The sequence below is a fragment of the Anomaloglossus baeobatrachus genome, chromosome 2 (genome assembly GCF_048569485.1).
Source record: "Anomaloglossus baeobatrachus isolate aAnoBae1 chromosome 2, aAnoBae1.hap1, whole genome shotgun sequence".
NCBI lineage: Eukaryota > Metazoa > Chordata > Amphibia > Anura > Aromobatidae > Anomaloglossus > Anomaloglossus baeobatrachus.
In genome coordinates, this window is record NC_134354.1 from 204,190,525 (window position 1) to 204,334,703 (window position 144,179).

A 144,179-nucleotide genomic window follows, 5' to 3' on the forward strand; every position below is an offset into this window, starting at 1 on the left:
GGATGACAACAGTGGTGGATGATCGCCGCATACTTTCTTTAGTGAAGAAGAACCTGTTCACAACATCAACTGAAGTCCAGAACACGCTCAGTGAAGTAGGTGTATCTGTCTCTAAGTCAACAGAAAAGAGAAGACTCCATGAAAGTAAATACAAAGGGTTCACATCTAGATGCAAACCATTCATCAATTCCAAAAATAGACAGGCCAGAGTTAAATTTGCTGAAAAACACCTCATGAAGCCAGCTCAGTTCTGGAAACGTATTCTATGGATAGATGAGACCAAGATCAACCTGTACCAGAATGATGGGAAGAAAAAAGTTTGGAGAAGAAAGGGAACGGCACATGATCCAAGGCACACCACATCCTCTGTAAAACATGGTGGAGGCAACGTGATGGCATGGACATGCATGGCTTTCAATGGCACTGGGTCACTTGTGTTTATTGATGACATAACAGCAGACAAGAGTAGCCGGATGAATTCTGAAGTGTACCGGGATATACTTTCAGCCCAGATTCGGCCAAATGCCGCAAAGTTGATCGGACGGCGCTTCATAGTACAGATGGACAATGACCCCAAGCATACAGCCAAAGCTACCCAGGAGTTCATGAGTGCAAAAAAGTGGAACATTCTGCAATGGCCAAGTCAATCACCAGATCTTAACCCAATTGAGCATACATTTCACTTGCTCAAATCCAGACTTAAGACGGAAAGACCCACAAACAAGCAAGACCTGAAGGCTGCAGCTGTAAAGGCCTGGCAAAGCATTAAGAAGGAGGAAACCCAGCGTTTGGTGATGTCCATGGGTTCCAGACTTAAGGCAGTGATTGCCTCCAAAGGATTCGCAACAAAATATTGAAAATAAAAATTTTTTTTTTGGGTTTGGTTTATTTGTCCAATTACTTTTGACCTCCTAAAATGTGGCGTGTTTGTAAAGAAATGTGTACAATTCCTACAATTTCTATCAGATATTTTTGTTCAAACCTTCAAATTAAACGTTACAATCTGCACTTGAATTCTGTTGTAGAGGTTTCATTTCAAATCCAATGTGGTGGCATGCAGAGCCCAACTCGCGAAAATTGTGTCACTGTCCAAATATTTCTGGACCTAACTATATGCCTGGTGAGGTTAGCTATATGCATTATATCTCGAGCATTTTAGATTACAATATGTGCTCTGTCTAGATCTGGGTATATCATCTGCACTACCCTTCATAGTGCACTTTTGGAATATGATTCCGTTTTCACTTTTTATACACACTACTGTAATAGTTCTAACCCCCTGTACCTGCAGCTATGCGCATTAGTTTGAATTTGTCTATTATAGTTCTGACATAACAACTATAATCAATTTTGGATATACAGGTATTTTGCCAACCACAATTGTGTAGTATAAATTTTATCTTTGACAATTTAATAATATATTGCTGTCTCCAGCACACGTGCTCCACCCTTGTTTTTCTGTTATTGAGTCACCACCTAATTTTCTTAATGTTTTAATATCTTCAAAAAAATTATGTTTTATCAACTTTTGATGCAATGTCTGTGTTTTTTCCAGTGTTTTTCAGTACATTAGATTGATTTGTGTCATTCAAAAGTACAAATTGTCCCACAAAGCAAGCCCTCATGGCTATATGGATGGAAAAATAAAAAAAGGTATGGCTCTTGGAAGAAGAGGAGGAAAAACAAAAGCACAAAAATAGAAAATGGCTATGGCACAGGAAAAGATTAAAAATATACAAAAAGGAAAATATAAAGCTTCAAATCACCTTTTCGCCTAATTAAGAAAACAAAACAAAAAACACATTTGATATCGATGTGATCGCAAAACTCAAGTTTTCAAAATATAATAATATTTAATTTATATGGTAAAAGTCATAAACAAAACAAAATTCAGTATAACGGCTTTTCAGTAACCAATCCTCCATAACAAAATGTAATAAAGAAAATTCACAGAAGTATCGGACATTGTCCAAATTATCCCCTTCATGACCTTGGACGTATCTGTATGTCCAAGGCCATGTCTGTCCCTTTAATGCAGTCTCCCTGCATTTTTTCCTGCACATGTTGGCTGATCTGATGAGCTGATGTGCAGCTAACATGCATGGGTGGATTAGGTATCCACCCGCGCCTGTTGACTAGTTAAATCCTGCTGTCAATCTCTGATAGTGGGATCTAACGTGCTGCAGTGAAAGTGCCCAGTTCCCTGCCGCCATTAGCCACCCCATGATGTGGTCACGGGGTGAGTTGTCATGACAGCCAGGGGTCAACTAATGACCCCTATCACTATCATGACATAGTTCCTGTTAATTAGAATTCAGCGATGTTCGGCTCGAACCGTTCACCAATTTCAAATTCAAGTGATTTTGGGCGGTGTTCGAGTCGTTCGACGAACTCGAATGATTTGCTTCAAGTTCGGCACTTCGAGTTACCGTTCGATAATATTTCGATCACCAAAAGCGTGGCTTTTCACAGTAAGGCCATGTGCGCATGTTGCGTATCTGCATGTGTCCTGCGTCCCCAGCACAATCCCTCTATCTTTCCTACTCACCGATCATGGGCGCTGCGCTGCATGGTTGTCACAAAGCTCCGGCGACTTTTCCTCTTTTAAAAATGGCTGCCGCTCATTATTCAATCTGATATTCCCTGCTTTTCCCTCCCACTGGCGCCCATGATTGGTTGCAGTCAGACACGCTCCCACGATGAGTGACAGCTGTCTCACTGCAACCAATCACAGGCGGGTCTATATCGTGCAGTAAAATAAATAAATAATAAATAAAACCCCAAAAACTGCGGTTCCCCCCAATTTTGATACCAGCCAGGATAAAGCCACACGGCTGGAGGCTGGTATTGTCAGGATGGGGAGCACCACGTTATGGTGAGCCCACCACCCAACAATATTACCAAGCAGCTGCCCGAAATTGCCGTATCCATTAGATGTGACAGTCCCGGGACTCTACCCGGCTCATCCCGAATTGCCCTGGTGTGGTGGCAATCGGGGTAATAAGGAGTTAATCATGGCAGGCGTCTCCCCGAGATACCTTCCATGATTAACCTGTAAGTGAATGTAAATAAGTACACACAACGAAAAATCCTTTATTTGGAATAAAAGACAAAGAAACCCCTCATATACCTGTTTATTAATCCCCAAACAACAATCCAGGTCCGAAGTAATCCACACGACGCTTTCAGCTCTGCTACATGAAGCTGACAGGGAGCGCCGTAGAACACGAGCGCTCTGTGTCAGATCCACGCAGCAACTGACGTGAGCCGCGCTGTCACCGGAGACGTCACTGAGGTGTAATGCGTGCGTGTGCGGTGATGATGGAGGTTGTAGTGCCTGCGTGTATGCAGTGATGAATGCGGTAGTGCCGGTGTTTGTCCTCCCATCCATCCCTCCATCCCTCTCTCCATCCATTCGTCCCTCCCTCCATCCCTCCCTTCATCTCTCACTCCATCTTTCCATCCATTTATCCTCTCCTTCATCCCTTCTTCCATCCCTCCATCCAACCCTCTATCCCTCCATCCAGCCATCTATCCATCCATCCCTCCATCCATCCATCCCTCCATTCCTCCCTCCATCCCTCCCTCCACCCATTCATCCCTCCCTCCATCCCTTCATCCATCCCTCTATCCCTCCATCCATCCCTCTATCCATCCATCCATCCATCCATCCATCCATCCCACCATCCATTCATCCATCCCTCCATCTCTCCATCCATCCCTCCATCCATCGCTCCATCCCTCCATCCATCCATCCCTCCATCCCTCCCTCCCTCCATGCATTCATCCCTCCCTCCCTCCATCTCTCCATCCATTCATCCCTCCCTCCATCCCTCCATCCATCCCTCCATCCATCCCTCTACCCCTCAATCCATCCCTCCATCCATCCCTCCACCCATTCATCCATCCCTTCATCCCTCCCTCCATCCCTCCCTCCATCCTTCTATCCCTCCATCCATCCCTCCATCCATCCATCCTTCCATCCATCCATTCATCCATTTATCCATCCCTCCATCCCGCCAACCATCCCTCTCTCCATCCATCCATCCATCCCTCCATCCATCCTTGTAGCTGAATAATCTACTTCTGGATTCTCAAGTGCAATACAGAGGTCAAGATTACCAAATCTTCCTAGGCTTTTCATTAGAGGCAGTGGCTCAATGGCTAGAGCTACTGCCTAAGGAGAATTAGTCCACGAGTTTGAGTCCCGGCCGTCCTGGTAAAGAATTTAATTTATTTTTAAATTATAATTATTATTTATTTATAATTATAATTTAATTTAATTATGCACTGAGGGGAGGAGCCGGACATCAACTGTGAGCCGCGGGACACACCTCTAAAATCGGAGCAGTTCACAGAATGAGGCTGCATTGCTCTCTCCTCTCTCTCTTCTCTCTCTCTCATCTCTCTCTCTTTTATTCTCTCTATCTTTTTCTCTCTTTTTCTCTCTCTCACTTGCTCTCTCTTTTTCTCTTTTTCTCTCTTTTTCTCTCTTTCTCTCTCTTTTTCTCTTTCTCTCTCTTTTTCTCTCTTTTTCTCTCTCTCTTGCTCTCTTTTTCTCTCTCTTTTTCTGTCTTACTCTCTCTTTTTCTCTCTTTTTCTCTCTCTCTCTTCTTCTCTCTTTTACTCTCTTTTTCTCTGTTTTTCTCTCTTTCTCTCTCTTTTTCTCTCTTTCTCCCTCTCTCGCCATGTCTAATATTGGCGTGACAACATGAATTTCGGGCTTAGGGCCAGTTGATAATATACAGCCAGCACTAACCCCATTATTACCCAGCGAGCCACCCGTCACCAGGGCAGCTGGAAGAGTTGGATACAGTGCTAGAAGATGGCGCTTGTATGAAAGTGCCATTTTCTGGGGCGGCTGCAGACTGCAATTCACAGCAGGGGTGCCCAGAAAGCTTTGGCACCCTGTGCTGCGGATTCCAATCCCCAGCTGCCTAGTTGTACCTGGCTGGACACAAACATTGGGCGAAGCCCACGTCTTTTTTTTTTTTAATTATTTATTGAAATTCATGAAATAATTAAAAAAAAGAGCTTCCCTATATTTTTGGTTCCCAGATGGGTACAAATAGGCAACTGGGGGTTGGGGGCAGCCTGTAGCTGCCTGCTGTACCTGGCTAGCATACAAAAACATGGCAAAGCCCACGTAATTTTTTTGGGGGGCAAAAAACTTCTGTATATAGTCCTGGATGGAGTATGCTGAGCCTTGTAGTTCTGCAGCTGCTGTCTGCTGTCTGTCTGTATGGAGGAGAGCAGACAGCAGCTGCAGAACTACAAGGCTCAGCATCTTCCATCCAGGACTGTATGCTAGAGGGAGAGGCAGGGGGAGCAGAACTGCAAGGCTCAGCATACTTCATTCACTAGTGTATGCAGGAGAGCAGACAGCAGCTGCAGAACTACGAGGCTCAGCATGCTGCATCCAGGACTGTATGCTGGAGGGAGAGACAGGGGAAGCAGAACTACAAGGCTCAGCATGCTTCATTCACTAGTGTATGCAGGAGAGCAGACAGCAGCTGCAGAACTACAAGGCTCAACATACTCCGTCCAGGACTGTATGCATGAGTTTTTTGCCCACCAAAAAAATGACGTGGGCTTCGCCATATTTTTGTATGCTAGCCAGGTACAGCAGGCAGGTACGTCTGCCCCAAACCCCCAGCTGCCTATTTGTACCCGGCTGTGAACTAAAAATATAGGGAAGCCCTTTTTTTAGTTATTTCATGAATTTCATGAAATATTAAAAAAAAAATGACATGGGCTTCGCTCCAATTTTTGTGTCCAGCAAGGTACAACTAGGCAGCTGGGAAATGGAATCCGCAGCACAGGTTGGCCCGAGCTTTCTGGGCCCCTCTGCTGCGAATTTCAGTCCACAGCCGCCCCAAAAAATGGTGCTTTCATAGAAGCGCCATCATCTGGTGCTGTGTCCAACTCTTCCAGCTGCCCTGATAGCGGATGGCTCGCTCGGTAATAATGGGTTAATACTAGCTTTGTTTTACTAGATAGTATTAAGCCAGAGATTCTTAATGTCAGGCAAGTTTGACCCGGCCATTAAGAATCTCCAATAAAGGGTTAAAAAAAAGACACCACACAGTGAAAAAATACTTTAATAGAAATAAATACACAGACAAACTTAGAGACTCCATGTTAATTACTCCCTCTCACCCTTCCACGATCCTGGTCTTCTGTCTTCTTTCTCCTTCAACCCATTCAGCTCTGCTACATCAGACAGCACTGCATGGGAGGAAGACGCTGCTGCTCCCGTGCAGTCTAATCCCTCAGTGAGTGAGCAAAGGCTGTGGGTTGTAAGCGGTGACGTCACCGCTGCCACCGTTGAAATAGTAATCTGACAGGCGGGTTACTATAGCAACGGTGATCTCTGTTATTCACAGGCTGTGGCATCCAGTCCTTGCATGTGGGCTGACTCTGTAAAGAGCGCCCATATGCAGGAATGGGGAGCCAAGCATGTGTCCAAGCATCTCGCCGGTACACGCGAGCACCGCGTACCGGAGAGATGCACTGACAGGACCGAGCATGACGTCTAGCCATGTGACCAGTCTGTAGCCAATTAGATAATACACACGTGACTGGTCACATGCTATGACGATGTCACGGAAGGTCCTATCATCAGTGTTGGTTACCGAGAGGGTGCAGTGATGATTGGAAGGAAAAGCGGCAGGAGACAGAGTGCAGGACGCGTCGCGGGGACCTGTAAGTGTAATGGCAATTTTTATTAATTGTATGTGTACATGTATAATGTGTTTGTATGTGTTTGTGTTTGTCTCCCATTGTTTTCAATGGGGTTCGAAGGTGTTTGTGGAACGTTTGCCGAACTAAGCCGCCGTTCGACGAACCGAACCAAACTCGAACACAAGGGGGGTAGCTCATCTCTACTGTTAATGCCAACTGAGTGCCAGCATTCTCAGGAGATCAGCATTTTCTGCTGTTCATAGGGATGCTGACGCACAGGGACAGATAATGGGGACAGGATACACGGAACCTGTCAACTAGCTAGCAAGTGGATAACTAATAATAATAATATTCTTCTTTATTTCTATAGCGTTAACATATTCCTTAGTGCTTTACAATTCTGAGTTTCATAAACAAGCAAACATAAACAACAGTAATAGAACATACAATAATTAAAGCAAACATAAAAACAACCCTGCTCGTAAGAGCTTACAATCTACAATGCAGTCAGGTAGGAGTGACACAAACATCAAGTGCTTATTTACTACAAAAGTCCAGCCATCTCCCAAAAAATAAAATAAAATGGGGAATATGGGGAATAGATAAAGGCTGCATGAACCAGTCATCAGCAAATTTTTGTACTCCTTTTGAGTTTGAGGGAGAATTATGTTCTTGGAAACATTATAGGAGCAATAAATGAATTAACTTAGATTAGGGAGGGTGATCAGCTGCCCGAAAAATATGTGTTTTTAAGGAGCACCTGAAGCTGTGCGAGTTGTGACTCGTCCTAATTTCTTGGAGTAGAGCATTCCAGAGGATTGGTGCAACTTGGGAGAAGTTTTGGAGACGGGAATAGGAGGTTTGGATTAGTGTCGATGTTATTCGAAAGTTGTTTGCAGAGCATAGAGAAGAGGTAGGGTGATAAACAGAGAGCTACGGGGTGCAATGTTGTGAAGAGCTTAGTGGGTAAGAACAAGCAACTTAAATTCGCATTTTAAGCTAACTAAACACGTCGCGTAGACACCTCCCATAGTGCGCTGGCCCTTTTAGAGCAGAGAAAGCACACACACTCACTCCCTAAGTGCACTCCCGGCCGACCTGTGCTGTGTGCACAGGCCCCGGTAGCAAAAGGCAGCAGGAGAACACATGGACAGGTGGAGGAGGGTGCAGTCCGGCCACGGCGGTGAATATGTTGAGGCCCCTTTACATCTCCTCTTCATCAGACCAGAAATTTCTTCCCCAGAACAATGCCCTCTGAGTTGATAGGAGTAGGAATTGCCGGTGGAAGAGGTAGGTTAGATGGCTGCTGCTGTTAGGCTTTTTCCTGGACCCTGAATGACAGAACCGGTCTCCAGATTAGTCATCTCAGAGGCTTCAGGGACACATGGGGACTCCTCTCTCCTATTTTTGAAGTCTACAGCAACAGGCTGACAGGCAAAAAGATGAACCGTGGTGGTACCTGGATGGATTAGTACTGACAAGGCACCTTTGTGGCAATTCTGCCCCAATGGAGCACTGCTCTAAATTTCCAGTTCAGAACAAGCTTGTGAGTATGGAGCCAAGACATTCCCCTTTGAGAAGCGGACAAGACAAGTTTGGTAGAACAAGAAGGAGATCTTCTTCAAATGTGAAGTTCCCACTGCAGTTCCACTGATTCAGAAACAAAATATATGGGTTCACACAAGAGTATTCCATTGGCAGAGGACAACGCCAAGGGACTCTGAAGGCATCGTATTGTAGTCTGGTACTGATTCCCTATAGCTTATTGTATGAAATTTCCAGCAGATCCGGAATCAAGGTGGGCCATCTCAGAGAACCAAATTCCTCCATGCGATACTGATATGGAAAGGATCAATTGACAACAGGAATTATTCTTGTCTGGGAAAACGCCTCTTACCAGCCCAAGGCAAGAGATTCCCGTCTTCAAGAGACACACACGGATGAAGTGTTCGGTTCCTCCTCAGTAGAAACACATACCCATGGCTCTACAATGTTCTCGTCATTGCTCGGACATCTTGATATAAACAACCTGCATTGGTTTAGGAGTTGAAGCACAAACTGGAAACTGGGAAACCAGCAGACTCAGGTGCATAGGTTTCCTTTCACAAGTCACCTCCATGAATCATTCCTGAAACCTGCGATCGACTCAGCCAGACAAGGAAATCAGATCATTAAGCATAGCGGGAATATCACGGCCTGCCAGTTCATCCTTAATCCTGCTGGATAGACAATCCCAAGAGGCGGCAACCACCTCCTGATTTTTCCTTCCCAGTTCTGAGGAGTGGGTACGAAATTGAACCACATACTGACCGTCAGTCTGAACACCTTGATACAGCTGCAGAAGAGAGGATGCAGCATTGGTGACATGATCCGGCTCATTAAAAACTTTCCTGAAGATCTCCAGGAAATCCAAGACTTCAGAGGTGATCAGGTCTCTTCTCTCCCACAGGAGGTTGACGCAGGTACGGGACTCCCCTATAAGGTGCGCCGTCAAGAATGCCACTTTGGCCTGGTCTGAAGAAAATTGCTGGGCCAACAGTTTAAAGTTCAGGGTTCACTGGTTAATAAACCCCCAACACTGCTTTGGGTCACTGTGAAAACTTAATGGAGCAGACAGACAAAGCTTTTCAAACGGATATTCACGGATTGCAGAAATGACAGAATCTGATCCTTCTGGTCTCGGATGTGCGACATCTCCTGGTACAAGGCTGGAATATAAATGGAGTCATGGCCTGAGCAAACTGTTACTCTCTGCAGGACCACAGGGGGGACCAGGCTTGCGTTGATATTGGGTCGGCTTAACTAAGCACTTACCTGGTATCCACAAGAGCCCCTTGAGGATGGGTTTAGCTGCCGGTAGATGCCAGGTGCTACTCTTAGGGCAGTGTATGGAACTGTGGCAGTTGACTCCCAGGGCAGAGATGGGTCAGATACGTACAGGTACAGTCTCTAGTTCAGACAGGTGCAGCTGGGACGGATATTTCAGACAGAACAACTAGTGCCCGCAGGTATGGAGGGTATAGCAGAAACAAACAGGTATAGGAAGGTTGACACAGGAACAGCTAATGGGGACAAGATATATGGAACCTGACAACTAGCTAGCAAGTGGGTAACTAACTCAACACTAGAGATGAGCGAACCGGTCCCGGTTCGGCTCGAGGTCGGTTCGCCGAACGGAGGTCCCGTTCGAGTTCGGCTCGTCGAACGTTCGACGAACCGAACTCGAACTGCATAGGAAACAATGGCAGGCAATCACAAACACAGAAAAACACCTAGAAAACACCCTCAAAGGTGTCCAAAAGGTGACAAACAACTCACAACACATGGGAAAGTGACAAGGACATATACTCATGCGAAAACAAAACAGCTGGACAAGGAAAAAGAGGAGGACACACAGATATAGGCATGGCACGCCCTTCTAAAATCATGTAAAACACCGCAAGGTGACTCCAAGCGTAGTCTCCCTTTTTTTCCAAAAATTGGGCCCCACACACACCCACCCATTCAGTGGCAGCAGTTGTGCCCCAGTTGTACAATTCACAGCTAGATTTGCATCAAGCACATTCAAAAATACGCCATAATTAACCGTCCCCAGGATGACACCGGGGTAGGTAGCAAAGTCTTTCCTGATCCCAGCTCTGTTCATCTTGGCTTCTTTTAAAAACAATGTAAGCAAGGGTTACTCCAAGTGGAGTCTCCCTTTTTTCCAAAAATTGGGCCCCACACACACCCACCCCTTCAGTGGCAGCAGTTGTGCCCCAGTTGGACACTTCACAGCTACATTTGCATCAAGCACATTCAAAAATACGCCATTCTTATCCGTCCCCAGGATGACACCGGGGTAGGTAGCAAAGTCTTTCCTGATCCCAGCTCTGTTCATCTTGGCTTCTTTTAAAAACACAGCAAGCAAGGGTTACTCCAAGCGGAGTCTCCCTTTTTTCCAAAAATTGGGCCCCACACACACCCACCCATTCAGTGGCAGCAGTTGTGCCCCAGTTGTACAATTCACAGCTAGATTTGCATCAAGCACATTCAAAAATACGCCATAATTAACCGTCCCCAGGATGACACCGGGGTAGGTAGCAAAGTCTTTCCTGATCCCAGCTCTGTTCATCTTGGCTTCTTTTAAAAACAATGTAAGCAAGGGTTACTCCAAGTGGAGTCTCCCTTTTTTCCAAAAATTGGGCCCCACACACACCCACCTCTTCAGTGGCAGCAGTTGTGCCCCAGTTGGACACTTCACAGCTACATTTGCATCAAGCACATTCAAAAATACGCCATTCTTATCTGTCCCCAGGATGACACCGGGGTAGGTAGCAAAGTCTTTCCTGATCCCAGCTCTGTTCATCTTGGCTTCTTTTAAAAACACAGCAAGCAAGGGTTACTCCAAGCGGAGTCTCCCTGTTTTCCAAAAATTGGGCCCCACACACACCCACCCATTCAGTGGCAGCAGTTGTGCCCCAGTTGTACAATTCACAGCTAGATTTGCATCAAGCACATTCAAAAATACGCCATAATTAACCGTCCCCAGGATGACACCGGGGTAGGTAGCAAAGTCTTTCCTGATCCCAGCTCTGTTCATCTTGGCTTCTTTTAAAAACACAGCAAGCAAGGGTTACTCCAAGCGGAGTCTCCCTTTTTTCCAAAAATTGTGCCCCACACACACCCACCCCTTCAGTGGCAGCACTTGTGCCCTAGTTGTACACTTCACAGCTAGATTTGCATCAAGCACATTCCAAATCCACAAGCATTTACTCTCCCCAGGATGACACAGGGGTTGTAAATTCCTTCTGGATCCATGACTTGTTCATTTTGATGAACGTCAGTCTGTCCACATTGTCACTGGACAGACACGTGCGCTTATCTGTCAGCACACACCCAGCAGCACTGAAGACACGTTCAGAGACAACGCTGGCAGCTGGACACGACAAAATCTCCAAGGCGTAAGTTGCGAGCTCTGGCCATTTTTCTAGGTTTGAAGCCCAAAAGGAGCAAGGCTCCATTTGCAAAGTCATGGCATCGATGTTCATTTGGAGATACTCCTGTATCATCCTCTCCAGCCGTTGACTATGTGTCAGACTTGTTGTCTCTGGTGGCCTTGCAAAAGAGGGTCTAAAAAAATTATGAAAAGATTCCATAAAATTGCTGTTACCAGCACCAGATACGGTCCTACTGGTACGGGTAGACTGTTGAAGATGACGAGACCGTCCCATGTTTGTCAAGTTACAACTGGGAGATTCCCTCCCTGCACCTGCACGGTTGTTTGGTGGAAAAGCCGAGCTAAGATCGAGTAACAGCTTCTGCTGATACTCCTGCATACGTGCGTCCCTTTCTATGGCTGGAATTATGTCACAAAATTTGGACTTGTACCGGGGATCTAATAGTGTGGCAATCCAGTAGTCATCATCACTTCTAATTTTGACAATACGACTGTCATGTTGGAGGTAGTGCAACAAAAAGGCACTCATGTGTCTTGCGCAGCCATGCGGACCAAGTCCACGCTGTGTTTGTGGCATAGAGGTGCTACCCGTTCTTTCTTCCTCTGACATCTCCCCCCAACCTCTTTCAACAGAAATTTGACCAAGGTCTCCCTCATCCGCTGAGTCTTCCATGTCCATGGACAGTTCGTCCTCCATTTCTTCATGTTCTCCTGCACCTTCCTCAACATTTCGCCTGCTACTATGCGCCCTTGTCGATCCCTGTCCCCCATGGTCCCATGCCTGCTGCGTTGGTGATGATGAACGTCTGGACCTTGGTGATGTTGTTGTCCCTTGCGCATATGAATCCTCCTGTAGTTCCTCCCCTTCCTGTTGTCCCACCCCCTGACTCCGAATAGTGTTTAGCGTGTGCTCCAGCATGTAAATGACTGGAATCGTCATGCTAATAATGGCATTGTCAGCGCTAAACATATTCGTCGCCATGTCGAAACTGTGCAGAAGGGTGCATAGGTCCTTGATCTGAGACCACTCCATCAGGGTGATCTGCCCCACCTCTGCATCTCGTTGGCCCAGGCTATACGTCATGACGTATTGCACCAGGGCTCTGCGGTGCTCCCACAGTCGCTGTAACATGTGGAGAGTTGAATTCCAGCGTGTCGCCACATCGCATTTCAGGCGATGAACCGGCAGGCCGAAAGACTTCTGGAGCGATGCAAGTCGCTCAGCTGCGGCGCTTGAACAGCGGAAGTGAGCAGACAGTTTTCGTGCCCTGTTCAGAAGGCCATCTAGGCCGGGATAGTGTGTTAAAAATTGCTGGACGACAAGGTTCAACACGTGAGCCATACAAGGTACGTGTGTCACCTTGCCCAGGCGAAGGGCCGCACCCAGGTTTGCAGCATTGTCGCACACGGCCTTACCAGGCTGCAGGTTGAGTGGAGACAACCATTTATTAAACTCGGACCGCAGAGCTGACCACAACTCCTCAGCTGTGTGACTCTTATTCCCAAGACATGTCAAGCTAAAGACCGCCTGATGCCGTTGCGCTCTGCTGCCAGCATAGTAATGAGGGGTGCGTGATTCCTTCTGCGCAGTGAGAATGCTAGTGGCCTGACCAGGCAGGCTTGGGGCGGAGGTGGAGGACCCAGATGAGGTGGAGGATGCAGAAGCAGTGGCGGAACTTGGACAGACAGAGGATTGACACACAAGTCGTGGGGACGGCAAGACTTGTGCAGCAGACCCTTCACCATCTATCACCATAGTTACCCAGTGCCCAGTCAGCGACATGTAACGTCCCTGTCCATGCTTACTGGTCCAAGTATCGGTGGTGAAATGCACCCGTTCACACACAGAGTTTCTCAAGGAAGCGGTGATGTTGTGTGCGACATGCTGGTGTAGCGCGGGCACACCTTTCTTAGAGAAGTAGTGGCGACTAGGCATCTGGTACTGGGGCACAGCGACAGACATAAGGTCTCTAAAATCCTGTGTGTCCACTAGGCGGAAAGGCAGCATTTCGGTAGCCAACAGCTTACAGAGGGATAGAGTCAACCTCTTAGCTTTGTCATGGGTCGCAGGAAGTGGCCTTTTATTTGACCACATCTGAGGGACAGAGATCTGGCTGCTGTGTGTAGACGGTGTTGAGTAGGGTGTCCCTGGAAAAATGCAGGTTTGTGAGGAAAGTGCAGGCGGAGACATGATGTTGCCTTCATCCAACGTTGGTGCTATCGATGTCTGAGAGAGCTGTACACACTCACTTGTTTCCCCTTCCAAACCAACTGACGACCTACCAAGCAAAGTGCCTGTTGCGGTTACAGTGGTGGAAGTTGTGCGTGGAAAAACAGGTGTGACAGCTGTCCCCACAGTCCTAGAAGATGAAGAGCGCGCGGATGCACTGGAAGGGGCAGGCCGTGGATGGTTCGCTCCGCTAGGCCGCATTGCAGCACAGTGAGCTTCCCACCGGGACTTATGATATTTATTCATGTGACGATTCATGGAAGAAGTTGTCAAACTGCTGAGGTTTTGACTAGAGTTGAGCGCGGTTCGTGGTTCGTGGTTCTCCAGTTCGCGGCTCGAGTGATTTTTGGGCTGTTCGAGATCGAACTAGAACTCGAGCTTTTTGCTAAAAGCTCGATAGTTCTAGATACGTTCGAGAACGGTTCTAGCAGCAAAAAGCAGGGCTTTTTACAGCTACAGTGAGCAGGAGCCATCGCTGGCAGCCTGCCACAAGCTGGTAACCAAGATAAACATCGGGTATCCAAGCAAAGCGCTTTGGTTAGTAACCCGATGTTTATCTTAGTTACGTGCAGGAAGCCCACACTTTCCCGCTCAGCTCGCTCCACCCCCTCCTGCCCGCGGCATGTACACATACATACACATACACAAACACACACACACACACACATCCACCCCCCCCCCCCCCGCCCGCCCGCCCGCTCGCCCGCTCGCTCGCTCGCTCGGCTTACCTGCGGTGATGAAGTCCCGCCATCCCGACCTCAGCGCTGTCACTGTCCTCCATGGCCGCCGCTTGTCACATCACCTATCGCTTCCGACCCGAGACTGACACTGGCGGTGACGTCACGGACCTCTCGCGATACTTGATGTGAAGGCGCCGGTCATTGACCTCAGTGACAGGGGCTGTCAGTGTGCTGGAGATCAGCGCAGGTAATGTACCTCACTGACAGCAGCACTTGTCACCCCCCTGCAGTGACCTGGGCTGACCCATTGATGTTAGCTCAGGTCACTGCACTGCTCTCCCAGCCAATGGGGAACATCCTGCTCTTCATTGACTGGGACAGTGTGCATCGTCATGGCAACCCCTTGGATTACACCAGACCTGGATTTGTTTTTCAATCTAATAAATTGGTTAAAGAGGGAATGTTTTGGGGAGTGTTTTTTCAAATAAAAATGTGTTTGTCGTCTATTTTTTTTTTATTACTGACTGGGTTGGTGATGTCGGGTATCTGATAGACGCCTGACCTCACCAACCCCAGGGCTTGATGCCAGGTGACATTACACATCTGGTATTAACCCCAAATATTACCCCGTTTGCCACCGCACCAGGGCGCAGGATGAGCTGGGGCGAAGCACCAGGATTGGCGCATCTAATGGATGCGCCACTTCTGGGGCGGCTGCGGCCTGCTATTTTTAGGCTGGTGAGATTCCAATAACCATGGACCTCCCTAGTCTGAGAATATCAGGCCCCAGCTGTCTGCTTTACCTTGGCTGGTGATCCAATTTTGGGGGACCCCTACGTGTTTTTTTTTTTAATTATTTATTTAATTTAAAATAACAGCGTGGGGTGCCCTCAGTTTTGGATTACCAGCCAAGGTGAGGTTGCCAGCTGTGGTCTGCAGGCTGCAGCCGTCTGCTTTACCCTAGCTGGCTACAAAACTAGGGGGAACCCTATGTCATTTTTTTTTCATTTTTTTGGCTAAATACAAAGCTAAGCACCCCTTAGTGCCACATGAAAGGTACCAAAGGGTGTTCCACTTTTTCTCCATTTTTTTCTCCACTTTCTCTCCACTTTTTCTCCACTTTTTCTCCATTTTTTTTCTCCACTTATTCTCCACTTTTTCTCCTCTTATTCTCCACTTTTTCTCCACTTTTTCTCCACTTTTTTCTCCTCTTATTCTCCACTTTTTCTCCACTTTTTCTCCACTTTTTCTCCATTTTTTTCTCCACTTTCTCCACTTTTTCTCCACTTTTTTCTCCACTTTTTCTCCTCTTATGCTCCACTTTTTCTCCTCTTAATCTCCACTTTTTCTCCACTTTTTCTCCACTTTTTCTCCACTTTTTTCTCCACTTTTTCTCCTCTTATGCTCCACTTTTTCTCCACTTTTTCTCCACTTTTTCTCCACTTTTTTCTCCACTTTTTCTCCTCTTATGCTCCACTTTTTCTCCACTTTTTCTCCACTTTTTCTCCACGTTTTCTCCACTTTTTTTCTCCACTTTTTCTCCTCTTATGCTCCACTTTTTCTCCACTTTTTCTCCCCTTTTTCTCCACTTTTTCTCCACGTTTTCTCCATGTTTTCTCCACTTTTTTCTCCACTTTTTCTCCTCTTATGCTCCACTTTTTCTCCACTTTTTCTCCACTTTTTCTCCTCTTAATCTCCACTTTTTCTCCACTTTTTCTCCACTTTTTTCTCCACTTTTTCTCCACTTTTTCTCCTCTTATGCTCCACTTTTTCTCCACTTTTTCTCCACTTTTTCTCCACGTTTTCTCCACGTTTTCTCCACTTTTTTCTCCACTTTTTCTCCTCTTATGCTCCACTTTTTCTCCACTTTTTCTCCACTTTTTCTCCACTTTTTCTCCACTTTTTCTCCACTTTTTCTCCACTTTTTCTCCACTTTTTCTCCTCTTATGCTCCACTTTTTCTCCTCTTAATCTCCACTTTTTCTCCACTTTTTCTCCACTTTTTCTCCACTTTTTCTCCACTTTTTCTCCACTTTTTTCTCCACTTTTTCTCCACTTTTTCTCCTCTTATGCTCCACTTTTTCTCCTCTTAATCTCCACTTTTTCTCCACTTTTTCTCCACTTTTTCTCCACTTTTTTCTCCACTTTTTCTCCTCTTATGCTCCACTTTTTCTCCTCTTAATCTCCACTTTTTCGCCACTTTTTCTCCACTTTTTCTCCACTTTTTTCTCCACTTTTTCTCCTCTTATGCTCCACTTTTTCTCCACTTTTTCTCCACTTTTTCTCCACTTTTTCTCCTCTTAATCTCCACTTTTTCTCCTCTTATGCTCCACTTTTTCTCCACTTTTTCTCCACTTTTTCTCCACGTTTTCTCCACTTTTTTCTCCACTTTTTCTCCTCTTATGCTCCACTTTTTCTCCACTTTTTCTCCACTTTTTCTCCACTTTTTCTCCACGTTTTCTCCACGTTTTCTCCACTTTTTTCTCCACTTTTTCTCCTCTTATGCTCCACTTTTTCTCCACTTTTTCTCCTCTTAATCTCCACTTTTTCTCCACTTTTTCTCCACTTTTTCTCCACTTTTTCTCCACTTTTTTCTCCACTTTTTCTCCACTTTTTCTCCTCTTATGCTCCACTTTTTCTCCACTTTTTCTCCACTTTTTCTCCACTTTTTCTCCACTTTTTTCTCCACTTTTTTTCCACTTTTTCTCCACTTTTTCTCCTCTTATGCTCCACTTTTTCTCCACTTTTTCTCCACTTTTTCTCCACTTTTTCTCCTCTTATGCTCCACTTTTTCTCCACTTTTTCTCCACTTTTTCTCCTCTTATGCTCCACTTTTTCTCCACTTTTTTCTCCACTTTTTCTCCTCTTATGCTCCACTTTTTCTCCACTTTTTCTCCACTTTTTCTCCTCTTATGCTCCACTTTTTCTCCACTTTTTCTCCACTTTTTCTCCATTTTTTTCTCCACTTATTCTCCACTTTTTCTCCTCTTATTCTCCACTTTTTCTCCACTTTTTCTCCACTTTTTCTCCTCTTATTCTCCACTTTTTCTCCACTTTTTCTCCACTTTTTCTCCATTTTTTTCTCCACTTTCTCCACTTTTTCTCCACTTTTTTCTCCACTTTTTCTCCTCTTATGCTCCACTTTTTCTCCTCTTAATCTCCACTTTTTCTCCACTTTTTTCTCCACTTTTTCTCCTCTTATGCTCCACTTTTTCTCCACTTTTTCTCCACTTTTTCTCCACTTTTTCTCCTCTTAATCTCCACTTTTTCTCCTCTTATGCTCCACTTTTTCTCCACTTTTTCTCCACTTTTTCTCCACTTTTTCTCCTCTTATGCTCCACTTTTTCTCCACTTTTTCTCCTCTTAATCTCCACTTTTTCTCCTCTTATGCTCCACTTTTTCTCCACTTTTTCTCCACTTTTTCTCCTCTTATGCTCCACTTTTTCTCCACTTTTTCTCCACTTTTTCTCCTCTTATGCTCCACTTTTTCTCCACTTTTTCTCCACTTTTTTCTCCACTTTTTCTCCTCTTATGCTCCACTTTTTCTCCACTTTTTCTCCACTTTTTCTCCACTTTTTCTCCACTTATGCTCCACTTTTTCTCCACTTTTTCTCCACTTTTTTCTCCACTTTTTTCTCCACTTTTTCTCCACTTTTTCTCCACTTTTTCTCCACTTTTTCTCCACTTTTTTCTCCACTTTTTCTCCACTTTTTCTCCTCTTATGTTCCACTTATTCTCCACTTTTTCTCCACTTTTTCTCTACTTTTTCTATGGTCGGTCTACCCATTAGCTCTGCCATGCATAGTGTAGCTCTACACCTACTGCACATGTTACTTTATGATTGACATCTCTTTCGTACCAGAGCTGTCTAAGTCTACTCTGACCCCATATTTGTCATTACTATATTGTCCTTGTACTGTATTATGACATTTGTATCATGTGTTTCATTTCTTGCTGTGTTGCAATTTTTTTGCTGCATCCCAATTGTACTTCTACATTGTTCGAGTTTATGTTATTGTTCTCTCACTCTTATGTGATACTGATTATTGTCATTTTTCATGATTACATGCAGATAAGTCCAATCTGACGAAGGCTCAGGCCGAAACGTCATTTGTAACTTGTTTTGGACAAAAACATATATGCTTATGAAAAAAATTTTTTCTTAATACGGACCAATAAAGAGTGATTTTGCATTACTATCCGTTGTGACTTACTGACTTAGTCTGGGAGATATAGAGTGCCGAGGTTACTCACTAATTTTATCTATTATTACCTCTGAGCACCTATATACCAGTGAGCAGAGCTTCCTCTACAGTAGTTCTCCTGATTAGGCATGCCCTTACCTCATGAGCAGGGCATTGCAGCTTTGGTAGCAACCATTACGACATGGACTCTGCTGCTGTGGACCCGGGGAGAGTGAGTGCAGATTCATTGCACCCACACTCCTCACATGAAGGGTCCGCACTCCTAGAAAATGGGGGATACGTTCCCTGAGTGTCTCCCCCCCATATTCTAGATGGTCCAGAGTCGTCGTGGGACCCCTTTATTTTTTTTCTTACAATAAATTGGTGAAAGAGGAAATGTTTTGGGGACTGTTTTTTCAAATAAATTTCTTTTGTCGATTTTTTGTTTTTGTTAGTACTGACAGTTTATGATGTTGGGTATCTAATAGACGCCATGACATCACAAACTGCTGGGCTTGATCTCAGGTGACTTTACAGCTAGTATCAACCCGATTTATTACCCCGTTTGCCACTGCACCAGGGCACGGGATGAGCTGGGGTGAAGCGCCAGGATTGGCGCATCTAGTGGATGCGCCACGTCTGGGGTGCCTGCGGCCTGCTATTTTTAGGCTGTGAAGGCCCAATAACTATGGACCTTCCCACCCTGAGAATACCAGACCACAGCTGTCCGCTTTACCTTGGCTGGTGATCCAATTTGGGGGTCCCCTACTTTTATTGTGTAATTATTAATATTTATAAAATAATTATAAAAAAGAGCCTGAGGGGACCTCCACATTGGATCCCCAACCACGGTAAAGCTGCCAGCTGTGGTTTTCAGGCTACAGCCGTCTGCTTTACCCTAGCTGGCTATCAAAAATGGGGGGACCCAACGTAATTTTTTTTTTTTAACTATTTTTTAAATAGAAAAAATTAATGGGCTTCCCTGTATTTTGATTGCCAACCAAGGTAACGGCAGGCAGATGGGGGTGGCAACCCATAGCTGTCTGCTTTATCTGCGCTGAGAATCAAAAATACCGCGGAGCGCTACGTCATTTTTTTAAAGATTTATTTTTACAGCACTGTGATGTCCAGCAATCAAAATACAGGGAAGCCCATTTTATTTTTAGTTATTTAAATAAATAATTAAAAAAAATATATGTTAGCTCCCACTGCATTTTTTGTATTGCTAGCTAAGGGTAATCCAAGCAGCTACTGGCTGCTAACCCCCACTGCTTGGTGTTACCTTCCCTGGCAATGGAAAATCCAGGGAAGCATTTTTTTTTTTTTTGCCAAAAAGCTACAAAAAAAGGACGTGAGCTTCGCCATATTTTTGTATGCTAGCCAGGTATAGCAGGCAGGTGCTGGAAGAGTTGGATACAGCGCCAGAAGATGGCGCTTCTATGAAAATGCCATTTTCTGAGGTGGCTGCAGACTGCAATTCGCAGCAGTGGGGCCCAGAAAGCTCAGGCCAACCGGTGGTGCGGATTCCAATCCCAGCTGCCTAGTTGTACCTGGCTGGACACAAAAATGGGGCAAAGCCTACGTCATTTGTTTTCTAATTATTTCATGAAATTCATGAAATAATAAAAAAAGGGCTTCCCTTTATTTTTGGTTCCCAGCCGGGTACAAATAGGCAACTGGGGGTTGGGGGCAGCCGTACCTGCCTGCTGTACCTGGCTAGCATACAAAAATATGGCGAAGCCACATAATTTTTTCAGGGGGCAAAAAACTTCTGCATACAGTCCTGGATGGAGTATGCTGAGCCTTGTAGTTCTGCAGCTGCTGTCTGTCTGTATGGAGAAGAGCAGACAGCAGCTGCAGAACTACAAGGCTCAGCATACTCCATCCAGGACTGTATGCAGAAGTTTTTTGCCCACCAAAAAAATGACGTGGGCTTCGCCATATTTTTGTATGCTAGCCAGGTACAGCTGGCAGCCACGGGCTGCCTCCAACCCCCAGTTGCCTATTTGTACCCGGCTGGGAACCAAAAATATAGGGAAGCCCGTTTTTTTTAATTATTTCACTTATTTCATGAAATAATTAAAAAACAAATGACGTGGGCTTCGCCCTATTTTTGTGTCCAGCCGGGTACAACTAGGCAGCTGGGGATTGGAATCCGCAGCACAGGTTAGCCCGAGGTTTGTGGGCGCCTCTGCTGCGGATTTCAGTCCGCAGCTGTCCCAGAAAATGGCGCTCTTATAGAAGCGCCATCATCTGGCGCTGTATCCAACTCTTCCAACAGCCCTGGAGCCGGGTGGCTTGTTGGGTAATCATGAGTTAATACTGGCTTTGTTTTACCAGCCAGTATTAAGCCAGAGATTCTTAATGTCAGGCACGTTTGACCCGGCCATTAAGAATCTCCAATAAAGGGTTAAAAAAAGACACCACACAGAGAAAAAATACTTTAATAGAAATAAATACACAGACACATTAGAGACTCCATCTTTATTACCCCTGTCAGCCCTCCACGATCCTGCTCTTCTGTCTTCTTTCTTTCTAGTGTAGTAGTAGTGACGATTGTAGTGAGGGGCATCACTTGGGGCTGGGGAACCTCCATCCTAACTACAATGCTCACTACAATCGGGAAGCAGCGTGCAGCCTTCACTCCGTGAGTGATCACTGCTGGCTGCTAGCGGTAACGCTGACAGACGCGTTACCATAGCAACGGTGCTCCCGGAGCCGCGGTTAGCGGTGACGTCACCGCTAACTGCGTTGCTATGGCAACGGTGATCTGTGTCAGCCGGTCCCTAACGGAACGGGGAGTCGACCGTGTGCTAGAGCATGTCGCCGGTACACGGCGATACACATATGTGCACCGTGTACCGGAGAGATGCACTCGCAGGTCCTACATGACGTGTCATAGTCATGTGACCAGTCTGTAGCCAATGAGATAATAGCCACGTGACTGGTCACATGGCTATTTTGACGTCACGATAGGTCCTGCTTCTCTGCTGGCAGTGCAGGTCACCGGGAGGATTCAGCGATCATTGGATGGAATAGCGGCAGGAGACAGAGTGCAGAAGGGATCGCGAGGACCGGTAAGTGTTATGGCAATGTTTATTAACTGTTTGTGTACATTTATAATGCATTTTTATGTGTTTGTGATTGCCTCCCATTATAGCCTATACGTTCGAGTTCGGTTCGTCGAACGTTCGACGAACCGAACTCGAACGGGACCCCCGTTCGGCGAACCGGCCTCGAGCCGAACCGGGACCGGTTCGCTCATCTCTAGTTTTGACCTCTACTAAGAGAACCATGACAAAGTTTACAGATCACATAATTTGGGCGATCTTTTTCTATGTCAAAAAAGGACCAGGCTAGGCAAGGCTTAGAGGCCATGCAACCTGTTGATCCACCCCGAATAATGCTCAGAGGCAGAGTGGTGGCTGAGGATGCAGTTGTAGACGTGCTACCAGTGCTCCTACTCTGTCCAGGAAGGCGCAAGGTAACTTCGTCGTCGGTTGCATCCTCCTCCACCGCCTCTGTTGACCTCCTCGAGTGCCTGACTGGGGGTTGACAGTAGGTGGGATCTAGAACTTCATCATCAATTGTTGTGTTTGCACTCCCCTCCCCCTTAGACCGAGCCTCTTCTTGCCCTGACCGAATATTTAAGTTGTCATCCCAATCGGGTATCTGCGTCTCATCTTCATCAGTATGTTCCTCATTGTCTATAACCACAGGTGTTACAGTTTGTGACAAAGGGTCAACATTATGCTCAGAAACTTGGTCCTCACGGCCTGAATCAGAGTCACAAAGGTTCTGGGCATCACTGCAGACCATTTCCTGTTCTGTACTCACTGTAGCTTGGGAGCAGACCTCTGATTCCCAGGCTATAGTGTGACTGAACAGCTCTGCAGACTCAGCCATCTCAGTTCCACCATACTGTGCAGGGCTGATGGAGACTTCAGAGCTGGGAGAAATGAAGTGTGATTGGGATGACAACTCAGAGGACTGGTGTTTTTTGGATGCGGTACTTGAAGTGGCTGAGCGGGCACTAGTTGGACCACTTGAGATCCATTCAAGCATTTTCCTTTTTTGCCCATCATCTACCTTTCTTCCTGTTGTTCGTGTCCGTAAAAAAGGGAGCACATCGGATTGTCCACGGTAAGTAGTAGACATCTTACTTTTGCTGGTAGATGGTCTATCTTCAGCAGATGATAATGGAGCTTTGCCACCTTCCCCACGGACAAACCCTTTTTTTTCCTTTTCCACCACGCCTCTTCCCCTTTCCACCAGCATCTGTCATTTTGCCAATCATGTTGATTGCGACAAGATTGTGGACTGAAAATGTGGTAGTAAAAATTAAGAGGTGGTGAAGATTGCAGTGGTGGTCTAGCTTTATTAACAGCAGAATAATAAAGAATAAATATCCCTGACAATGCAACTACGGCCCTTAAACTGGCAGCAAAAATTGCTAGTATAATGGCTTAGTTATGAGTTGGAGTGTGCAATGCAGGCAGATGCGCTCTGCAAATGTCTTTGCACTAGTGGGACTATAGCAAAGTCCAATAGCCACAGATAGGATGCCACTAGGTACACTGAGTGTTTGCTAGTATAATGGCTTAGTTATATGAGTTGGAGTGTGCAACGCAGGCAGATGCGCTCTGCAAATGTCTTTGCACTAGTGGGACTATAGCAAAGTCCAATAGCCACAGATAGGATGCCACTAGGTACACTGAGTGTTTGCTAGTATAATGGCTTAGTTATATGAGTTGGAGTGTGCAACGCAGGCAGATGCGCTCTGCAAATGTCTTTGCACTAGTGGGACTATAGCAAAGTCCAATAGCCACAGATAGGATGCCACTAGGTACACTGAGTGTTTGCTAGTATAATGGCTTAGTTATGAGTTGGAGTGTGCAATGCAGGCAGATGCGCTCTGCAAATGTCTTTGCACTAGTGGGACTATAGCAAAGTCCAATAGCCACGTATAGGATGCCACTAGGTACACTGAGTGTTTGCTAGTATAATGGCTTAGTTATATGAGTTGGAGTGTGCAACGCAGGCAGATGCGCTCTGCAAATGTCTTTGCACTAGTGGGACTATAGCAAAGTCCAATAGCCACAGATAGGATGCCACTAGGTACACTGAGTGTTTGCTAGTATAATGGCTTAGTTATGAGTTGGAGTGTGCAATGCAGGCAGATGCGCTCTGCAAATGTCTTTGCACTAGTGGGACTATAGCAAAGTCCAATAGCCACAGATAGGATGCCACTAGGTACACTGAGTGTTTGCTAGTATAATGGCTTAGTTATATGAGTTGGAGTGTGCAACGCAGGCAGATGCGCTCTGCAAATGTCTTTGCACTAGTGGGACTATAGCAAAGTCCAATAGCCACAGATAGGATGCCACTAGGTACACTGAGTGTTTGCTAGTATAATGGCTTAGTTATGAGTTGGAGTGTGCAATGCAGGCAGATGCGCTCTGCAAATGTCTTTGCACTAGTGGGACTATAGCAAAGTCCAATAGCCACAGATAGGATGCCACTAGGTACACTGAGTGTTTGCTAGTATAATGGCTTAGTTATATGAGTTGGAGTGTGCAACGCAGGCAGATGCGCTCTGCAAATGTCTTTGCACTAGTGGGACTATAGCAAAGTCCAATAGCCACAGATAGGATGCCACTAGGTACACTGAGTGTTTGCTAGTATAATGGCTTAGTTATGAGTTGGAGTGTGCAATGCAGGCAGATGCGCTCTGCAAATGTCTTTGCACTAGTGGGACTATAGCAAAGTCCAATAGCCACAGATAGGATGCCACTAGGTACACTGAGTGTTTGCTAGTATAATGGCTTAGTTATGAGTTGGAGTGTGCAATGCAGGCAGATGCGCTCTGCAAATGTCTTTGCACTAGTGGGACTATAGCAAAGTCCAATAGCCACGTATAGGATGCCACTAGGTACACTGAGTGTTTGCTAGTATAATGGCTTAGTTATATGAGTTGGAGTGTGCAACGCAGGCAGATGCGCTCTGCAAATGTCTTTGCACTAGTGGGACTATAGCAAAGTCCAATAGCCACAGATAGGATGCCACTAGGTACACTGAGTGTTTGCTAGTATAATGGCTTAGTTATATGAGTTGGAGTGTGCAACGCAGGCAGATGCGCTCTGCAAATGTCTTTGCACTAGTGGGACTATAGCAAAGTCCAATAGCCACAGATAGGATGCCACTAGGTACACTGAGTGTTTGCTAGTATAATGGCTTAGTTATGAGTTGGAGTGTGCAATGCAGGCAGATGCGCTCTGCAAATGTCTTTGCACTAGTGGGACTATAGCAAAGTCCAATAGCCACGTATAGGATGCCACTAGGTACACTGAGTGTTTGCTAGTATAATGGCTTAGTTATATGAGTTGGAGTGTGCAACGCAGGCAGATGCGCTCTGCAAATGTCTTTGCACTAGTGGGACTATAGCAAAGTCCAATAGCCACAGATAGGATGCCACTAGGTACACTGAGTGTTTGCTAGTATAATGGCTTAGTTATGAGTTGGAGTGTGCAATGCAGGCAGATGCGCTCTGCAAATGTCTTTGCACTAGTGGGACTATAGCAAAGTCCAATAGCCACAGATAGGATGCCACTAGGTACACTGAGTGTTTGCTAGTATAATGGCTTAGTTATATGAGTTGGAGTGTGCAATGCAGGCAGATGCACTCTGCAAATGTCTTTGCACTAGTGGGACTATAGCAAAGTCCAATAGCCACGTATAGGATGCCACTAGGTACACTGAGTGTTTGCTAGTATAATGGCTTAGTTATATGAGTTGGAGTGTGCAACGCAGGCAGATGCGCTCTGCAAATGTCTTTGCACTAGTGGGACTATAGCAAAGTCCAATAGCCACAGATAGGATGCCACTAGGTACACTGAGTGTTTGCTAGTATAATGGCTTAGTTATATGAGTTGGAGTGTGCAACGCAGGCAGATGCGCTCTGCAAATGTCTTTGCACTAGTGGGACTATAGCAAAGTCCAATAGCCACGTATAGGATGCCACTAGGTACACTGAGTGTTTGCTAGTATAATGGCTTAGTTATATGAGTTGGAATGTGCAACGCAGGCAGATGCGCTCTGCAAATGTCTTTGCACTAGTGGGACTATAGCAAAGTCCAATAGCCACAGATAGGATGCCACTAGGTACACTGAGTGTTTGCTAGTATAATGGCTTAGTTATGAGTTGGAGTGTGCAATGCAGGCAGATGCGCTCTGCAAATGTCTTTGCACTAGTGGGACTATAGCAAAGTCCAATAGCCACGTATAGGATGCCACTAGGTACACTGAGTGTTTGCTAGTATAATGGCTTAGTTATATGAGTTGGAGTGTGCAACGCAGGCAGATGCGCTCTGCAAATGTCTTTGCACTAGTGGGACTATAGCAAAGTCCAATAGCCACAGATAGGATGCCACTAGGTACACTGAGTGTTTGCTAGTATAATGGCTTAGTTATGAGTTGGAGTGTGCAATGCAGGCAGATGCGCTCTGCAAATGTCTTTGCACTAGTGGGACTATAGCAAAGTCCAATAGCCACAGATAGGATGCCACTAGGTACACTGAGTGTTTGCTAGTATAATGGCTTAGTTATATGAGTTGGAGTGTGCAACGCAGGCAGATGCGCTCTGCAAATGTCTTTGCACTAGTGGGACTATAGCAAAGTCCAATAGCCACGTATAGGATGCCACTAGGTACACTGAGTGTTTGCTAGTATAATGGCTTAGTTATATGAGTTGGAGTGTGCAACGCAGGCAGATGCGCTTTGCAAATGTCTTTGCACTAGTGGGACTATAGCAAAGTCCAATAGCCACAGATAGGATGCCACTAGGTACACTGAGTGTTTGCTAGTATAATGGCTTAGTTATGAGTTGGAGTGTGCAATGCAGGCAGATGCGCTCTGCAAATGTCTTTGCACTAGTGGGACTATAGCAAAGTCCAATAGCCACAGATAGGATGCCACTAGGTACACTGAGTGTTTGCTAGTATAATGGCTTAGTTATATGAGTTGGAGTGTGCAACGCAGGCAGATGCGCTCTGCAAATGTCTTTGCACTAGTGGGACTATAGCAAAGTCCAATAGCCACAGATAGGATGCCACTAGGTACACTGAGTGTTTGCTAGTATAATGGCTTAGTTATGAGTTGGAGTGTGCAATGCAGGCAGATGCGCTCTGCAAATGTCTTTGCACTAGTGGGACTATAGCAAAGTCCAATAGCCACAGATAGGATGCCACTAGGTACACTGAGTGTTTGCTAGTATAATGGCTTAGTTATGAGTTGGAGTGTGCAATGCAGGCAGATGCGCTCTGCAAATGTCTTTGCACTAGTGGCACTATAGCAAAGTCCAATAGCCACAGATAGGATGCCACTAGGTACACTGAGTGTTTGCTAGTATAATGGCTTAGTTATATGAGTTGGAGTGTGCAACGCAGGCAGATGCGCTCTGCAAATGTCTTTGCACTAGTGGGACTATAGCAAAGTCCAATAGCCACGTATAGGATGCCACTAGGTACACTGAGTGTTTGCTAGTATAATGGCTTAGTTATAATGAGTTGGAGTATGCAGAGGACACGAGGGTACAGTGCCAGAATTTTGGGGCTCTGGGTAGAGGAATGGAAGCCTGCCTTTCTATCCCTCCTAATAGGGAAATGCAGGGAGGAAATCCCTGACCTCGGCTACACAGACGCTGGCGCTGTTTTCAGGACCTGTCACCTTAACTCTGACCCTGCCGGTTTGAGCCCTTAAAAGGACTGATAGAAAGTGCTCTCCCTAAGCTGTCTAACGCTGTGTATGCAGCGCATACAGCTGTATCGGCGATAGGACTCAGGAGGACGGAGCTGCGACAGTGATGTCTGACACCAAAGACGCAGAAGGCAGATAATGGCGTCCTGGAAGAAAATGTCCGGTTTTATAATGCAGGGACATGTGACATGGACATCCTATCACACATGCCGTTGCTTCTCTGGCTCAAAGTCCACTTAGCTGTGTGTGTGTCTGGGATTGGCTGACATGCTGGCCCGCCCCACAAGACGCCCGCGCTTAGGGAAGGAAGACAAGAAAAAAAAAAAAAAAAATGGCGCCATTATAGAAACAGCAGTGATCTGAAGGCGCTGTTCACGCACACTATACACTGAAATGTCATAATAGTGTGATTCACAGAGTGACTTACACTATTACAGCAGAAACCAAGCTAGGATTTAGCTGGTTTTTTGCTGCTAGAACCGTTCTCGAACGTTTCTAGAACTATCGAGCTTTTGCAAAAAGCTCGAGTTCTAGTTCGATCTAGAACAGGCCCCAAAATCACTCGAGCCTAGAACTGGAGAACCACGAACCACGAACCGCGCTCAACTCTACTCAACACATTGCGCAGGCACCACCTCTAAGGGAAGGATGCCTTAAATACCTAGTGCCTCTCAGCCTTAGGCATGTGCAGGTCCCACGAGCAAGAAGCAGTAGGAGAACACGCGCATGGCTGAAGAAAGGTGGAGGAGGGTGCAGGCTTGCCACCGTGATGAGTATGTCGGCATCCCTGAAGAGATGCCGGCATTGCATCATGCATTTTTTTAAAAAACAATCTCTATACTGTGAGACTGTGACTGGGGTTGTCTATGACGGCCGGTACGTCTCGCCCCGGTTGTGCTCCCTCCATGTATAGAAAGCAACTCCACTCCAGGGTTAATGCTGTTTCCCTGCAGGCTGAAAGGAGGGTTAAAAGGAAACAGGAACATGGGCGTGGGTTCCTAGTGTGAGGGAGTGAACACAACTCCCTGAGTTTCTGCCAGAGAAAGACATGTGTGCTGTTTTGGACTTTTGGTTTGTGCAATAAACCGTGTGCTGTGACCATTGGTGCCTGGATCCCGTGTCTTCTGCCGCGCAGCTGACCACGCTACCTCCCAATACAAAGACAAAGATGTTACCACCATACTGTGACCATGTTGTGTGGATACCAGTCCTACATAAAACATTAAAATGTTATTTAAAAATTCATAATGTGGTCTTATGGGAGGAGGAGATACTGCTTGATGGGGGTGAATTGTATTAAACAGACATTACAGTAATGGTGAACTGGAATATTTTTCTTTTTCTTTTTTGCAGGATGGGACTCTGTATATCAGAGTTGAAATTACTTGAACTTGTGTATGATTTATGATACTGAGAGACCACACGGTATCATGGCCCCACTGCTCCCCGCACAGTATGATGACCTCACAGAAAGTATAATGTCCCTACACCAATCACAGAGCATGACATCCCCACAACATCCTACACAGCATTATGCCCCCCACAGCTCACCACGCATTAGGAAAGGAAGTGAAAGGTTAGTCTTAAATAGGGTGTACAACCATGAAAACCCAGGGTGAAGCCAACCAGGATCAACAGGTACTAACTGAATAGCTTAAAAAGAGATGCTATTTGGTGCACAGTAATCCCCAGGTTTGAGTCCTGCCATCTCAATTATTTGGGGCAAAACAAATGAGATCTAGCAATGCGAAAGGCATTTTATACTTGATATTTTTTTTTTATAACCACATCTTGTCCCGAACTCAAAAGTTTGGGTCCCTGGACCTTCCACACGGATTAAACCATTGTAATGATTTCATCTTCCATTGCTAAGAAATATTTGTCATCTCTTAATGTGAGTAATATAATTTTTCAGCCATATCACCTGATTAACCATGTAATTATGGGATGTGTTTTCTAAGTGGGTTTTAAATTTCACTTTGTTGTGTATCGAGCTCATGTTATGAGCAGAGACCAATTAAGATTCACCAGTTAGCCTTGTAAGTCTTTCTTTTGAGTTGTTGTTCCATAGAAAAATATGTTTTTTATATACTTTTAATGAAGTTTCAATAAAATAAAGATTTTATTGTATTCTGATTGTGGTTTTCTTTTGAACCATTTGATAACACTGCATTAACCCCAATCTCTGAGAAGTCAGCCTACACCACAAGTGGGTGCTCAATGTCCGGCTGGACCAATAATTTTGCTTTGTTTGTGGTTTCCTGCTATCGTGTTTTTCCAAAAATAAGACACTGTTTTATACTCCCCCCCACCCCAAAAAAAAGCACTAGGGCTTATTTTTGGAGGAGGTCTTATTCTTGGAGAAACACAGTTGGGAGTAAGTTTACTCCCCAAAAAAGCAGACCCCCCCACTTCCCAGGAGACTCATACTTACCAGACCCCGATGTCTACATGGCTTCCAGGTCCTCCTGTGATCTCCAGTGGGTGCTGCATGCCATCCTCCCCTGTTTCTGGCTGACATGCTGACACACTCACACACATCAGATCGCAGGTCGCACACACGCGCGCACACATGCACCACACATCACATCACATTACATCCAGGGCTTCCGGCCGCAGGGAATCATGGTGGGGAAGTTACGCGTGTCCACAGGTCCTGTTGAAGCAGGTCCTTGCACTCCACCGCACAGCCTCTCAGGATTCTGCCGGCGAGAAGAAATCGGTGTCGCTGGATGTGGTGAGTATGTGTGCGATCCGATGTGTGTGTGATTCAATGTTTGTGTGTGTGATCTGATGTTTGGGTGTGCGATCTGATTATGTGTGCGATCTGATTGTGTGTGTGATCTGATGTTTGTGTGTGTGATCCGATGTTTGTCTGTGAGATCTGATTGTGTGTGTGAGATCTGATGTGTTCGGGGGTGCGATTGTGACACCCCTGGACTATCAGGTCGTCACAGGGTATTGCACAATACGCCCTCCCGTGCAGTATTGGTTATGGGTCCCCAACTATATGGTGTTGCCTACATCAGCTAATCAACATCCTATGTACACTCTGGACCCCACCCAGCAAACACACCAGTGGACGGCTTAAGTGGAATACAGTCGCCCACCTGGGAGGTTGGAGAAGGGAGGTCAGGAGCGTCAGGAGGGCGAGTTGAGCTTGGGAAGTGAAAGAGAGAGGAGTTCAGGAGCAGGGCTCCTAGGAAACTTTCTAGGTGGCAGATGGTGGTCTAGGCCTAGAGGAGCTGGGCCCCTGGTCGCAGGGGATCGTGGCAAGGGGCACAGATCTGTCGAGGAGGACAGCTGGCGACCTTGCACCATTACCGGGCTGGGAGCAGGGCATGACAGGGTACGTGGACCCTAGGTCAGGGAGTAGCTTCAGGCAACATGACAATTTACCCAAAGAAAATGGAGCATTCAAGATCCGCTCTCCACCCGCTCCAAAATCGGGGTACTAGTGCAATGAGGGGGGTAGGACTTTCCACTAAAAACGGTCCAGAAAATTACAAGCGTGAACCCTGAGAGCAAGCTCCCATACTTAGCCATAGTGCTGTAGGAGGGAAAGAAAGCACAAATAGGGTCTTACCCGGTATGAGGGTAGATAGAAATAGAAGGGGCTACACTAACCTGGTGAGGTTGTGCCAGTCACAACCCCTTTCAACAGCTTGTGAGTGTTTTGGTGGTTCAGCAGCGGCACCGTAGAGGTATATGATATATATAGGTTAAAAATGAAAAACGGGTTTTGTGCCGCGCTAAAAACCACAGATGCTGTGTATTCAGAAACTTCTTTTTATGTTCAAAGTTCTACACGTTTCAGAGACATCTCCGTCTCCTTCTTCAGGAAAAAAAGAAATCAACCTATATATACCACTTAGCCATAGTGGCTGCCCCATTCTATCATCCCTGGGTACTCCCAACTGCAGCGGTGGTACTCCTAATTACCACATACCATGGGTGATGTCACAAACTCTAATACATCCCCCTGTAAATGCCCCCTTCATTTGAGTGGCCGCACGACCCCCGGGACCAGAGACCCCTCGAGCCACCGCGGATCCAGATCCGAGCAGCTCAGCTGCTGGCACGGGGGCGGCACAAGTTCACTGCAGGTCCTCTGCTCGGCATCTGGGGAGTATGATTACGGAGTGTCCCGCTGACACTTCATTATTGATCCGCGACTAGGGCTTATTTTCGGGGGAGGGCTTATATTTATGCCTTGCTCTGAAAATGATGAAAATCCTTGCTAGGGCTTATTTTTGGGTGAGGGCTTATTTTTGGAAAAACACGGTAGCTCCTATTAGGGCTTTCATGTATAGGCTTTGTACTGGCTACCTTCTCAGGTAATAGGGGTACCCTTGTATTTACACTTTAACTCTGGTACAGGATTGTGTCCTTGGATTAGATGATGGGCTGTGGAGCCAGCTGACAGAAATCATTAGGCTCCCGGGTCAGTTCCAGGAGTTTAGACAATGGGCAAAATAAAAAAACAGCAGAAAAGTCAGGAAATGGGTCAAGGTCAAAACAAGTATAAAACAAGCTAAACAGTAACTGGAATAGATACGTGAACCAGTGCTAGTAAAACTATTACTGGCAACTCCCGGCAGTTTGTTTGGAATTTTAGTAGGTTGTAGTGCTGTACTATTGGCCAATGAAAGGAGTTAATTACTCCAGCTAGACAGCACACATGCTCAAGCTGCCAGACTGGATGGTATTACATGTCCCAACCACCCTAACCTCAGTACCTGGATAGAGCCTACACTGCCAGAGTTTCTGGTCCTGACATCTCCTCCATCACCAGTGTTGCAAACAAAATGAATATGGTGACAAGTTATGACAGAAGCTGACAATGAAGGAGCAGGTCCTGGAGAAGATGTGACCATTATTTTACCTATTTCTCACACAATGTGGTTTATTGATAAATATGTATTCTTAGACAGTGCAAACTTAGATTAGACAGTCTTAAAATGCATCAATGCAGTTAATGCTGGTTGATAAATCTGCCAACCCTTTACATTGTCTAGTGTAAAGGCCCTGTCACACACTACGATATATCTAACGATATGTCGGCGGGGTCACAGAGTTTGTGACGCACATCCGACATCATTAGAGATGTCATAGCGTGTGACATCTCCGAACAACTGTTAACGAGCAAAAATACTCACCTTATCGTTGCTCGTTGACATGGTCATTTTCATAATGTCGTTCCTCCTTCTGTGCGCCACTTGTTCATCATTCCCGAGGCAGCACACATCGCTACGTGTGACATCCCGGGAATGATATGAACACTTCTTACCTGCGGCTGCTGGCAATGCGGAAGGAAGCAGGTGGACGGGATGTTACGCCCCGCTCATCTCTGCTTCTATTGGGTGGCCGCTGTGTGATGTCGGTGTGACGACGAATGTCCCTCCCCCTTCAGGAAGAGGATGTTCGTCGCCCACAGCGACGTCGATAGGGAAGTAAGTACATGTGACGGGTATTAACGACATTGTGCGCCACAGGCAATGAATTGCCCGTGACGCACAAACGATGGGGGCGAGTGCGATCGCTCATGTGATCGCACGATATATCGTACGGTGTGACGCCGCCTTAAGTCTACATCACCTATAAGTTGTCTTACATTGTGTCTAAAATTTGTGTTGTCAAGCAATATTGCACCTTAGACCATGTCTTTGATTTTGCTATAGATGATATTGTTTGAATGCCATATATACTTGTGTATAAGCCAACCTGAGTATAAGCCAAGTCTAATTTTACCACAAACAACTGGGGAAACTTATTGACTCGAGTATAAGCCTAGGGTGAGAAATGCAGCATCTACTGATAAATTTCATAAACAAAAATAGATACCAATAAAATGTAATGTGCTACATCCTTGTTTCCCGTAGTACAGTGCTCGGTAGTAATGTGCCCAATTCTTGTATCTCATAGTAATGTTCCCTCTAGTAATATTTCCCATCCTTGTGCCCTGTAGTAATGTGCCCCATCCTTTAGTAATGTCCTCCTTCTTGTCTTCTTTTATGCTGTTGTTGACATACACACGCACAAAACTTTATTATCTCCTCTCTTCCATTCCCACGGTATCCTCTTTTCTGCTTCTTGTGTTCCTTATTATTTTTTTGAATTTTTCTGCTTATTCTCTCTACCACCATTATCTATTTTCTCATTTCTTTATATTGTTTTTCTACTTTACATTAATCATGACATATCTTAATGTCTTTTCTTTCTTTTACAGACGCGGTAAATGTTGTTTGGTTTCCCTCCACCTGTGATCCTCACCGCTGCACCGCCTGTAAACGTTGCACACTGGGTGTGTGTCTGGGCATATGCGGTCACGGCTGCATATAGCGGCCGGTCCGCGCATGCTCTCAACCCGCATCCTGGACCCAAAACTTCACATCCATTAGGCTGCCTGTGGCAGTCATGTGCGCATGGGCAAACTTGCGCGCCACTGCGCAGCCTTGCGTTTCATATACAGGATTTCCGGTATACGCCATGTTGGTCTTCTCCCCCTACACACCGCTTTAAATGGCGGTCAATTTGTACCAGCGTGCACTACAGAGGCCCCCCCGCACGGGAACCACCACTGCAACTACTCTTACAGAATCCCTTTTTGGGAACTTTCTTTACTCTGAAGGACAGGTATTTGTAAACGGTTTTATGTAACTTACACTATGTTTGTCCACTGTGTTCACTCCCATGTGTTATACTTGCAGCTATTTGTAAGCAGTTTAATGTAACTCACACTATGTTTCTCTGCTGTGTTAATTCTTATGTGTCATACTTGCATATGTCACTTTCTATAGGTCCCTGACCTAGGTTGCATATAAAGCTTCCAGCCCCTTTCTTCATCTTAAGCTTGCTTATTAAGATTTGTGGGTGAATCCATTATATCCATTTCTATCCTTTGTATTTTTTTCATCCCTCTTCTATAACCTATATTGCAGGAAGTGGTGTTCTTAACGGATTATATATAGAACACGTATCATATGGTTTCAATTTGTTGACATTTTCTGGTATGAACACATCTTGATCCAGTAAAAGCTTAGTCTTCGGTATGGTGTCTTATTTGTTTGCATCCATAGGGCTATCGCTCAACATACATGTGGGGATTTAATGAGGTGTTTTTTTCTTCTTATGAGGAATTTCCTCTTACTTTTATTCCAGTGTCTTACCAGGCATATTCCTACTTCAAATCCTCGGTAAAATTTTACAACTCCAATTTGAGTATAATTCGTGTATTTGGGGTACGTTACGGATAAAAACACTTAGGAACATTTTCACATCATGAAATAATTGGATTATTTGTTTCCCATACTTAATTTAATATGATATTCATAGTGTAGTATCTTCTCAGTAGATGATCCTCCTGTGGGCCTGGGCGTACATATCATAACATTATTTATGACTGTTCCTGACAACAAGAATATGTAACTGTGGAGGATAGCCAAGGTACCTATTTAAATGTCATGAATGATTTCATTTTCATTGTATTTATCATACAATAACGGTTCATACATTCTCCGCCACATTCCTTCCCCCCTTCCCCTCTCTTTTTATTCATCACATTATAGTAGGATCTGACTATTCCTATGACAAAGTCCCTACCGGGGTAGAAATCTGATTTATATTGTCTGCTTTTCAGGTGTTAATCACTAAAATCCAGTACCTATAAACAAAGTGAACATTGATTCCCCTCTCAGGTTTCTTCTCTACTTTGATATACTGTAGGTATGTTGAGATAGATTTAGCAAAATTTTCTGATATAGGATCATTTCCTCAATGTACTGTATCTGCAATTTTGTTTTCTCTTTTCTAAGGAACGTATTAATTTCTGTACTCCGATTTCATTTTTTACAATGCCCTTCCTTTGCTTTGTTATGATTGATTGTAAGATATAATATGCATATGATGACATTTTCTTTTGTATACATTGTGAACATTCTTTTCCTTTGTATTTGTAATACACAGATATTCTTTTCTCTCTGACAAAGGCCCAGGATTGGGTCCGAAACGTTTGAGATTTGACCTTTGCACCAATAAAACAAGCAAAATTGAAAAATCTACGGTTTTCATTTTTTTTTTTTCAGCATTTCATGTGTGCCCGAGTTATTTTGTACTATCTTGTGTTCCGCAGGCACATAGACCACTTGATAATAATGTTTTGTGGGACCCTCACTCATTCTTATTACCGTATATACTCGAGTATATACGGTAATAAGAATATGTTTTTAATATCGACCATTTATAAAGATATTGTTTTTTAATATGAATACTTTTGGCCTTTTCTAGCTATTGTGTTTGCAACGTTTATTAAATTCACGGTTTGTAAACTTTTGGAATTTTAAGTCTATCCTGGAGTGTTTTATGTCAGAGTTTGCCTGATGATGGGCAGCACAGTGGTTAGTATTGTAGCCTTTCTGTGCTGGGTCTTCTATTCAGATTCCACCAAGGACATGCATGGAGGTTGTATGTTCTCCCCATTTTTACGTGGATTTCCTGTGGGTTCCCCGGTTTTCTCCCACTCTCCAAAGATATCTTGATAGAGAACATGTGCGTGACATCCTCGCAGCTAAGGAAGCTGTAGATCCGGATACCTTGAAAACAATACCCCGACACTTTAGGATGGCCCACAACTGTGATCCAAAAACTCTTAAGATTCGGGGTATTGACAAGGTTCACATGGGTATTCGGGGTGGAGATCTCAAAAAACGACTGACACAGGTCGAATGTCGCTGGATCTTCACCTTGGGGACTATGTCCCCATATGGCCTCAATGAGCGGCTCTCTTTTGCGCCCTTCCTATAATGTTACGTCTTATCTTCCCATTGTTTGCACTCGGACATTGAGGTGTATCAGCGGTACTGACTTGCGTGTGGACTGTTACGGTTGCTGCGAGCACTGGAGACAGTCCAGATTTCTTACTACTGCACATGTGCGAGCGCTGGAGACTAAGTCCAGATTTCTTGCTACTGCACATGTGCGAGCGCCGGAGACTAAGTCCTATCTTGGAGCCATTGCACATGTGCGGGTGACATCATCGCTGACACGAGGTCACATGTCTCTGACACCTTCTATGCCGATTGGTCGCTGGTCATGTGCTTGTGATGCCTTGCTCGGTGATAGGCCAGCATGACGTCACTCCTGTCGTTCTGACAGCGGATTGGCTCTGGTGTCCTCCATCTTGGATGAGGCACAGAGTCTATATAAGACCCTGACACACGCCGCATGGCGCTCAGTCCTCTTGGTTCATGCATAAGAGTAGACGCTCTGTGCGCGTTCCTCTAGGCATTCCTCTGTCTATGCTAGGTGAGCGCTACCGGCAGGGTAGCGTTCTTATACCTTACAGCTTCGGCTGCTGTCCGTATCCTTACCTCTTAGGGGAGCGGACATAGGCAGGTGCCTGAGGCACATGGTCTGGCTGGGCCTTGTGGTTCGACTCGTAGGTGGACGTTGCCGCTAGGGTAACGTTCCTTATACTGCGTCTGGCAGTTGTTCGTATCCTCGCACACTAGGGGAGCGAACAGAGGTAGGAGCTTTGTGCGGCTTACGCTGCTGTTCGTCTCTTTTGCACCACTAGAAGAGCGGACCTAGGCAGGTGCCATATCTAGTGGTTCGTGTCCTCGCACACTAGTGGAGCGAACGCAGGTAGGAGCTTTGTGCGGCTTACGCTGCTGTTCGTCTCTTTTGCACCACTAGAAGAACGGACCTAGGTAGGTGCCATTTCGCACACATTGCCTTTGTCTCTGTGATTATTAACAGAGATCATTCCACACACCCTCCAAGTAAGGGAGGAATTGCTTTACTTACTTATTATATCCTTCTGTGAGTTAACAGAGGTATTGCACTCTGCCATAGTCTGCAGCAGAGTCTTTGCACGGTGGACCCTGACTGTCTGATACTCCTTTAGGTTATCAGACAGCCCCCCGTAACATTAGGACTGAGCCAAGGGTCTGGCAGTTATGGCAGAATATCAGCAGTTACACCGTTACATACAAGTATTTGAGTTACGGCTCAAGAGTATAGAGGATAAACCTCAGACCATGGTGACATCTGCACATGATCCTCGACTTGCTCTGCCAAACAGATATTCTGGCGATGCCAGATCATGTCGTGGTTTCATTAGTCAGTGTCAGATACACCTAGAGGTCAACTCTTCTCGCTTCTCTACGGAGAGGTCCGGAGTAGGCTTTATCATCTCCTTACTTCAGGACAAAGCCTTACAATGGGCGACTCCCCTATGGGAGCGCTCTGATGTGGTTACTCTGAGACATCAAGACTTTCTTGATGCTCTTAAGGCGGTATTCATGGGTCCACAGGTTACCCATGATGTGGCCCTGAGACTGTTAGATCTATCTCAGGGTTCGTTATCCACTAGTTCTTATGCCATTGCTTTTAGAACTCTGGTGGCAGAACTAGATTGGCCAGAGAAGGTGTTGATTCCTATCTTCTGGAGAGGGTTGGCAGGCTATGTCAAGGATGCTCTTGCTACTCGTGAGGTCCCTGCTTCTCTGGAGGACTTGATCACAGTAGCAACGAGGATCGATGTACGCCATAAGGAACGTAGACTCGAGGTCTCTTCCTCACGCCCTAAGCATCGGGCTATTCCAGTTGTTGAGGGTCCACTACCATCTTCCTCAGCATCTGAAACATCTCCCACTTCTATGGAGTTAGGTCATACGTCTTCCAGACTATGCAAGTCTGGTCCTCCTATATGTTACGTATGTCGTCAGGCTGGGCACTATGCCAACAAGTGTCATAGTCGTCAGGGAAACTCCCTGGCCTAGTAACCATTAGAGGGGGGTTACTAGAGACGTCTTCTGCACCCTCTAAGTGTTGTATCCCAGGTCAGCTCTCGTTATCTGAGAATACATGGCCTATTATGGCTTTTGTGGATTCCGGAGCTGACGGGACTTTTGTGTCCTCAGGATTTGTAAAGGGACACAATATTCCCTCTATCATGTTAGAGGCGCCTATTCCTGTCCGTGTTGTTAATGGAACTATGTTGTTTGACTCCATTACGTTGAGGACAGTTCCCTTGCGCCTTTCCCTGTCTCAGGGTCACATAGAGGAGATTTCTTTTCTTGTTTTGCCTGAGGGTATAGACGACATCCTTCTGGGTCTCCCATGGCTTCGGACTCATGCTCCTCACATTGACTGGGAGTCTGACAGCATTATTAGTTGGGGTTCGAAATGTCAGTCCCGATGTCTTCCCTTACCACCTAAGGTCATTGCGGTTGCATCTACTGATCTCTCTCCCATACCTACACCCTATCTGTATTTCGCTGACGTGTTCTCCAAACAGGGTGCTGAGGTTCTTCCACCCCATAGGCCGTATGACTGTGCCATAGACCTTATCCCAGGTTCGGTTCCACCTAAAGGCAGGGTTTACCCCCTGTCGATACCTGAGTCGGAGGCCATGTCGACCTATATAAGAGAGAGTTTAGAGAAGGGGTTCATTCGTAAGTCTGTCTCTCCCGCGGGAGCTGGGTTTTTCTTTGTTCGGAAGAAAGAGGGTGATTTGCGTCCCTGCATAGATTACAGGGGTCTCAACGCAATCACAATAAAGAACAAATACCCATTACCTTTAATTTCAGAGCTCTTTGACAGATTGAGAGGAGCTCAAGTTTTTACAAAGTTGGATCTGCGGGGTGCGTATAACTTGGTACGAATTCGAAAGGGTGACGAATGGAAGACCGCTTTTAACACCCGAGACGGTCACTATGAATACCTCGTCATGCCTTTTGGGTTATGTAATGCACCCGCAGTATTTCAGGACTTCGTAAACGATGTGTTCAGGGATTTACTGTTATCCTCAGTAGTGGTGTATCTGGACGACATCCTGATTTTTTCTCCTGATCTGGAGACTCATCGTCAGGATGTCGTTCGTGTCCTTTCCCGTTTAAGGGAGCACTCATTGTTTGCTAAACTCGAGAAATGTGTATTCGAGCAGTCCTCATTGCCTTTTTTGGGTTACATTATCTCACAAGAGGGCCTGGCTATGGATCCTGCGAAGCTCTCTGCTGTCCTGCAATGGTCCGAACCTCATTCCTTGAAGGCGGTGCAACGCTTCTTAGGATTCATAAATTATTACAGGCAGTTCATACCCCATTTTTCTACTTTGGTGGCCCCTTTGGTGGCCTTGACTAAGAAAGGTGCTAATCCCAAAGCCTGGTCTACTGAGACATCTCAGGCTTTTGAGGCAATAAAAAGACACTTTTCAACTGCTCCCGTTCTTCAAAGACCCGATGAGAGTAAGCCCTTCCTCTTAGAGGTTGATGCCTCTTCAGTGGGTGCTGGTGCGGTCTTGTATCAAAAGAACGGTGCAGGTAGAAAAAGGCCGTGTTTCTTCTTTGCGAAAACCTTTTCACCAGCAGAGAGAAACTATACCATTGGGGATAGGGAACTGCTCGCCTTGAGATTAGCCTTGGAGGAGTGGCGTCACTTGCTGGAAGGAGCGAAACATCCTTTCCAGGTCTATACAGACCATAAGAATCTGACGTACTTACAAACCGCTCAGCGTCTGAATCCTCGCCACGCCCGCTGGTCCTTGTTTTTCTCCCGCTTTCACTTCTCCATCAACTATCTGTCTGGGAGTAAGAATAACAAGGCAGATGCCCTGTCTCGCTCTATGCTTTCTACCCAGGAGGAGATTGACGAACCTCGTCTTATCCTTCCCTCCAGGGTTTTTCATACGCTCTCCCCTGTGACGTTAGACCAAATCCCACCGGGCAAGACCTTTGTTCCGCCTGATCGACAGAATGATATACTGTCATGGGCCCACACCTCAAAGGTGGGTGGGCATTTTGGTATTAGGCGGACACGAGAGTTACTGGAGAGGTGGTATTGGTGGCCACACTTAGCCAGCCACGTCAAGAGATATATCGGTTCCTGCTACTCGTGTGCTCGCAACCGTCCATTACTGCAGAGACCGGCTGGACTCTTGCATCCTTTACCAGTGCCAGATAGACCATGGGAGGTGGTAGGCATGGACTTTGTGGGTGATCTTCCATGTTCACAGGGACATAGATTTGTGTGGGTCATTACGGACCATTTCTCCCGGATGGTTCATCTCGTACCGTTATCGAGAATCCCATCTTCCAGGGTACTAGCCAAACTATTCCTCAAGCATGTCTTTAGGCTTCACGGGATGCCAGATCGTATCATTTGTGATAGAGGCCCGCAATTTACTTCCCATTTCTGGCGAGATCTTTGTAGCCTTCTGCAAATTGAGTTGAATCTCTCTTCGGCATACCATCCGGAGACCAATGGTTTGGTTGAGCGTACCAATCAATCTATGATTATATACCTTCGACACTTTGTTGCTGAGAACCACGATAACTGGTCCTCCCTCCTACCCTGGGCAGAATTTGCCCTTAACAATTCGCTGGCTGAGGCCACTGGGCAGACACCGTTCGTACTCAATAATGGGCAACACCCTAGGGTACCGGTACCGTTTCCCGCTGCTGCACCTCCTCCTCTTGTGGCCGACTGGGCAACTAATGCCAGAGAGGTTTGGGATCGGACTCAAGAGTCGATCCAAGCAGCTAAGGACCGTATGAAGATGGTGTCCGATCGGTTTCGTCGCCCGGCTCCTGTCTTTTCTCCAGGGGACTTTGTGTGGCTCTCTGCAAAACACGTGAGACTTAGAGTGAGCTCTGTCAAATTTGCTCCTCGCTTCCTGGGTCCTTATGAGGTTCTACGACAGGTAAATCCTGTAGTCTACCAATTGAAGTTACCCGTCCATCTTAAGATTCATGACAAATTCCATGTCTCACTGCTAAAGCCGGCTATTTTACCTCACGCTCGTGAAGTGCACTCTCCTGCCTCTGATTCCTCTCGCTCTAGCTATGAGGTACGAGCCATAGTTGGTTCTAAGATGGTTAGAGGGCGCAGGTTCTTCTTGATAGATTGGGAGGGTTATGGCCCGGAACATCGCTCTTGGGAGCCTGAGGTGGCTGTCCATGCTCCCGACTTAGTTGCCGATTACCTGCGTCGCCGGGAGGGGGGCCCTTGAGGGGGAGGTACTGTTACGGTTGCTGCGAGCACTGGAGACTAAGTCCAGATTTCTTACTACTGCACATGTGCGAGCGCTGGAGACTAAGTCCAGATTTCTTGCTACTGCACATGTGCGAGCGCCGGAGACTAAGTCCTATCTTGGAGCCATTGCACATGTGCGGGTGACATCATCGCTGACACGAGGTCACATGTCTCTGACACCTTCTATGCCGATTGGTCGCTGGTCATGTGCTTGTGATGCCTTGCTCGGTGATAGGCCAGCATGACGTCACTCCTGTCGTTCTGGCAGCGGATTGGCTCTGGTGTCCTCCATCTTGGATGAGGCACAGAGTCTATATAAGACCCTGACACACGCCGCATGGCGCTCAGTCCTCTTGGTTCATGCATAAGAGTAGACGCTCTGTACGCGTTCCTCTAGGCATTCCTCTGTCTATGCTAGGTGAGCGCTACCGGCAGGGTAGCGTTCTTATACCTTACAGCTTCGGCTGCTGTCCGTATCCTTACCTCTTAGGGGAGCGGACATAGGCAGGTGCCTGAGGCACATGGTCTGGCTGGGCCTTGTGGTTCGACTCGTAGGTGGACGTTGCCGCTAGGGTAACGTTCCATATACTGCGTCTGGCAGTTGTTCGTATCCTCGCACACTAGGGGAGCGAACAGAGGTAGGAGCTTTGTGCGGCTTACGCTGCTGTTCGTCTCTTTTGCACCACTAGAAGAGCGGACCTAGGCAGGTGCCATATCTAGTGGTTCGTGTCCTCGCACACTAGTGGAGCGAACGCAGGTAGGAGCTTTGTGCGGCTTACGCTGCTGTTCGTCTCTTTTGCACCACTAGAAGAGCGGACCTAGGTAGGTGCCATTTCGCACACATTGCCTTTGTCTCTGTGATTATTAACAGAGATCATTCCACACACCCTCCAAGTAAGGGAGGAATTGCTTTACTTACTTATTATATCCTTCTGTGAGTTAACAGAGGTATTGCACTCTGCCATAGTCTGCAGCAGAGTCTTTGCACGGTGGACCCTGACTGTCTGATACTCCTTTAGGTTATCAGACAGCCCCCCGTAACATGGACACGCACACAAGTACCGACAATTGGTACCTTCAATATTTCATTTGAGCATTTGAGACTGCCCATGCGGCCCTCTCTCTATTTTATTTTATTTTATCTTATTTTTGGACAGTAGTTTTGGTTCTCTTTTTAACAGTGTGTTTGTTTCTCTTTTTGTTAGTGAGTGGGCACCCATATGTATCATCCTTTGTGAAGCAGCGAAACCCCCCCCATCTTTTCTTCCCCTTCATTTCCCCCCCCCCCCTCCCGCCCCTTTGGAGAAGGAAGAACCTCTCTTACGCCCACCCCCACAATGGATGGACTGTAACTATCGTGAAAGATGACCATCTACATCTGGGATTCCGGCTTACATGATGGATAAAGAAGATACGGTGTACTGATACCATCATATATATAATTGGCCATACGGACTCCTACGGGACAAATCTTTTGCATTTCTACTATTATAAAAACATCTGGTATTGAAAATTTTAGAACCTGATACTTTTCCATATACTGTTAGGAAGGTGTTACATGTTAGATGTTGTGGGGGGTTTTTGCTCTTTTCCCTGTGTTCCCTCTAGGTTGGTAGTCTGACAGGACCCTGTGTTTTCCTTATACTCTCACTACATTTGGGCTTCCCCTGTGATCTGGGATAGCTAATAGATGACCGTTTCGAACTTGCTGCTTACTTATCTTCCCCTTGGGTGGATGGCAGGTCCCATTCTGTAGGGGGAGGGCCGGGTGTACCTATGAAGTATTTTGGGATTTATCGGTTGTTTTTGATACCACTGCGGCGGGTATACTTGCGGGGATATGGGGTGAGTTTTTCTCTTGGTGGGCAGTATGGAGAGGTTCTTGCCTACCCTGGTAGTGAGTGGCGGTTCCACGTGTGGGGAGGGGATGATGGACGGGAGGGGGTGGTATTTTGAGACGCGTCATGGGGCGTGCCTGTTGCCTGGACATCGCTGCGGTGGCGTCCTTAACAGCGGGGCCGGAACAACAATGTTGACGTCACAGGAAGTTTTCTTCCGTCCGGCCCCTCCTGTGGACGCTGAACCTGGGCGGATCTCCGGGCTTCAGGGCTTCCCGTGACGCGCTCAGGGTGGGTGGTTTTGATGTATTCCGGGTGCCTATTTAAGGTCAGTTCTTGCACACTTTTTTACCCGTCTCCCGACGAAGCTAAACGCGAAACACGTGTTGAGACGCTGGTCCCCACGTGGTTACCCCGGTGGTGCAGTGATCTGAATAGACTTGAGGAGGTGACTTGTGCTGCTTGTATCTGGGGAAATACTTGTACAGGTTGTATATTCGTTCCCACTATTTGTGCTGCAGCCTTACTCTTAGCTAATAGTCACCCCTCATAAACCTCTAAAGATCTTTGCTGAGGAATCTTCCTCTTTACTCTCTGGGACACGTGGGGTTCTTTCCCCTTCAGCACCGCTCCCTTGGTCCATATGTATTTATATATATTTTTGTACCCAACAGCACTTTAATACAATAAAATATTTAATACTTTCATAATTTTGCTTGTATGGGCTCGTTACTAAGTGAATTTAAAGACTCTGTTCCTCTTGGTTCTCATGATATATGAGTTGTTGCTAATGATTGATTTTGTGATTTTCCATGCGCCTGCATGTCTCAAATACTCGAGTATATACGGTAATAAGAATATGTTTTTAATATCGACCATTTATAAAGATATTGTTTTTTAATATGAATACTTTTGGCCTTTTCTAGCTATTGTGTTTGCAACGTTTATTAAATTCACGGTTTGTAAACTTTTGGAATTTTAAGTCTATCCTGGAGTGTTTTATGTCAGAGTTTGCCTGATGATGGGCAGCACAGTGGTTAGTATTGTAGCCTTTCTGTGCTGGGTCTTCTATTCAGATTCCACCAAGGACATGCATGGAGGTTGTATGTTCTCCCCATTTTTACGTGGATTTCCTGTGGGTTCCCCGGTTTTCTCCCACTCTCCAAAGATATCTTGATAGGGAATTTAGATGGTGAATACTATTAGGGAAAACAATGATAATGTCTGTAAAGTGCTGTGGAAATGATAGCGTTATATAAGGGAGTAAAATAAATATTTTACATGTATTTAATTTTTTGAATGATGTAATTCTACAGTATGCCTTCAATTGTGATCTTATGTATATGTATCCCTGCCCATTAAGTTTTTAAGCAAGGGCAACAATACTATTTGTGCAACCTGTGCAGCCAAAGAGGGGCCTAAAAGGTAATGAGGCCCACTACCATCTCCAAAGCAGGTAGAAGTATGCATAATGATGAGTTACTGGACTGCAGAAGGCCCTATATATTGTATTATTCTTCCACAGGGACCCTCATTTGTCTCTGTCCTCCCCGTGTCCTAGTGTGTTTTTCTTTGCTTGATTCTCACATCTTATGAACTTTGCTGAAGCCTTGGCAAACAAGCCAACAAAAACTATCATTTGGAGAGTAGTTATAATAAAATCTGTATTTATAGCAATTTTTCTAAATGTATGTAGGGGAAATTACATACAATTATCTTTTGCATATTGCCTTGCCACATGGTGTGATTTTGCAATGGGCACTAATGTTATTTGCTGATTGCATGTGTTAAAGGGTAGATATTCACTGTAAAGTCTAGCAGATGTTGCTGAAAATTCTCTCTCAATCATTTCATCTAGTAGTTAAAAAAATTGTTTAAAAGAACAGAGAGTCCTCAGTGGTTGAAACCTTTTAATGGCTAACTGAAAAGAGGGTAATAATTGCAAGCTTTTGAGACTACTCAGGTCTCTTCATCAGGCATGGTATAACACAAAATCTTTTTTGATTGATTTTGTGTTATACCATGCCTGATGAAGAGACCTGAGTAGTCTCGAAAGCTTGCAATTATTACCATCTTTTCAGTTAGCCATTAAAAGGTATCAACCACTGAGGACTCTCTGTTCTTTTAAACAATTTTTTTTATCTCTACTGGCTAATACGGTACAAAGATATATTTTACTTGCATCTAGTAGTTGGCATTTTGGCAATGTACTTTGCATTCCTCAATGGAAGAATCTCTGTAATAAAAAGCTGAAACATTCCTAAACAGTCACATGGATACAAAAGTATAGTATCTTACCCTTCTGACCTCACTACCATGAGGTATCTCTACAAATTCAACTCTAAGCACAAATTTTTAATAATTTATACTTGTCATAATGAAATTTAAAATCTTTATATTATCTCTCTATAAATCTATGACACACAGTTAGCTTGAAGCAACTTTGAGGAAGTAGTCTTTGAAATCAACAGTCCATGATCTACCGAGGATGCAGTCCTGGGTGGGTTAAGTCACTGTAGTGCTCTATGCAAATAGAGCAAAACAGTATATCTAATCACAAGAAAAAAAAGGTTACTTTATTTTTTAATTTGAAATTGTTCTCTTTAGGAGTGTTTTCAATATCAGTGATAGTGAACATGCCCGCCGGTACATCTAGCTGGGTGCCCCTGATTTGAAACCAAATGTCACTTTAAACTGTACCAGTATTAACATGGCACTAATACAGTTAGATCCTCTAGAAGAACAGAAGCAATAGGATCCAAGCCCACAACTCTCTGTCCAGTGAGCCACAGGTTTTTAAAGGCTTACAGACTACAAAAGATCAATGTTCTTTCTTATGGCTGCAGCGGGTGTGGACCCACTTCACTGTGGGACTCAGACTTACCCTGTGTGGATGGGCATAAATAAGCCACTACCTTGTTTTCTCTAAAGCCTCTGGTGGTGAGGTTAGTCTTGAGCCGCAGGTAGTCACCAGGTGCCACTTCAGAGCAGTCCCCGGGCCTGCAGCAACATGGAACAGGAAACATACGGCAGAACCCAGACATATGGTACAACAGCATGGGTACAGGACACGAAAACACTAGGACTAAACAGGATAAGTCACTGGTTCAAATCAAGGAGCAGCCATGAAGAAGATTTCCCAAGAGAAGAGAAACAGCATCATCCAGCTCATCGATAGCGGTCTTTCTGCCAAGAAAATTGCCAAACTGCATCATGTGAGTGCAATGACAGTTGGAATGATATGAAATGAAGTTCATCCATCCATTTAAAAGCCAAGAGGTGGACATACAAGCAAAATATCATAGTCAACAAGTCTGCTCCTCATGAGGTATATCAGTTCTGGCACAACAAAAATGGCAGTTGAAGGGGCTCGTATGCTTCATAATAGTGGGATCACAGACATCAAAGCAGCATTGTGTGACGCATGTTACACAAGTCTGAAATGGTGGCCCAAAAAGGTGTTGTGTAGTGCCAGCATCCCTGGACTGCCCAGCCTCTCCACTTCAAGGACACTGACTTACTCCCCATCCCGGATGGGTTGCATTCTCCCCTGCTTCCCTGTGGTCGTTTACGTGATTCTTATTTCTTTCCTCCTCTCAGCGCTTGTGCATGCTGCACTTGCTCCACTGGAAAGTGCTTCAGGTGCGCGCCACACCCATCCCCTTTAAAAAGGGCTGGTGCGCCATTTACTAGGAATGCCTTTACTTAGTCTACTGTCTGCTATCTAATTGTCAAGTCCCATGCTCCTACCCTGTTATCCATCACTGTGCCTGTCTTACCATACCTGTCTGTACCCGTCTCCCTGTCTGCCTCAACCATCCCGCTTGTACCTGCCTGAACCTGTGTCCGTACCGGAGTCCATCTCCTATTCTGCAGGTCAGCTGCCACAGTCCTGGTCACTGCCTTGGGAGTAGTACATGGAAACTGCCTTACGTCAGGTGCTTACTTTCCTATCATATCCTATCCCATTTCTGTATGCAAGGTGTCGATCTGTATTGAATTGATAATTCCCTACAACTTTGTAATTCACTTTTTTCTCTATCTCGTTCCGTTTTCGAGATAAAAATGCTAACTCTGTTGTTTTCCACCAGGTGGCGCTATATGTGGTTTAATTGCGTAGCACATGGATACTTTACTATACCTAGACATGTATCACCAAAAAGTCTTATTATTAAAGTCTTATAATTTCTGAGCTCACTCATGGGTGTGGTATACAGTTCAAGCGCCATTTTGAGTACTGTTATTTTTGGGTATCTTCATATAATCATGTCCATAAAAACTAGGAGCGGCATCCCACGTGTTTGTGCATTCGCCGTCCCTGTACAAAGGCACTCTGAGGTAGGTTGTCACCGCATCTAGTACAGATGAAGGGTATGTGTCAGCTGACTAGAAATAGGTGACAGATGAATTACATATCACCTAGTTACACTGGCTAAGAGCAGCAGTGCTCCACATAGATTGTTAGTGGAAGCGCCACTCCTGCACTGAGGAACACACATAGTGGTACCAGATCAACGTGCTTGTGAGAATGGAAGTATATTCCAACTAAAGGCCCCGTTACATGCAACAACGTATCTAACGATATATCGCTGGGGCCCCGGATTCCGTGACGCACATCCGGCATCGTTAGCGATGTTGTTGCGTGTGACACCAACGAACGGCCGCTAACGATCAAAAATACTCACCTTATTGTTGATCGTTGACACGTCGTTCATTTTCAAAAAATCGTTGATTGTTGAGAACGCAGGTTGTTCGTCGTTCCCAAGGCAGCACACATCGCTATGTCTGACACCTCTAGAACGACAAACTACAGCTTACTTGCAGCCACCAGCAATGAAGTAGGAAGGAGGTGGGCGGGATGTTACGGACGCTCATCTCCTCTCTTCCGCTTTGATTGGGTGGCCGCTTAGTGACGTCGCTGTGACGCCGAACAGCGGTCACAGCGATGTCCCTAGGCAAGTAGGTCCGTGTGACGGGTCCGCGTGATTTTGGCCGGCCGCTTAGTGACGCGGCTGTGACGCGCACTAACCTCCCCCTTAGAAAGGAGGTGGTTCGCCGGCAACAGCGACGTTGCTAGGCAGATAAGTATGTGTGACGGCTCCTAACCATTTTGTGCGCCACGGGCAGCGATTTGCCCATGACGCACAAACGACGGGGGCGGGTGCTTTCACCAGCGATATCGCTGTGTGTAAAGCCCCCTTTAGAGTCAGCTAATTACAACAGTTTGAAATATAGAAGTGTGCTGATTAATTCCCACACTCACAGTATTATGAGAATGCGCTTACATCGCGTCTCTGCTGATAGATTGGCAGCAGTCATTGTATTAAGCACAATAAAGCACAATGCTTACGATTTTAGGGCAATTACATATTAAGTTAACGTGTCATAGCAGGGGCATCACAGTGCTAGCCCTATTACCATTTAACTGACTGTCCCTGAGAGTTGAGATTGATTCCCTGACACGTGTTTCGCCGATATTGTTCACTTTTTCTTAGACAACTCTGACTACTTCTCAATCAGACTGTTAGATCCCATTAAACTGACAATATTTATCACTCTCCCTGGGCTCAAGTGAAGTTATGTCACAGGAGTCGTGCCCCCAATCAGGGCTTGTTTCACTTTCTTCGCCCTTGATTGTATCAAACATCGGAGAAAGTGAGCATCTGGTCACTGCTCTGACTTCCTCTTTATGTTTGATTTGTCTAAAGGTGGGGAGAGTGAAGCCAGCACTGATTGGCCGCATGGCTCATGATATAACATCGTCAAATGAGTCTCGGCAGAGCGAGTACCAACAATAATTGAATGGCACCAGCATAGGAGATGAGTAAAATTGTTTTTTTGTTTTTTTTTAATGGGGCAAACACTCTGATTGAGAAGTTATTGTCTGAATAGTAGACAACCCCTTTAAGTCACATAACTATCCTGGTACAAAACTTCATTTTACTTGAATCTTTGGATTGCTATTCACCAACAGATTACCACTCCCATTTTCAATGTGTTTCACTAGTGCAGTAGAAACATTATCCCATTTTGACCTTTTTCTGTCTTTATGTGGAATGAGCTCTGTTCTCTGACATCTGATTTCTATGCTTTAAAAACATAAAATGGCACGCCTTGGCAAGCTCTCATCTTTACACTGGCTGTGATAGTCCCCTTGATTGGCTGGGTGAGAGATAATTTGATATGATACCTGCGGGTCATTATGCAGAAGCCCACCTGGCCACGTCTGACGTCATTAACCCACTCTGTTAATCTTCAGAAGTGTGTGAAATGTTACTGGGATTTTATTTTTAGCCGATCAGCAATTTGTGTCAACCTGAAAAAATTGATTTTATGCAGATAAATTGGATCATCTCTCGACTTTTCCCTTTATGTCCAGCCCTGTACAGGGGCCCAATGCTGCGCAAGATGCTACTAAGTAAAGTAATCCACAATGCAAGTACAGTTAATTTGATTTTACCAAAAGTTAGAAACAAGGTGACAGTCATGAGATGCATTTAAAATGTAATGCATGAAACACAATAAATTTTATAGGGGGAAAAATGTAGCATTTTGTTCCTAAACTTGGCAGGGATGGCTTGTATTTAATAAATAATAGTGGCTTAGTATCTTCCATTGAGTCTGAATGTAGGTGATCCTTTTACAAAACGCAATAGAATCGAAGTGGTTTGGCATTGGTTGTGGTGAACTTGTACATGTAAGAGTTCAGTTTCCATACAAATGTATGACTGGATGCATGTTTTTTGGGCACATAGAAGGCTAACTGACAACACAATGGAGGCAGAGGAGGAGCCATATGGTAAGCAGTGCACTGTGTGTGTGCCTATGAGGAAAAAAAGGGGATATCCAGCTCCCACAATTATTATATAATAATATAATCACTATATTTATGGTCTTTCTGGTCTGTTGTCCTGATGAAGAGGGCTGCGTCCCTTGAAACACGTTGACCTGTGCCTACAAAGAATAAAGAAACATGAATCTGTGAATGAATTACGTTGTGTGAGCGCGGCGCAAATCCCTTTCCTTTGAAACACATGCTATCATCTAAATCGGGGAGCTGCAGGCAGCCAACTACCAGCATTTGGCTATTATAGTGGTTGTGACTGGCACAACCAGTACACTTCCTTTTCTCCTAAAGGTTGTTATCGGTTAAGACCCTATTGCGCTTTCTCTCCTGAAGTCTATCATTACAGTTATTATATAGACTGTCACTTAGTACTATCACTATTAATAACATTAAAACCATAGAAGTTGCTGGCCAACACTTTTCAGAATGCCCCTCCATAGTTGCTACCATTAAACAAAAAAATCACCCTTTACACAATCAAGATGATAAGCTGGATAAAATTCTTGACGGGGGAGTTAAATTTATTGCCAAAAAGTCTAAGTCTCTTTCTATCCTTTTGTATCCAAGCCGTTATGATAAAAAGTACCTGGCTCTCTGTCAAAGGCTCCTATAAGTGTGGACAGTCTAGATGCGGTTTGTGCAAATATATGTTCAAATGTGATTTGTTTCGATCCATCCCTAAAGGTAAGTCATGAGTTTATAAACTGTAATACCTTCCATGTAGTTTATATGGTGACATGTACTGCATGTCAATTTCAATGTGTCAGATCCACCATCAGCAAATTTAAAATTCGACCCCCAGAGCATATAAATAGTGCTAAATGTGATCCTGAAACAAATGGTTGTTGTCTGGTGTGTCCAGACATTTTTTTAGAAATACATGGTGATAGTGGTGACACTAAAAATTTACAGTTCTGTGGTACTGATAAGATTAATCGACCAACGCGGGGGTGGTAAGTGGATAACACAACTACCGTATGTGCTCGTGAAGTCCATTGCATTTTTTATATGGAAAGCAGATTTCCATCTGGATTAATTTCTAAGCCAGATTTATTTATAGGCAAATATAGTATTATCTATGTATTGTTATAGATTTGGGTGATCTTTCTTTCAATTAGAAATGTTTTTAAGGAATTTAAAATTACATGTTTTTTCTTGTATCATTGTCTGAGATAAGCGGATATATGGCAAATGAATATATAATTCTGTTAACAGGGAGAATAACTTTACATTATCATTTTATTATATATTCTATGACATCTTTTATACCTAATTTACATCTATTGTGATGTTGTGACAAGGTGTGTTGTGAGTAATTGTTGGACATTCATTGGTTACCTCCATGTTACTTGTAGAGTATAAATGTGTGTATTTTAATTCTTTGGATGCTATGAGTAAGAGCAAACGCGTTGGCCAGCGACTCTTATGGTTTTAATGGTATTAATAAAGTGATGTTTTTGTTCTAAAGAAGATGAAAGTGTCAGTCCATATAATCAGCTGGATATCCCCTTTTTTTCTTCATTGGATTACTTCACCTGTGTACTAGCTTAGTAACTCCTGTGCACCGCACCCCTGACTGAATCAGTTATCCTAATACTGCTGAACTGGTGAGCTGACAATTCTTTCCTTTTTTTCGTCCTACTGTCTGTGTGCACAATTAATAGGCAGGTAAGTATTTTGACCAGATCATCATTTTTATACAGAATTTTCATCTCCAAGCTGTATAACTTGAACACTTATTGAATTAAGCATATCAGGTGGTGTGTATTTGTATTATGAGGGATGGTGTGGCCTAAGGATATCAACACAATTTATCAAGGTGCATAATTATTAGGCAACTTATATTCAGACAAAATGGGCCAAAAGAGAGATTTAACTGACTCTGTAAAGTAAAAAATTATTTAGTCTTGCAGTCGGAGACAACATGTTAACTTCCATTGACTTGAGAAGAATGTGAAAGAACCAGGAACCCATTTTTCTCCAGTGCCGTCATATTCCAGAGTTGGAGTTCCCAGAAGTACAAAGTGTTTAGTACTCAGAGGCATGACCAAGTTATGGAAAGCTGAGACTTGACCAGCACTGAACAAGATACATGAGTTGAAAAGTCATTGCTGGGCCAAGACAGATTGTTCAAATATTTTAGGGACTGATGAGATGAGAGTGACTCTTGGCAAAGCAGATGGATGGACCCTTGGCTTGATCAGTAATGGGCACAGAACCCATTTCGATTTAGGCGCCCATAAAGTAGAGCTAGGGTACTGCTATAGGCTGGTATTAATAAAGAAGAGCTAGTTGGAACTTTTTGGGTTGAACATGGATTCAAAATCAACTCTTAAATCTACTGCCAGTTTTCAGAAGATATTGTCTTAAAGCAGTGGAAAAGTCTGCATCTTTCAGGAAAACCATTATTTTTATGTAGGTCAATTCTCCATCACATGCATTGAAGTACTCCACTGCTTGGGTAGCCACTTAAAGACCTTAGAGATAAAAGAATAATGGCATGGCCCCTTCTCTCACCTGACACAAACTCTCTTGCTAACTTGTCAGCCATTCTTAAACTGTTGATTTATGCAGAAGGAAAAATGTAGATCCCTCTGAACATTGTCTGCATTGGTGCTGGGTTTATTGGTGCTGCCCAAAATGTTGATTGTCAACAGATAAAGAAACTGACAGACTGCGTAGATGGAAGTCAAATGACTGGTATTGGAAAGAAGAGTGGCTATATTGGTCACTGATATATTTTTTTGAAATGTCAAAAGTGTATTTCTGTATATTTTTTGTTTTTTGGTTATAATTTTCACATTAACAAATGAAAATACACAATTAGGTTGGGTAAATTATGTTTATCATTTAGTTGCATAATAATTCTGTATATTAACAGTTGCTCAATAATTTCCGAACACTGATATTTTTTTTTAAAAAAGACAAAACCTCACTTTTACCTTCTTAAATATTGAGGTTTCGGAATTATAACCCTTTAGGGTTAACCGACAGTTCTGTAGTTGTTCAATAATTAAATTAATCATCAAAAATACCATTTGGCTAATTGTGTACACTGAGTAGATAAGGATGATGAAGGGACTGATGACAAAGACAAGGCACTATGTGTGGATGTGAACTGGTTATGAGAATGACAATAATGAGGAGAAGTAGGACAGCTTGAGCCTTGCTCATCTTGCTGGTTATTTTGCTTTCTCTAAATGAGTAGATAATGCCATTTTATGCACAAACAAAGTGATGTAACCCCTAGTCGATGTGTACTATGATGTACACAACTTATTTTACAACCTCACAACCACACACTGGTTCTCCGGCAACATGGAAAGGAATTTGCATAGCTAAGATACTTACACATAGGAATTTCCGCAACATGATCTGCACCACAGCTTTCAGGTGCAGTTGAGAATCTTACATCAAAAACAGTCACAATATCACCTGCACCACAGCTGACTGCAGAACAAGCAGATTTTGCCACAGAGGATCTTAAGGCCATACTTTGCCTGCACTGTTGACCGCCTAGGTCAGTGATGGCGAACCTGTGGCACTCCAGATGTTGCAAAACTACAATTCCCATCATGCCTGGCCATTCAAAGCAAAAGCTTTGGCTGTGAAGACATGACGGAAATTGTAGTTTTGCAACAGCTTCAGTGCCACAGGTTCGCCATCACTGGCCTAGGTCAACAACCTCCTTCTTTGATGACATACCTCCACAGTACTCCTATTTGGTTTCCACGTCTTCACTACCACAGAATTATGATCATTATCACCATCATTGTCATCCCTTGTCTGACAGTTGCTACTGTATGGAAAATAACCTCAGCTTTTTGCCACCTACTTAATTCTTTCTTCAAAATTAGCCCTGGTTCAGAGTGCTACTACCACTTCCAGTGAAAGACATAAATGTGACCCGCGTATGTTACTACTTCTGCTTGGAGAGTTGCTGCCAGCAGTGCCGATGGTGCTGCTTATTGCTGTGGTATGTTTTTTTATTCTCATGCTTCCATGTCCACTGCCAATGACACATTTTGACTTAACATAGATTTTGGACAAAAAAGTAAAGTTTACAAACAGTTTTTTCGTCAACACTAAAAATATGGCATCAAACACAAAAGCTAGGCAGGATTTACTAGAATGGCCAAATTGGCTAATGAGAGACCAGACTGTTTGTAATATAGCTGTTGTATGTACAGTTAGGTCCATAAGTATTTGGAGAGTGACCGAATGTTCGTGATTTGGGCTCTGTATGCCGCTATTTAAAATTAAACCACTGATATGAAATTAAACTATAGACGTTATGGTTTAATTAAAGGGGTTGAACAAAAATATCCTGTAAAATGTTTAGGAATTGCAACATTTTTTAAACAGTTTCCTCATTTCATCCTTTGCAGGCAATGACTACCTGAAGTCTGGAAGACATAGATATCACCAAACGTTGGGTTTCCTCCTGTGTGATACTTTGCCAGGCATTTACAGCTGCTGACCTCAGTTGTTGCTTGTTTCTGGGTCTTTTGACTTTAAGTTTTGTCTTAGGCATGGGAAATGCATGCTTGATGGGTTTGAGATCTAGTGATTGACTCAGCCATTGCAGAATATTCCACTTCTTTGCCTTGAAAACTCCTGACTTGCTTTCTCAGTACATTTTGGGTCATTGTCTATCTGTACTGTTATGTGCTGTCCAATCAACCCTTGCTGTATTTGGTTGAATCTGAGCAGAAAGTATAGCCCTGTACACTTCAGAGTTCATCCGGCTGCTTCTGTTTTCCTGCGTGGGTAACCTAGGACAGATACACCAATCCTGGACCTAGAGTTCTCAGAGAACTCCGGGTAACTATCTGGATCTGGCCACATGGGTAATAAAAAATAAATAAATAAAGGAATAAGAAAGAAAATAAGAATAAAGCAAACGCGTTATACTTACCAGTCTCCGCACGGCTGTAACACTACTTCTGGAGTCACTTTTAATCTCATGCATATACACTGCTTCCCCAACCCACTGGCAGTCCCAGCATCTATGATTAGTTGCAGTCAGACCATGCCCCCACCCTCTCTGACTGCTTACAATCGCACACACTGTTTGTGTATGTATAGTGGCGTAAAATAAATAAATTAAAAAATTGGCATAGTGTACCCCCATATTATTATAGTCAGCACAGATAAATCACATGGCTAAAGGCTGCAGCCCTCAGCCATGTGCTTATCTTGGCTGTGTATCAAAATATGAGGCACCTTTAAATAAATAGTTTAAAAAAACGATGTGTGGTCCCCACCAAATTTTGATACCCAGCCATGATAAAGCCAACAGCTGGGAGCTGGTATTGTCAGGCTGGGGAGGCTGATGATTATTGATCCCCTGGGGTAAAAATAGTAACCGCTCAGAATTGTCGCATCAATTAGATGGGATAATTCTGGCACTTCACCAGACCAATTGCCCTGATGTCATGGCAATAGGGGTAATAAAGGATTAATGACAGCTCACAGCTGGCCGTAAACCCTAGAATAGTAATGATGGGCGTCTATGAAACCTCCCATTACTAATCTCTAAATGAAAAGAAATAAACACAAACATCAAAAAAATCATTTTTTTAAATAAAATATAAAAAACACCTTCTTTTACCAATTTTATTAACCCCAAACACACAGTTCTGATGTAATCCACATGAGGTCCTATGATTATGGCTCTGCTACATACTGAAGTCACAGCACACGGGCACAAAACATGCCCATACAGTGTGAGCTTCAGGTAGAGGCTGACATAGCTGGAGCAATGAGCAGTGACATAACTCCGTTTATTTGTGGTCAAAGATCTGGAGGTTCCCACAGTACTTGTACCCACCTTAGGTGACCTCATTAAACTCAATGACTTCACCTCAGGTTCAAAGACCTGCATCTCCTGGTAGAAAACCACTTTTTTTGCCAGCAGATGCAGATTTTGTGCTGAAATTTATATACCATATTCCTGCACCGAATCTGCATCTCCAGTCCAAAAAAAAAAATCACATAAAAAGTCGCATTGTACGGTTAAAGTGTACCTACAATAAAAATTCCAGAACTCTCCATTCTTTGTAAGTAGGAAGACTTGCAAAATCGGCAGTTTATCAAATACTTATTTTCCTCACTGTATAAGTCTGTGTGACTTTGTAGAAAAGTGATGTTCAATCAGTCAATGTCAACTGGTATTATAATTATTTGCACTTTAACTTTTTTCTTCTCCTTTTTTCATCAACATAGTTGTATGAGGGCATTTTTTTCTGTGGGATGAGTTGTGGTTTTGAATGACACCAATCATTTTACCATATATTATGCTGAAAAGTGGGCAACAAATCTCAAGTGAGATGAAATTGTTAAAACTAAATAGAATTCTGGTATTTTTTGAGGGGGAAGTTTAGTTTTTTCGGGACTCATTATATGGGAAAAATGACCTGGCAGTGTGATTATGCAGGTCGGTGCAATTCTACTGATACCAAACTTACATGAATTTGTTTTATTTAAGTGGTGAAAAAACTTTCAAAAGTTTGTAAAACAAAAAAAGTGTCCATTTTAGGAAACCGGAGACATTTTTATTTTTCCAGCTGCGTGAGAGCTTGTTTTTTGTAGAGCCTGCTCACAGTTTTATTGACAGAAGAAGCTCCTGTGCAAGAGCAGTAAATGGGCCCTAGTCAGTCCAATAAATCATCAAAATGCACAATTCTACCTGATTTCGAGTTAGAAATGAACCCCCTTACCTCTTGGACCTTGTGCAGCTGCAGAAGCTGCACCAATGATATGGCCGCCCCTGCATATAACATTTCGATCCCTATTTATTGCATTTCTCTATGGACGTGTGTTGCCCAACTGGCATTCTAATCCCCTTTAGCTTCACGATGGTAATTCATTTTCTATTTTGATTAACTGGACTTTTACAAATGATACCAAAGATATTATTTTTTTTATTTCTTTATTTTTCATAGGTGACAGAGGGTAGCACCTTCCCCCTGTCTTAACAGCTGAAATGCCAGAGGTGCCCTGGACTATAGTATCTTAAGCCAGCTTTACACCTTACAATTAGGTGTGCGATCTCGTATGCGATGTGACACGCCCAGATTGCATATGCAATTTAATGAGATTGCACGTAGGTCGTTCATTTGCTGTCACACGTGCGTTAGTAGTCTAAGTTAAATTGATCAATTTTGTGTGCGATCCTTTAGATCATGTGTTCTGTGACGTATGCATTGGGCACCCTTTTTTTTTTTATTTATTGACTTGCCAAGCGTGTGTAATGTGTAGGGATGCGTTTTTACTATGTCATCTGCCATTCAGCTCTGCTACATGGCCGCTAACAGCAGACACAGACAGCCATGTAGCAGAGCTGAATGGCAGATGACAGCAGACACAGACACAGCCGCACGATCAGAATGAACTCGGGTTAACTTCACCTGACTTCATTGTCATGCTGCGGCTCTGTCTGTGCCGCGTCCTGGTTAGCGGTCACCCGTGAAGGACTCACCGGTGACCGCTAAACTCCTGAGTAACTGAATTAAGCAGCCCTCTCTCATATACTCACCGATCCCCGATCACACCGGCGCGGCGCTGCACGGCATTCACACTGCTTTCACTATTTTGAAAAAGCCGGCGGCTCATTAAACAATCTCGCATTCCCTGCTTTCCCCGCCCACCGGCGCCTATGATTGGTTGCAGTGACACACGCCCCCACGCTGAGTGACAGGTGTCTCACTGCACCCAATCACAGCAGCCAGTCGGTGTGTCTATACTGTGCAGTGAAATAAATAATTAAATAATTAAAAAAAATGGCGTGCGGCCCCCCCCCAATTTTAAAACCAGCCAGATAAAGCCATACGGCTGAAGGCTGGTATTCTCAGGATGGGGAGCTCCACATTATGGGGAGCCCCCCAGCCTAACAATATCAGCCAGCAGCCGCCCAGAATTGCCGCATACATTAGATGTGACAGTTCTGGGACTGTACCCGGCTCTTCCCGATTTGCCCTGGCACTTTGGCAAATCGGGGTAATAAGGAGTTATAGGCAGCCCATAGCTGCCAATAAGTCCTAGATTAATCATGTCAGGCGTCTCCCCGAGATACCTTCCATGATTAATCTGGGACAGTAAATAAACACACACACCCGAACAATCCTTTATTAGAAATAAAAAACACAAACATATTTCCTCGTTCACCACTTTAATAAGCCCGAAAAAGCCCTCCATGTCCGGCGTAATCCAGGATGATCCAGCGTCGTTTCCAGCTCTGCTGCATGGAGGTGACTGGAGCTGCAGAATACACAGCCGCTCCTGTCACCTCCACGCAGCAACTGAAGACAGCCGTGTGATCAGCTGAGCTGTCACTGAGGTTACCCGCGGCTACCGCTGGATCCAGTGACAGCGGGTAACCTCAGTGACAGCTCAGCTGATCGCGCGGCTGTCTTCAGTTGCTGCGTGGAGGTGACAGGAGTGGCTGTGTATTCTGCAGCTCCAGTCACCTCCATGCAGCAGAGCTGGAAGCGACGCTGGATCATCCTGGATTACGCCGGACATGGAGGGCTTTTTCGGGCTTATTAAAGTGGTGAAAGAGGAAATATGTTTGTGTTTTTTATTTCTAATAAAGGATTGTTCGGGTGTGTGTGTTTATTTACTGTCACTTACAGATTAATCATGGAAGGTATCTCGGGGAGACGCCTGACATGATTAATCTAGGACTTATTGACAGCTATGGGCTGCCAATAACTCCTTATTACCCCGATTTGCCAAAGCACCAGGGCAAATCGGGAAGAGCCGGGTACAGTCCCAGAACTGTCGCATCTAATGTATGCGGCAATTCTGGACGGCTGCTAGCTGATATTGTTAGGCTGGGGGGCTCCCCATAACGTGGAGCTCCCCATCCTGAGAATACCAGCCTTCAGCCGTATGGCTTTATCTGGCTGGTTTTAAAATTGGGGGGGACCGCACGCCATTTTTTAAAATTATTTAATTATTTATTTCACTGCACAGTATAGACACGCCCACCGGCTGCTGTGATTGGGTGCAGTGAGACACCTGTCACTCAGCGTGGGGGCGTGTCTGACTGCAAGCAATCATAGGCGCTGGTGGGAGGGGAAAGCAGGGAATACGTGATTGTTTAATGAGCGGCCGGTTTTTCAAAATAGTGAAAGCCGCCGGAGCAGTGTGAATGCCGTGCAGCGCCGCGCCGATGATCGGGGATCGGTGAGTATATGAGAGAGGGGGTAAGACGGATAGACTGACATGGACAGAGAGAGAGGGACAGAGATAGTGACTGACTGACAGAGATTAGTGAATGACAGACATTGTGAGGCGCTTCAGAACGCAGCTTTTCAGCTGCGCTCTGAAGCGGACCTTTTTTAAGCTGCGGTGCAGAGCGCACACCTGCGCACATAACCTCAGACATCAAAATCGTATGAGGGATGTCATACGTTTCAATTGACTAGGTTCGTACAACAAAACGTCCAATGTATGAGGAATAAACGACTTGTATGCGATCACCGTATTTGCGTTCAATCTTGATCGCACGTAGGTGTCACACGCAAATACGTCACGACGATGCCGGATGTGCGTCACTCACAACTTGACCCCGATGACGGATTGAAAGATCTATTGAAGCATGTAAAGCAGGCATTAGAGTAAAGGCCCTGTCACACACAGAGATAAATCTGCGGCAGATCTATGGTTGCAGTGAAATTGTGGACAATTAGTGCCAGGTTTGTGGCTGTGTACAAATGGAACAATATGTCCATGATTTTACTGCAACCACAGATCTGCCAAAGATTTATCTCTGTGTGTGATGGGGCCTTAACATTTCTTAGGAAAGATATTGGTTGATTTTAATTTTCATCTTCACAGTTATTTTTAACACTTGGATATGGATAAATATGGCTTTCAAACTCTGACATGTCACCTAGTCAAAAGGTTATAGATTGCCAACGACAAGCCAATAAAATTCTTGTATAAACACTGTGTACAAATCATAAAACATATGTTTTAAGGCCATCCAATAATTTTTTTAACAGACCACAATAAATTCCGCTGTAGTTTTTTCTATGCTGTAACCTTATTGTGAACTCTCTGTGAGATCAGAATTTAAACATTTGTGGTTGACTTCAATAAATTGTGCTAACACAGAGGTTTGTCAACATTTCATCAGGATCCATATACTGCATGTGCCAAATGGGAGATTTTGGGCACTCCTATCTGAAAAATAGACATTTGAAAGACTTAAATGGGTTCTCTGAGGAGATAAAGAGGCATCCCTCATATAATGCAAACTACAGGCCACGTGTCGTCATGGGCTGCAGACTGAAGATATTCAGCTCCCGAGACCTGTGTGTTACATAGCTTAGTTAGCTTGAAGCATGGTGGTGGTTATATATGAAGAAATATGTTTTAACTCATCTTGTGCTCAACGAGGAGATTGCCAGCTTCATCTGACAGCTTTATAATAGAAGGAAAAATGAACTCCGGCACACTGTATAATTTCCCGTAAAGAAAACGGACACAAGTTCAGTAAATCTTGATCTTTTTTTCTTTTTATTTGCATGAAAATTTTTTATAGTGCTATACAATAGCAGAGAGTCCGCCTAGACAACGTTTCGGCCTATTAACCTTCATCCGGTCGGACAGTCTGACTGCAGTGTTATACATATGAAAAGACAAGCAAAAAAACAAAGATCAGTGGGAGAAAACAGATCAAATGCATATAACAATAATTGTACACGATATCAAGGTACAATGCATGAGGAGGATACAATATAGAGACCTAGGTCAAAATACAAGACCTTACAGTAATGTAGATAGATAGGTTCATATAACCAGAGAAAATGCCATGTGTGTAGTGGAGAAAAGGGAAGGTAAAATACCGCATTAGAAAGAAATTTAAATGAGGATAAGAGGCTCACCCCATATGGACAGGAATCCAAGTGTAGGTGGTGAAGAAAAATGTTGCATGTAATCTCTACCCTATAGAGGTAGGGGGCTTCTGGGGCTTCTCCTCTTTGTCATTTGGACCTCTGCCCTGGCACTGACCTAGCACCTTGCACTTTATTTAAATGGGTAAGCAGCTCTGTTGTATCTATGCACCTGATTATGAGGAAAGTCTCCTCTTTTGATAATTTCAGGGTGCTGCTTACCCATATTGCTATAGTACTATTTTGGGCAGATGTCCTCCTACTTGGGAATGTTTATCTGGGACTGAATTTCTGCTTACCATGTTTTTCTCTACTCTATGTGATTTTACCATTGTCTGATTTAATATGCAATAAACTTGTTCATACTTTTGATACTGTGATGCCCTGGACTAGACAGGTAGTCACATACATAACAACATACACCCCCCCACCCTAGACAGTAACAACAGTCAGACAAAAACCCTTGTTGCCTCCCTCCAGGGCCTGATGTCCACACCAGGTGGGGCAGAGCCAGGTGGTTGGCCCCACCCACCGAGGAGTTCACAGGCCTGGAGGCGGGAAAAGGAAGACAGATGAGTTTTGGAGGTGAAAGTGAGAGGAGTAAAACGTCTGCGTGTGCCTGGGTAGGAGCCCAGGCACTGACAGCAAGGTTGGCAGACGGTGGTGGCCGTCTGCAGGAGTTGGTGGAATTCTGCGAAGTCGTAAGGACCGGGGTCGGGTGTTGGCCCGCCGGTACCGAACCGGGGAGCGGAGTGAAGCTAGCACACAGGCAGGGCCATTGGACCCCGACCAGGCTTGGAGCCACCGACAATAGTCAAATCTGAGTGTGACAGGAACCCCAGGGGTTTCCCAACAACCAAGACCCGACAGAAGGCAACAGTCCACACCGTGAGGATATACAGCCACCGCCACAGGCTAGAGATCCAAGGACCAGCGCCTGTGGGCAAAACAGGCTCCTACGGCACATATACGCTGGGGAGCGGACTACCGGTGGGCAACCACAGGAATCAGAACATTCTACAAGGTGCAGGGAAAGACAGCCACCATCAACCGTCTGGGGAGAGCACAACAACACTGCAGCCGGCTGCGGGACCCGTCCATCCGGCCGTTTTGGTTTACCAGCGACTCTGTCAGTGATTGTCTGAGTGAGTACACCAGTGCCATCCGGCACCGCGCCGCGCAGTCCCTGCACCCAGCCATCCAGCCTCTCCGTCACATCACCGGGCCCCGGGATCACCAACCCCCTACCCACGGAAGGGACAACATCCCAGCTGCACCCTACCATCTCTCCCGGGAACCCCGTTACCAGCAGCAGTGGTGCCATCATCACCACGTTCCGTGGGTGGCGTCACGAACAATCTCCCTAAACATACCACCCCTTTTCACTCACAGGCGAGGAGCGCTGCTCGAGTCCCCGGGTCCGGCCAACCGCTCAAGCCACTGAGCAGCAGCAGAAGCCCCGGACCCAAGCGTGGCGAGCGCGTCCCCTCCACCCGCGACAACTTGACGTCACGAACAGGATAGAACCGATCTACTTACCAGTAGAAGTGCGCCTTGTGGTCTCCGGCGGCGGCGTCCGGCCGAAAGATTTGAAGCTCCGCCATCTTTGGCGCGAAGATTTCCCGCTCGAGCGTCTTCCCCGAGCAGGGAAGGCGCGAAAGTGAAGCCCCGCCCCCTGAGAGGAAGTGCTAGAAAAAACCAAGGGGGGACGGGAAAAAGATGTCTGCGCCCGATGGAGCCGTCGGAGGAGCGGCGGTCGCAGCCGTGGCGGCATGTAACTAGCGCTCCAGCGGGCAGGGACGCCAAGACTCTGCTGAAACACGTTCCTGGATCCAGCCAAAAGATGTGCCAGGGGCTCCGGCCCAAGTCCACTTCATGCTGGCGAAGTGGACATCGGAGATGAAGGGCCTGGCCACAACCATTTGGGCATCCGAAGTGGAGGTGGTCTCAGAGAAGCGGGTAAGTGACCCACGCCCCTATGTTCCTGAGGGATTGGTCGATACGGTTGAGGGGCCCGGCTTTCTGCCGTCCACCACGCTACCTCCCTCACTGCCCATGCCCGCGGCCAACGCCCCGACCGACCCGTTACCCCTGTCACCAGTAGCGGAGCCCGCAGCGTCTTAGGGAGAGGGCCCAGACCTGCGACCCCTGGGCCTTACCTTTGTCACCGCCCTGGCACCCGTCCCGGCTTCCATCCCGACTGCGACGGAGATGACGACGGCCCCGGCAGTCCGCCCGGCCGCGGCGGAGGCGATCCTCGACGAGAGGCCAGCACCGCAAGTCCCGTCAACCGCTCCCAGATCCCGGGCCTCGGCTGAGGCACGGCGGGGATGCAGCTGCCAGGAGGCAGAGCAGGCCATGTCACAGCGGTGTCCCTCATTATCGAAGGTACCGGTCGTAGCCGGCACGGAGGGGCTCTCTCTGGGCCTATCTCCCACACCGCCTGAACCGGAGCAAGCAGAAGGTGCTCCACACCGGGAGTGGCAGCAACGGCAGCTGTGCCTCGGGATTGCTGTTTAAAGATGAGGAAAAGGAGAAAGTTGTCCCCGTTGGGACCCTCTGCAGCATGTTGATTGTTCCCGTTGTGAATGAATGAACACTAAATGAAACCGTGTTTTTTCACCTGATTGTCTACCGTGATTATCCCGGCTGTTGCCGGCAAGTTGTCCCCGGAGGGACCCTATGTGTTTTACCGCCCACGTGAGAAACTGCACATGAACATGGCCGAGAACTGGCAGGCCACCCACGAACTTGTGGGCCTGTAAATAATTTGTGGGCTGGTTTCCGTCCGTGCCACCTCCGGAGAGGCAGATTGGAGGAAAGGCCCGCAGCAGAGGAGGCTGGGGCCTTGCCACCACCTGGACCAGTGGCCATCCTCCGAAGGTCAGGGGTCCCCCTGGACGTGTGGTCCCCTGAAGTGACAGCCGGGTGCGAGACACCGTACCCGTTCCCGCTCGGGTAACCTGGACTTGGACTGGGGTAAAGGGGTGCTGCCTGTTTCTTAGGGGCAGCACCAAGGTTTAGGTTAATTGGGTGGGAGAGCAGATGACCACGAACCCGTCCGTTTTAATAAAAATGATTGAAATGTTAAAGAACCGTGCCTCCCGTAAGGGAAGATTTCTAGACATGCTTATTTTGAATGTTTTTACATGTTAATTTATCTTTTGCAGTTTGAAAAATAAAACCGGTGATGGACGGGCAGCCCGCGGAAGGTCTGTATTTTACCAAGGGGGAGTGTGACGCCCTGGACTAGCCAGGTAGTCACATACATAACAACATACACCCCCTAGACAGTAACAACAGTCAGACAAAAACCCTTGTTGCCTCCCTCCAGGGCCTGATGTCCACACCAGGTGGGGCGGAGCCAGGCGGTTGGCCCCACCCACCAAGGAGTTCACAGGCCTGGAGGCGGGAAAAGGAAGACAGATGAGTTTTGGAGGTGAAAGTGAGAGGAGTAAAACGTCTGCGTGTGCCTGGGTAGGAGCCCAGGCACTGACTGCAAGGTTGGCAGACGGTGGTGGCCGTCTGCAGGAGTAAACATACCACCCCTTTTCACTCGGCGAGGAGCACTGCTCGAGTCCCCGGGTCCGGCCCACCGCTCGAGCCACCGAGCAGCAGCAGCGTTCGCCACGCCCTGGATCCGAGCGTGGCGAACGCGTCCCCTCCGCCCGCGACAATACCATAAGGCATTGGTTTTGATATTATTGATATTATGGTTGGCCCTATAGTACTCCTTTTCTCTCTTCTTATATTTATGCAATTTTGGAGTGGCCAAAGATTATTATTACTTTGTATACCATCTGTTACCCAGAAAATTTTGATCACTATAATGTAGGAGAGAAATTATGTGGTAATCCACTGGACTATGTGTGTGTTAAAAGTTATATCACAGGGAAAAATTAAATATACCTATTAAACGGTAATGAACATAGATTCACAGGTTCGAAGCCAAAAATGGACTAAGTATAGATAGTTCTGCTAGAGAATGTGGAAAAGTTACATTATTCATAGGGAATCAAATGTGTTAAAATTATGAAATTGGTAAAATAATACCTATATCTGAGAAAGCAAGATTATGGCCTTGTCTGTGTATTATATGCTCATCACGTGGTATTACGTCACTAGGAACTAGGATCAGGTCAGTAATCCTTAAGGGGAAAGAAAAAAAGGGGGGGGAAAGTTATGCTATATAGTGTAATAAGAGACATTTATATAGAGAATGGAGGAATATCATACATAATTATTTATTACCTCAAGGCATAAGTGTCAAAATAGACCAAAAGGGGAGTAGCAATTGGCCATACCAGCGCTTACATCTCATTAATGGAGCAAGTCTTTGAGAGGTAAAAATAATTGTGGTAAATTCATATTGTAAATATAATGGTTATATAATGGAATAAGGGGGAAAAAATCAGTAAGACATGTAATATCCAGTGTGTTACCATATTAATCAGGAAGCTGGGTCTCAGAAGAGGATCCTAATGGTGTAGAGGAATAGGCTGGAGGGAAAGTCCTGTAATGGATGCAGACTGTGGGGATAAAGACAAGGTGGAAGGGGGGGGAAGGGAGAAAGTTATAGGAACAAAGTAGCATTAGTGTTCCAAGGATGTAGGGATTTCCTGGGCATATAAAGGAGCCACTTACTATTTGTCTGTGGTGGTAGATGCGTGCGCTGTGTGTCCTGTGCAGTGCTATGCTGCTATGGACGGGCGTTTTAAATAGTGAAGCTGAGGACGTAACTTACGGTGTGTGACACGCGGAAGTACTGTATGCTTGCGTGGGACGCACGCTGCGCATGCGCAGACGCTAAAAGTGCTGGTAACACCGTTATTACGTGCGTGCACATAACTTCTGGTCTGTGGAACGCGGAAGTGAGTGGAAAAGACGTGAGACGCAAACCGCACATGGGCAGAAGTACTATGATTCATATGGTGATGTCAGTGACTGTTACTGTATATATTAGTGAGTGGATCCAGTGATTGATCAAATAGCGGGCTAACAAGAGGGTGATGCGTGGCATCAGTCAGGAAGTGACAGGTGGTGCTCATATGCAGGGTAGTTAATTCTGTAAAAGAAAAAGAATATAATTAAAGGACATTCTCTGGATTAACGTTAATAAACAGTAATTATATTGTACCAAAATAATGGAAAATATATTGTTATATTTCAGATTATAAGAATATATGAATATGATATAGATTAAAAGGTAAGAGAAGTACACAATAGGCACAAATTCCGTTTTATAACTGAACACATAAGCAAAAAAATGAATAAAATGAAATAAAAAAATTAAAAATTTATATCACTATGAAATATGGAAGGACTATGTCAGATGCAAAGGGAACTAAATAAGGATAGTGGGGCTATCAAAGATCGGTTTCATATTTACGATTTAGTCCATGGGGTTCCATTGTACCTAGGATATAAATCCATCTTGCCTCCCTGTCCAGGAGGCATTTAACCCTTTCCTCCTCTACGATTAATGTTCACTTGATCTATTACCTGCAATCTAAGTTGCGAAATAGTGTGTCCAGCTGACAGAAAATGGTGGGGAATGGGTAATAAAGTGCGTCCACATCTGATGTTGGACTTATGCTTATTGATACGGTCTCGGACATGTTGGGTGGTCTCACCAACATATCCGAGACCGCATGGACACTTAGGCGGGCTTTGCACACTACGACATCGCAGGCCGATGCTGCGATGCCGAGTGCGATAGTGCCCGCCCCCGTCGCAGCAGCGATATGTGGTGATAGCTGGCGTAGCGAAAGTTATCGCTACGCCAGCTTCACACACACACTCACCTGCCGTGCGACGTCCCTGTGGCCGGCGACCCGCCTCCTTGTTAAGGGGGCGGGTCGTGCGGCGTCACTGCGACGTCACACGGCAGGCGGCCAATCAGAGCGGAGGGGCGGAGATGAGCAGGATGTAAACATCCTGCCCACCTCCTTCCTTCCGCATATCCTACGGAAGCCGCAGTGAGGCCAGTAGGAGACGTTCCTCGCTCCTGCGACTTCACACACACAGCGATGTGTGCTGCCGCAGGAGCGAGGAACAACATCGGACCATTGCGTCAGCGTAATTATGGATTACGCCGACGCTGTACCGATGATACGATTATGACGCTTTTGCGCTCGTTAATCGTATCATCCAGCCTTTACACACTGCGATGTCGCATGCGATGCCGGAAGTGCGTCATTTTCAATTTGACCCCACCGACATCGCACCTGCGATGTCGCAGTGTGCAAAGTGCCCCTTAGTGTAGTAGATGACGAAGGAGCTTTCACATGTGTAAAAATTCCTGATCTGGAAGACTTTCCCAGTTCTAGAATGTGTGAAGGAATTGCCCTTGATGACATTGGAACACTGGGCGCAGCTGAGACAAGGGAAAGTGCCGAATTGAGGATTGTTGATGAATCTTTGCTGAGGAACATTCGTGGCTGAGCCTATTTCGGCCCAAATAAGTTTAGTCCTTCGGTTTGGTGATTTTTATAACAAATTAGTGGTGGATTTTGAAATTCTTCGATCTGGGGGTAGGAAAGTCCAAGGAGGGGCCAGTGCTGAAGGACAATCTAAATAAGTAGGGGTGAGAAAGGGTGGTACGTATTGATGAAAGGGATGCGATCTTGTTGATCTCGCGATTTTTTTGAGGTTGTTGTGATTTTGGCAGCTATCTTGCATGGGTAACCTCTGTGCACGAATTTATTACTCATCTCTTCATGCCTAATGGTTCTGGTATAACAGCAGACTGACTGTATCCAACTGGAAAACAGATAAACATTGAGGAGGATGAAGCTGGTGATAACGTGATAACCCTTTTATGTTCAGTGAGGAAGAGATATATTTCTTCAGATATGAGAGCTACGTCATATGCTCTGATATGTGCTCGCAGCAGCCAAGTACAGTATGTGTAACACAGCTCTTGTCAGCTTACACACAGGTCTCGAGAGTTGTATGTCTCCAGTCTTCAGCATCTACGAACATGTGACTAGAACAGCTCGGCAGTTTGAATTATACCAGGAATGCCATTTTATCTCATTATCGGAGAACCCATTTAACTTTTTTAATTGTTCTTTGATATACAGTTGTTACATATGAAAAGTTATATTTTAAACAGTGTCATGTAGGGTACATATAACTTTTTGATTTTGTTTTAATGCCTCTTCCTGCAGTGGGGAAATGGTAGGAAACAGTAGTTCTGTCATAGTTTTTTTTTACATTTTAGGCATTTTCAGTTTGCTTTTACCATTTGACAGAAACAACAAATTCCCATTTTTCTGTGGGTTTAGTAGGATTAATACAATCACAAGTGTATATACTGTATTTTTCGGACCATAAGACACACTTTTTTCGCCCCAAATGTTGGGGGAAAGTGGAGGGTGCGTATTATGGTCTGACTATAGGGCTGCGGCCGGGAATGAGGGTGCTGCGGTGGAGTGGGCCATCGGGGGCACGAGCAGGCTGTGGCAGCGCCTGCCGTGACCACGTGGGCCCGCTCATTACATATGCATGCCCATCATCCTGCCCATCATCTCTCAGCACAGAAGTCGGCGCTGACAGGTGGGCGGGATGATGGGTGGGGGGTGCGCGCATAATTAACAGTCGGCCGTGATCACCCCTGGCAACTACAGCCTGGAGTGATCATGTGCGGCTGTATTCACTGCTCCCCGCGCATCATCATCAGTGCGGAGGGCAGTGAATATGTACGGTACACTCACCGGTCACTTCCGTGCAGCTTTGCGATGTACTCCTGTCTGCCGGTCAGCTGATCTGTGCATAGAGCGGTGAGCACAGCGATGACATCATTGCTGTGCGCGCGGCTAGTCACGCAGGTCAGCTGACCGGCAGACAGGAGGACGAGCGGTGCTGCAGGGAAGTGACCGTGACTGCTCCACACAGATCAGCGGTGCTGCTGCTGCCACAGACAGGGGAAGGAGCGATGCTGCATGGAGCGAGGAAAGGTGAGTATAAACGTTTATTTTTTTTTGTGTGATACAGGATACAGGCTATATAGCAGGATAGGGGTATATAGCAGGATAAGGGCATATACTAGGATGCCAGTATATATCAGGATGGCAGTATATATCAGGATGGCAGTATATATCAGGATGGGGGCATGTAGCAGGATGGGGGTATATAGCAGGATGGGGTATATAGCAGGATGGGGTATATAGCAGGATAAGGGCATATACAAGGATGGCAGTATATATCAGGAGGGGGGCATATAGCAGGATGGGGGCATATAGCAGGATGCCGGTATATAACAGGATAAGGGCTTATACCAGGATGGGGTACATATACAAGGCAGTAGGATCATTACCAGGATGGAGTACCTTAGTAGAGAATTTGAGGACATTACCCCCATAACAGTGTTAGCAGCAGATCCTCGCCCCATAACAGTGTGTCATGACTACATTTTTTGCTTAAAATTTTATTTTCCTATTTTCCTCCTCTAAATCCAGGGTGCGTCTTATGGTCCGGTGCGTCTTATAGTCCGAAAAATATGGTAGTTTTTATGCTTTACTACTTATAGACAAGAAAAGTATGTATAATTAGATTTTTCAATACAAAGAAATAAATATAGAAATATATGTATAAAGTGAAAGACATAGTTACACAATAATGTAAATGTGAAAGTATTGCACATTGTGGGGTGTGCTCAAACCTGCAATCTGAGTTCATTCAGTTCAAGCCACATGCCTGAGTATGTCTTCAGCTTTTTCTTTAGGCCGCTTTACACGTTACGATATATCTAACGATATGTCGTCGGGGTCACGTCATTTGTGACGCACATCCGACAACGTTTGACATATCGTAGCGTGTGACAGCTACGAGCGACTGTCAACGAGCAAAAATACTCACGTTATCGTTGCTTGTTGACATGTTGTTCATTTTCAAAAAATCAAATGTCCTTCTGTGCACCGGTTGTTCATTGTTCCCAAGGCAGCACACATCGCTCCGTGTGATACCCCGGGAGCGATGAACTGCAGCTTACCTGCATCCCGCCGGCAATGCGTAAGGAAGGAGGTGGGTGGGATGTTTACATCCCGCTCATCTCTGCCCCTCCGCTTCTATTGGCCGGCCGCTGTGTGACATAGCTGTGACGCTGAACGTCCCTCCCCCTTCAGGAAGTAGATGTTCACCGCCCACAGCGAGGTCGCTTGGAAGGAAAGTACGTGTGACGGGGGTTTACAACTTTGTGCGACACAGGCAACAAATTGCCCATAAAGCACAAACGATGGGGGCGGGTGTGATCGCTCATGCGAACGCACGATAACTCGTAGCATGTAATGCAGTCTTTTCTCTTTGTAGGACTTCAAACCCCTAAAGGTAGTCAGAAAGATTTGCATAGACCCATCAAAGACTGTGTTCTTAAAAGCTGAAGGGCAGTACTGCAATCTAAACTTACCAGATTGGAAGCAGATGGAAATCATCTACCATGTTGTAGTGTATAACCCTGGTGGTGTCTAGCACTGTAGTCCAATGGGGAATGTTTGTTTTTAATTAAGGTGTCCACCACTTGGCAGATATCCTAATCGAACTTAAACAGGTTCTATCATAGCTAAAGGGATACATCATGTGACAAATACAGTTTGCAACAAAACTGATGGTGGTAAATTTCTTAGGCCTCTGCCACACTCACGTGAAAATCACACACGTGCCGAGAGACACGTATTTCCCCTGCGTGTTGCGTGCAGGTAAGTATGTGTCTCTGGTACGTGCGGGCCACGTGTGTGCTACGTGTGCTATCCGCGATAGCACACGTAGATCCGGTAATTTACATACTCACCTGGTCCTTCCTGCTGTCCGCGCTGCTGTCCGTGGTGCTGATCTTCGGTCTCCAGCCCTCCCGTCTCCCCGCTGCTTCTGCTGCCAGGCAGTGAAGTGAATATTCAATGAGAATAATGAGCGGCGGTCAGCAGCAAGAGGCAGCAGCGGCAGAGACAGGAGGGCTGGAGAAGGTGAGTTAATGTTTTGTTTTTTTTCACTGACACGTGTGTTTTTTCCGGCGCGTGTCACACGGAACCGCATCCACACCACACCCGTGTGGTACGGGTGCGGGCCGTGTGACACCCGTGCTGCAGGAGAAAACACTGACATGTCAGCGCTTTGAAAAACGCACACACGTACAAACGCACATGGACACACGTGTGATTTTACGTGTGTGTGCCTGCTATAATAGGGTAGCATTGCTTAACGTGTCTCAGTGCCGCCGGTACGTTTAAAAAATGGCAAACACGTGCCGGCGGCACGGATGTGTGTCGCAGGCCTTATGGATAGTGATTCTGGTGATATGTACATGTTCTGATGATGGTTCTGGTGTCCTATTCTTTAACCAATGGTTTTGGAAAAGTATTCTGTTGTGAATACATTTTCCAGTTTGGGGCTCCCTCTTGTGGTCAGTGCTGGCGGTGCAGTTGATGTGTGGAATGAAAGCCACACACCTGTGGAGGACTGGCAATCAGGTATTTCAGATTGGACTATAAAACTGAGCAGTTTTCTCCTGTTACTTGCCAGTGCTCAATGGATATCCTGTGTGTTAAGTACATTCTGAAACCAGCCCTGCTCACTACCAGAACTCCTCTCAGATAAGTGGTCTTGTACTTCTGCTTATTGTTTCCACTTTCTTGGTGTTTTTTCTGCTTTGATACTAATGCTTGATTCCTATTTTGTCTGTGTGGAGTTCTTGGTGGAATTGGATCCTTCCCTGCTGGGAGTGTCTGTATGCTTAACTCCATGATTCTGCAATGTGTTTTGTCATGCTTGGTATTAATTCAGTCCCTCATCTATATTAATGTTTTTGGATTCCAGTAACAGTGTGCTGATATAGTGGGGGAGAGGTTTTGTGACCTCAGGGTTTTTCCATATCAGGCGTGCTGGTATTTATTAGGGTTTTTACGGCTGCAGACAATGCTCCTTCCTATCCTTTCCTATAAAGATAGTTTGGGCCTCACCTTTGCTGAATCTGTTTTTCTAGCTTTGAATTGTGTTTTCCTATAGCACTGTAGTCTTTACATGTGGGGGCTATCTATATTTTTGGGAATTGCTCCGAGGCAGATTAGCTTTCTTATTTCTCTATCTGTAAGAATATTTAGTTAGCTGTGTCGAGACGACTAGGTCATCGTAGGCTCGTCCCACGACTACTTCTAGTTGTGTGTCAGGATTAGGTCTGCAGTCCGTTAAGGATCCAGCCACTCTGTTACCTTTTGGGTTTCCACATTTTTTGATCCTCCTCGGTCCCTGAATCATAACAGTATTCATGTAGTGATGACTGGTCTGGTGCTGTATACATGTAAAATTGATGACTAGTAATTTATTCATGTAGAGATGATTGCTTCTGCTGTATATTCATCACCACAACCATCATCACTACATGAATACAAAATCAAAATCATCATCAGTATATAAATAGGACACCAGAGCCATCAATTTGGTTACAGCGTAACCAAATTTAACCCCTTCAGCCCCCGGGCACTTTCCGTTTTTGCGTTTTTGTTTTTTGCTCCCCTTCTTCCGAGAGGCGTAACTTTTTTATTTTTCCATCAATCTTGCCATATGAGGGCTTGTTTTTTGCGGGACGAGTTGTACTTTTAAATGAAACCATAAGTTTTACCATATAGTGTACTGGAAAACGGCAAAAAAATTCCAAGTGCGCAAAAATTGCAAAAAAAGTGGGATTGTACAATAGGTTTTGGGATATTTTATTCACCGTGTTCACTATATGGTAAAACTGATGTGTGGGTATGATGCCTCAGGTCGGTGCGAGTTTATAGACACCAAACATGTTTAGGTTTACTTGTATCTAAGGGGTTAAAAAAAATTCACAAGCTTGTCCGAAAAACGTGGCGCACGTTTTGCGCCATTTTCCAAAACCCGTAGTGTTCTCATTTTTCAGGATCTGAGGCTCAGTGATGGTTTATTTTTTGCGTCTCGACCTGACGTTCTTAACGGTACCATTTTTGCGCCGATGCTACGTTTTGATCGCCTGTTATTGCATTTTGCGCAAAATTTGCGGCGACCAAAAAACGTAATTTTGGCGTTTGGAATTTTTTTGCCGCTACGCCGTTTACTGATCAGATTTATTGATTTTATATTTTGATAGATCGGGCATTTCTGAACGTGGCGATACCAAATATGTGTGTATTTTTTATTTTTTTAACCCTTTAATTTTCAATGGGGTGAAAGGGGGGTGATTTGAACTTTTAGGTTTTTTTATTTTTTTTTAATTTTTTAAAACTTTTTTTTTTACTTTTTTTTTTATTTTACTAGTCCCCCTAGGGGGCTATTGCGATCAGCAATCTGATCGCTTTGCACTATCTGCAGATCTCAGCTACAGAGCTGAGAACTGCAGATTTGCTGCTTCACTTTCAATGCCGGCTGTATTCCGGCATTGAGAGGAAGTGACTCATGTTAGCCACAGGCGTCATCACATGACCCTGTGCTACCATGGCAACCGCCGAAAGTCACGTGATCATGTCACGTGACTTCCGGCGGGGGCGGGGTAAGTCACTGTCATGGCGGCGCCCATATACATATCGCTGCCAAGACTTTGGCAGCGAAATGTAAGGGGTTAATGGCCGCGGGTGGAAGCGATTCCACCCGCGGCTAGCAGGCACACATATCAGCTGTTGATAACAGCTGATATGTGCGCGTCTCGCCGCCGCCTGCCGGCGGCAGGGGGCGGGGCTTACTGGCACACGATCCATGATGTATCTAGTATGTCATGGGTCGTTAAGGGGTTAAATTTTATTTTATTAAAATTAAAAATTTTATTTCCTAAATTAATAGTACATATGAAAATAATCAACTTTGTAATATATCTAATCAGAGAAATATACTTATTTCTCTGCCAAAATGGATCAGTCATTATCAAAATTCACAATTTTGAGGTAAAAATCTGTATGTAGTGTTGACTTTCCCAATAAAGGTCCAGTCACACTAAGCAACTTACCAGCGATCCCAACAACGATAGGGATTGCTGGTAAGTTGCTAGGAGGTTGCTGGTGAGCTGTCACACTGCGACGCTCCAGCGATCCCACCAGCAACCTGACCTGGCAGGGATCGCTGGAGCGTGGCTACACGAGTTGCTGGTGAGCTCACCAGCAACCAGTGACCAGCCCCCAGTCTCCTAGTTACAGCACACATCAGGTTAATTAACCCGATGTGTGCTGCAGCTAAATGTGCACAGAGCAGGGAGCAGCGCACACTGCTTAGTGCTGGCTCCTTGCTCTCCTAGTTACAGCACACATCGGGTTAATTGCCTGATGTGTGCTGCAGCTAAATGTGCACAGAGCAGGGAGCAGCGCACACTGCTTAGTGCTGGCTCCTTGCTCTCCTAGTTACAGCACACATCGGGTTAATTACCTGATGTGTGCTGCAGCTACATGTGCACAGAGCAGGAGCCGGCAGCACAGGCAGTGAGAGCAGGAGACTGGTATCAAAGGTAAATATCGGGTAACCAAGGACAGGGCTTCTTGGTTACCCGATGTTTACATTAGTTACCAGCCTCAGCAGAAGCTGGCTCCCTGCTCACTGCACATTAGTTGTTGCTGTCTCGCTGTCACACACAGCGATCTGTGCTTCACAGCAGGACAGCAACAACTAAAAAATGGCCCAGGACATTCAGCAACAACCAACGACCTCACAGCAGGGGCCAGGTTGTTGCTGGATGTCACACACAGCAACATCGCTAGCAACGTCACAAAAGTTGTTCGTTACCAGCGATGTTGCTAGCGATGTTGCTTAGTGTGACGGGGCCTTTACTGACAGAGGAGATAGCAGTTGTTACTGATAAGATTCTATCTAGATAGAAGAGAGAGGAGGAGGAGGGAGGAGCACTCTAGGTCCTACCTCCTCTGGTCTAAATAGAAATATATCCATAGCAATTGCTATCTCCTATATTAGTTATGGGAAGGTCTGCCTTCACTGAATACAGATTTTTACCTCAGAATTGAGAATTTTGACAGTGACTGGTAAATTTTGACAGAGAATGAAGCAAATTTGTGTGATAAGATACATTACAGTTTCTTATTGATTTATAAAGTAAAAATTAAAACAATGGTTAGTCTTTAAATATGGCACTAGAACCACCATCAGTACATAAATATGACACCAGAACCAATGTCAGTAAATAAATAAGTACATTACTGTAATGTGCAACCATGAGAATACATCATGAGAACCATTGTCAGTAAATAAAGACAACACTAGTACCATTATCAGTACATGTATATGTGGCGCCCGTGCGGCTTCAGGCGCCACAGGGTACTGCACCTCACCCAAGGTGCAGTATTCATCTCAGATATGGAGGGGATCACCGCCGATAAACAACCACCACAACACATCCAACACATGACACGGGAGCTGTGTCACTGGGACTGGGCCAGGGTAGGTGCCGGGGGCAACCATCACGAGGTATGGGACCTCTTGCCCACTTGTCCAGAAACCCGGGAGGTGGGCCACCTGCAGGGTAAGTGAGGAGTCATCTCACACAGCATTTGGTTAGCTCCAGGCGCAGCAAGCGTCAGGTCACATTCAGGAGGAGACAACAGTGAGAAGTGACAAGTACAGACAGGGGCACGTGGTCCGGAGCTGGAGGCTTGACCCGGGTTCTGAGAAAGAAGGGGGATCCCAGGGTTCACGGGTAGTGCAGCAGGCACCCGTGACCCATTCCACAGCCCAGGAGTTGGGGTGGATGGAAGACCACTGAAAAGGACACACAGAAGGAAATACCGGCCTTGACCTCTGAACTGTCCGGGATCGGCTGGAGCCCAGCACAGCGGGACACGGCACTACAAAGGCGGTGTGACTTCAGTGAGTAAAAGAACTTGAACTGCACCCTCTGTGTCATCCCATCATTGCCGGTGCTCCCATCATCGCGCCCCTGCACCATAGGCGACTACCACCACCAACATCCTCCCTGGGGCCTAGCTCTGCCTGTGGAGAGCTGCAATTCTTGAGCTGCGTCACCATCAGCCCCAGCAGAGAGACTTCCCGCAGCGGCGGCTACTAACTGGTCGCATACCACAGGTGGCGTCACAAATAACTACTCCTATCATCCCCACCCCCATCTTTATTGACACCGATAGGGTCACGAAACCGGGCCTGGCCACTGTGACAACCCGAACCGACACCGGCTCGGTGACGAGTAACCCCTGAGACCCCGTGGGCACGTCAACTTGGCGTCATGAACAGGATTTTGTGCCCGCAACCACGGGTACTGTGCGCCTATGAATCGCATTTGTAAAAACAACAGCCGCCATTAACCATGTGTCGCGCGGGAAACAAGGGAGCATGCCATTGTGGGCGGAACCCAGCAAAGCACGCAAAGCGAAGCCCACCACCAGAGCGACTGAGTTAACCCCAGACTCTACAGGAACTGACCAAAAGTATACTGCCCTAACCAAGGTAATACAATCTCAGCAGGGTGCCCGGCGACTGGCAACCATCGAGCTGGACTCCTGTGCTGATAACGTCCCAGGGTGACAGCATGGAAGAAGCCCGCTGCCCCAAGTCCCTGACTGCTATGATACCAACAGGCAGCCGATTTGCCACAAAGCGGGGCACTATGCCCAAGGTTGCCCTTCAAGTGGACAGAACCTGGGGGCAGGAGCCAGCTCTCAGGTGCAAGAGAACAAGGCTATGTAAGAAGTAAAGTATATGAAGGTGTAAATAGTTGACCGGTTTGACAGCGTTTATTGAAGGTACTGATAGTTTTTTTCTCTCTATGCCTAATAATGGACATCTAGGTCACTGGGCTACCTTGTATGTGATTAGCTCCTGTTGTGCACCCTACCAGAATTATCCTGACCCAAAAACCTGTCATGCGTGCTGAAGAAGTGAAGCAGGGTCTGGAATGCTCTGAGCACGCCAAGAGCATAGGTTAGGGGTTCAAGGCAGGTCCCCCATATTGTTGTTGCTGCTAAATTGTTTGCACTTGGTCAGAGGAATGCAAGGTGCAAAATTGAAGGTTTTGTCAAAGAAAAGTTTTATGCAAAGTGAAAATTTTATGCCAAGGGAATGTTTATTGCCCAAAGTGAATGTTTTGTGCTGAAAATGCGTTTTATCGTGTCAAAGATTTTTCATGTCATACTGTGAAAGTTTGCAACATTCAAGGAACCATGTCCCCCCCATAAAAGGGAAGAATGTTATTATTTTACAGCATAACCAAATTTTGCAGTTATCCACTGTATTGTTTTGTTTACAGCCCGTGGATGTGCTGTGGGGGTATGTGGTGCCCTTGCGGGGTCACAAAACCGGGCCTGGCCGCTGTGTCAACCCAAACCGATACCGGCCTGGTGACGAGTAACCCCCGAGACCACATGGGCACATCATATACATGCCCATAACTCCCATCAGTACATGAATACATAACTAGAGCCACAATCAGTAGTAACAATGGTAAGGAGATGCTGGAAATTTTTCTTATCCGTCATTATCAGAATGAGGATCAGACAGGAACCATAGTACTGATGAGACGTAGTCAGTATCAACAATTAAACATACTGACAAGCAAAAGGGTAACAATATTTCAAACTTTTTACTTTCAGGCTCCATATCTCATCATCCACTACAGTTTCGAATGTGAAACTACCTTTATTTTGTAGACAATCAGTTTTGCTATCTCATACATAAATTTGACTTGCCACCATTTAGCATATGATTAGTTATTGTCATTGTTACTGTTTTGTTAATAAAAATATAAATTTGAATTTTTATCATTTTGTTAGTATTTTGTAAATCCACCTTTGATTTTCAAAACTGCCTGAATCCTCCAGGGGAATTCCCTGAATCAGATTCAAGCATGACTCTGATTCTAGGTCCCTTCTATGTGTTCCAAATGTTGGTGGATAGTGGTCAACTCACTTGGGTAATTGTACAGCTTTTTATACAATTCTACCCACAAGTATTCGATTGGGTTGATGTCTGGGGACTGTGGGGGTAAATCCAGCACCTCAAATTCATTGTCATTGAACCATTTCTTCACCAATATCGTTATATGCTTGACATCATGGTCCTGTTGGATCACTATGTTGTCTTTTTCATACCCATACTACTCAAGTGTGCAGAAGTAACTCGTCTTGTAAGGTACTCACATATAGCTCAGCATTGAGACCATCATCGATCCTGGTCAAGTATCCAATGCATTTGGCTGTGAAACAACCCCATTTCATTAGGTTTCCTCCGTTAAACTTGACAGTTCCTTCAATTTCTCTACCCGTTAGCCCTTTTTCCCTTGCTTCTTCTAGACCCATTTGCACCATCAGAGCCTAGTCTATTGACTTTTGGCTCATCGCTCTCACATGATGTAACTTTGACGATTTTCTTGGCCGATAGACTGCTATTGATCAGCTGGGTGATGCTCTTATTCTTTTTTGGGGAAATTGTCTTCATTATTGCTACTTGATTCAAATCAGTGACCTCTTGCTTGGGTATCAACCTTATAACACACTGAGCTATTAGGGAATGTGAGAACAGGTTGTAATTTGTAGTATCCAGGAAGAAAAAGATTATTCCACCACAATGAGCAAAACAGTAACAATGCAGTGACATGACAAGAATCTGCAAAACTATATGCTAACAGTAGCAAGTCAAATTTATGTATGAGATAACAAAGATAGTTGTCTAAAAAGTTAAGGTAGTCTAATGTTGAAGCTGTAGTGGATGATGAGATATGGAGCCTGAAAGTCAAAAGTTCAAAATAATGTTACTATTTTGCTCATCAGTGTACATCCAGTTACCTTATAGGTGATATCTTCTCTGATAGAGTCGATATTTACATCTCCATCTTGTCCAGATGCTATAATGACTATTCATATCCACATCTCTTCTCTGCAGACATCCCTCTTCTTTGTTCTTCAGCAGCACATCTCCACACGGTGCCCTTAAAAATAAGAATAAAGAGTAAAAAAATAAAAGCCCTCTGCATAAAAATGTTTGTCCATATTATGACCTAAATAAGCCTCTTATGGTACATAACTTCTAAACTGTCTGCCCTTACTCACTATATCCCCACACTGTCCTCCCACCCTGCTGACAGTGTACACAGTATACAGTCATGGCCAAAAGTTTTGAGAATGCTACAAATATTAATTTTTACAAAGTCTACTGCTTAAGTTTTTCTAATGGCAATTTGCATATACTCCAGAATGTCATAAAGAGTGATCAGCTTAACAGCAATTACTTGCAAAGTCAATATTGGCTAAGAAAATGAACTTTAACCCCCAAAACACATTTCAACATCATTGCATTCCTGCCTTAAAAGCAGCAGCTAACATTGTTTTAGTGATTGTTCCATTAACACAGGTGTGGGTGTTGATAAGGACAGGGCTGACGATCAATCAGTCATGATTAAGAAAGAATGACACCACTGGACACTTTAAAAGGAGGCTGGTGCTTGGTATCATTGTTTCTCTTCAGTTAACCATGGTTATCTCTAAAGAAACATGTGCAGCCATCATTGCTCTGCACAAAAATGGCCAAACAGGGAAGAGTATCGCAGCTACAAAGATTGCACCTCAGTCAACAATCTATCGCATCATCAAGAACTTCAAGGAGAGAGCTTCCATTGTTGCCAAAAAGGCTCCTGGGCGCCCAAGAAGGATGAGCAAACGCTAGGACCGTATCTTAAAACTGTTTCAGCTGCGGGATCGCACTACCAGCAGTGCCGAGCTAGCTCAGCAATGGCAGCAGGCTGGTGTGAGTGCTTCTGCACGCACTGTGAGGCGGAGACTCTTTGAGCAAGGCCTGGTTTCAAGGAGGGCAGCAAAGAAGCCACTTCTCCCCAGAAAAAACATCAGGGACCGACTGATATTCTGCAAAAGGTACAGGGAGTGGACTGCTGAGGACTGGGGTAAAGTCATTTTCTCAGATGAATCCCCTTTTCGATTGTTTGGAACATCTGGAAAACAGCTTATTATGAGAAGAAGAGGTGAGCGCTACCATCACTCTTGTCTCATGCCAACTGTTAAGCATCCTGAAACGATTCATGTGTGGGGTTGCTTCTCAGCCAAGGGAATCGGCTCACTCACAGTCTTGCCTAAAAACACAGCCATTAATAAAGAATGGTACCAGAATGTCCTCCAAGAGCAACTTCTCCCAACTGTCCAAGAGCAGTTTGGCGCCCAACAATGTCTTTTCCAGCATGATGGAGCACCTTTCCAAAAAGCAAAGGTGATCACTAAATGGCTCATGGAACAAAACATAGAGATTTTGGGTCCATGGCCTGGAAACTCCCCAGATCTTAATCCCATTAAGAACTTGTGGGCAATCATCAAGAGACGGGTGGACAAACAAAAACCAACAAATTCTGGCAAAATGCAATCATTGCTTATGCAAGAATGGACAGCTATCAGTCAGGATTTGGTCCAGAAGTTGATTGAGAGCATGCCAGGGAGAATTGCAGAGGTCCTGAAGAAGAAGGGTCAACACTGCAAATATTGACTTGCTGCATTAACTCATTCTAACTGTCAATATAACCTTTTGGTACTCATAATATGATTGCAATTATATTTCTGTATGAGATGTAAACATCAGACAAACACAATTAAAAACCAGAGGGCAACAGATCATGTGAAAATATAATTTTGGTGTCATTCTCAAAACTTTTGTCCATGACTGTTGTCACCAAAGCGCTCTTTACAGTAAGATGTCTTTGCAGCCCCTGTGTAATGCCCCCCACAGCCCCATACACAGTATGACATCTCCACAGCCCCCAGTATATTGTCCCTCATAGCCCTCTATACAGTATGATGGCCCTTACAGCCCCTGTACAGTATAATGTCTCCACAGTCCCCAGTAATGTCAACACGCAGCTTGCAATATTGCTTTACCCATAGCTTTCTATGAAGTATGATGACCCCCACGTATTCAATTTAGTATAATGTGTCCACAGCCCAGTTACAATGTCCACAATTAGTGATGAGCGAGCACTTAAAAGCTTGGGTGATTGTTACTTGAGCCAAGCAATTTGTAATGCTTGTCTTGAGTAATGAGCATAATGGAAGTGAATGGAAAACTCAAGATTAATTCTGGAAGACCCCCCTTAGGTCTTCTGTGAGGCCTACCGGGAGGCAGAAGAAATCGACATGGAAAAAGAGACTGAAGGGAGGCAGTAGAAATCTGAAGAGATAGAGAGAGAGAACAAAATCTCAAAATTAATTGTATTAAATACTCTGTGCTGCGCATGTAACCAGCACATTTTAGCTTGTGACCTACTACAATAGCTCTACATTCATTTCCTGAAATACTCTGTGCTGCAAGTGGAATCAACACTTCCCAGCTTGCAATCTACTAAAAAATCTTGACATTATTTTCCTGAAATACTCTGTGCTGCAGGTGAAACCAGAATTTTCCAATTTGTGACCTAGTACAATATCTCGACATTCAGTTCATGAAATACTCTGTGCTGCTGGAACACAATTCTCCTTCCACTGTCTAACTCTCATTCTGTGACCAGCCACAAGATTATCATACCCCTGAAATACTCCATGATGCAGGTGGAAGCTGTACCTTCTAGCCTGTGACCTTCTACAACATCTTGACATTCCTAACCTGAAAACCTCTGTGCTACCATGGGGCTCAGCATTATTCACAGTGTAACGCACAATCTGTGACCTATCACAACAGTAGAATACTCTGTGACTCTGACCTCCTATAAGAGTGTGAAGTTCCTCTCCTGAAATGCTCTGTGCTGCTAGGAGCCCACACGTTACTCTTTTCATTGTATAGACCCAGCATAATACTGCCATATAGTAACGAGATTGCATTACTTAAAATAGAGAAAAACCAGCTCACCCACAATAGAGACCACAGAATGCCTGATCGGTGCACGGATAGAAAAACAGGATCCCTCTGCAGCGAAACGTAGTATTAGAAAGATTCCAGCATCCAGATCAAATAGATTTTCTTTAAAAAATAGTTTTCCTTTATTCCAAATTCAGTTAAAAGCAATAATATCCTTCATCATGATGAAGAACGCATCATATAGGCGTGTTACATTGGACGCGTTTCGGACAAAAAACCCTGTCCTTAATCTAAGACAACCATTATTTTTTAAAGAAAATCTATTTGATCATAATGAGATTGCATTGTATAGACCCAGCATAATACAGCCATATAGTAACGAGATTGCATTCTATAGACTCAGTGTAATACTGCCATATAGTAACGGGAATGTTTTATACAGAACTAGCATAATACCGACATATAGTAACCACATTACATTGTATAGACCCAACATAATAGTATCATTTCCATTACTTACATCCGTCTCTACTCTGCTATATCTAACCGTCTCACTCAGATGTAGTAGAGTTGAGATGGTCAGATTTAGCAGAGCAGAGATGTTCAGGTGTAGTGAGCAGAGATAGTCAGAGATGCTACATTTGTCTCTGCTCTGGTAAATCTGTCCCTCTCACTCAGATATAGCAGAGCTGAGATAGTAAGAGATACTGTATATGTCTCTGCTCTGGTCTTGAATAGTAATGAGCTGCATAAATAGTTTTAGTGTAAGAAAAATATAGCACTTAAAGGGTAATTTTTTTTGAGGATGGCCATATACTATAAATGTTGGAATCAACCAACAAATGCGCCGGGGCACTTTAAGAATTCAGATTGATTTACAATATGATATATACAATGCAGTTTAGATTCCGGCTGTTCATAGTGACTCATCTGTTTTGTCAGTTTTCCTTTATGAGAACAAAAGCTAGGTGAGTCTTTCTGAAGACTTGTTGCACTTACCCTTGTATTCTGGCTATAAAACACAAGCTGACATCTGACATAATTGGAAAAGTTTCTTTACAACTGCAATAATGAGAAGATGCTGGAACAAACCAGATGAAATCTGCTTGCTCAATTCATTATGCTATAGGGCTTGGATGGGATGTTGTAAGAATTGGGCAAGAATTGTGTATGGCCACCCGCTCTTCCTTAAAGGGGTCTTTCACTTTAACTTTTTTGTGTCGTCTTGCTCTATTAGAAAAATAATAAAATCGGAGTTACTTATTTTCATAGGTATAGAGAATGTTTCTGCTATTGCTCTGTCTACGTTCACAGGCTGCAGTGATAATGTCACATGTGATCACTTTAGCCAATCACAGAGCTTAGCAGCTTGTGCCATCTACCTTGGCGTGACTGCGGAGTTCAGTGATTGGCTCCAGCAGTCACATGTTTTATCCAGGACATCATGGCTGCCGCCTGCTAACAAAGACCATAGCAGTAGCAAAGAGGAATTGCTGGTCCTGAGGAGGATAAGTAACCCTGATTGTGATGGTGGGAAATGGGGGGAGGTGTATCCTGTTGTGTAGATTCATATTTTAAGCTTGGTTCACTGTCCACTATTTGTACTGCTTGTGTGTACATTGTATTGTCTGTAGGTAATCACCCCCTCTGTAGTGTTCATGTCCCTAAGTTTGGGGGAAGGGGCCTGGGATCGACCTACACAGTGCGCACACATCAGGCACATTACACAAGCACTGTGCACACATCAGACACATCACAAAAGCACAGCGCACACATCAGACACATCACAAAAGCACAGCGCACACATCAGACACATCACACAAGCACAGCGCACACATCAGACACATCACACAAGCACAGCTCACACATCAGACACATCACACAAGCACATCGCACACAACAGTCATATCACACAAGCATAGCACACACATTCAACACGTCACACAAGCATAGCACACAGATCAGTCACATCACACAAGCACAGTACACACATCAGACATCACCCAAGCACAGTGAACACATCAGACACATCACACAAGCACAGCGCACACATCAGACACATCACACAAGCACAGCGCACACATCAGACACAAGCACAGCGCAAACATCAGACACATCACACAAGCACAGCGCGAAAATTCAACACATCACACAAGGATAGCACACACATCGGGCACATCAAACAAGCACTGTGCACACATTCAACACATTACACAAGCACAGTGCATACATCAGACACATCACACAAGGACAACACACATCAGACACATCACACAAGCACATTGAACACGTCCCATTAATACAGTGCACACTTTCTACATATCACACAAGCAGAACCCAAACATGAGAGATATATCAAGCACAGCGCACACATCACATATGTAAAGTGCACGTACTATAAACATTACACCATGTAGCACCAGCTTCCTTGTCACTGTACTCTGTCTTCTGTCCCCCTGCATGGCCATCCTCATGCTGTGTGGTCCTCTGCTCACCTGCATGGCCGCCCATGTATTGTGTAGTCTTCTGCTGCACTCTCGCATAGCTATCCTCATGCTGTGTGATCCTCTGCTCACCCACATGGCCTTCCACGTGTTGCGTGGTCATATGCTTTTCCCCTCCCCCCATAGATGCCATTGTGTGTGTTGGGCTCCAGCAACAATCAAGTTCCCAGGTCCTGTGCATGCTGGGCGGGGTTTCCTGATATTCAGCCTGGGGGGAGAAGGGGGGAAGTGCATGTGTCGCGGGCGGGGAGGAGGGTGTCAGCACACTGCGCTCACCCCTTCTGCTCGGGTCCGGCAGTTGCTCCTGGTGGCTCGAGCTGCGGGCCGGATCCCGGGGTGTCTCGAGCGGCACTCCTCGCCCGTGAGTGAAAGGGGGGTGTTTGTTGGGGTTATAGTTCGTGACGCCACCCACGGTTGTGGTGATTGCACCACCGCTGCTCGGTGTGGGGGTCCCGGGGATGGTGATGGGAGCAGCCAGGTGTTGTGTTGCCCCTCCGTGGGTAGGGGTTGTTGATCCCGGGGCCCGGTGGAGAGATGTGAAGTGTAGGGCCTGGAGGGTGCAGGGACGCGGGAGCAGCGCTGTGCCTTGCGGCACTATGGTACTCACTCAGCCTGACACGGACACAGTTTGTACGGTAAACCAACGGCTGGTAGGACGGTCCCACAGACGGCTGCACCTGCACTCCCGGTAGGTGACGGTGACGTCTCTCTTCCTTGCACCTGTTTGACTGATGGTAGCGGTGGATTCCCTCCGGTTACCCGCTCCCCGACTGCAATCTGGGCCGGAGGAGCTCTACACTTTGCCCGCAGGCGCTGGCCCTGGGGAAACTGGTGCCTTGGCGGTGGCGGTGTCTCCCCGTCAATGGTCGGGCTGTTGCCGTCAATCGGGACTTTGTTGTTGGGGGATCTGCGTCCCCGTCACTGACGGATTCGGCAAATTGGGCGACTCCTAGCCTTGCCGGGGTCCGAGAGGCCCCTGCCCTGGTGCTGACTGTCCTTCGGAACACTGCTCCAGACCACCGGGCACACAGCCAACGGGGTCCTTCCAGGAACTTCCGAACTGTCCCACTCCGGACAGTCACCGCCGTCGCTGACCTTGCTGTTCTAGCCCTACACACAGCTGGGCTCTCAGGCTTTGCACTCTCTCTGCGCTGTCTCCACTTCTTGCTTTCCTCCTTCTCCACTTTCCTTTCCTTCACTTTCACTTCTTGTTTGTTTAAGCTCGTCCCTGAGCTGACTGCACTCTTGCCCTACCCGGGCTACTCTGCCTGGTTTACTTCCTGCCTCCAGAGTTCTGAGCTCCTAGGTGGGCGGAGCCAACCGCCTGGCCCACCCCCTGGTGTGCATCATCAACCTCTGGAGGGAGGCAACAAGGATTTCTGGTTAGCAGATGTGCCTACCTGGAGTGTGGGGTGTAGTGGTGTTGTTATCTGTGTCCCCTGGCTTGCCCAGGGCGACACATTCCCCCTTAGCAAAATGCAGACCGTCCGCGGGCTGCCGTCCTACACCGGTTTTATTTTTCTGTAAAAAGGGGATAACAGGGTTAAACAAAACATAAGCATTTTCAATCAACTCTTCCCAAGACGGGAGGCACATTTTACTTTTTACGTTTCAACGGTGTACGGTCACGGTTTCCGCTCTCTCCCACCCAAGCAACCTGGCCCTGATGCTGCCCCTAAAACCCAGGCAGCACCCCTTGACCCACAGTCCAGCACAAGTCACCCGAGCGGGATCTGTCCTTCCCTCCAGAGGGTAGCCACCGGTCCCTTTGGTGGCTGGGCCCTGGCCTGCTCTGCTCAGGGCCCTCCCTCCAACCTGCCTCTCCGGAGGCGGCCTTGCGGAAACGGTAACGGTACCCAACATATTTACAAGCCACTAACGTTTGTGGTTGCCCTGCAGAGTTCACGGGCTTGTCCATGGATAGTTCCCATGCATTTTAAACGGTCCCCACGGGGACAACGGTGCCGGCTCCTGCCGGTGGCAAATCACTGCAGCAAATCAGGTAACAAACTCGGGTAATCATCTTTCATCATTGCAGAATTTTCAAACACAAACACACAACACTCTTTTACATTTGCGGGCCCCTCTTACTCATAGAACGGTCTCCCTGTACCTAAGTGGGGGTCTACCTAGGTTGGAACGGGTGGACCTTCGGGGCCCGGTGTCAGTGGTGCTAGACAGTGGGGTAGAGGGAACGATCAGTTCCTCCTCCCTGCTATAGTGTGGGGCAGGCGGAGGTGCAGGGGGGCTGGGTACAGGTTCATCCCTGGGCACTGGCACTGGTTCTGGCTCACGGTTAACCGCTTCCACTACTTCTTCATCCACGGGTTGTGGGAACAGTATCACTGGAAGTATCACCGCGCCGTTCTGTGTAGGCCAGTTTGCTGGGAAGTCACCCATTACAGTGTGGATTACCTCTGCTGCCTTTTCCACTGGGGGAGGAACCGGTACTTCAGCCTCTGCTTTTAACGCTGGGGGGCATTTCTTTAGATGGTCCCGAGAAACTGTGGCCAGGGTGCCCCCTTGGTCACGACTGATCTGGTAGGTCTTCCCATTGTCCCACTCGGTGGGTTGTACAACATAAGGGACCTGCTCCCACTGATCATCCAGTTTGTGGGCTTTTCTCTTCCGTTTCAGCACCACATCTCCTGGCTGGAGAGGACCCGCAGGCGCCTTCTGGTTGAACCGGTGCTCTTGCTGTTCTCGACTTCGACTGAGGTTTTTCTCTACATACTCCTGGATTTGCCGGTACTGAGCCCTCCTCCGACTTTCCCACTCTGCTGTTGAAGGGAGTGCTTCCGGAGCCTCCAACCCCATCTCCAGATCCACCGGTAGGCGGCCAGGCCGGGCCCTCATCAAATACGCTGGGGTGCACTTCGTCGAGCTGGATGGGATATTATTGTACATGTCGACCAAGTCGGGTAACTTTTCCGGCCACATGTTCCGTTCTTCCAGCGGTAGTGTCTTGAGGAGCCCCAGGACCAAGTGATTCATTTTCACGCACATGCCGTTGGTCTGGGCGTGGTACGGAGTGGTCCGGATCTTCTTGCAGCCGTACAACTGGCAGAATTCGTGAAACACTTCTGCTTCAAAAGCCGGGCCTTGGTCAGTCAGCACCTTCTCGGGGTACCCATGGGGTCGGCAAAAATAGGCCTGGAACGCTCGGGCAGCGGTTCGACCAGTCAAGTCCTTAACGGGGACTACCACCATGAATCTTGAGTAGTGGTCTACCATGGTCAACGCGTAGGTGTACCCACTTCGGCTGGGGGTGAGTTTGACATGGTCCAGGGCGACCAGCTCCAGCGGCTGATGGGTGACTATGGGATGTAACGGTGCCCTCTGGCTAGTCTCGTCCTTTCTCCTCAGTGTACAAGGACCGCACTCTTGGCACCAGGCTTCCACCGATTCACGCATCCCACTCCAATAGAACCGCTCCCTCAACAGCATCTCCAGCTTCTTCCACCCGAAGTGGCCAGCACCATCATGGTATGCCCGCAGGACAGTAGCAACCTCAGCTTGAGGAACGATCAACTGGCATATTTTCTCATGGGTCTTTGGGTTGATCAGCTCACGGTACAGCCTCCCTTGGTGTAGGTAGAGCCGTTTTCGTTCTTTCCACAAGCGTTGGGCTTCGGCTGGAGCGGCAGGGTCTATTCCCATAGCACCTTGTTCCACCAGGGTCTTGACAAGGCGGACAGCCGGCGCTTGGTCCTGGGCGTCTTGCCACTCTTGACTGGGCCGCGGGTCCAGGTCCGCCCGTTGCTGACATACTTGTACCCTCTCAGTAGGCGGCTGGTGAAACGCAGGCAACTCAATCTCCTCGAGGTCGTCATCCTCACACCCCTCTTCTGACAAATGGGGCATCCGGGAGAGTGCATCTGCATTGATGTTGACACGACCAGCTCGGTACTTTATGGTGAAATCATAGTTGGCTAACCGGGCTACCCACCGCTGCTCCAGCGCGCCCAACTTGGCCGTGTCCAGGTGAGTTAGCGGATTGTTGTCCGTAAACGCGGTGAATTTTGCCGCCGCCAGGTAGTGGCGGAACCGCTCTGTGATAGCCCACACCAACGCCAATAGCTCGAGCTTGAAGGAGCTATAGTTCTCAGGGTTCCTTTCGGTCGGCCGGAGTTTTCGGCTGGCGTAGGCAATCACCTTCTCCTTCCCATCCTGGACCTGGGACAAGACCGCTCCTAACCCCACGTTACTGGCGTCCGTGTGGAGGATGAACGGGCGCCCATAGTCAGGGTACGCCAAGACCTCTTCTCCGGTCAAGGCCGCCTTCAACTGGCCAAAGGACTCCTCATGCTTGTCCTCCCACAACAGTGGGGCTCCAATAGGTCTACCACCTTTGGTCTGTCCCACGAGGAGATCTTGCATGGGGGCAGCCATCTTCGTGTACCCCTTTATAAAGCGCCGGTAGTACCCCACCAGACCCAGGAACTGCCTTACTTCCCTCACTGTGGTTGGTCTCGGCCAGCTCTGGATGGCAGTGATCTTCTCCGGGTCGGGGGCGACACCATCCGCACTCACCACGTGTCCTAGATACTGCACCCTGGGTTTCAGCAGATGGCACTTCGAGGGCTTCAACTTCATCCCGAACTTGGCAAGGGACGCGAACACCTCGGCCAGGTGCTCCAGATGGGCCTCATACGTCTGGGAATAAACAATCACATCATCCAAATACAGCAGGACGGTCTCGAAGTTTAAATGTCCCAGACAGCACTCCATCAATCGTTGGAAGGTCCCGGGGGCATTGCACAGCCCAAACGGCATGCTATTGAATTCGCATAGCCCCATCGGGGTGGTGAAGGCGGTCTTTTCCCAGTCTTCGGGGGCCACGGCCACTTGCCAGTATCCGCTGGTGAGGTCAAGGGTCGAGAAGTAGTTTGCAGTTCTCAGTGCAGCCAAAGATTCTTCAATACGAGGCAATGGATAGGCATCTTTATGGGTTATCTGGTTGATCTTCCGGTAGTCCACACACATCCGCATGGTACCATCCTTCTTCTTGACCAGTACCAACGGAGCGGCCCAGGGACTACAACTGTCCCGAATAACCCCTGCCTCCTTCATATTCTTCAACATATCTTTGGCACACTGATAATGTGCAGGGGGAATAGGTCTATACCTCTCTTTGATAGGGGGATTGTGAGGTAAATCCGGAGATATGACGATAAATCATGACATTCAAGTCATGTCAGGAAGCCCTCTCCTGGTGTCACTACCCCCTTCCCTTCACACAACTGGTTTAGCAACAAATCCATGGCCATGTCCTGTGATATGGAAATTAGGTGGCTTTAGGACAATGAACACAGGATGACTCCCTGCCGTCACCCTGTAGTAGGAGCTGCTAGCTAGTTAGCAAGGCTATGGAAATAGCCAGACAGAACGACTCCAGTAAAAAATGGTTCATATCTCGCAAGCCATATTTCCGATAAATATGGCAACCATAAAAATGGTGTCTCCGCATGTGGACGATGCCGGCACCCCCTTTTTATGGGAACAGGACATTGGGAAATGCCCCAGGCGTGATATCAGCCAATGGGGAACTGGCAGACAGGTCATGAGTCCCCTCGTTCTGTAGCTAAATTCATAACTGTCACAATGAGAGCATTGGCGTCTGCCTACGACGCTCCCAGGCAAAGTTATAGCCAAAATCCCCTTTGCTGGATAATTCTGATCCATGCAGGGGGAGTGGCAGTGCTTCCCTGTGAGGTCACTAAGGTAGGAGGGGACCTGGATCTGCCCAGGTTGATAACCCTACTTCGGCCATTTTCCAGCGTTCTTCTGCTCGGGGGCCTGGTTGGGAAAGACCTGTGAGGGGGTTCCTGGAAACCTGGTCTACAGCGCCCCCCTGTGGCCAGACGCAACAAGGTAACTGCTGGAACTGTGTATGCCTGTTTGTAACCCATGCTTTGATTGTAACTGTACTCTGACATAACTGTATATTCTGTAGATTCCCTATTGTATATATTGTAGTTTCTAGTGTGCTTTAGGCGATTAAATTATATAATTAATCTTGAGCTGTTCTGTTATCTCGATCTCGAATCCCACGTCTGTGTGTTCGGCTAATAGTTACCGTAAATCGGTTGGTGGCAGCGAGTTGTGCCAAGGATTATTGTGGGGAGGCCAGTGAGATTCGGGAAGATATTATATATTCCGCCCGCGGAGGTCGGGGGAATATATACCTTACTCTCACCGGGGACCCTTCAATAATCGGCATAAGTAGTATAGCGGCCTCCTTGCTTATTGTCGGGCAATTCCATAATTGGCCTGACTATAAGAGGGGCGCTAGAGAGCGCGTCACGTGCTCTGTCTGTCGGTCGGGAGGTATAAAGTAGGGGTGACCCCCCACTTGTTACCCCCCGATTGTGACGTACTGGTAGCCAGCGCGGGGGATTTCTGAGTGACCCCCCCGGTGGTTTGTGACATATTGGTGGCATAGCGGTGGGATCGAGATAATAGTGTGTGTGAGTGTGAGACCCATACTCCCAGACACTAAAGACTGCCTGCAGCAGCTGTGGCTGCTGGGGTCTTCAGACCAGCTCAACACTAGAGTGTCAGAGTGCAGATACTGTAAGGTGTGTGGAGGCATCAGGTGTCAGTTCTGTGTCAGTGACCAAAAGTCTGCAAGAATGGCTGATGGCACCAGGAGCAGAGCTATGCAACTGGCCAATGCTAAAGCAGGAGCCGAAGAGAGGGAGGACGGTGCTGTGGACAGCAATGAGGAGGTTGCCCACGAGTCCTCCAGGAGCTCGACGCCAGAAAACAGCTCTGCAGAGGACATTGCACAACCGGGCACTGCTGGACAAGATGAGGAGCAGCTCGCCCAAGGGTCCTCAACGAGCCAGATGCCAGCCCTCCGCTCTGCAATGGACAGTGAATCACCAGGCTCCGCAGCGGGCCGCAGATCACCACGTGCCATTCCACCGAGCCTGGGAGGCTCGGATAGCCTTCTTCAAATGGCTATGGCCCTACGCCAGGCTGGAGACCGGGAGGGCTACAAGGAACTCATGGCCGAGCGTGAGCGGCAAGCAGCGCGTGAAGAGCGCCAGGCAGAGCGTAACTACCAGCTGCAGCTAGCTCAGCTCCGGCCCTCATCAGCCACCCGTGACCTTCCAGACACCAAACTTCCAAAGGTCCGTGTTGAGGACTTCCCAGTGCTGGAGAAGGATGGAGACTTGGACTCTTTCTTGACTGCTTTTGAACGGACTTGCTTGCAGCATCATCTGAACAAGGACCAGTGGGCCAAATACCTGACCCCCCGTTTAAGGGGTAAGGCCCTGGATATCCTTGGGGACTTGCCTGCTGAGGCGGATCAGGGCTACGACACCATCAAGCGGGCCCTGATCCAACAGTACAACCTCACCCCGGAGTCCTACCGCAAGAAGTTCCGGACGCTGCAGAAGGGACCAAAGGACTCCTGGGCTGACCACCGGCGGGCACTTGCCCGAGCTGCCGACCACTGGACCCAAGGCCTGCAGCTTTCCACCGGACCGGAGATCCTGGACTTGTTCATCACGGAGCAACTCTTGTGGAACTGCCCTGAGGATCTCCGCCAGTTCATCCGAGACCAGAAGCCAAAGGGATCCACGGCTACAGCTGCCCTGGCAGATGACTACACCAACAATCGGGCTCCTGAGGCCAGGAGAGCAGCCACCAGCAGCACCTGGAGAGGGGGTAAGATGAACTCTGCGACTGCCCCACCTGCCCCTAGACTGCAGGGGGTGTCCCCCTCAACTCCCCTCTCCAGGCCCGTGGCAGAACCAAGACGGTGCCACCAGTGCAACCTACCTGGACACTTCAAGGCCATGTGCCCTCAGCGTCCCAAGGCCCCGGCTCCGTCCCCGTCCCAAGGGCCGCCCAAGGTGTATTGTGTGGGTGGGGGTGGTGGTAGGTCCCTGGACAGCTTCCAACCTGTCACCGTCGGCCGGTCTGTGACCATAGGACTGCGAGACAGCGCCTCGGAGGTGACTCTGGTGCGGCCTGAGATGGTGTCCCCCCAAGACTTGATCCCTGGAAAAACCCTCGCTGTCTCCGGGATTGGAGGCACTGACCCGGCGCTGCCTGTTGCTAACATTTATGTGGACTGGGGCGCAGGGCGAGGGGTGAGGGAGGTGGGGGTAACTGATCGGATCCCTGCAAATGTGCTACTTGGGACAGATTTGGGGCAAATAACCTCCCAGTTTGGCCCCGCCCCAAAGGCTGAACCTTCAGCCAGTGCTGACGTGCCTCCGGACAATGTTAATGTGTTATCTATGAATGATGTAAGGGAGGAGGGAGTGAACTCTGATATTTCTGCTTGCACAGACACCATAGACGCACACGCAGCTGCAGCTGTGACAGGGGAGGGGGTCAGAGAAAGGTGTGACAATGCCTCTACAAGTAACCAGCCTGTGAGCTGGGATCTGTTGCCCTCTGCAGGGATAAGCAGAGAGCAGGGTGCTGCAGGGGGAGGACCAGTGTGTGGGGTGGGGGCTACCACAGCAAATGTGGGGTCCCCAGAGATTTCACAGCGGGGTTCTGTTGCTGCAGGAGGGGAACAGGCAGGTGAGATTGGGGCCGGTCCAGGAGCGGAAGTGCTCCCAGGTAAGATCTCGGTGCATGGTTCCCCCACAACCGGGGTGTCAGGAAGCCAGGTAGGTCTGCCTGAACCGGCGACTTGGTCAGGAACGGAGGAGGAGCAGGCACGACCCACGGTCGCAGCGGCTGTGGCCGCTGTCACCCGCAGTGGGAGTGCTGGAAGCCAAGGGGCCTCCCGGAGGTCCGATAGCTCTTCCCCTTCTGACCAAGTGGCAGCCGAGTCAGGTGGAGGCCAGGACACAGGTCCCGGGGTACTGACTGAAGATGTGACAGTCTCGTCGATTCTGGCCACATCTAGTCAGGAGTTTCAGGCAGCGTTAGAAGCTGACGACAGCCTGAAAGCTCTAAAGGAGCAGGCGGCACAGCCTCCCTCGGACTCGGACCCGGAGCGAGTGGTCTGGGACCAAGGACGGCTGTACCGGGTCACGGTCCAGCAGGGTTCACCGGAGGCGTGGCCCAGGGACCGACAGTTGGTGGTACCCTATCCGTTCCGGACGGAGTTGTTGCGGATCGCACATGAGATTCCGATGGCCGGACACCTAGGGATCGCTAAGACCAAGGCCAGGTTAAACCAGCATTTCTACTGGCCAAAAATGGGGGCCGATGTGGCTGCCTACTGCCGTTCGTGTGAAACCTGTCAGAGAGTGGGGAAGGCGGGGCCACGCCCCAAAGCCCCACTGGTATCTCTGCCCATCATCGATGAGCCTTTCAGGAGGGTGGCTGTGGATCTGGTCGGCCCGCTGGCCATCCCCAGCAGCTCCGGGAAACGCTTCATACTGACGGTAGTGGACTATGCCACCCGGTACCCAGAAGCAGTGGCCTTGTCGTCCATTCGGGCTGACAAGGTGGCCACCGCATTGCTGGAGATTTTCTCCCGAGTGGGTTTTCCCCAGGAAATGCTCACCGACCGGGGGACCCAATTCATGTCCCAGCTGATGGAGACCCTCTGTAAGCAAGTCCAGGTGCGACATCTGGTGGCCAGCCCGTACCATCCACAGACTAATGGCCTGTGCGAGCGGTTCAATGGCACCTTAAAGCAGATGCTTAAGATGTTGGTCGGCTCCCATGGGCGTGACTGGGAGCGGTATCTCCCACACCTGTTATTTGCTTACCGGGAGGTTCCACAGGCCTCAACAGGATTCTCACCGTTTGAGCTCCTGTACGGGCGACGTGTGTGGGGCCCCCTGGCTCTGGTGAAAGAGGCTTGGGAAGGGGATTTGGCCACCCCTGGAGTGTCGGTCATCGAGTATGTCATGCGCTTCCGGGACAAAATGCAGGCCTTGACGCAACTGGTACACGACAATATGGCTCAAGCCCAGGCCGATCAGAAGCGTTGGTACGACCAGAACGCTTGTGAGAGGACCTACCAAGTGGGTCAAGAGGTGTGGGTACTGGTCCCCGTACCACAGGACAAGCTTCAGGCAGCCTGGGAAGGCCCATACCTCGTGTACCAGCAGCTCAACCCTGTGACGTACCTGGTCACCCTGGACCCTGCCCGTGGAAGGCGGAAGCCCTTCCATGTGAACATGATGAAGGCACATCATGAGCGGGAGGCATGTGCGCTCCCCGTGTGCAACCTGCCCGAGGAGGGAGAAGCGGAAACCCTCTTGGATATGCTAGCCCAGGTTAGGGCAGGCGGATCCATTGAGGATGTGGAGGTTGGCCATCAGCTCTTGGAGGACCAACGGTCCCAGCTGTGGGCCACCCTACACCCCTTCCGGGGGTTGTTTACCAACCAGCCCGGAAGGACTGACTTGGCTGTCCATCACGTGGACACTGGGGATCATCCCCCGATCCGGCGTTCAGCATATCGGGTCTCCCTGGAGGTGCAGCAACACATGCGCCAGGAGATTGACGAGATGCTGAAGCTGGGGGTGATCCAGGCATCCAACAGCGCTTGGGCCTCGCCTGTAGTTCTCGTCCCTAAGAAGGACCGAACCACTCGGTTCTGCGTGGACTACAGGGGGCTCAATGCGGTCACGGTCGCCGATGCGTACCCAATGCCACGCATCGATGACCTGCTCGATCAGTTGGCCGGGGCTCAGTACCTGACCATCATGGATCTGAGCCGGGGATATTGGCAGATCCCCCTGACTCGCAAGGCCAGGGAACGCTCTGCCTTTATTACCCCATTTGGACTGTACGAGTCCACGGTGATGCCATTCGGGATGAGGAATGCCCCTGCCACTTTCCAGCGGATGGTCAACACCCTGCTCAAGGGACTTGAAGGGTACGCGGCCGCGTACCTGGATGACATTGCCGTCTTCAGTCCCACCTGGGAGGACCACCTAGAGCATCTAGCACAGGTGCTCAGGCGGATCCACCGGGCAGGTTTGACCATCAAGCCGGGAAAGTGTCAGCTGGCCATGAGCGAGGTCCAGTACCTCGGTCACCGGGTAGGTGGGGGAACGCTGAAGCCTGAGAAAGTGGAGGCCATCGCATCCTGGCCCACCCCCAGGACCAAGAAGCAGGTGATGTCCTTCTTGGGGACCGCTGGGTACTATAGGAGGTTTGTTCCATGCTATAGTAGCCTGGCAAAGCCCTTGACGGACCTCACCAAGAAGAAGCTGCCCTCTGCAGTCGATTGGACAATGGACTGCGAGACAGCCTTCCGGGCCCTAAAGGACGCCCTGTCCAGCCCGCCCGTGCTACAGGCAGCCGACTTCACGCGGCCGTTTGTAGTACAGACCGACGCCAGTGACTTCGGCCTCGGTGCGGTGCTCAGCCAGGTGGACTCTGCGAGCCAAGAGCACCCAGTCTTGTACCTGAGCAGGAAGCTGTTACCAAGGGAAGTTGCCTATTCCACGATGGAGAAGGAGTGCCTGGCCATAGTGTGGGCCCTGCAGCGTCTGCAACCCTATCTATACGGGCGCCACTTCATCGTGGAGACGGACCACAATCCCCTCAGCTGGTTGCACACCGTCTCTGGGACGAATGGGCGATTGTTGCGATGGAGCCTTGCGCTCCAGCAATACAACTTCACCATTCGCCACAAAAGGGGCCGTGACCACGGTAACGCAGACGGGCTGTCCCGACAAGGAGAGGTCGCGGACGGGCGCACGGGGGAACACCGGAGTGTGCTGCCCCCTAGCGCCCTCAAAAGGGGGGAGGTGTGAGGTAAATCCGGAGATATGACGATAAATCATGACATTCAAGTCATGTCAGGAAGCCCTCTCCTGGTGTCACTACCCCCTTCCCTTCACACAACTGGTTTAGCAACAAATCCATGGCCATGTCCTGTGATATGGAAATTAGGTGGCTTTAGGACAATGAACACAGGATGACTCCCTGCCGTCACCCTGTAGTAGGAGCTGCTAGCTAGTTAGCAAGGCTATGGAAATAGCCAGACAGAACGACTCCAGTAAAAAATGGTTCATATCTCGCAAGCCATATTTCCGATAAATATGGCAACCATAAAAATGGTGTCTCCGCATGTGGACGATGCCGGCACCCCCTTTTTATGGGAACAGGACATTGGGAAATGCCCCAGGCGTGATATCAGCCAATGGGGAACTGGCAGACAGGTCATGAGTCCCCTCGTTCTGTAGCTAAATTCATAACTGTCACAATGAGAGCATTGGCGTCTGCCTACGACGCTCCCAGGCAAAGTTATAGCCAAAATCCCCTTTGCTGGATAATTCTGATCCATGCAGGGGGAGTGGCAGTGCTTCCCTGTGAGGTCACTAAGGTAGGAGGGGACCTGGATCTGCCCAGGTTGATAACCCTACTTCGGCCATTTTCCAGCGTTCTTCTGCTCGGGGGCCTGGTTGGGAAAGACCTGTGAGGGGGTTCCTGGAAACCTGGTCTACAGCGCCCCCCTGTGGCCAGACGCAACAAGGTAACTGCTGGAACTGTGTATGCCTGTTTGTAACCCATGCTTTGATTGTAACTGTACTCTGACATAACTGTATATTCTGTAGATTCCCTATTGTATATATTGTAGTTTCTAGTGTGCTTTAGGCGATTAAATTATATAATTAATCTTGAGCTGTTCTGTTATCTCGATCTCGAATCCCACGTCTGTGTGTTCGGCTAATAGTTACCGTAAATCGGTTGGTGGCAGCGAGTTGTGCCAAGGATTATTGTGGGGAGGCCAGTGAGATTCGGGAAGATATTATATATTCCGCCCGCGGAGGTCGGGGGAATATATACCTTACTCTCACCGGGGACCCTTCAATAATCGGCATAAGTAGTATAGCGGCCTCCTTGCTTATTGTCGGGCAATTCCATAATTGGCCTGACTATAAGAGGGGCGCTAGAGAGCGCGTCACGTGCTCTGTCTGTCGGTCGGGAGGTATAAAGTAGGGGTGACCCCCCACTTGTTACCCCCCGATTGTGACGTACTGGTAGCCAGCGCGGGGGATTTCTGAGTGACCCCCCCGGTGGTTTGTGACAGGGATGTTCACCCGTGGGGATGTGGTGTTGGACCCCCTTGATCTGCCCAAAGTCTAGGGGGTGCTTACTGAAAACCTGTTTGTACTCCTGCACTACCCTGTGTACCCCTGCCCTGTGATGTGTAGGGGTGTCATCAGTGCCCACATGTAGCTGTTGGTGCCACTCCTTGGTGTCCCCCTGGGGTGGGGAAGTGCTGGTGGTAGGTGGGAGGGTGGATGGACGGGCTTCCTGGATAGTGTGAGGGTCCAGGGTGAGCAGCTTGGCAATGGTGGCATACCGGGGGAGCCTGACTTCTTCCTCCCCACAGTTCAACACTCTCACAGGCACTCTCCCTTTCTTCACATCTACCACCCCTCGGGCGGCCACTACAGTGGGCCAGTGCTCGGAAGGCATGGGCTCCATCATCGCAGGGTAGTCACGCCCCTGAGGCCCTACTGCTGCCCTACACCAGATCATCATCTCACTCCTAGGGGGCACAGTCAATGGAGCAACATCCATCACTCGCACTCCACCAATCTCCCCTCCGGTTGAGCTTACATGCTGGCGGTACATCAGGGCGCGGATCTCACGCTGCACAGCCCTCTGCCGGCTCCCCGCCGCCGTGGCGGCTAGCTGCTGCAAAAGGTTCAGCACATCAGCCATGCAGTGTTCCATCACATTGGTTCCCAGCACTATTTTCGGGTTATGATCACTAGGCTCATTCATGATCACAATCATACCCTGGTGTTGCAGTTCAGCTTGCCCCACTGTCATAGCCACCTCTTTATACCCCACCTGGGTCAATGGAAGTCCATTAGCGGCAATCAAATTTATACTATTGTCTGGAGGCGCTAGCTCGTCTGTGGCCCAATATCGCTGATACAATGTGTACGGTATGGTAGTTACCTGTGATCCAGTGTCCAAGAGAGCCATCACGGGTATGCCGTCCACAGCCACAGGGATGATAGGGCGGGCCCCGACGTATCGGTCTCGCCAGTCCGGGGGGCCACGGTGTTCTACTCCTGAGGATTGGCCCGGGGCCCCAGGGGTTGCTCGTTTAACGGGCACTGTCGGTAAACATGGCCCGGCTTACGACACTTGTAGCAGATTGGAGGTCTGCTCCGTGGGTTGTTAGCGCTTCTCTGCTGCATCCAGGGAACATCTTCGGGACTGTCAGCAAGCTGTATCTGCGCTGGGGGCTGAGATCTGGTCAGAGGTTGAAGCGCAGCGAGGATTTTGGCAAGGTCTCCGTCCAGGCGACGGACCTGGGCTGCCAGTTCTTCCACTGTGCTGCTCGAGGCTGCGGGTAGTAAGGAGGTTGGTTTGGCTGGGGTCGCCACAACGGGAGCTGTCTCGACGAGCCACAGGACGGGTTCCAGAGCTTCAGCAGCTGGGGGCTGTAGTGCTTTGATAGCCCGCTCCTTTAACACAGCGAAGTCCACATCAGGGTGTTCCAGGGCCCACAGCCGGAGTTGTTTACGATCCTCAGGGGACCTCATCCCCTGCACAAATTGCTCCACTAACATCTTATTGCTATCCGCCTCATTAATAGCGTTCACCCGCTTCAGCGTGCGGAGGGCGGCCTGCAGACGTAGAGCATAGTCCCGAATGCTATCCCCAGCTCGTTGCCGGCACTGGTAAAACTGCATCCTCAGCTCAGCTTCAGTCCGGGTCTCGAAGGCAGTCTGTAGCTTCTCGAAGATGGTGGCTACAGAGAGCCGGTCCCCCTCGGCCCAGGTCTCCGCTTCCTGCTCCGCCGCACCGGTTAGCTGGCCTAGCACTATCGCTGCACGTTGCTTATCAGTCAGGGGGTACAGCTCTAGCAACGGGTTAAGCTTTTTCCGGAAGGCCTGCAAGGCATCCGGTTTCCCGTCATACTGCGGTAGCCAGGCAGCTCCGGGCGCATAGGGCAAGGAAAACGGCATGACCTGAGCAAGCGCGGGGGCCGCGGCACCTCCCGCCAGTACGGCCGGGACCTGGGCAGGCCCATTCCCATCCGCGGGTGCCGCTGCGGCTGCGACCACCGCTCCTCCAGCGGCTTCGTCGGGCGCAGACATCTTGTTTCCGTCCCCCTTAGCTCTTTCCGGCCCCTCCTCTCTCGGGGCGGGGTTTCGGCCTTCGCGCTTCTACTGCTCGAGAAGACGCTCGAGCGGGAACTTTTCGCGCCAAAGATGGCGGCTTCTGAAATTTTTCTGCCGGATGCCTCCGGCGGTAACAAGGCGCACCTCTACCTGACGGCAGAGCGGTAAGATCCTGTTCACAGCGCCAAGTTGTCGCGGGCGGGGAGGAGGGTGTCAGCACACCGCGCTCACCCCTTCTGCTCGGGTCTGGCAGTTGCTCCTGGTGGCTCGAGCTGCGGGCCGGATCCCGGGGTGTCTCGAGCGGCACTCCTCGCCCGTGAGTGAAAGGGGGGTGTTTGTTGGGTTTATAGTTCGTGACGCCACCCACGGTTGTGGTGATTGCACCACCGCTGCTCGGTGTGGGGGTCCCGGGGATGGTGATGGGAGCAGCCAGGTGTTGTGTTGCCCCTCCGTGGGTAGGGGTTGTTGATCCCGGGGCCCGGTGGAGAGATGTGAAGTGTAGGGCCTGGAGGGTGCAGGGACGCGGGAGCAGCGCTGTGCCTTGCGGCACTATGGTACTCACTCAGCCTGACACGGACACAGTTTGTACGGTAAACCAACGGCTGGTAGGACGGTCCCACAGACGGCTGCACCTGCACTCCCGGTAGGTGACGGTGACGTCTCTCTTCCTTGCACCTGTTTGACTGATGGTAGCGGTGGATTCCCTCCGGTTACCCGCTCCCCGACTGCAATCTGGGCCGGAGGAGCTCTACACTTTGCCCGCAGGCGCTGGCCCTGGGGAAACTGGTGCCTTGGCGGTGGCGGTGTCTCCCCGTCAATGGTCGGGCTGTTGCCGTCAATCGGGACTTTGTTGTTGGGGGATCTGCGTCCCCGTCACTGACGGATTCGGCAAATTGGGCGACTCCTAGCCTTGCCGGGGTCCGAGAGGCCCCTGCCCTGGTGCTGACTGTCCTTCGGAACACTGCTCCAGACCACCGGGCACACAGCCAACGGGGTCCTTCCAGGAACTTCCGAACTGTCCCACTCCGGACAGTCACCGCCGTCGCTGACCTTGCTGTTCTAGCCCTACACACAGCTGGGCTCTCAGGCTTTGCACTCTCTCTGCGCTGTCTCCACTTCTTGCTTTCCTCCTTCTCCACTTTCCTTTCCTTCACTTTCACTTCTTGTTTGTTTAAGCTCGTCCCTGAGCTGACTGCACTCTTGCCCTACCCGGGCTACTCTGCCTGGTTTACTTCCTGCCTCCAGAGTTCTGAGCTCCTAGGTGGGCGGAGCCAACCGCCTGGCCCACCCCCTGGTGTGCATCATCAACCTCTGGAGGGAGGCAACAAGGATTTCTGGTTAGCAGATGTGCCTACCTGGAGTGTGGGGTGTAGTGGTGTTGTTATCTGTGTCCCCTGGCTTGCCCAGGGCGACACACATGCTTCTTGGCTCTTTGTGTGTACCTTGCTTAGGTGTCCCCAGCCTATCGCTGTGAGACACCAGGTATTTAAGGGGTGCTTCACACACAGCGAGCTCGCTGCCGAGATCGCTGCTGAGTCACGCTTTTTGTGACGCAGCAGTGACCTCATTAGCGATCTCGCTGTGTGTGACACTGAGCAGCGATCTGGCCCCTGCTGCGAGATCGCTGCTCGTTACACACAGCCCTGGTTCGTTTTCTTCAAAGGCGCTCTCCCGCTGTGACACACAGATCGCTGTGTGTGACAGCGAGAGAGCGACAAATGAAGCGAGCAGGGAGCAGGAGCCGGCGTCTGGCAGCTGCGGAGGCTGGTAACTAAGATAAACATCGGGTAACCAAGGTGGTTACCCGATATTTACCTTAGTTACCAGCCTCCGCAGCTCTCACGCTGCCTGTGCTGCCGACTCCGGCTCTCTGCACATGTAGCTGCTGTACACATCGGGTTAATTAACCCGATGTGTACTGTAGCTAGGAGAGCAAGGAGCCAGCGCTAAGCAGTGTGCGCGGCTCCCTGCTCTCTGCACATGTAGCTGCATTACACATCGGGTTAATTAACCCGATGTGCACTGTAGCTAGGAGAGCAAGGAGCCAGCGCTCAGTGTGCGCGGCTCCCTGCTCCCTGCACACACAGCTAAGCGGTGTGCGCTGGTAACTAATGTAAACATCGGGTAACCATACCCGATGTTTACCTTAGTTACCAGTGTCCGCAGCTTCCAGACGCCGGCTCCGTGCAAGCGCAGCGTCGCTTGCACGTCGCTGCTGGCTGGGGGCTGTTCACTGGTCGCTGGTGAGATCTGCCTGTTTGACAGCTCACCAGCGACCATGTAGCGATGCAGCAGCAATCCTGACCAAGTCAGATCGCTGGTCGGATCGCTGCTGCATCGCTAAAGTGTGAAGGTACCCTAAGGCTCTCTTTCCTGTTGGCAGGGTCCAAAGCAAGTCATTAGGATTCTATCCTACTACTTGTTTGTTGGTCCAGCTTGTCTGTTCTAGTTTGCCTGAAACCAGTACCTGTTCTCCAAGTAACCAGCTCTGAGACTGCTGTGTCTGACCTGACTGTGTCTCTGGGCCTATCCTGTCTGTGCCTGTCTGTACCCTGGTACCATCCTGTACCTGTGTCCGTACCCACCTGTAGTTTTGTCTACCTCAGACATTTCAGCTGCACCTGCCTGAAGTCCTGTGCCTGTTGATTCATGCCTGATGACCTGAGTTCTGAACCTAATTTCTGTAGTCCTGAATCTGTTCTTATGATGACTGGAATCCCTCCTGAAGTCTTGAGACAGATGACTTGTGCTTGATGACTTCAGCCTGATTTCCTGGATATGCCTTCACCTGTTCCCGTCTAGACTGTGTTCTTGCTTCTGCCTGCACCGCTCTGCTGTCACATTCCCGGTCACTGCCCTAGGAGTGACACATAGCATCTGCCTCATGGCAGGCACTTATTCAAGCCCCTCCCACATCTAGCCAAGCTCGGGTCCCCCCTGGGGTCCAATGGGTCCACTACTGCTCGCCGTCTCATCACCAGTGAGCATTACACACAATGCACATGATAGAAGAGCAGAACATACAACAAACATACATTATACGCCATTAACAAATACATCAAACAAGCCCAAATAGACACAGCATGTGCACAATTATTACTGCACAAACTACTTCATAAACAAGTCAGTCACACAGCAGAGAATATTTATCACATGCAGATTCACATATACCAAATACACACGCCCATACACACATACCATATACACACATATACAGGCACATACCATATATGCAAGCACCAACATCCCAGATATACAGGCACTAACATCCCAGATATACAGGCACATACACACATACATACCAGATATAAAGGAACATACAGATATGCAGGCACATACTATATACTGTACAGGTACATACACACACATCAGATATACATAAAAATACCACATAGACACTTATTCAGGCACATACAAACATACCAGATATACTGCAACATACCATATAAACACTTATACAACAAAATATACATGTCCAGATATTCAAATTGTCTCTCCAGCAAAGGATACAAACTCTAGTGCAGCAACACCTATTGGAAGTAGCGATCCTAAAAGTCAAATGTGGATTTTTAACAATCCTTTGCATATGACCTAGGATATATAAGCCAGATCAGAATCCCAATTTGCAGACACGGTGTTTCGGGGTGCTTGCCCCTCGTCAGTGCAAAGTATGGGGTGTCTGATCTGGCTCATGAGAAGCTTTGTGGGGACCACGGGGGAACACTATTCTCCTTAAGGAGACTTTGCAAGCCAGTTTGGCTGCCAGTAAAGTAAGGGGACTTATAGCTGCCACGCCCCTCTGGGGAATATTCAAATTGTCTCTCCAGCAAAGGTCCCCACAAAGCTTCTCATGAGCCAGATCAGACACCCCATACTTTGCACTGACGAGGGGCAAGCACCCCGAAACACCGTGTCTGCAAATTGGGATTCTGATCTGGCTTATATATCCTAGGTCATATGCAAAGGATTGTTAAAAATCCACATTTGACTTGTAGGATCGCTACTTCCAATAGGTGGCGCTGTACTTGAGTTTGTCTCCTTTGCTGATGAGACAATTTGAATATTCCCCAGAGGGGCGTGGCAGCTATAAGTCCCCTTACTTTACTGGCAGCCAGACTACAGGTACATACACACACAAAACATATACAGACACATACCACATAAATACATATACAGGCACAAACACACATACCAGATATACAGGCACAAACTATATAGACATAAAAAAGCCACATACCAGATATAAAGGCGCATACTACATAAACATATAGACAGTCATAGTCACAGTCATCAAAAGTGTTGGCACCCTTAAAATTCTTCTCGAAAATGAATTATTTCTCCCAGAAAATTATTGCAATTTCACTTTTTGTTATACACATGTCTATTCCCTTTGTGTGCATTGGAACATTAAACTGTAAAAATTAACCCAATCTGTATTAAAATATAACCTTTATTGGTAAGTATAAAAAAAGTAAGGGATGACAAAAACTACTATGCTTAAGACAAAGATAGAATATTCAGACGGTACAATACATTTTTGGAAACATACAAAACGTATGCCATTTCACCAATAACAAGGAGGTGATAAGGGCCTAAGTTAACCCTCAAAAAATTGTCACCTTCCTAACCACGGAGTGAAAACACCCTAAACAATAGAAATGTTGCACCCGTTCCTCGAATGCTTGCCCTCATTGACCCTATCACTCAAATGCAGTGTCATTTTGTTATTTGTGACATTACTTGCATGTCATGTTGACACAGTTGGGTTACAAATGCATGTGTTTTTGTGATAAAAAAATTGTTTAAAAGAACTGAGTCCTCAGTGGTTGATACCTTTTAATGGCTAACTAAAAAGATGGTAGTAATAGCAAGCTTTCGAGACTACTCAGGTCTCTTCATCAGGCATGGTATAACACAAAATCTGAAGAGTCACATATTTATACACAACAGGACTTGGAATAGTGCAGTAAAAAAATAAAAAACAAGAAACAAGTTATATAAAACAGAACTATCTCTATGGCAGGGGGCAAACTGTTGTGGCCATAAATTTTGTTGCAGTTCAGTGTGAAAGTTTTATTGTCCTCTGATCAGGGTCTGGTCCGGGCTGTGATGTGCTCGGATGGTCAGAGGAGCACATCTTTTAACTGATGTAAATTTGATATATTTTGCTTGTGTTTGTAGATATATTTTACTTGTGTTTTTGTGGAAATCTGTTATGTTAATCATGTTATGTGGTATATCAGACGATATATGTTTTGTGTTTCCAAATATGTGTTGTATTGTCTGAATTTTCTATTTTTGTCTTAGGGGTACTAGTTATTGTCATCCCTTACTGTTTTATACTTATCAATAAAGGTTATATTTTAATACATCTTGGGGTACTTTTTCCAGTTTAATATTATATGAACTTGGGAAAAATATCCATTTAATGTTTTTGTGAATTGGAACAACACAAAAAAAATAAAAAAAGGAAAATTGGACATAATTTCACACAAAACTCCAAAAACGGACCAGACAAAATTGCATACCCTTTGGAATAAATAACTACAATCAATCACTTCCTATAACCAATAACAAACTTCTTACATCTCTCAACTGGAATTTTGGACAACTCTTCTTTTGCAAACTGCTCCAGGTTTCGCATATTTGAAGGGTGGCTTCTCCGACAGCAATTTTAAGATCTCTCCACAGGCAAGTGGACCCACTGGACCACAGGGGGGACCCAGGTTTACCCTGACATGGGAAGAGCTTGACTAAGCAATTACTGGATAGATACCAGATGCCACTCCCAGGGCAGTGTCTGAAACTGGCAGGAACAGGCTCAGTTAAACACAGGCACTGCAGAGTCTCTAGTGCTGACAGGTGCAGGCGGGACGTCTGGTACAAACAGGATGGCAGAGGAAGTCAGGTATGGATTGCACAGCAGATTCTAACAGGTATAGATGGCACGGCAGATACTGACATGTATGGGACACAGGTATAGGTAGCAGACAGGGGACAAATGGGACCTGATAACTAGCTAGCTAGACAGACATTAGCTGACTAACTGATCATGTTTCTCAGGCACCTCCCCTAGTGGGAGGATGCCTTAAGCACTTAGTGCCTCTCAGCCATAGGCTGGATTCCGGATCAGAAATAGGTGTGCTGTCTCTTTAGGAGAGAAAACGTGTGCACCCTAAGCATGCTCCCAGGGGACCTGTACCCGTGAGCAGGAAGAAGGAGAGACCCACGTGGAGGACCACAGGGAGGTGAGGCAGGGCACAGTTCAGCGGTAAGTGAGTTATCGTCCCTGCTGGGCAGAGGCAGAGCAGTAAAAGAAAAACTCACCGAAGGAGCCACATCAAATGACGCATTTGTAGCGCCCCTGAGTCATCAGCAGAAACAGGGAACTGCATCCTGTCAAAGATGCACGGCCTACCCAGGGACCCAGAAGAACAGTGGCGGTAACTCCAAATCACACATATAATCCCTGTTTTTCCTCTTCCCCAAGAACTGGTGACAGGCTAGGGTTGGACCCAATGGATAGCCACCTAGGGGTGGAACTGATCCAGTCCACTAGATGACAACCAGGGAGGAGGGGTAAGACAGTCAACAAATGGAAGTGAAAGGAGATGAACATAACGATACTGACGGGAGAGTGTAACAATGACCTGTCAGGCTCAGACGTGTGGCTGCCGAAGGAGTACGGTGGAGTACTCTCGGAACCATAGCACTGGCGGGGTGCAGAGCCCTAGGTCAGGAAAATTCTCTAAGCGGACCTGATAAAATCTGCACAGTGAGGGGACCATCAAGGATCTCCCCGACCGTAGAGTCCGGGCACAGCAGTGATGGGAGAACCAGGGGATCAGGAACTGATGACCGACCCGACAGGATTCAAACTGCCTGCCATACAGACAACAACCAAAAGACAACCAGGAGGGGACCCCCAGACGCTCCAAGCCACGGGGACCCACCAACCAGAGATGGGTGCAGGGGAAGTAAGCCACCAGGTCACCACAACGGCACTGGAACTAAAGAACTAAGGGGACCAGTGGTGGGGACCAGCCTCCATCGGGTTGCAAGCATCACCATCGTGGGTAAAGAACCAGTTACACTGCAATCCCTTGTGTGGTCTACCTTCTTTGCGCACCCTGGTACTGTTAACGGACTTAAACATCAAACACCATCATTTATCCCCTGGGAAATGAAATTTACAAAAGAGAATCAGAAACAAATCATAAAAAAGATAATCTTTATTGTAACAAAATCAATTAAAATACAAAATTAGGTGCAATAACAGGGAAAGTGCAAAAGGTGGCGTACTAGATCAGCAGGCAGAAAAGTGCTAGGTGAAAAAGTTCCATTCAAATATCAGCCAAACATTTAAACCTAATCACGGGTTAATTATAATAGTATGTGACGAAGGCTATTGCCAAAACGTGCGTTGGTCGGGACCAGGCGCCATTCCAGCGGTAAGTGTTTGTAGGTTCTTTACATTCTGTTCTACTTTTGCCATTATAATCTACAGTATATTCCTATCACTGGGATTCTTATGTATTAGCCAAATTGTGGACTAAATACTGTTACATTTAACCCATGATTAGGTTGAAATGTTTGGCTGATATTTGAATGGAACTTTTTCACCTAGCACTTTTCTCCCTGCTGATCTGGAATGCCACCTTGTGCACTGTCCCTGTTATTGCACCTCATTTTGTATTTTAATTGATTTTGTTACAATAAAGATTATCTTTTTTATGATTTGTTTCTGATTCTCTTTTGTAAATTGGTTTTCACATTTTCTGGAATCAGCTTATCCATGGTTATTTTAGAACAGTGGGTGGTGGTATACAGTTTCACATTGGTGTAACCACTTATTTTTTACTGGAAGGTGGCCTGATTCTACGCATCGGGTATTCTAGAATTTACGTATTGTGTAGTTCATGTATGATTTTTGTTATATATATATATATATATATATATATATATATAGATGTTGTTGTGTGTAGTTACCAAGTGTTTATGTAGGGCGCTGTACATGTTCTGGATGTTGTCTGGGTGTGGCGGGGGGTGAGAGCGGTGTTGTATGTGTGTTGCGTGTGTTGCGTTGTTTGTGGAGCGCTGTGTGTCTGTAGCATTGTGTGCGTGTGTTTTGCGCGGTTTGTGTGGGTGTGGTGTGTTTTGGGGGAGGTATGTTTTGTGCAATGTGTGTGTTGTGCGGTATGTGCGTATATTTATGTATGCCGCGGTGTTTGTGTGTTGGGTGTTGTGTGTGTGCGGTGTTGTCTGTGTGTGTGGGTGTCTGTGTAGGGCGGTGTTTGAGGTTCCCAGTGTGTGTGTGGTGTGTTGTGTGTGTGTGTTGGGGGGAGGTGTGCACCTCCCATCGTGCTCCATCCCCCATGCTGCGCACCCCCCATCGTGCCCCATCCCCCATGCTGCGCACCCCCCATCGTGCTCCATCCCCCATGCTGCGCACTCCCCATCGTGCTCCATCCCCGATGCTGCGCACCCCCCATCGTGCTCCATCCCCCATGCTGCGCACTCCCCATCGTGCTCCATCCCCCATGCTGCGCACTCCCCATCGTGCTCCATCCTCCATGCTGCGCACTCCCCATCGTGCTCCATCCCCCATGCTGCGCACCCCCCATCGTGCTCCATCCCCCATGCTGCGCACCCCCCATCGTGCTCCATCCCCCATGCTGCGCACCCCCCATCGTGCTCCATCCCCCATGCTGCGCACCCCCCATCGTGCTCCATCCCCCATGCTGCGCACCCCCCATCGTGCTCCATCCCCCATGCTGCGCACTCCCCATCGTGCTCCATCCCCCATGCTGCACACCCCCCATCGTGCTCCATCCCCCATGCTGCGCACCCCCCATCGTGCTCCATCCCCCATGCTGCGCATCCCCCATCGTGCTCCATCCCCCATGCTGCGCACCCCCCATCCTGCTCCATCCCCCATGCTGCGCACTCCCCATCGTGCTCCATCCCCCATGCTGCGCACTCCCCATCGTGCTCCATCCCCCATGCTGCGCACCCCCCATCGTGCTCCATCCCCCATGCTGCGCACCACCATCGTGCTCCATCCCCCATGCTGCGCACTCCCCATCGTGCTCCATCCCCCATGCTGCGCACTCCCCATTGTGCTCCATCCTCCATGCTGCGCACTCCCCATCGTGCTCCATTCCCCATGTTGCGCACCCCCCATCGTGCTCCATCCCCCATGCTGCGCACCTCCCATCGTGCTCCATCCCCCATGCTGCGCACCCCCCATTGTGCTCCATCCCCCATGCTGCGCACCCCCCATCGTGCTCCATCCCCCATGCTGCGCACTCCCCATCGTGCTACATCCCCCATGCTGCGCACCCCCCATCGTGCTACATCCCCCATGCTGTGCACCCCATCGTGCTCCATCCCCCATGCTATAATAGTTCTCCTATTATACTCAGAGAGGAGTATAATAGGAGGACTATAATAGGAGGAGTAGTCCTGGGGGGAGAGGAGTATAATGCCGGCTCCCTGCACATGTGTACCGGGATCCAGTGTATGCTGGTAACTATGATACACATCGGGTAACTAAGGGACCTTAGTTACCCGATGTGTATAATGGTTACCAGCATTCACCGGCTCCGTCACGATCCCAGCAGCGCAAGGTTATATCTGGCGATGCGTGCGGAGGGCCGAGGCGAGCGGGCAATCCATGCGGAGGGTGGGGCCAGGCCGAGGCGAGCGACCAATCCGTGGGGGGGCGGAGCAGAGGCGAGGCGAGCGGCCAATCCGTGCGGGGGGGCGGGGCCATAGCGAGCCCAGCGGCCAATCAGCTTTGTGTCACCGTAAGGACACAATTTTGGAGCAAGACAGACAGACAGACAGACAGACAGAATAAGGCAATTATATATATAGATTTTTTACCTTTCTGTTCTATAAATGAGGTTGAAGTTTTGTATATATTTATCCCTTGGGGCCTAGCCCTACTTGCGGAGGGCCACAACATCCAGGCTGCCATTAACATCAGCCCCAGCAGTGAGAGACTATGCAGCGGCAGCTCCATCCATATAGCCGAAACCCGCAAGTGGCATCACAACAAAAACTTTATTATAATCTGTGTAAATATCCCCTTTTAAAAATGACCCTCCAGGGTCACGGAACCGGGCACCGGTCATTACACCAGTGACACTTTTGCGTGAAACTAGGCCCGACCCCGAGTACCCATTAGCCCTGGGGTGTGGTTGCCGAAGGAGTACGGTGGAGTACTCTCGGAACCATAGCACCGGCGAGGTGCAGAGCCCTAGGTCAGGATAACGCTCCAGGCAGACCTAATAAAATCTGCATGGGGCACAGCAGTGACAGAAGAACCAGGGGACCGGAAACTAAGGACCAACCCGACAGGGTTCAAACTGCCTGCCATACTGACCAGAACCGAAAGACAACCAGGAGGGGACCCCCAGACGCTCCAAGCCATGGGGACCCACCAACAAGAGACGGGTGCAGGTGAAGTAAGCCACCAGGTCACCTCTTCTTGCCCTGACCGAATATTTAAGTTGTCATCCCAATCGGGTATCTGCGTCTCATCTTCATCAGTATGTTCCTCATTGTCTATAACCACAGGTGTTACAGTTTGTGACAAAGTGTCAACATTATGCTCAGAAACTTGGTCCTCACGGCCTGAATCAGAGTCACAAAGGTTCTGGGCATCACTGCAGACCATTTCCTGGTCTGTACTCACTGTAGCTTGGGAGCAGACCTCTGATTCCCAGGCTATAGTGTGACTGAACAGCTCTGCAGACTCAGCCATCTCAGTTCCACCATACTGTGCAGGGCTGATGGAGACTTCAGAGCTGGGAGAAAGCAAGTTTGATTGGGATGACAACTCAGAGGACTGGTGTTTTTTGGATGCGGTACTTGAAGTGGCTGAGAGGGCACTTGTTGGACCACTTGAGATCCATTCAAGCATTTTCCTTTTTTGGCCATCATCTACCTTTGTTCCTGTTGTTCGTGTCCGTAAAAAAGGGAGCACATCGGATTGTCCACGGTAAGTAGTAGACATCTTACTTTTGCTGGTAGATGGTCTATCTTCAGCAGATGATAATGGAGCTTTGCCTCCTTCCCTACGGACAAACCCTTTTTTTCCTTTTCCAGCACGCCTTTTCCCCTTTCCACCAGCATCTGTCATTTTGCCACTCATGTTGATTGCAACAAGATTGTGCACTGAAAATGTGGTAGTAAAAATTGAGAGGTGGTGTAGATTGCAGCGGTGGTCTAGCTTTATTAACAGCAGAATAATAAAGAATAAATATCCCTGACAATTCAACTACGGCCCTTAAACTGGCAGCATAAATTGCTAGTATAATGGCTTAGTAACTATCAGTTTGAGTGTGCAATGCAGGCAGATGTGCTGCAAATATCTGTGCAGTACTGGGACTATACAGAAGTCCAACAGCCACGTTTAGGATGCCACTAGGTTCACTCAGTGTTTGCTAGTATAATGGCTTAGTAACAATGAGTTTGAGTGTGCAATGCAGGCAGACGTGCTGCAAAAATCTTTGCACTACTGGGACTATACAGAAGTCCAATAGCCACGTTTAGGATGCCACTAGGTTCACTCAGTGTTTGGTAGTATAATGGCTTAGTAACAATGAGTTTGAGTGTGCAATGCAGGCAGACATGCTGCAAATATCTTTGCACTAGTGGGACAATACAGAAGTCCAATAGCCACGTTTAGGATGACACTAGGTACACTCAGTGTTTGCTAGTATAATGGCTTAGTTATAATGAGTTTGAGTGTGCAATGCAGGCAGACGTGCTGCAAATATCTTTGCACTACTGGGACTATACAGAAGTCCAATAGCCACGTTTAGGATGCCACTAAGTTCACTCAGTGTTTGCTAGTATAATGGTGTGGCGCCCCTGACCTGGTCAGGCACCACTGAGTACTGCACCCATGCTGGGGACAGTACAATACAGGTAATCCAGAAGGCTGACCGAGGTGTGACTACACAGGCGCATAGTGATCAGGTCTCACACATGTACCTTTGAGAGGACCCCTGGGGATCCCAGGAGGGGGCAAATCCTTCACCTCCACTGGAATAGTGGAGGGGGCCAAAAGCCTCAATCTCCACTCAAGGGGTGTGGTAAGAGAGCTTGGTTGCTAGGTGGCGTAGGCAAGAACAGGAGAGGAGGAGCAGTGAGCCAGTTCAGTGTGCAGAGTCCAGGGGGAGCAGACGTCAGGAGCAGACCCCTGGGGCTGTTGCAGTCTGACAGCGTCCGCGCAGTGGCTACCGACGGGGGAGAACGGTCACCTAGGAGTGCTACCCGAAATCCATCTTCAGCTAAAGAGAGAGCAACGGAGTGGGAAGTAAGGAGACTGCTAGGGAGTTACCAGGCCCAAACGGGTAGTAGGTCCCAGTGCAGGGATAGATCCAACTTTCCTTGCCAAACCTGCTTGAGGGGGTACTTTACACCCCCAAGATCACACTACAAAGTCCGCAGCCACGTAGCCACAGTTAGGGCCCACAGTTCACAGGAGGCAAGAAGCTGGAGTGATCTGGCCCAGGCAACAAGCAAACGGCAAACGAAGGGGAGTGAGGCTTCAGCAACTTCCCTGGGTGACCCCCATAGGGACTAAAAGTCGGGGTCACCCCAAACCACCAAGGGCTAAGGAAGGCGAGTTGGTAGTCACCATCAGAAGTCAGCCTGAAGGATACCTGGTTCCCGCCTGGTTCATCCCAGCTACGCCCGGGTTACTCACCCTGCCACCTGAAGTGAGTAAAAACCCTGAAAGACATTCTGCCTGTGTGGAGTTATTCTGCGCCTTGTGGTTCTACGCACCTACACCGGGCCCTGGGGCTTGCCTCACTCTCAGGAGGCTATCCCAACTGACTGCACACACCATCAGCCCCAGGCGACCCTCAACCTGCAGTGGCGGTCCCCACTGACCGCAATTCTGAGAGTGGCGTCACGACAAATAGAAGATTTCCTACCGGTGACAAGATCCAGCCGAGTGGAGTCCCTGAAGGTAATGCACCGACACAACACCTGTGGGGTTTCACATCTGGCGTCACGAACAGGATAAGGACTAGACCTGTTCAGACAGGTGACCATGTGCCTGGGCGGTCCGCTTGGAAAATTGGAAGCGCCGCCATATTGCCACCATGAAAAGCGCGCCGAAAAACAACAGCAGCCCGCGCTGGGAGAAGTTACCGCCCACGAAGAGGTGTGGCTACCCAGAGATCCCCTGCAGAGTTCTGACCTCGCTTGTGAAGAGAGCGGAAGCGTCCAGAGACGTCGGGACAGAAAGGGAGCCAGAAGCCTGCTGCTGGGAGAGGAGCTGCTGAAAGAGGCAGAGCGGAAACTGAACAGCTTGCTACTAGAGGCAACGACGAGTCCACTGCTGGGAAATCGTACAGAAGAGGGCGCAGAAGAAATGGCGTCTGACCGCAGAAACCCAGAACCGGGCTCCGCTGCCTGGTGGTATCGGGAGCTGGCCCAGTTCTGCGACCGACTGGAGACCCGGGTCGTGGAGCAGATCAGAGAAGAACGCATGGAACTTCTGGAGATGGCTGCCGCGGTTCAGGCCTATGAAGAGAGAGCCGCGCGCCGAGTGCCAGACCGGGCGGTGACGACTCAGACCCCGATGCTGCCAACGATGGGTGAGTCCAGTGTTGCCCCTGCCAGCGCGAGTGCCCCGACCCCTGCTGCCATGCCCGCGGTCCCTGAAGAGGCGCCCGGCGCGGCGACGCTGAAGCAGGCCGCAGCCACGCCAGGTGCAGCCCGCCAAGCCCAGGCCGCCGCAGCGATGCCCTGCTCGGCCCACCGAGACCCGGTCCCTGCAGCAACGCCCAGTCCGGCCCGCAAAGATCCGGCTGCCGCCGCGACCCTTATCCACGCCGCAGGTGTGACGCTGACCCAGGCCGCCGCCATGCTAGGCCCGGCCCGCCAAGCCCAGACCACGGCAGCAACGCCCAGCCCGGCCCGCCAAGAACCGGCCATAGTAGCGATGCCCGCTAAGACGCCAGCTGCAACAGCGACGCTGATCCAGGCCGCCGCCATGCCAGGCGCGGCCCGCCAAGACCAGGCCGCTGCCATGCAGGGCGCGGCCCGCCAAGACCAGGCCGCCGCCATGTCGGGCGCGGCCCGCCAAGACCAGGCCGCCGCCATGTCAGGCGCGGCCCGCCAAGACCAGGCCGCCGCCATGTCAGGCGCGGCCCGCCAAGACAAGAAGGTACCTCTGTTTACCCCGGCCCTCAAGGCCAGAGCAGACACCGCTCCCCAGTCCAAGGAAGTCCCTGCTAGGAAGTCCCTGATAGGTGCGGACCCCGAATACTGGAGACTGAAGGCTGACCTGGAGGCCAAGTTCCCACAGGAGATGGTGGACCGGTATCTGCTCCCTCCGCACACCCCCAAGGCGACTTCTGCAGCAACCACGCTAAAGAGTCCCCCGCCCGGGCCTGCCGATGAAAGTCCATCCCCAGCACTGCCACGACAGGAGTGCTCAGAAGAACTAAGGGGGAGGGGAGGCCAGGAAGCTGAGAAGCTGACCCCGGAGCCATCAGCAGTGGATCCATGCCCCGAGCCAGAGATGCTGCCGTATTCCCGCTGGGATGAAGAGGAAGAGTTGCCCAGAAACCTCACCTGGGGGCCTGCAGGCAGTGAAGTAACAGCCCAGCAGAATCCAGCCCGTAGGACACGGCGCCGTAGCAGAACCAAGTTTTCCCCTGCACCGCAGTCTCCAGAGCAGAAAAACGAAGTCCTGGCCAGAGACTTGGAAGAGAAACGGTTCCTGAGAAGGGCCAAATCCCAGGTCAGAGGCCCACTTTGTCGGGGAGTTGTAGAAGACTTCAGCTTGAAATCAGGATATGGTTTCATAGTAGCTCCTGGTATGAAGGAAGGCATCTTTGTTAACAGAAGAGACGTTAGAGCCCATTTGCCTAGAGGACATCCAGGAAGGAACTTACAGATGGGAGATACAGTGGAATTCACAATGCATCAGGGAGAAAGAGGATGGTATGCACTTGACGTTACGCCATGTACCAGAGATTCCTATAGAAACCCAGCTGTCTCCATACCACAAGAAAAAGAAACAGATACAGAAGAAGAAAGGAAAGATAAAGAACCCACTGATGAGACTACCTCCGATGATGAGAGAAATGAAGAAGGCAACAGGTGCCGCAGCCCTACAGGCCCAAGCCCTGGTGAGGAGGAATCCACGTAAAGCATGTAAAGTAAAGTACAGAAGTTACCAGTTTGACAAGTTTTGAAGTTTTGCAACGTTACTGTTTAAGAGATGTGCCCACATAAACTAATGTGAGAAATGAACCTTAAGGCTATGAACTGGCTATAGCCACAAACTCTCGCAGTGTAAATAGTTACACCAGAGGCACCACCACCAGAGCCAGCCTGTTTAGGGGCTTGGCTCGTCTGCAACCAGGGAGCACGTCCGTATATAGGGCCTTGGCTCACCTGCAACCAGAGAGCATGCCTGTTTATGGGGCCTGGCTCTCCACCACAAAGAGGGTACCTGGTCAGCACCAACTGTGGAGGCCGCCTCTACATCCTGCCAGAAGAGGCTGAAGGAGCGGATCCACCAGGCCAGGTATACCCTGAAAACCACCAGCCCATGGAAGCCGCCTCTACATCCTGCCAGAAGTGGCTGAAGGCGCGGCCAACGTGAGAGGGTTTTGGGTGGGTTAACGGACTTGTGGGTGGAGGGTGGTGATGTATGGTACCTGGTGCTTTTAAATGTTTTACATGTTTTAATGTTTTATGCATTTTAAAATGTTGTCTTGCAGCCCGAGGACGTGCTGGTGATAACTAAGGGGGAATGTGGCGCCCCTGACCTGGTCAGGCACCACTGAGTACTGCACCCATGCTGGGGACAGTACAATACAGGTAATCCAGAAGGCTGACCGAGGTGTGACTACACAGGCGCATAGTGATCAGGTCTCACACATGTACCTTTGAGAGGACCCCTGGGGATCCCAGGAGGGGGCAAAGCCTTCACCTCCACTGGAATAGTGGAGGGGGCCAAAAGCCTCCATCTCCACTCAAGGGGTGTGGTAAGAGAGCTTGGTTGCTAGGTGGAGTAGGCAAGAACAGGAGAGGAGGAGCAGTGAGCCAGTTCAGTGTGCAGAGTCCAGGGGGAGCAGACGTCAGGAGCAGACCCCTGGGGCTGTTGCAGTCTGACAGCGTCCGCGCAGTGGCTACCGACGGGGGAGAACGGTCACCTAGGAGTGCTACCCGAAATCCATCTTCAGCTAAAGAGAGAGCAACGGAGTGGGAAGTAAGGAGACTGCTAGGGAGTTACCAGGCCCAAACGGGTAGTAGGTCCCAGTGCAGGGATAGATCCAACTTTCCTTGCCAAACCTGCTTGAGGGGGTACTTTACACCCCCAAGATCACACTACAAAGTCCGCAGCCACGTAGCCACAGTTAGGGCCCACAGTTCACAGGAGGCAAGAAGCTGGAGTGATCTGGCCCAGGCAACAAGCAAACGGCAAACGAAGGGGAGTGAGGCTTCAGCAACTTCCCTGGGTGACCCCCATAGGGACTAAAAGTCGGGGTCACCCCAAACCACCAAGGGCTAAGGAAGGCGAGTTGGTAGTCACCATCAGAAGTCAGCCTGAAGGATACCTGGTTCCCGCCTGGTTCATCCCAGCTACGCCCGGGTTACTCACCCTGCCACCTGAAGTGAGTAAAAACCCTGAAAGACATTCTGCCTGTGTGGAGTTATTCTGCGCCTTGTGGTTCTACGCACCTACACCGGGCCCTGGGGCTTGCCTCACTCTCAGGAGGCTATCCCAACTGACTGCACACACCATCAGCCCCAGGCGACCCTCAACCTGCAGTGGCGGTCCCCACTGACCGCAATTCTGAGAGTGGCGTCACGACAAATAGAAGATTTCCTACCGGTGACAAGATCCAGCCGAGTGGAGTCCCTGAAGGTAATGCACCGACACAACACCTGTGGGGTTTCACAATGGCTTAGTAACAATGAGTTTGAGTGTGCAATGCAGGCAGACGTGCTGCAAATATCTTTGCACTAGTGGGACAATACAGAAGTCCAATAGCCACGTTTAGGATGCCACTAGGTTCACTCAGTGTTTGCTAGTATAATGGATTAGTTATAATGAGTTGGAGTGTGCATTGCAGGCACACGTGCTGCAAATATCTTTGCACTACTGGGACTATACAGAAGTCCAATAGCCACGTTTAGGATGCCACTAGGTTCACTCAGTGTTTGCTAGTATAATGGCTTCGTAACAATGAGTTTGAGTGTGCAATGCAGGCAGACGTGCTGCAAATATCTTTGCACTAGTGGGACAATACAGATGTCCAATAGCCACGTTTAGGATGACACTAGGTACACTCAGTGTTTGCTAGTATAATGGCTTAGTTATAATGAGTTGGAGTGTGCAATGCAGGCAGACGTGCTGCAAATATCTGTGCACTAGTGGGACTATAGAGAGGTCCAAAAGCCACGTTTAGGATGCCACTAAGTTCACTCAGTGTTTGCTAGTATAATGGCTTAGTAACTATCAGTTTGAGTGTGCAATGCAGGCAGACGTGCTGCAAATATCTGTGCACTACTGGGACTATACAGAAGTCCAATAGCCACGTTTAGGATGCCACTAGGTACACTCAGTTTTTGCTAGTATAATGGCTTAGTTATAATGAGTTTGAGTGTGCAATGCAGGCAGAGGTGCTGCAAATATCTGTGCACTACTGGGACTATACAGAAGTCCAATAGCCACGTTTAGGATGACACTAGGTACACTCAGTGTTTGCTAGTATAATGGCTTAGTTATAATGAGTTGGAGTGTGCAGAGGACAGGAGGGTACAGTGCCAGGGTTGTGGGGCTCTGGGTAGAGGAATGGAAGCCTGCCTTTCTATTCCCTCCTAATGGGGAAATGCAGCGAGGAAATCCCTGACCTTAGCTACACAGACGCTGTCATCTTGTGTAGCTGTTAAACTCTGTTTTCAGGACCTGTCACCTATGGCTCTGACCCTGCCGGTACGAGCCCTTAAAAGAACTGATAGAAAGTGCTCTCCCTAAGCTGTCCAGCGCTGTGTATGGAGCGCATACAGCAGTATCGCCGATAGGACTCAGGACGGAGCTGCGCCAGTGATGTCTGACACCAAGGACGCAGAAGGCAGATAATGGCGTGTTGGAGGAAAATGTCCGGTTTTATAATGCAGGGACATGTGACATGGACATCCAATCACACATGCCGTTGCTTCTCTGGCTAAAAGTCCACTTAGCTGTGTGTGTGTCTGGGATTGGCTGACATGCTGGCCCTCCCCACTACACGCGCGCGCTTAGGGAAGGAAGACAAAGAAAAAAAAAAGAAAAATGGCGATCGCCATTATCCATATAGCAGTGATCTGAAGGCGCTGTTCCCGCACAATATACACTGAAATTTCATAATAGCGTGAGTCACAGAGTGACTTACACTATTACAGCGATAAGCCAGCTAGGAATTAGCTGGTTTTTTTTTGCTGCTAGAACCGTTCTCGAACGTATCTAGAACTATCGAGCTTTTGCAAAAAAGCTCGAGTTCTAGTTCGATCTAGAACAGCCCCCAAAATCACTCGAGCCGCGAACTGGAGAACCACGAACCTAGAACCGCGCTCAACTCTAGTGTTGACATCACTGACCATGAGAAATGACTTGGAGTTACCCCTGCAGCATCGTTCATGGAATGAGGCTGCATTGAGTATCGGGTCTCAATCGTCGCTGCATCAGTATGGATTACGCCAGACCTGTATATTTGGGGGTTAATAAAGTGGTGACAGAGGGGCTTTTTGGTGTTTTATTTCAATTAAAGGATTTTTTGGTGTGTGTTTATTTACTTTAATTACAGATTAGTGATCGCGTTTCATAGACACTGCCATTACTAATCTTGGACTTAGTTGTAGATATTGGATGCGACATTCTCGGGGCAACAGCAAGCTGATATTCTTGGCTGCGAGAGGGGGGCCATAACCTTGGCCCTCGCCCTCCCCAGCCAGGGAATACCGGCCCGCTGCTGTGTGCTTATCTCGGCTGGGTATAGTCGGGGGGGAACCGCACGTCATTTTAAATTATTTATTTATTTAGTTTACTACTGTTACGGCCCCTGGGTCTGTTGCTCCACGTTCCCCTTCTTCCCCTTCTGCTTCTTGTTTGCGGCGTTCCGTTTGGGAACTTCTTAGCTTCCTGAGTCTAAGTCCCAATTTTGAGCTACTGAGCATGCTCATGGACTTAGTCATTTCTGAGGCTAAGTGTGTACTCTGTTCTGAGCATGTCTGCGATGTGGCATTACATGATTGGCCGTGGGTGATGTCACAGATGATGCGGGGATCACATGGTCCATCGGCATATGACGTGGCATTACATTATTGGCTGAAGATAACAGAGAGTAGTAGATAGGGATATCAAACCGCGCCACTGACTCAGCCGATCCAGGAGATTATGGATTGATGTTGATTATTGGCTGAAGGTGACGTCACTTCTGTCGTTGCTCATTACTATTGGCCCAGGGTCGTTCCTGTTAATTATCCTCCATCTTGTGGGCGGAGACAAGTTTATAAAGGGCCCTGGAGCCCGCCTCTCGGTGCTCAGTCGTTACATGTGCTTGTGTGGGAGTAGACGCTCCATGCAAGTCTGCATAATATACCCGCTTCCCATGCTTTAGGGGAGTCGGGCTAGGTAGGAACCTCTCCCCCTTCACTCCTGTTTACTCTCTGCGGATAGTATAGAGAGTTTTCTGGCTCCTTATAGTGCGGTTAGCACACGGGGCTTGGACAGGGACTTGCACTTGAGCCATTTCAGAGAAAGCTATTGCTCTTTGTTATCAGTTGTCATATTACACTTCCTCTATGAGCATAATAGAGGTTAGTTCTTAGGTTTGCCTGTGACCATTAACAGGAGACCTGTGCATTCTCTCCTTACCTAGGAGCATTGTTTATGCTTTTTAATTTACTAGCTTACTTCTGTGAAGTAACAGAGGTATTTCCTATTCGTATGGGGTAGTCGCCCTAACTTATTTATTTGCTACCACATATTAGTTTACGCTAATATGGTACTCGCTGTGAGTTAAACAGGGTGTGTCGTACTAGTCCTAGTGTTGCTGTGAAGTAACGGGAACAAGTACTACTTCTGTGGTAAAGACACCCTTTTCTGCTGTCACTAGCAGCAGTTGCACGGTGGGCCCTGACTGCCTTTTACTCGTAATTAGTTATAATACCAGGCAGCCCCGTAACAACTACACATTATAGACCCTCCCACCAGTGGCTGTGATTAGTTGCAGTGAGACAGCTGTCAATTAGTGTTGGGGCGTGTCTGACTGTAACCAATCATAGGCGCCGGTGGGCGGGGGAAGCAGCGAATACGTGATGGAATAATGAGCGGCCAGCATTTTCAAAAGCTGGAGAACCCGCCACAGTGTGACAGCTGTGCAGCGCCGCACCCGTGATCGGTGAGTATGAAAGAGAGAGGGAGAGACCGATTGACCGGCATGGCCGCTGGCTTATATAGCCCCTATGACGCTGTGCGGCCAAGCCAATCAGAGTAACACCACAACAAAGATGCCTGCGGCGTTACTGTGAGGGCAAGCAACATCAGATGTGTTCATTGGCTTGAAAAAGGCGCCAGGAAGTCAGAAATCAGAATGAAAGTATCGAAGCGATTACCATATTAGGTAGGTACCGAATAGTGGCGAATACACTTGCTTATTCCTAATTATAATGAAATATAGAAGCTTGATAACCCATACACATAATTTTAGATGATTAGATTTCTAGCCATGTAAAATACACAATTTTGTTCTTTTTTTGTTCAAGCATAAAAGTACACGTGATTCTGCACCTGAGAAACCATTTGCAAATTTAAATGATCCCATAAACAAGACAGCTACTTATAATAATCATATCACTATTGCTGTTGACTTTGATTAACCATTCCCTCATGTCTCATCATCCCAAAAATATGTAAAGATTTGATTTTGCAGGTGTTGTAGAGAGAAAAATAAAGCATTTATGGGCATTCACTGGTTGTAAAGAATAAAAGAGAGAATATTGTGCCAACTTTGTAGGTGAAATTTACCATAAGGCTATATTATTTGTTTTTAAATCCAAGTGGTTTCTTAATATATGTAGTTTTGCAAAAAAAAGCATTTTCCCCACACAATATGCCATGCATTTGAGACAAAACTAATAAAGCAAACGAAAAAACTAAAAACTAAATAACAGCGCAGAAGATCATCCTTTGATATCTTCTGCATTGTTAATTTATGACACCTCAGTAATGGAGCAGAATTGTGTCAACAGTCACAAATAAATGTGTTGGTGTCTGCTTAGTCCAATAACTTACGGTCATACTCCCATCCTCTTGTACTTATAGTGAAAAATGGATAATAAATTCTATAATAAATGTTACTTAAGAAAAAAAAGGCTAAAAAGGTTTCCAAATAGGGCCAAAAAACTAGTGCTCAAGACACTCGTGGAGCACTAAGCAAAGGGGGACATGACTTTGGGAGGTGGAAGACCTATCTTTCCTGTGACCTATAATTCCTGTATTTTTCTATTGTTGAGTAGATTTCAACAAAGGGTAGTTCAGCCCTAACAGGAAGGAGTCCAATATATTTGCATATGGTGTCCTAAGCTGCATTTACTCCAAAAGATCATTATGAGTGAGCATTTTGAAAATTATAATCTTTCAGTGTAAGCAGGCTGTTGATCACTCAATGAATGAGCAAAACGCTAATTTATTAGGTGAATTAATATTTTGTGCAGCACAAAAGATAAACACAGATCTGCAAGGGTAAAATAGTTTAAAAAGTAATAGGTCATTTTTATATACTTTCGAATGCTGAACTCAGTAAAAATATCTAAAAAGAATACCATCACATATAGTCTTTTCACAAACACTGACTCTGTAGGCTTTCAAAAGAATAGAATTTCAGAGAATTCCAAAAGGAATTCCTTCCATACTTTTCTTAAGACAGTGATCTTGTGTACTGTAGTGGTGTTTCTGGATTGATGGAAAATGTAATATTGCATGTAATATGAGCAAGTGGAGACTCTTTATTGATTCATCCAAAAAAAAAGTCCGAAAGCTGTGCAACTGTACAATGGCAGCAAGTATACTTCAGTGCCTGTAGGACATTCAGTGCACTTGAAGGAAAGCTATGAGAATTTAGACTTTCTTCTCAAGAAACTAAATATCACAACAGGGGAAGAGGTGGCCGGCATGCAGAGAAAAATCAGGGCGGAAACCAGGGAAAAAAGTAAAAAGGGGGCCCTGATGATAGAGAGTGGGTGTAGTGGTGACCCCCCTAACACTCACCTGAGACTGAACCCTGCACTCCCTTTCATCCCTGAACAAGTCTCCCCCATATCTGATTACATGCCAAACCCCTGGCTGACCCTGGGCTGACCCTGGGCTAGCCCTGGCTAATGAGCTGGGCACCAAGAATTTAGTCTTTCTACTACAATAAGAAAACACTGGAAGAGCAACCAAACAAGCAGAAATAAACAACAAACGGAACTTTACTGCTTCCATAAGGACAAATTCTCTAGGTAGGTCAGCATAGAAGAACTATAACTGGCACATGAGAGAGTAAGGTGTGAGTTTAAATAATGAAAGGGAGTGGCAGTAAGGTTCAGCAGCTGAGATTAGTGCTATTTGGAATCTCAGCACGATCAAAAAGGAACTCTTAACCATTTCAAAACCAAATGAAAATAAATCCGCTCTACTCATGTTACAGAGGACCCACAATCTGCTAATTGTCATGACATACTAATTCCACATACCGCAAAGTTCATAGCAGGGCGTAACACAGTCATGATAACAATTAAAGACAAGGATCAAGGATAGTCAAAGTGTTGTGACCTGAAAGTTCTCTCTTTGCTCCTTGGGCAGCAAGGAGTATACACAAAATACCCATGCTTTTTGTGTGAATGAGATAGGTGGGATAAAACTTATCACTGGAGCCAAAAAAGTTTGTTAACATTTTTGTGGGTCCAGATATTAGGAAACTCACGAAGAATGACATTTTCAAAATAAAAATGAAAGCAGTTGAGAAAAGGGCTTGAGTTTCTTTTCAAGAAGTCATGAAGAAATTTCTAGCTAACAACAAAGAGTCAACATTTTAGTCCATCTTGGAGAACATTTGGAAACGTTTCAATGTTTTGGTTAGTCTGATGAATTTGAAGGTACATTGTTTACATTCCTATTTGGACTAATTTCCTGAAAACCTTGGTGCGGTTAGTGAACAGCAAGGAGAAAGTTTTAATTGAGATATCAAGGACCTGTAAAGATGATACCAATGTACATGGAATGTGACCATGATGGGGGACTACAGCTTGATGTTTCACAGAGAAGATCTGTAGGCCTTCTATAACACAAAAGGTATGAAGAGAACCTTTTAAGAGAGAAAGAAAAGTGGCAAGATTTAATTTCCAATAAAGTTTCTGAATTTTTGGCTACAATAAAGATTTTTCTTTTTCATTTCATTTGTACATACCTTGTGTTTTGAGCAAAATCCATACGCAATGTTTAAAAATATAAACAAGAAACATAAAAATATAAGTTATTTTGAAATCAGGTCATAAGAAAACCTAAGAAGTAGTCATTTGATTTGAAACATTTTTCATAAACCCAAATTTTGCATGCCTGTGTAATTATTCTAAGTGGTTTATCGACTTCTGTAAACAGGACTCACACTGCCCAGAGCAATTACAGCCATCGGCAGATTATAGTGAGTGCAATCTGTGCTACCACCCGAGACCCATGTCCAGATTGCCCTCATCATAATATTTTTTGTGCCACCATTGGTGGTGCATATTTCTGGCAGGCAGCATTCCTGATTCTCCATTGCAGCAATAGAGAGATGTGGAGTGTAGAGTGGAGCAGTTAGTAATGGGGGACATGACTTTGGTACGTGGAGACCTATAATTCCTCCAGCTTTATTTGTATAGTTGTGCAGATTTTAAGAAAGAGTGGTTCAGCCTTAATAGGAAGGAGTCCAGTATGTGTGCATGGTGTCCTAAGCTGCATTTACTCCAAAAGATTATTGTGAATGAGCATTTTGAAAAATGACAATCTTTCAGTGTAAGCAGGCTGCTGATCACCAGATGAATGAGCAAAACACTTATTTATCAGGTGAAATAATATTTTGTGCAGCATAAAAGATATACATTCTATGCCAGATGTAGCGCTGCTGTGGTCATGCTACTAAAATCTGCAACCTGGTTCCTGGAGTCCTAGCTCTGGCTAAACCCGCAAACACCTAAAACACTCACACAACCATGAACCACAAGAGGGTTGGCCGTCCTATGGTGTAAAGCCTGTCCAGGAGGTGGATGTTGCCTAGGAGGTGTAAATCCAACCCTCATGTAGCTAGGTCCTTAGAGGGAAGGGGAGGAGTTAGTGAGTGAAGTCGAGGAGAAAATCAGACAAGTCCATACAGAGACAGAGAGAGGAGAAGGAAGGAGGAGGACGCCCGGCTGGGTGTCAGGTCTGGGTGCGAGACCTGAGGATCATCGCACGGTGCCCAAAGAAGAGGAAGCTGGCTGCGGGGTCTGCAAGGGACTCTGACAGAGCTGTGCAAGAGAAGTGCATGGAGGGGCCAAAGCCAGGCTACACAGACAGAGTTGGGACAAAGGGAACCAGGAATCTCTCCCCAGCACCAGGGGAGTGTAACCTGTGCGTAAATCTTCAGTAAAGACTCCTGGTTTCACTCAGACTTTGCCTGTTTGGATTCCTTTCAGCCTGCACCTCATTCAGCACCACGGTAACCAGCAGTGTGTCTGTCTGTTTCCTGCATTATGTACCTTATCCAACACCAAGAGGTCTCATAGCCTGTTCCTGCACTATCAACCTCATCCAGCAAATAGAGGACACTGGATTTTACCCTACCTGAGGAGGGGGATAACACCCCTGCCCTTTCATTAAGTGTCCCCAGGGATCGGGACCGGGCAACGGCCACCAGAGTGACATTCCCATTTGTTACTGCCCAGGAACGAGTACCCCCCTTCCTTGAGCGACACACCAGGCATCATCTTCTGTAAACAGGGTGGCACGGTGGCTCAGTGGTTAGCACTACAGCCTTGCAGCGCTGGGATCCTGGGTTCAAATCCTACCAAGGACAACATATGCAAGGAGTTTGTATGTTTTCCCCATGTTTGCATGGGTTTCCTCTGGGTTCTCCGGTTTCCTCCCACACTCCAAAGACATACAGATAGGGAATTTAGATTGTGAACCCCAATGGGGACAGTGTTCCTGACGTATGTAAAGCGCTGCGGAATATGTTAGCGCTATATAAAAATAAAGATTTATTATTATTATTATTAAACAGGACTCCCATTGCCGAGACGAATTGTAGCCATAGGTGGATTATAATGAGTGCAATCTTGGCTAACATCTGGGGCCCAAGACTCTGGCAATACCCATGGCAAGATTGACCTTATCATAATATTTTTTGCTCTACCATTGGCGGCGCGTATTGTTGTTCTACTGCTAGCAATAGAGAGATGTGGAGTGTAGCTGCAAGCAGGAAGCCCATCACCTTCTCTATGACTCAGCCAGTGAGATGATGTAACTGTGTCGGATGTGTAATTCAGCATGTACGTGTCGGACAGAGAAGAAAAGAAGAAGAGCCACAGGGGATTGCCAGGAAAGGTAAGTTATTTATCAGTAAATGCCTTTTTGAGAGACCATAGTATATTATAATGAATTGGGGGTGAGGAGGAGCATAAAGTAATATAATTAAGTGGGGGTGGGAGGTGGAAAATGACACAGAGTATAATAATGAATTGCGGGTGGGGGTGGGAGAGAGTACAACAGAGTATTATAATGAATTGGTTGTGGGAGAGAACACAGAGGATTAAAATGAATGATGCGTGGGTGAGAGTACATAGTATTATAATAAATTGGGGGTGATAGCTGTCAAAGAAGACATTGCATAGTGAATTGGGGAGGATATCCAGTTGTAAAAAATTGTGGGGGTACATGTAATTATGAATCGAGTGGGAGGAGCACAGTAGTGGGGCATTGAGGATATATATCTAAAGCTGCTTCTGATTTCTCTGTTTGTAATACAGGTTAAGATTACCAAATTCTCCTCTGCTTCTCAATACAGGCAGTGGCTCAATGGTATAGCTGCTGCCTATGGACAAAGAGCTCACAAGCTGATGAGTTTGAGTTCCATCCTGCAAAACCAAAGCAGAAAAAAATGTAATTTATGCACTGAACTAAGTTAATTTATTCACTGCACTGAGAAGGAGGAGCAGGGACATGAGCAGTGAACAGTGGGACTGCAGGAGGGAGCCCTCAAACCAGGACAGTCCCGCTGAATCTGCGACGGTTGGGAGGTATGTACAAGATAGAGAAGAAAAACAGATGAGATGTCAGTGGTAAGTTACAGGCTGCAAATTTTTATTGTATATATGCACTATGCTAAAGTCTGTTTACATTGATGACCAGAGGGACTAAATACCCGCTGATCAGTAAACCGTTAGCGATCAGCAGTTATTTATTAGGCTGCTTAGATAGGCAGTCTGCAGTAAATGATGTGCACTGAGAGACCTCTATTATCTTTATTATTATTATTATTATTATTACAATTATTATCTTTCTGTATAAATGCAGCTGTGCGTGTGAGCCGAGTGTCTTTATCCTGTGATGTGATCCAGCAAGAGGAGCACAGCTGCAGAGGAGAGGGAGGTACTAATCTCCCCATCTCCTCTATTATCAACTGATGTGATTAATTGGTCTGGGTGGAATGTGATTTTTTTTATCACATTCCACATTCCACTCTGCCCGTTTTACTTGTTGTGTGTCCTAGCCCTAATAATCAATGGATGTGTGAGAAACGCATGAAACACTGATGGTAACTTGTATGTGATCTGTTTGTTTGTGCACCGATTGTCTTATAATGGACAAGTCATCTGAATTATGGATCAATGTAGTGATTTTTTTGTATGTCATCCATTTGTTTTTGGGTAAAAATATTCCTGTGAACTATCACTTGACTTGCATTAGTTCTTGCTCTTGGCTGTACGTTATCTGTTTTGCTTATGGACTAGATATGGACTACTAATGGTATTAAGCACCATAAAATGTATCAAATATTACCAAAACTATTAACCATTCTTTTTTGTATTTTAATATATTGCAGGTAAAAAAAAATATTCCAGTAGCATCTAACTCCAGAGTGTGATAACGTCTGCATATTTATCCCCTGTGTGTGATTAGATTTCTACAGAACAGGAAGATGAATGTAAAAATAAAAAAAAAATGTTTTATTACAGTTAACGGTCACTATTATATCCTGTGTCCAGTTCAACATGAAAAATTTGGTCCTCTTTAAGGCTGTTTATTCTAAGTTTGCAGTAAGAATTAGACAGCATTGATAAATCTGTCCCTATCTGTAAATAGGCTGTGCATTGTGACTCATCTGGATCCATTTTGCAAATAACAAACAAAAATGAAGCAAGTCTTTCTAACTGGTTCACTTACCCTTATATTCCGACTATAAAATTCATAATACAAACTTACATGTATGGAAAAGTTTCTCAACTGGACTGATGAGAAAGGAACTGGAATAAACCAGATAAAATCTTCTGGCTAATTGCATTACTGTAATGTAATACAGATCTTCTGTTGCCAGATCTGTGGCAATAAGGTGGCTTATACTGCCATCTTGTGTACACTTTAGTGTACTGCAAGAAGCAGCACCTAAGTCTTTGTACATACAGTATAAGGATCCTACACACCTGCAGTACAAAACCAAACTGTGCGACAACTTATGATATCTTTTTACAGTGCTGTATTACAGAAGTATTAGGGAGGATTTCTTTAAAGGCAATTTGAAATATAATTATATGGTAGCTGAACAGCTTTTTATTGTATTATTACGATATCATTTACACATGTCTGGAATCTTAAATTGGTAGTTATAGACTAGAAAAACATGTCTTGTGCAATATTGCTGCTCTGCACTATCCAAATCAATAAAACTGAGCTGCACATAACACATAGATAGGTGTGGTGCTGTTTTTGAAAGAAGCCAACATTGCATATTAAAAATATGCAGAAAATTCCAGTTTTTTCAAAGTAAACATTATTGCTAAGGGTCATTACTTCTTTTCAAATGAGATCATACAGGGGAGCACAGGAGATTTACAGGTACTTTGTGAAACAGTTTTAGGAGATGATAACAGATCTATAGTCTAGGTGGTCTATATAGCTATAAACTCGAATAAAGAAATACTCACCAAATGCAGCTGTCAGGCTGCCAGCAGGGGGAGCTGGAGTCCTTCAGGGAAAGACTACACGGAGCTGAGTAAGCAAGGAGGGGAACTCTCAGTGTGTGCTGATGCAGTGTCTGCCACCACCAGCCAGACAGCTGAAGCTGTGGGGCATGCGGTTGATGGTCAGACGGGTCCGGGTCATACACAGTACGGGCAGCAGGAAGACCGGAGGAACTAGCAGAGGAGGAGTCGAGATCAGGCCGAGGTCCGTACCAAAGGAAACAACCGAGTGGGGAGGTAGGGCAAGGGGGAACAACCGAGGCTATTGTGGGAAGGAAGGAGGTGGGACAGAGGAATGGCAGAATAACTAGGGGACAGAACACACACAGAGGCTTAGGGCACAGAGAGGGAACGGATCAGGATCACACTTACAGGGACCAGCATTCACAAGCAAAGCAGCGCTAAGCTTATAGCCGGAGCTGGTTCACCGGAGATGACAGTATTTAAAGCATCCCAGCTCTGGAAGTGAGGCAAGGGAGAAGGCTCCACCCCCTAGCCATGTGGACGGGGAGGGGAAACCATGACAGCAGCAGTTTATAGAGGCAGGAGGGGAAATACCTCGGGCACAGCCAGCAGGGGGATACTGTCAGGCTGCCTGAAGCAGCTGTCCGAGGTGTCTTCCTGGCAGCTGCATTTTGCCACGCCCCGAAGTGCGAGTCAGCCGCTCTCTGAGCGGGCTATGAAGCTGACAGCTGGCACAGAGAAGGTGCAGCGTGCAGGTTCCCAGTGATCAATTACATTTGCATCTTTCAGACGCAAGTACAATTGAAGCCTGATCACGGCACTTCCGTGTCAGGACAGGAGCATGACCAGACTATCTGATCACGCTGCTGGCATTACTTGCAGGCACGTAGAGGCGCACACTCCATTAGCAGTAAGTGCTCTAGTGGAGCTGAATACAGGAGGATTTTTTTGTAATTGGGGCATTATTTGAAGATAGAGCTTGGGAAGCAAGGGGGGATGAGTGCTGACACAGAATGAGGAAAGAGAGGAAGATAGGTGCTGATACAGAATAGAGAGTGATGGAGGGGTATTTGAAGATACATTTTTGGGAAGAAAAGGAATGATAGGGATGGGTGTGGACATATTATGGGGAGCGAAGGGGAGGGAGAAATTTGAGGACATAGTATGAGGAGCGAGTGGGGGGTGGGGTGTACGTGTTAAAGGGGCAGTCGGGTGCCGTGGTAGTCACAGCAGAGACTGCTGTTCAGCTGAAGTGTAGTTCTGGGTATTGACTCTGCACCACAATCGCCTCTTCAGTGCAGGGGAATGATTGCTGGGACTTGTGGTGCGGGGTACTTACTTTCAGGCTCGAAGCTAGTGCTGGTTCTCTCTTCAGGACCGCTTCCCAGCTGCCAGTTGCAGCAGGTCACAGTACTCTCAAGCACCCCACAAGGACAAAGTTCTCTTTAAACAGCAACGTGGCTTTACTGAGAAAAACAACATCAAGTCTCTCATCACGCCTGTGGCGGGCATATTTTTTATCAGTTACAGGGGCCACCAAAGTACTTTTCCATAATACTTTTGACATACACTCTGGTTCCCCATCGGGGTTGCCACTAGCAACAGGAGTCACTCTTAATTTGCAGGCCAGCCACTTCCCTGGTACTCAGGCCTCTGTGCCCCTCATCCCCTCACCCATCTTTAATCTGCTGGGCAGGATCAAATAGTCCTTCAGGTCACCCCTCGTCCCACCTACAGGGATTTAACTGGACGCTATGACGGGGCCTTCTTGCATGGCACTCAACTGCCCAATTCTGTCAGGACCTATCTATCGCCCCTGCAGCAGTCATACTACTCGGATCCGGGGTTGCTGTGGCTCCGGTCTCTGGACCCGGGGGCTTGCGGCCACTCGAAAGAAAGGCGGGAATATTTACAGGGGATAAGTGTTCGTGATGCCACCCATGGTTCGTGGTAAGGGGGAGTACTGCCGCTGCCGATGGAAGTACTCGGGAGAGATGGAGTGGGGGCAGCCAGATGATGTTCCCTCCATGGGTAGGGGAGGCCCGGGACTCTGGATGGTAGAGGTCGAGGGTAGCGTTGTGCAGGCTATGCGGGCAGGCAGGACGCAGGGGGAGCAGTGCACTCACTCAGGCTGTGTGGATGTTGGTGTAACCATTAGGCAGACTCTGACACAGGAGTAAACCAAGTCTCTGGGTGCCACTGCCACTCTGGGGAGCTCGTTCGGGAATCCGTTCCCGCTGGTATTGCTTAGTGGTCCGAAGCCTGCCTCCATGCACTTGTGTTTAGACGTTTCTGAGTGACCCCTTGGCCTGAAGCTGTCAGGGCCCCGCTCCCTATGTTTACATAGGGGAGCTGTGCCCTCAATGGATGATACTTGGGATTTCAGTGGGCCGCATAAACTGGAAAGCCCTATCGATCTCTGAGCTCTTGGGAAAAGTTCATAAAGAGACTATCCTCCACAGGTGAATTATCAGGTTGCGTGAAGCTACTCCCTGATCTAGGGTCCTTTACCCCACCGTGCTTGGTACCGGTCCGGTTACTGGACTTTCCGGTGCCGACCATTCTCCAAAACTAAAGGGGGCTTTACACGCTACGATATCGTTAATGTTTTATCGTCGAGGTCACGTTGTTAGTGACGCACATCCGGCGTCATTAACGATATCGCAGCATGAGACACGTACCTGCGACCTTAAGCGACCTCAAAAATGGTGAAAATCGTTCACCATGGAGAGGTTGTCCCAAACTCAAAAATCGGTAAGGGTTGTTTTTCGTTGTGGTTCGTCGCTCCTGCGGCAGCACACATCGCTGTGTGTGACACCGCAGGAGCGAGGAACGTCTCCTTACCTGCCGCCGGCCACAATGCGGAAGGAAGCGGTGGGCGGGATGTTTACATCACGTTCAGCTCCGCCCCTCCGCTTTGATTGGCCGGCCGCTTAGTGACGTCGCGGTGACGTCGCTGTGATGCCGAACGTCCTTCCCTCTTGAGGGAGGGATTGTTCAGCAGTCACAGCGCCGCCGCCGACCAGGTAAGTGCGTGTGACGCTGCCGTAGCGATAATGTTCACTGCGGCAGCGATCACACGATTTTGCTTGCACAACGGGGGCGGGTACTTACACGCTCGATATTGCTAGCAATTGTTAGCAATATCGTCCGCGTGTAAAGCAACCTTAAGTCTGGGCACCCTCCTCCAAATGTGGCTTATCTCTCTCCCACAGGGACTCTCCTGTCATTTCCTGTCTGTTCACACTTTTACAAGCTGGACTCCTACCTGCCATTAACTGTCTCTAGTCCTGAGTATCAAGAGAAGCAGATAGCCCAATGTGGGCACCTAGTGGCCGCACACATATTACTCCAACTTTAATGTCACATTTTACAAACTGTACACAATACATAACTACACCTTCCACAGTGTGGTTTTGCAGGTCTGGGGTGGCCGAATCTTTCACCCCCTTACATATACAGTAGGGGGCATGTATGAGGAAACCGTAAAAGAGGAGGTATATATGCATACACAGTATGGGGAGCGAGAGAGATTGGATGGGTGCGGACGACATGATATGGGGAGCTGGGGGAGAAGACAGTATGGAGAGTGTGGGGGTAAATAAGTGAGGAGACAGAATGGTTAGCAGAATCAAGGATGTAGACACAGTTTAAAGTGTGATACTGGACAAAATAGTGACCACATGGTCTGTCGCTATTAGACCACTTAACTTCTACTGATGACATATTAACATTTTAATATAAAGGTTTTAAAGTTCTTAATCTATTACCGTTTTGCTAATCGGTATGATTATAGCATTCATGTCAACCCAAGTTCTACAGGGAGACATGCTGTGTTTAGCCTGTGAGATAACGCTGGGGTGCTGTTTTCATATCTCACCAAGGACAACATCTGCAAGTAGTTTGTATGTTCTCCCTGTGTTTGTGTGGGTTTTCTCCGTGTTCTCCGATTTCCACTCACATTCCAAAGAAATACTGATAGGGAATAAAGACTATGATAGCCAATGGGGTCAGTGATAACAATTTCTAAAAAGCGCTGTGTAATATGTATGTGCTATAAAAACAATCATAATAAAGAATAAGAAAAGTTAACTAGACTTCGATTGATTTAAAAAAAAAAAGAAAAAAAAAAAAAGAATTCCGGTAGTTGGTACAATGGGATGTAATAATCTCATTGCCCCAGCTGCAAGATTTTTTTTTTTTAAAGAAGAACCCATAAGAAGGAATAATATACAATGTTGAGTGAGCACTACCATGCTCGGGTGCTCGGTACTTGTAACCAGCAGTCAGACGCTCAGATGGGCTTGACTCGAGTACCCAAGTATAATGGAAGTTAAGGGGAGGATGCAAGCAATTTTCCAGGAACTCTTCCGGAAAAATTATTTGATGAAACAGTACATTCCCAAGTCTTGCTGTAGAATAGATCAGCTTCTTCCAACAATATCTTCCCTTAATACGGACACGTCTTGCTAGCATTATATTTTAACCCTCTCCCAGTATATAAATTTTCTTGTTTTGCACTTTTGCTTTTTGCTTCAAAGAGCCTTACCTTTTTACTGTTCCGTTGACATAGCCCGTTGTGTTTGTCAGGCAAGCTTGAATGACTTTATTCATTTTAGAATTCAATGTACTGAAAACCGGGGAAAAAAAATTCCTACTGGAATAAAATTGCAAAAAGAAATACAATCCTGCAATTATTTTTTTGAGGGATTTGTTTTTAAGGTATTCTGTGTATGTTAAAAATGACTTCTCAATATAATTCTCTAGGTAAGAAATGCCGCACTTGTATACATATTTTTTTTTTATTTCAGTAGTGAAATTTTTTTTTCAAATTCATGAAATTTTTTTTTCAAAAAAATGTGTTTGTATGGCTATTCCTGAGAACCATAACGTTTTATTTTTTCAGTCAATGGTGCTGTCTCAGATCTTTTTTTCTGGGTGGCAAGCTGACATTTTATTGATATAATTTTAGGGTCAATATGATGTTTTTATTGATTCGAATTGCTTTTTTTTTGCCTATTGGTGTCTCCTAAAATACTGCAATTCTGGCCTTTTGGTTTTTTTTTCTTATTAGAGCATTTACCAATTAGTTTCATTCAATTTTTATGGACACGGGCATACAAAATATGTATGTTTGTTTTTTTACATTTGTTTATTTTTAATGGGGAAAAAATGGGAATTACATTTTTTATATTTTCTCTGTTTCTATCTTTCTAACAGTTTTTTTTACTTTATTTTTTAATCCCTTTACAGGACAGGAACTTGTGATAGAGAGTTTCTGTACTACATACTGAAATAACTCAACGTTGCAGGATGTAAGAAAAATGACTGTGCCCTATGCATGCCAGTCCCATGATTCACGGCATAGCAGGCAAGGGAGCCATCACCAAACCCCTGACTGCTATAGACATCCATGGCACATAGAAATCATGTCCCAGGACTAGGGGGTAATAACTGCATGGAATGGTGCATTCTGTAATTTGTGTCCTTCAAATGCCGCAGTTATTAAAAATCAAAATTAGGAGCTTGCAATTCCACACAAGCCACTGTGTTTTTTTTTTAAAATTGATACTTCATGTTATTTGAGGAAATGTGCATAGCCATAATGCCATAATGAACGAACTTTGATCCTATCTTTGTTATTTCAACTTGAATGATCAAAGGTCATTGTGAAGTTAAGAGAAGCAGGGTCAGCTGTGACATCACCTATTCTCATTGAGCACCGAGTGTACCCAAGCACAGCGATGCTCGCTCTTGTGGTTTGCCTATGTAAAGCATCTGAACACAGACACTGATTTTTTTGTAAACTGTTTGGGTCTGCTCATCTATCTGAAAATAAACTGCTGACCCTTAAAATCTGAAGACTCAGTAACAAAGGGAGAAGCAGGGAAAGGACCAGAGACTCCATCCCCACAGGGTTCACGCTACCATCAGGTGGACAGAAGTGGACCAACCACAAAACGGCGACCCCCAGTGTTCTATGCCACGGGGACCCACTTACCAGAGACGGGTGCAGGGGAAGAAGGTACCAGAGCACCAAACTGGCACTGGGACGAAGGGGACCTGGAGGCGAAACCAGCCGGCCTCTGGCAACCAGCCAACATCTACCAGCAGTGAGTAAATCAGTTGCACTGAACTTCTGTGTGGACTACCTTCTTCCGACAGCCACTGCACCATACACCCTCTGGGGCAAAACCCTACTTGCGGAGGGTCTACCATTCTATCTGCCAATACCACCAGCCCCAGTAGAGACATTCTGCAGTGGCGGTTCCCTACACTTAGCCGCAACACCGCAGGTGACGTCACAAGTGAACACTATCTTATTCTCCCATGTAAATATCCCCATTACAGAAAAGGCCCAGGGCACGGGACCGGGTAACGGCCACCACAGTGACATCTTCCAAAAGAGACTGGTGGGACAGGGCCATTCGGTACCCATTTCCACCGCTGCGCGGGATGTAAGTGGCCGCCGGGGCACTGCCGTTGAGGAGACTCTCATCGGCCTCCTCTAACCCTGAGACCGGCTCTGTATCGGTACCGGAGTCGCTGCTGTCGGCACCCTCTCGGCTGGGCCTCACTTCCCTCTGGGCCGGGCGGGCTGCCGGGGCCATCCCTCTCTTGGTGTCAGGCACGTTGCCACCAGCGGCCACCACCTCCGGGCCTGCCACCTCCTCAGCCACTCCGACCTCCAGGCCTTCTTCACGCGGCATCCCGGGCTCCGTTGCCATTACAGGGGGCAGCAGGCCAGGCGGACCAGCAGCGGCGGGCAACGGAGGAGGCCGCACAGGGGCCAAGGGGAGACCGGGTCTCTCAGCCGCAGCGGCTGGTCCCTGGGGGACATAGGGGCATGGGTCACTCACCAGCTCCTCCAACACGGTCTCCATCTCATATGCTCAGGCGGCCGCAGCCAGCTCCTACACCTCTGTGGTCCACTGCTCCATCAGAAGGCGTATCTGGCTCTGGTGGCGCTGACAAATCTCCGCTGTCTGGGCTCTCATCCACGCCGCTGTTCCTGGCGCAGGCTCCGAACCCTCGGGCTGCTTGGACGGGGCGGACATGCTGCTTCTACACCGATGGGGTCCAGCAACGGAACGGATGCAGAGTCCTGGAGCCCCTGCCTTTTATCTTCACAATCACATGAGGAAGCTCCTTCACCCGCCTCCCCTGTGGTCTTTTCTCAGCACTCTCTGCTTTGGGGCGGGGCTTCTTTTTCGCGCCTTCACTGCTCGGGGAAGACGACTCGAGCGGGCAACTTTCGCGCCCAAGATGGCGGGACTTCAACTTTTTTCGGCAGTACGCCGCTGACAGACACTTTTAAGGCGCACTTCCATGGGTGAGTGGACTGTCCGAATCCTGTTCGTGACACCAGAAAGAGTGGAGGTGTACCGCCCTGAGAGGGCCCGGCCGCTCCGCGGCTCGGGCCGAGCCTCTCGGGGTCCGGGCTCGGGTTGTTGGTTGCTCGAGCGGCTCCAGACCGGGGGCCACGTCACTCCGTTAAGGGGAAGCGGTGGGGGTGGTGGTGTACGGTGGGTGTCGGGTGAGCCGTGACGCCACCCATGGTTTGTGGTGACGGGATGCACCACCGCTGCGGCAGGAGTTGACGGTATTCCTGGGATCGGTGTTGGTGGTGCAGCCTCGGTGTTAACCACACTGTGGGTAAGGGTGGTGCATCCCGGGGGATGGGGAAGGCGATGCCGATGTGGTGCAGGGCACCGCGCTGCGGTGCAGTGACCGGATGGCACTGGTGTACTCACGATTAATCACACTCAGAGTCACTGATAAACCAAAGTTCGAGGATGGTCGGTGCCCACGGCCGGCTGCTGATGTCCCCGGTGAGGTTGGTGATGGTCCCTCTTCCCTGCACCTCTGGTTTTGGTGTTCGGCTCCCCTGCCTGGCGTAGTTGGCCTTTGGCGGTGGTGCTCACCCGGTCTCGGTGGGCTTTTGCCTTCTTTCTTGTCTTGGGGTGAGAATGAACCCGTGAGGTCCAGACTGCAATCAGTTAATTTTCCTACACTCAGTGGTTTCCAAGCTAAGACGGGGTCTGAGTACCTGGTTTCTGGTGCTCCGGTAAACGGTTGACTCCCCGGTTCAGGTCCGGCGGGCTACAACCCTGCCCGGTCCCTACGGTTCCGCCAGTCGTACACCGGTACTCCTGCAGGCAGCCACCACCATCTGCCTGCCTGACGTTACACGGGTCCCAGGCTCCTACCCGGGTCCCTGACAACTCTACTCCCCTACACCTCCTGTCACTGTCACTCTACAACTCCAACCCTTTGTGTTTCCTGCCTCAGGACAGTAGTCTCCTCATTGGGCATGTCTTTCTGCCTGACTCCGCCCATTTGGTGTGCCCTACATGCCCTGAGGGAGGCATCAGGTCTCACTTTCGGGTGACTGTTGTGTCCTCACTAGGGGTGGGGGGTTGTGTGTGGTGTTGGTGGTGTTGTTACCTGTGACCCCTGGGGGTCCAGAGCGTCACAATAACATTAACATTTTTATGTTTATGTTTGAAGCCTGAAATGTGGGAAAAGGTTGAAAAATTCAAGGGAGCCAAATACTTTTGAAAGGTACTGTAATTATTACTTTTTAAAAAATAAAGATTCTAATATGAGAAAATAAAAAGATTGTCATTTTTCTTAAAAAACAAATACCTGATTTAAACAATAGGCCATTGTCTGATGACCGACTCGCTTTAATATTGAACTTTTTCAATCTAAACAACATGATATTAGATTTCAAAAACAAAATTTCATTTTAATTGAGACTTAAATGGGGACAACATTTCATCAGCATCAACCCGCAAGCCTAAATTTTATTGGAGAGCCTAAACATTTTTTTGACTATCACTTTGTTAAGCTTTGTATAAAATGACTATGGTGACTATTGTATTTAGTGTTTATGACCCACTCCAGGGAAGACAAGGCTCAATAAGAGCAAACAGAGGAATTATTTATTTTATGGTAGTTTCAGTATGAATCATTTTTGTAAGTTGGCGAAAACTTTCCCGTGCTATACAAAGCTACGGTTCAATTCCGGGTTAATGAGAATAAATTGAAACGCTGAACGGTGCAGCTTTACAGTGTGGAGCGAGAATTTACTATATTATCATTACTGTATCATTATATCATGTTGACAACATAGCAAATGATTTCTTTTATTCTCAGCTACATTTAAGCTTAGCTTGGAATATGTCCTCAATATTTTTTAGGGCAAACCTCTGAAGCCAGAGGTGTCCATCATTTATGTAAGTAGTTCATTAGATCAAATACTAACTGGAGTCTATCATCAACATATGATAGTATTATTCATTGAAACACAGACTTACTCAAAATATCTGTTAAAATGCCCACTAAACCTTCTTTTGTAAAATAACGTCATAATTTCCTGATTGTACATTAAATACACTTATTTTCTGCATGCTTGTCAGACCTCAATTTGTCGTTTCAAAAATCAATTAAAAGCTGCCATATTGACTTATTTAATCCACTTTAACGGTAGACAGTATAACCTTTCTACTGACATTTCCAGACGGCTTATTAAAGAATAAATTAATTCGGTTTTAAATGCTACAGCCCATGTAATGTGTGAGATAGAAATTAAAATAAATATCTTGCAGAAAACAAGAATTACGGGGTGACTGTTCAAGTCATGTATGTCCCTAATATATTGTTGTAATATAATATGAGGTGGTGGATTTATTTTATTCTTTCGATGTTAGAGGTATTTTGTTAAAATAAAATAGTTTAATTGAAAAATTGGAGGTATAAAATTCACAGAATATAACTCTTGATCTAGCCACTAGACAACTACATGTAATTCTATAGTACTTACAGCACCATTAGCTTACAAACTGGCATCTGTAGTCAGGCTGTACAGTGGTCAATATGTTTAGTAGAGATGAGCGAACCAGCCGCGGTTCGGCTCGAGCTCGGTTCGTCAAAACGAGGTCCCGTTCGAGTTCGTTTCGGCGAACGTTCGACGAACCGAACTCGAACCAATAGGAAAGAATGGGAGGCAATCACAAACACATAAAAACGCATTATAAATGTACACATACAGTTAATAAACATTGCCATAACACTTACCGGTGCCCGCAATGCGTCCTGCACTCTGTCTCCTGTCACTATTCCTTCCGATGATCGCTGCGTCCTCCCGATAACCAGCACTGACAGGACCTTCCGTGACGTCGTCAAAATAGCCATGTGACCAGGCACGTGGCTATTATCTCATTGGCTACAGACTGGTCACATGGCTTTGACATCATGTCCTGTCCTAGGTCCTGTCATTGCACTCTCCGGTACACGGTGCACATTTGTGTATCGCCGTGTACCGGCGACATGCTTTAGCACACGGTCGACTCCCCGTTCCGTTAGGGACCGGCTGACACAGCCGGTTAATAACGGAGATCACCGATGCCATAGCAACGCAGTTAGCGGTGACGTCACCGCTAACCGCGGCTCCGGGAATCACATAATCGGAGCACCGTTGCTATGGTAACACATCTGTCAGCATTACTGCTGTTACCGCTAACAGCCAGCAGCACTGATCTCTCACGGAGTGAAGGCTGCACGGGAAGCAGCGTCTTCCCCCATGCAGCAGTGATGGAGCAGAGCTGCATTTGTTGAACGAGAAAGACAGAAGACCATGGATCGTGGAGGGCTGACAGGGGGTAATAAAGATGGAGTCTCTAATGTGTCTGTGTATTTATTTCTATTAAAGTATTTTTTCTCTGTGTGGTGTCTTTTTTTAACCCTTTATTGGAGATTCTTAATGGCCGGGTCAAACGTGCCTGACATTAAGAATCTCTGGCTTAATACTAACTAGTAAAACAAAGCTAGTATTAACTCATTATTACCCAGCAAGCCACCCGGCTCCAGGGCTGTTGGAAGAGTTATATACAGCGCCAGATGATGGCGCTCCTATGAAAGCGCCATTTTCTGGGGCGGCTGCGGACTACAATTCACAGCAGAGGCGCTCAGAAACCTCGGGCTAACCTGTGCTGCGGATTCCAATCCCCAACTGCCTAGTTGTACCTGGCTGGACACAAAAATGGGTCGAAGCCCACGTCATTTGTTTTTTAATTATTTCATGAAATAAGTGAAATAATTAAAAAAAACGGGCTTCCCTATATTTTTGGTTCCCAGCCGGGTACAAATAGGCAACTGGGGGTTGGAGGCAGCCCGTGGCTGCCTGCTGTACCTGGCTAGCATACAAAAATATGGCGAAGCCCACGTCATTTTTCTGGTTGGCAAAAAACTTCTGCAAACAGTCCTGAATGGAGTATGCTGAGCTTTGTAGTTCTGCAGCTGCTGTCTGCTCTTCTCCATACAGACAGCAGCTGCAGAACTACAAGGCTCAGCATACTCCATCCAGGACTGTATGCAGAAGTTTTTTGGCACCTGAAAAAATTATGTGGGCTTCGCCATATTTTTGTATGCTAGCCAGATACAGCAGGCAGGTACGGCTGCCCCCAACCCCCAGTTGCCTATTTGTACCCGGCTGGGAACCAAAAATAAAGAGAAGCCCTTTTTTTATTATTTCATGAATTTCATGAAATAATTAGAAAACAAATGACGTAGGCTTCGCCCCATTTTTGTGTCCAGCCAGGTACAACTAGGCAGCTGGGGATTGGAATCCGCAGCACAGGTTGGCCTGAGCTTTCTGGGCCCCACTGCTGTGAATTGCAGTCTGCAGCCGCCTCAGAAAATGGCACTTTCATTGAAGCGCCATCTTCTGGCGCTGTATCCAACTCTTCCAGCACCTGCCTGCTATACCTGGCTAGCATGCAAAAATATGGCGAAGCTCACGTCCTTTTTTTGTAGTTTTTTGGCAAAAAAAATAAAAAATGCTTCCCTGGATTTTCCATTGCCAGTAAAGGTAACACCAAGCACTGGGGGTTAGCAGCCAGTAGCTGCTTGGATTACCCTTAGCTAGCAATACAAAAAATGCAGCGGGAGCCCATATATATTTTTTTAAATTATTTATTTAAATAACTAAAAACAAAATAGGCTTCCCTGTATTTTGATTGCTGGACATCACAGTGCTGTAAAAATAAATCTTTAAAAAAAATGTCGTAGCGCTCTGCGGTATTTTTGATTCTCAGCGCAGATAAAGCAGACAGCTATGGGTTGCCACCCCCATCTGCCTGCCGTTACCTTGGTTGGCAATCAAAATACAGGGAAGCCCATTAATTTTTTCTATTTAAAAAATAGTTAAAAAAAAATGACGTTGGGTCCCCCCATTTTTGATAGCCAGCTAGGGTAAAGTAGACGGCTGTAGCCTGAAAACCACAGCTGGCAGCTTTACCGTGGTTGGGGATCCAATGTGGAGGTCCCCCCAGGCTCTTTTTTTATAATTATTTATTATTATTATAAAAGTAGGGTCCCCCCCAAATTGGATCACCAGCCAAGGTAAAGTGGACAGCTGTGGTCTGGTATTCTCAGGGTGGGAAGGTCCATAGTTATTGGGCCTTCACAGCCTAAAAATAGCAGGTCGCAGGCACCCCAGACGTGGCGCATCCACTAGATGCGCCAATCCTGGCGCTTCACCCCAGCTCATCCCGTGCCCTGGTGCAGTGCAAACGGGGTAATAAATCGGGTTGATACTAGCTGTAAAGTCACCTGAGATGAAGCCCAGCAGTTTGTGATGTCATGGCGTCTATTAGATACCCAACATCATAAACTGTCAGTACTAACAAAAAAATCGACAAAAGAAATTTATTTGAAAAAAACAGTCCCCAAAACATTCCCTCTTTCACCAATTTATTGTAAGAAAAAAAATAAAAGGGTCCCACGACGACTCTGGACCATCTAGAATATGGGGTGGAGACACTCAGGGAACGTATCCCCCATTTTCTAGGAGTGCAGACCCTTAATGTGAGGAGTGTGAGTGCAATGAATCTGCACTCACTCTCCCCGGGTCCACAGCAGCAGAGTCCATGTCGTAATGGTTGCTACCAAAGCTGCAATGCCCTGCTCATGAGGTAAGGGCATGCCTAATCAGGAGAACTATTCTACATTTCCAATTATTGGTATTTGCTGATATTATTGCTATTCCACCTACTATATATTGGGGATAGGATCTTGGAGATGGAATACCCCTTTAAGTCTAGTTATCCAGCTGAATGAATACTTAGCAACAGAGCTCGCTATTTAGATGTGTTTTCTTGTGGCGTATAATGGACTCTCATGTTTGGTAGTCGTTCAGCAGGGAAACTATAAAAGCAAATCCCTCCATTTGGAAATGTAGTATATAGCTCTCCTGATCAATTATGTTCCTTACCCCATGAGCAGGGCATTGCAGTAATAATAATAATAATGTATTCATTTATATAGCGTTATTAATTCCATAGCGCTGTATGTCATTGGAGTGTGGGAGGAAACCCACGCCAATATGGGGAGAACATACAAACTCCTTGCAGATGGTTTCCTTGGTAGGAATTGAATCTAGGACCTCAGCGCTGCAAGACTGCCGTGCTAACCACTGAGCCACCATGCTGCCCATTTAGCTTACAGATGCATAACCACCACTCACTGTGTCTGAACACAGGAAGCTGAGCTGACAGCCGCTCTGTGCATGCGACAGCGTCTATTGTGAAGGAGAGGGCCGTGGGGGGATCAACGCTGCACAGGTACCGTGGGACACCGGGGAACACCGGTGGGGTTATAGGGGGTGACCTGGCAGGGCCTGGGGAGGAGTTTTCTGTCGCATGTGTCATGGCACATGCGACAGAAATCAGAGGAGTAGGGTGAATGCGGCCGGCGCGCTGCTGTGCGCGCGGCCATCTTGGATTTCTGGAAGGGCATCGGGGGGGCACTTTGGCGACACGGGGAGGGGACCGGGGAGGAGATTTATCATGTTTGTTCATGCCAGATGGGAGATAAATAATTTTTTACCGACACTGTCATTTACTGTAACTTGATCATCGGTATACGGTGTATACCTGTGATCACGTGAGCGGGGACCAGAAAAACCGTCCTGAATCATGATCTCCAGGGTCTCAGCTACCCCTGAAACCCCGGAGATTTTCTGACGCTGGGGGCGTTATTCACTTATTTCTGCCTGCTGTTTATAAACGGCAGATCAGAATAAGGCTACATTAACACGACCGATCCATTTTTGTGGTCTGCAAAAAACAGTCCGTTTTTTTTCACGGGTGCATCCGTGTGGCATCCGTTTCCGCTCCGTAGACGGTCCGTATGTCATCTGTTTGTCCTCCGTGTGCCTTCCGTTTTTTTTGTGTACTGCAAAAAAACTGAAGGAGGGAAAATACATAAATTTACCCAGGATCCATAGCTTCAACCTACATGAGACGTTAACATGTTCACTCCAGTGCCATTTTCTACTGCTTTTCACAGCGTAGAGCTCTCTGGTGATTTTCCTGTGTTTGTACACTTTATATCAGTCTTTTCTGTCATTTGTAATTTTGCACCCTTTGGTGCCTTTCATGTGGCACTAAGGGGTGCTTAGCTTTGTATTTAGCCAAAAAAATGAAAAAAAAAAAAATGACGTGGGGTTTCCCCTATTTTTGTAGCCAGCTAGTGTAAAGCAGATGGCTGCAGCCTGCAGACCACAGCTGGCAGCCTCACCTTGGCTGGTAATCCAAAACTGAGGGCACCCCACGCTGTTATTTTAAATTAAATAAATAATTAAAAAAAAAAAACACGTAGGGGTCCCCCCAAAATTGGATCACCAGCCAAGGTAAAGCAGCAGCTGGGGTCTGAAATTCTCAGTCTAGGGAGGTCCATGGTTATTGGACTCTCCCCAGCCTAAAAATAGCAGACCGCAGCCGTTCCAGAAGTGGCGCATCCATTAGATGCGCCAATCCTGGTGCTTCGCCCCAGCTCATCCCGCGCCCTGGTGCTGTGGCAAACGGGGTAATATATGGGGTTAATACCAGATGTGTAATGTCACCTGGCATCAAGCCCTGGGGTTGGTGAGGTCAGGCGTCTATCAGATACCCGACATCACCAACCCAGTCAGTAATAAAAAAAAATAGACGACAAACACATTTTTATTTGAAAAAACATTCCCCAATACATTCCCTCTTTAACCAATTTATTAGAAAGAAAAACAAATCCAGGTCTGGTGTAATTCAAGGGGTTCCCATGACGATCCACACTGTCCCAGTCAATGAAGAGCAGGATGTTCCCCATTGGCTGGCAGAGCAGTGCAGTGACCTGAGCTAACATCAATGGGTCAGCCCAGGTCACTGCAGGGGATGACAAGTGCTGCTGTCAGCGAGGTACATTACCTGCGCTGATCTCCTGCACTGCTGACAGCACCTGTCACTGAGTTCAATGACCTTCACAGCCAAGTATCGCGAGAGGCCCGTGACGTCACCGCTAGTCAGTCTCGGGTCGGAAGCGAGAGAAGGTGATGTGACAAGCGGCGGCCATGGAGGACAGTGACAGCGCTGAGGTCGGGACTTCATCAATGCAGGTAAGCCGAGTGGGACTATGTGTGCAGAGTGCCAGGTGGGCGGAGCCTAGCAGGGTAATGTGTACAGAGTGCCAGGTGTGCAGAGTGCCAGGTGGGCGGAGCCTAGTGGGGTAATGTGTGCAGAGTGCCAGGTGTGCAGAATGCCAGGTGGGCGGAGCCTAGAGGGGTAATGTGTGCAGAGTGCCAGGTGTGCAGAGTGCCAGGTGGGCGGAGCCTAGCGGGACCATGTGTGCAGAGTGCCAGGTGTGCAGAGTGCCAGGTGGGCAGAGCCTAGCGGGGTAATGTGTGCAGAGTGCCAGGTGGGCAGAACTTAGCGGGGCCATGTGTGCAGAGTGCCAGGTGTGCAGAGTGCCAGGTGGGCGGAGCCTAGCGGGGAAATGTGTGCAGAGTGCCAGGTGGGCGGAGCCTAGCGGGACCATGTGTGCAGAGTGCCAGGTGGGCGGAGCCTAGTGGGGTAATGTGGGCAGAGTGCCAAGTGTGCAGAGTGCCAGGTGGGCGGAGCCTAGCGGGGTAATATGTGCAGAGTGCCAGGTGTGCAGAGTGCCAGGTGGGCGGAGCCTAGCGGGGTAATGTGTGCAGAGTGCCAGGTGTGCAGAGTGCCAGGTGGGCGGAGCCTAGCAGGACCATGTGTGCAGAGTGCCAGGTGTGCAGAGTGCCAGGTGGGCAGAGCCTAGCGGGGTAATGTGTGCAGAGTGCCAGGTGGGCGGAGCTTAGCGGGACCATGTGTGCAGAGTGCCAGGTGTGCAGAGTGCCAGGTGGGTGGAGCCTAGCGGGGAAATGTGTGCAGAGTGCCAGGTGGGCGGAGCCTAGCGGGGTAATGTGTGCAGAGTGCCAGGTGGGCGGAGCCTAGCGGGACCATGTGTGCAGAGTGCCAGGTGGGCGGAGCCTAGCGGGGTAATGTGTGCAGAGTGCCAGGTGGGCGGAGCCTAGCGGGACCATGTGTGCAGAGTGCAAGGTGTGCGGAGCCTAGCGGGGTAATGTGTGCAGAGTGCCAGGTGGGCGGATCCTAGCGGGACCATGTGTGCAGAGTGCCAGGTGGGCGGAGCCTAGCGGGGTAATGTGTGCAGAGTGCCAGGTGGGCGGAGCCTAGCGGGACCATGTGTGCAGAGTGCCAGGTGGGCGGA